The 127,090-nt window shown below is 43.9% G+C and overlaps 1 protein-coding gene across 2 annotated transcripts; it reads left to right on the forward strand.

Moving 5' to 3' along the window:
• Positions 1–18,064: 18,064 nt before the first annotated feature.
• On the forward strand, positions 18,065–109,023 carry DAP (death associated protein). Of its 2 annotated transcripts, none has more exons than XM_084618422.1 (4): positions 18,065–18,222; positions 28,694–28,790; positions 100,590–100,632; positions 107,316–109,023. In XM_084618422.1, the coding sequence occupies exons 1-4, from the start codon at positions 18,168–18,170 to the stop codon at positions 107,433–107,435; spliced, it is 315 nt and encodes a 104-aa protein (XP_084474548.1). In that variant the 5' UTR covers positions 18,065–18,167; the 3' UTR covers positions 107,436–109,023. The 2 variants fall into 2 exon arrangements, with proteins under 2 accessions (XP_084474548.1, XP_084474547.1); XM_084618421.1 differs by lacking the exon at positions 107,316–109,023 and adding an exon at positions 106,677–107,205.
• The last annotated feature ends 18,067 nt before the right edge of the window (positions 109,024–127,090 follow it).

Raw genomic sequence — 127,090 nt, forward strand, 5'->3', positions numbered from 1 at the left:
TCAAACTGAGAGTCCCTTACTCCAACTGGTGAGCAGTTTCACATAACTAGTCCATGTCTGTAGAAAAAGTGAGATGCTGACTGTGGAGATAAAAGTACACACATGCCCCTGATGATGAAGAGGAAAAGTTCACACTACCTAGGACTCAGCCTTAGCTAGCTTATAACTGATTTTTTTTCACTCCAAAAACTGCTAGTAAAACCAGAAAAAGCAGAGTGTGCAGGATCAGATTTAGGATAAAGACTTTAGGGGTATCTTATACCCCCTCAGAAACTGCAGTGCTATGTTGTAATGGTGCAAACTGAGTGTTTTTTGTGTAATACTCCTATCAATATGTCACTTAGGGACTAAGGATAAAAATAAGTGGGTGGGCACTGTGGGGTGGGTATATTATGCCTAACAGAATTTACACCCAGTTGTGCATGTATGTGGGAGGGATGAGAGAGGGTTTGTACTCAGATTGCATTCTTAAAAATATGCTCCTGACTTACATGCACAAAATGGGCAGTTGTATGCATCAAGTGAGGAATTACACATTATATATTCAGCAGGAGTACAAAAGCTAGTGCATACCCAGATGAGAGCACCAAAATAAATAGACTGATCTGGGATCATAGCCATCTGTTTAAGTAGGTTGGAGTATTTTCAAAATAGAACAGAAATTGTATTCCTAACCATAGTCAACAGACTTACATACTTAAAAAATGATCACTTTACTGAATACACGCTAGGCTGTAAAACACATACTTAAGAACTTAAACAGGCAAAAAAAAAAGATTATTTTCAGAAGTTGCTGTGAGCAACTGAAAACAAATGTTTTCATCCATGGAGTTTTGCACACCAAAATTCCTGGTTTCTTCATACCATGCACAGTTTTAAAAACTTAGCCCTTGGGTCACCAACAAGAGGATTTTTGTTTGTTTGTTTTTTGGTTTTTGTAAATTGGGCATTTGCCCTTTTTTTGTTTCTTCATGATGCATAAAGAAGGCCTGAAAGCTGGGTTGTTTTCTTTTTTACTTTAGAAATACCAGTAAAGTTGAGTCTGGTCTTTCCTGGTTTTGCTGGAGGATCTCCTAAATATCTGAGATGTGTATTGTGAGTTTTCCCCTCTTAACTGAAAGAGTGTGGCAGGGTAGAAACTTTTAACAAAGATATTAATGTTCTAAAATGCTCTCTAATCAACCAAATGAATTTAAAAACAAAAGTGAAGTTTAAACAGATTAAAAATTCCTTCCTTTCTCAGTTGCTCTTTCTCTTTGACTTCCAGTCATCAAAATCTTGTCTATGCTAGGAAAATTACCTGAGAAATGGGTAACAAACTGCTGATTACCCATTCAACAGGTGCTGCTGAACTGGCAATGAAAATGATTCAGCTGCAAGCCTGAGTCTTAATTAGCTGCCTTTTCCAGCTCCTCTGGTGGTACTAATAATGGGAGCACTAGAATTGACAAAAGTGCTTGGGAGCTGCTGGTAATTTAACCACTGTCAACTAATCTGCATTTCTTGTGCTCTGTGGCATGATGGCAGGAGGCAGTTGCTGATGTTATGGATATGCCTGTACTACAAGTATAAGTGTGGCTCTTGTAACCACTGTGACGCTCTCCACTGTTCAGATATAACACACTTGAGTTGTCCACGTAGAAGTTTTTTAACAATACAATCCACATTTTAGCCACCTTTGTGCATCCAGACAGGTCCCATGGGAAAACAAATGATGCAGTTCCCTTGCACGCTAAGGAGGCAGGATTTCAGGAGTCTGTGTAAAGGAGAACATCCAACCTGCACTGTGCAGAACTCTATTGCAGCTCCCCTAGGGTGCGGAGGAGAAGGTGTAAGGGGAAATCCTGAGTGGTGCTGGGCATCAGATACAAATAGACAGTAATTACATATGTATAAAAAACAAACATATTTTTGGATGCCAAGGATGGATTCAAATGACAGACAAAAGGGAAATGAGAGGTGGAAGCTTTACTGGCTCAGACAGACCTCTATGTGACAGGGCAGCACAGCAGTAACCCTAACACAGGACATAGGGGCTTCCTGACAGCAAAAGTGGACATCATTAGAATGATGTTTCAGGTGTCATCCCAAATGTCACCTATCTTTAAAAAATGAGCTAAAGACAGAAACTGTTGAAACAAAGGAGATAAAGAGGGATTTTTTTCTCAATCTGAGAATTAGCAGGTTTGAGGAGAAATTGCATCTGGAAAACAGGTCAAAAAGAGAACCTTTTGCTCTGGGCATTACAGAGGGCTCAGAGGGTAAAAATACTGAAAATGCTTCCTGATATAGAGAGAGACCTTGATATAGAGAGAACCAATATCAGTGGGGGGAAAAGGAGGGAAAATGACAAGTCCAGGGCTTTAATATTTAAACTGTTGCAAGTCAAACCTTAACTCCTAATAATGAGTGAACTGAGACACAAAAGGCTCAAGATTTTTCTATTTGGACTTTTTAACAGAGCTCAATGAACACAGAACACCACTGAACAGCTTGAGGTAGATTCTTGGTGGGAGTTGATGGGAGGTGTAGTCTGAAACCCTGCTATCTTGAACATGGACTTGTCTGGTTCTAACCAAATTCTTCAAGATGTAATTTGAAGCAATACCAGCACTTCAGAGCCATGTCTGAATGGACTAATGACAACAGAAGATCCACCTGAGTTAAAAAGCAGGCAGAGACTGGTGGGGGGAGTGGAGAGGGAGGCCTGGAGCCAGGAACAGGACAGCAGTGTGAACAGTAGAGGGGAGCAAGGGGAGGAGTTATGGCAAGGGGAGTGCTGCCCAGTCTGGGGCGGAGAAGTTTTAGGCAGGGGTAGGGAGGAGTGAGGGAAATATTGGTTCTTGCAAACAGCTAAACCAATCCCATATTGTTTTTACTGTGATATTATTGTTTTTATGAATGATATAAATTGAAAGTTCTTTAATATGTATATCTGTAACTCATCTACCCTAAAAAGTAATGTAGGTTCTATGTGCGAGTGTGAACCATGGTACATTAATTAGGTCAATGGTTCTCAAACTACTTCCCATCCAGCCTTCTTTTACAGTAGAACCTAAGAGTTATGAACACTTTGGAAATGGAAGCTGTTCATAACTCTGAGATTCTACTGTATCAAAGGAAATAAACTAGGAGGGGAGAAGTCAAGGTGGTAATGTAGGAAATGGATGGCAATTCTCCTAGGAATGAGGAGAGGGGTAAGTGGAATCTCTATCTGAGTAGCCAGGGAGAGGCCTGCATTTTTGTGTGTGTTAAAGTTTGACTCTTCAGCAGAGCCATAACTAAACATTTTAGCAAACAGGGTGAGCAAGCACCCCCTAGAGGTGATATGGGGGGAAACACATGGGGGTCTCGTGCCCCCCAGATTTCTGCCTTCACTTTAGCACAGAGGTTTCAAACTGTGGGGCACGCCTCTGTAGAGGGACTCAACCCCCACTTTGAAAACTGCCATCTCCTGCCAGGAGCTGGCAGATCAGAAGCTGGTGGGAGCTGCATGGCCCGCTCAGGCCCCTGACTCTCTGTCTGCACTGTGGGAGCCAGGGCACTGGCTGACTGCCCGGAAGCCCTTCCTCCCCTGAACTGGGCTGCCTCTGCACAGCTGGCTGCTTCCCAGGTATGGCAGGCAGCACAGCTCTGAGCTGTGCCCCTGACAGACTCTTGCCTCTGCCCCAAAGAAGCCCCGCATCGGCCAGTGACATCCTCTGGAGCTTCCCTCTGCCCATGGAACCTGGCTGCCATCAGATGCTCCCTGAGATGCTCCCGGGAGTACCTGCCTCACAGAAGCCTACTCACGCCCTGCTCATTGCTCAGGGACCTGCCATTGCAGCCGGGTCACTCTCCCCACACTCTATGCATGCAGAGCTGAACCGCCCCTTCCTCCCCTTGGGCTTCTGCTCTAGCTGCAGCTGTGAAGCTCTCCAAGGCTATTGTGTGCAGCACAATGACATATGGTGGTTCCAATGGACTCTGGAACTGTAAAACACAGCAGTACCTCCCTGAGTTACTCCTTCGCCATCCCAGTGTGACCCATTCAGTGCAATGAAAAGGTTGTTACAGAATAGAACAGGGTCAAATAAAAACTGGCCACTGTAATTTGCTCCATCACATAGCCCCACTTGTGCACCCCTTATTCTCCTAGTGCGTATGCTGACACACATAAGAAGGGCCATACTGGGTCAGACCAATGATCCATCTAGCCCAATATCCTGTCTTCCGACAATGGCTGATGCCAATTGCCCCAGAGGCAATGAACAGAACAGGTAATCATCAAGTGATCCATTCCTTCTTGCCCATTCCCAGCTTCTGGCAAACAGAGGCACCATCCCTGCCCATCCTAGCTAATAGCCATTGATGGACCTATCCTCCATGAATTTATCTAGTTCTTTTTTGAACCCTGTTTATAGTCTTGGCCTTCACAACATCCTCTGACAGGAGTTCCACAGGTTAACTGTGCATTGTGTTAAAAAATACTTCCATTTGTTTGTTTTAAACCTGCTGCCTATTAATTTCATTGGGTGACTTCTTGTGTTATGAGAAGGATTAAATAACACTTCCTTATTTACTTTCTCCACACCAATCATGACTGTGTAGACCTCTATCATATCCCCCTCCTAGTCATCTCTTTTCAAAGCTGAAAAGTCCCAGTTTTATTAATCTGTCCTCATATGGCAGATGCTCCATGCCCCTAATCATTTGTGTTGCACTCATGTATCCCCTTCTCCCATAACCCAGGCTGTGCCTCATGTCCCTAGCCCCCTGCACACTCTCCCCTCATGGTACCCCCTGCCCTCCAGCCCATCTCCTATCTCCAGTGGCTGCACCTAGGTCCCTGGGAAGCAGCTGTGCAGCCCTTCCGCCTTCTGCCCTTCCTATCAGCCAGCACTCAGAGTCCTGCCCACCTTCCCCTGCCGTCCTTGCACCGGGGAAAGCCTGCTCCAGCCAGAGTCACTGGACCCATGATCCAGTGAGGTGTGTGTGTGTGGGGAGGTGGTTCTAAGCGCTTTGGGCTTTGGCTGACGCTTCTGGGCCTGATCCTGCAGGGGGGGGGCTAATGCTGCTGGGCCTGATCCTGTGCAGCTCCATTTTTGTACCCCTGTCGGCTCTGTGCCCGGGGCAGCTGCCCCTCTTATCCCACCCTAGTTATGGCCCTGCTCTTCAACCTGAAATTATTAGCAGAGGAGCGAAGGGAGTTTAAAAGTCAAGACAGTCTTTAGAAAAAGTGTATGCATTTGTTTTTTAAATCTCAAGGTTTTAGGGGAGGATTTTTGATCTCTTCAGTTTAGCAATACAGCAGCATGCTGTTGTCATATATGGAGCCGACAGTGCTGCCTATTATGGTTGCCCAACACTTCCCATTATTTTTTCAATTTTCAGTTCCTTATAACTTACCTAGAACAGTTTAAGGTTGGCAGAACTTTTCCATGCCGGGTGTCGGCCTCGGACTGTGTATTTTGGAAAGTTTCAGCCTTTTCTGAAATGAGATTAGGGAAAAAAACATTGTTTTACCATGTTAAAAAAACTGCTGAAGTTTCTTTGAGACACCCTAGTACCCTCACGCTTTGCCTGTGCAACCTGAATTTGGCCCCTTTGTGCCTATATGTTCAGACTTTAATTACATGATCACATACTATTTTTTTCTCACGGGAACCCTGCCTCATTCAGGATGGCCCTATTCTGGAAATGAACCAGGGCTGTGTAGTGATGAGGCAGGGATTCTACGAACAAAGCCTCTATTTGTTGCAGGAGTTGGAAGGTGTGCAGTGAATCAGACAAAGGACTGCAGGCAGAAGAAGGACAATCCTGGTTAAGGCAGTTGAATGCTACCTTGAACTTGAATCAACCCCTTCCTCTGTCCCAGAGTTCCTTTGTGATATCAGGCAAGTCATTTAAATCAAACTTTTCACATATGGGTCATTAATTGTGTTCTTAACTTTTTGGGTACTTGACTTCAGACCCTGGGATCAGTCTAATTTGCAGAAATGCTGACCACTCACCACTGCAAAGTGAGACTAATAGGAGCTGTGATTTAAATATATACAGCACTATATAATGTGAAGGACTGCAATGACCAACATAGACAGCACCTTCACCAATACATAGTGCTATATCTTTACCTTAGTGCTAAATTGCTCTTTTTGTTTTATATTATGTTGTTGTATCTGATGGGGGAAGTGGGAGGGTTGGGAGGAAATTTTGAATCCTGGCTATGTGTACTGGAGTTGTTACTTACAGTGTCCCAATAAATCCTTTGATTTTTATGAGTGGCTATTACAGTATTCTGAGAAATCTAGACATCTCAAACTGGGCAACCAAAATTAGTGGATAACTTTGACTTTAATCTCTCTTTGCCTCAGTTCTCCATCTATAAAATGGGAATAATAAGGTATTTCACTGGGGTATTGTGAAAACAAATTATTTGTGAATCACTCAGACACTATAGTGATGAGAAAAGCCTGTGAGGAAATGAATAATTCTGTCTTCAGAGCAGGGTTTGAACAATGTGCAGTAAATAAAGGATAGGGTCATGCATTGAACTATGAGGATTGTGGTGGGGTGTTCACCCCACACCAGTACTGAAGGGATTAAGGTGGCAAAAGAGGCCAATTAGCCATAGGCTGCACCTGCTGGGGATCTAAGGAGCAATGATGATAATTGAGAATGAAGTACACCAGGGGAGGAACAGGCAGGGCTTCTATAAAGCCTAGGAGTTGAGGCTAGGAAAAGCATTGTAGTGAGGAAGTCTGCAGTTACATTCTGGGAGAATAGATACCTGTAACAGGAGTATAGGAAGTAGCCCAGGGAAAGAGTAGTAAAGTCTGAGAGCATATAGACCTGAACAGCTGGTTTGAGGGTCCCTGAACTGGAACCTAGAATAGAAGGCAGACCTGGGTTCCCCTCCAGCCCACTAGAGGAGTGGAGTAGCCAGTGTAATAGATACAGAGATTACCTGAGACTTTTCTGGAGAGAAAATCTGATGGGACCCTAGAAATGGAGGATGATTATGACTTGGCCAAAGGGGCTAAGCCCCAAAGGTGAGGTGCTGCATCTTTGGATTAGCAAAAGAGGGGAGGGACTGCAGAGTGGTTGACTCAGGTAATAGTCTGCACAACCGCAGGTCAGAGTGCAGATAGCAGCAAGCTAATCCCCCAGATGCACTAAAAGGAGGCGCTGCCAAGCAGCGATTAGCAGACCCTGTTACAAGGATAAAACTCTGTTATTGAATAGTTGCTTCATTCAGTGAGCACGGTCCATTCCGTGCACTGAATGGAGCAGGGGTCCTGTGAAGAAAAAATAACATGTGATCATGTAATTAAAGCCTGCATTATGATGCATATGCACAAGGGGACCAAATTAAGGTTGCACTTGCGTCTTTAATTCTGCTACTTCCTAATTTTTGAGAGCTCAACTTTGCAACCTTTAATGTTTTTTTAATGAAGTGTTGTGTGTAAATTTCTCAACTTAAAAAAAAAAAAAAAAAAAAAAAAAAAAAAGCCAACTGAAATACCAGACATCCCATTTATATGGCGTCCTCTTGACACCCACATGGTTAATTAGCAGGGTCCACTGCATAGACCTTTGATACTTGAGGTAATGGAGAAACTGATAGCAGTAGTAGTTGTTATCCTCTGTGGACCAGCACTAAAGCAGGATGAAACACTACTAGTGAGTTTCACAGGTATTTGTTGATGATAGAGGCACGGTGAGACTGTAGAACAGGGATGGCCAAAACTTACTGACCCTCAGAGCTGCAGATGACAAGAGCTGAGGCATGCCTGCTGGAGCCCTGGGCTTCAGCCCTGCAGGGAGGGAGAAGGTCTCAGGGTTTCAGCCCTGCAGGAGGTGCCTGCCTGGGTTTAGGGCTTCAGCCCTGCTCCTGCTGAAGTGCCAAGCCCCAGCAGGCATGACCTGAGGGGCTGAAGCCCTGAGACCCCTCTCCCCCCACCCCACTGGGCAGAAGCCAGCTTTGACATATGGGGTCATGTCTTTCTCTCCCCCCTTCCCCTCCGATTTTTGCAGGATTTGCTGGCCCTACTTCAGTCCTGCTGCCTCCCCCGCGTGGCAGCTGCTGGAGCTGGCAAGCTGGGAGCTGTGGCCATGGGGAGAGGCAGCAGCAAACAGCTGGGAGCTGCAGGGAGGGGTCATTGAGGGTAGGAGTGTGTGCCTGGGGGGCACTACTTAAGCTGTTGAGGGGGGCAAAGCTTTACATTTTGATGGGGGTGAAGCTTTGGTGGGCAGAGACTGGAGGGTGGGGGGGCTCTGCAAGCTGTACTTTATTATTATTATTTTATTTTTAAACACACAATTAAAGAGCTGCAGTTTGTCCATCCCTTGCTCTAGAATCTTAGGTTCCATTCTAAGCTCTGGAGGGGAGTGTTCTCTTGTGGTCACAGATCCTTCTGCCCCATCCCCTTCAACCTGTTCTTGTTGTAGTCTGGTCCTAATCTCCACCCTTGGGCTTCCCATCAGAGTCTCAGTCTTCCCTTCCTAGCTCCTTGTCTGATCTTTCTCTCCATCCTCACAGTCAGTCACCCTCCACTGGCTCCTCTTCCCATCTCTTTACACCTCTGTTCCTTGTCCCAGTTTTTGCACAGCTAGTTCTAATTGTCATCCTGGGTCCTCATCTTTCTCCCCTCCCTGCAGCTTGTTCACCGCCACTCCTCTTCTTCTGTCCTCCCCGGTTTGGTCCCTCTGCATTAAATTCAGAAGGCTTTCTATTCCATGCTGCTGTGGCCAACCAGTGGGAAGACTGAGAGTACAGGGGGAGACAGTTTTCCTGCTTTTGGCTCCGGTGCTCCATGCCATTTGACCTTTTTGGAACCTGTGTCCCTGGGCTGAAGCATGTTCATTGCGGATCGTAATCTTCAGAAAGTTTAGTCAATGACACAGTTGGGTGAATAATGGGTTTTTGTTTGTTTTTTTGGTCCACTGGCAGTTGAAATTAATTTTTGGTTTGACCCCAAACTAATACTTTTTATAAGTTGAGTTGAAACAAAATGGATCATAGACTAATCATTGGCCTAAATCTGATAAGGGAGGTTCTCCTTCTCCCCTCCTCTCCACCCAGCATTTTATGAATCTAGTCTTCCTTTGCTCTTGTCAAAATGCCCAAAATTAAAACAAAAAATTGAGTCAGTACCGGCAATGAAACTTTTCTTCTGAATTCACCTGTTTTGATTTTGTTTGTTTGATTAAAGCAATTTGGCAAATCTGAAAATCCATGAACTGTTTTAGGTCAACTGATACTGCTTTTTGGTGGAAAATAAACTATTTGCTGGGGGGAGAAATAACCAACCCAAGTTGTGAAGCTCCAACAAGTCTCTTCACAGCATGTATTAATTTTGTTTGTTCAAAGACTTAAATTGGCCAAATATGGGTAGTTCCTCCAGAGGATGGTAAAAGGCACATCCTGACACATATGCTGCCCTTGCCAAATTTTAAGTGTTTTTGCACCAAGGCATTAGAGAGGGAAGTGGCTACAGTTTCTCAAAGAAAAGCTCACAATCTTTTTAATATGGTAAACTGTTAAATCATTATTGGACATAGCTGAATGGTTTTGTCTGAAACTTTCAAAGAAATTCAGCCTGAGGCAGACATCCAGAATGGAAAACTTCAACCCAAACGGTTAATTTGGTAAAGTTATAAGTGACTGAAAACACGTTCTTACCATGTGAACTGTCAGGCAGTCTTAATCGGCAGTGCTATCAGCTCTGCCTATACTAAGAGACAGTCCTAGTCTTGAAGAGCTCTTATAATCTAAATCAGTGGTTCTCAAACGGGGTCAGGACCCCAAAGTGGGTCCTGACCCCATTTTAACGGGGTTGCCAAGGGGTGGCATTAGTCTTGCTGGGCCCAGGGCCGAAGCCCAAGCCCCATTGCCTGGGGCCAAAGGCTTCAGCCCTGAGTGTGTGTGGGGGCTCAGGTTACAGGCCTCCTGCTTGGGGCTGAAGCCCTTGGAATTCAACTTTCCCCCCCTTTTCCTGCCCCTCATCCTCGCCAAGAGCGGCGGGCCTCTGGCTTTGGCCCTGGTGTCCCTGCCTGGGGTGGCAGGGCTCAAATGGGCTCAGGCTTCGGTCCCCCCTCCTGGGGTCATGTAGCAATTTTTGTTGTCAGAAGGGGGTCACAGTGCAAAGAAGTTTGAGAACCCCTGATCTAAATAAATAAGACATATGGTGGGAGGGGAAGCAGAGGCCTAGAGAAATAAAGTGACTACTTGCTCAAGGTCATACACAAGGTAAGTGGCAAAGATGGGAATAGAACCCCAGGTCTCCAGTAGCTTAGCTTGTTAAACCATGTCACCCTTTTTTAAAATCAAAACAAAAAAAAAACCCTCTATATATGAATTTGGATCTGCATTGTGGCCAAAGGCTAAACTTTAGTATAGTGTATTTGTATTTTCTTTCCCAAGTAAAATGTTATAGACAACTTTATTATAGTTATTAACCTTTTGGTCTTTCACAAATTGTGACCATGTTTATTGTTAGAAATGTGGTATCACTTGGATGCATGAAATCACTTGTGATGTAACTTTAATGATACATGTGTTTTTGAATTACATTTGTAACTAGTATACCTTTACCTTTTGGTCAAGTGCTGGCCTTTCTCTGTGTCAAAATGTGAAAAGAAAACAGTATTTTGTAAACTTTTGTCCTGATACTGGTAATATCATTGAGCAAAATGTTAAAATTAATACAATGCATATTTTGTTCCTGTATTTTTCAAAAACACAAATTTGAAAAATCACTCTTAAAACTGATTATGTCAGCACTCTGTCTTCACGGGAAAAGTAAGCAAGGTGAGCATTGTATATATATCTTCCTAGAAGAGGGGTGGGCAAACTACGGCACAGGGACCGCATCCAGCCCTTCAGACGTTTTAATCCGGGGCTTGCCCCATTTCACGTGTGCTGTGGGTCTGCACAATTAGATGTTAATGAAAGGTAATATCTGAATTATACAGGCACATGATTCAGAATCACCTAACGGTGTACACAATTTTATTGTAACAGTTCCGTAAAGGCTTAGGCTGCATGCTATCCAAACATGATATCATACCAAATGAAGAAAAACAGTATTTTATAATTTTGGCTTGGCAGAATTCAATTTTTATTTTTTCTTGATAGAGAATATCTATCTTTTGAGAAGATAACTGACTTCCTAGACAAAGGAAATACCAGTAGATCTAATCTACCTGTGTCATAAATATAAAGGGAAGGGTAAACCCCTTTGAAATCCCTCCTGGCTAGGGGAAAGCTCCTCTCACCTGTAAAGGGTTAAGAAGCTAAAGGTAACCTCGCTGGCACCTGACCAAAATGACCAATGAGGAGACAAGATACTTTCAAAAGCTGGGAGGAGGGAGAGAAACAAAGGGTCTGTGGGTCTGTCTATAGTCTGTAGTTTTCTTTGTCGGGGATAGACCAGGAATGGAGTCTTAGAACTTTTAGTAAGTAATCTAGCTAGGTATGTGTTAGATTATGATTTCTTTAAATGGCTGAGAAAAGAATTGTGCTGAATAAAATAACTATTTCTGTCTGTGTATCTTTGTTGTAACTTAAGGTTTTGCCTAGAGGGGTTCTCTATGTTTTTTAATCTAATTACCCTGTAAGATATCTACCATCCTGATTTTACAGGGGGGGATTTCTTTATTTCTATTTACTTCTATTTTTATTAAAAGTCTTATTGTAAGAAACTGAATGCTTTTTCATTGTTCTCAGATCCAAGGGTTTGGGTCTGTGGTCACCTATGCAAATTGGTGAGGCCTTTTATCCAACATTTCCCAGGAAAGGGGGGGTGCAAGTGTTGGGAGGATTGTTCATTGTTCTTAAGATCCAAGGGTCTGGGTCTGTAGTCACCTAGGCAAATTGGTGAGGCTTTTTACCAAACCTTGTCCAGGAAGTGGGGTGCAAGGTTTTGGGAAGTATTTTGGGGGGAAGGACGCGTCCAAACAGCTCTTCCCCAGTAACCAGTATTAGTTTGGTGGTGGTAGCGGCCAGTCCAAGGACAACGGGTGGAATATTTTGTACCTTGGGGAAGTTTTGACCTAAGCTGGTAAAGATAAGCTTAGGAGGTTTTTCATGCAGGTCCCCACATCTCTACCCTAGAGTTCAGAGTGGGGGAGGAACCTTGACAACCTGGATTTCAGTAAAGCATTTGATACAGTTCTGGATGGGGAAATTATTGAATTGGAGAAAATGATGATTAATATGAGACTTGAAAGTTGGGTAAAGAACTGGTTGGGGGCTACAATGGGTCATGCTGAAAGGTGAACTGTCAGGCTGGAAGGAGGTTACTTGTAGAGTTCCTCGAGGATCAATCTTGGGACCAATCTGATCAGTGTCTTTAATGGCCTTCCCACAAAAAGTGGAAGTGTGCTAATAAAATGTGCAAATGACTATGTTGGGAGATTTCAGAGTAACAGCCGTGTTAGTCTGTATTCTCAAAAAGGAGTACTTGTGGCACCTTAGAGACTAACCAATTTATTTGAGCATAAGCTTTCGTGAGCTACAGCTCACTTCATCGGATGCATACTGTGGAAAGTGTAGAAGATCTTTTCATATACACACAAAGCATGAAAAAATACACACACCCCCAACTCTCCCGCTGGTAATAGCTTATCTACAGTGATCACTCTCCTTACAATGTGTATGATAATCAAGGTGAGCCATTTCCAGCACAAATCCAGGGTTTAACAAGAACATCGGGGGGGGGGGTAGGAAAAAACAAGGGGAAATAGGTTACCTTGCATAATGACTTAGCCACTCCCAGTCTCTATTCAAGCCTAAGTTAATTGTATCCACTTTGCAAATGAATTCCAATTCAACAGTCTCTCGCTGGAGTCTGGTTTTGAAGTTTTTTTGTTGTAATATAACAACTTTCATGTCTGTAATCGCGTGACCAGAGAGATTGAAGTGATCTCCGACTGGTTTATGAAAGTTATAATTCTTGACATCTGATTTGTGTCCATTTATTCTTTTACGTAGAGACTGTCCAGTTTGACCAATGTACATGGCAGAGGGGCATTGCTGGCACATGATGGCATATATCACATTGGTGGATGTGCAGGTGAATGAGCCTCTGATAGTGTGGCTGATGTTGTTAGGCCCTGTGATGGTGTCCCCTGAATAGATATGTGGGCACAGTTGGCAACGGGCTTTGTTGCAAGGATAGGTTCCTGGGTTAGTGGTTCTGTTGTGTGGTATGTGGTTGCTGGTATTTGCTTCAGGTTGGGGGGCTGTCTGTAGGCAAGGACTGGCCTGTCTCCCAAGATTTTGAGACGTTCTTGTTAAACCCTGGATTTGTGCTGGAAATGGCCCACCTTGATTATCATACACATTGTAAGGAGAGTGATTTGCGGATGATACTAAACTAGGAGGAGTGGTAGATATGCTGGAGGGCAGGGATAGGATACAGAGGGACCTAGACAAATTGGAGGATTGGGCCAAAAGAAATCTGATGAGGTTCAACAAGGATAAGTGCAGGGTTCTGCACTTAGGACGGAAGAACCCAATGCTAGGCTACAGACTCGGGACCGAATGGCTAGGCAGCAGTTCTGCGGAAAAGGACCTAGGGGTGACAGTGGACGAGAAGCTGGATATGAATCAACAGTGTGCCCTTGTTGCCAAGAAGGCCAATGGCATTTTGGGAGGTATAAGTAGGGGTATAGCCAGCAGATCGAGGGACCTGATCATTCCCCTCTATTCGACATTGGTGAGGCCTCATCTGGAGTACTGTGTCCAGTGTTGGGCCCCGCACTACAAGAAGGATGTGGATAAATTGGAGAGAGTCCAGCGAAGGGCAACAAAAATGATTGGGGCCTGGAACACATGACTTATCAGGAGAGGCTGAGGGAGCTGGGATTGTTTAGTCTGCAGAAGAGAAGAATGAGGGGGGATTTGATAGCTGCTTTCAACTACCTGAGAGGTGGTTCCAAAGAGGATGGTTCTAGACTATTCTCAGTGGTAGCTGGTGACAGAACAAGGAGTAATGGTCTCAAGTTGCAGTGGGGGAGGTTTAGGTTGGATATTAGGAAAAACTTTTTCACTAGGAGGGTGGTGAAACACTGGAATGCGTTACCTAGGGAGGTGGTAGAATCTCCTTCCTTAGAAGTTTTTAAGGTCAGGCTTGACAAAGCCCTGGCTGGGATGATTTAATTGGGGATTGGTCCTGCTTTGAGCAGGGGGTTGGACTAGATGACCTCCTGAGGTCCCTTACAACCCTGATATTCCATGATTCTATGATCACTTTAGATAAGCTATTACCAACAGGATAGTGGGGTGGGGGGGAGAAAACCTGGATTTGTGCTGGAAATGGCCCAACTTGATTATCATACACATTGTAAGGAGAGTGATCGCTTTAGATAAGCTATTACCAGCAGGAAAGTGGGGCGGGGGGAGGTATTTTTTAATGCTTTGTGTGTATAAAGAGATCTTCTACACTTTCCACAGTATGCATCCGATGAAGTGAGCTGTAGCTCACAAAAGCTTATGCTCAAATAAATTGGTTAGTCTCTAAGGTGCCACAAGTACTCCTTTTCTTTTTATGTTGGGAGATATTGCCAATACAGAACAGGACCAGAATACCATAGAAGAAGATTGGACAGCCTTGAAAACTGGATGGGGATGAAATTTAACAGTGCAGGTAATGCACAAAGGGACAAACAAAAATTTTTGCTATAAGCTGGGGAGGTATCAGTTGGAAGTGATAGGAGGAGAACGACCTGGCTGTATTGGTCAATAGCAGGATGACTCTGAGCTGCCAGTATGATGTAGCTGTGAAAAAGGCTATTGCAATCCATGGGTGCATCGGGTGAGCTATTCACTATCTCTACTAGGAAAGTGTTATTACCATTATACAAGGCACTGGTGAGATCTCATTTGGAATAGTGTGTGCAATTCTGGTTTCCCTTGTTTAAGATTGATTGATTCAGACAGGAACAGGTGCAGAGAAGGGCTACAAGGGTAAGAGGAATGGAGAAATTACCTTACAAGAGGAGACTTAAGGAGCTTGGCTTGCCTAACATATCAAAATGAAGGATGAGGGAAGATATGATTGATCTCCAAATACAACAGAGGGATAAACACCATGGAAGGAGAAGAGTTATTTAATGTTGGCACAAAAACAAAGGGATAATAAACTGGCCATCAATACATTTAGACTTGAAATTAGGCAAATTTTTCTAACCGTCAGAGCACTCAAGTTCTGAAACAGCTTTCCAAGGGGAGTAGAGGGTGCAAAAAACGTAACTTGTTTTAAGACTGAACTTGATAAGTTTATGGAGGGGATAGTATGATGAGATGCCCTATACTGGCATATGGCCCACCTATTTGCCCACATGCTCAAGGTCTAAATGACTGCCATATTTGGGGTTGGGAAGGAATATTCCCAAGGTCTCTGCCAATCTGATTCTTTTTTTTTTTTTTTTGCCTTCCTCAGCAGTGTGGGGCACTGGTCACTTGCTGGCTTGAAACTAGAGGAAATGATGGATTGTCATGAAATCACGATTTGTGGATTTTAATAACTCAGCCAGAGGTTATGGGCCTATTACAGGTGTGGGTGGGTTCTGTGGTCTGCATTATGCAGGAGGTCAGACTAATGATCATTATGGTCCCTTCTGGCCTTAAAATATGAGATGTTTATTTCTAAGCATTATTTCTATTTATTTTAAATGTTCAATTATTGTCAGCTCCCCGCAATTATTTACTGTCATTAAATGGTGAGACTCACCTAGTTAAAGAGGAGGGATAGCTCAGTGGTTTGAGCATTGGCCTGCTAAACCCAGGGTTGTGAGTTCAACCCTTGAGGGGGCCTTTCAGGGATCTGAGGAAAAATTGGAGATTGGTTAAGCAGGGGGTTGGACTAAATGACCTCCTGAGGTCCCTTACAACCCTGATATTCTATGATTCTATGAAAGCTTTATAACTGTTAAGAAAAATCTGCTTGAGAACTTAGTTTGTTTCAAGGATATGTACTATGTCAACAACTTTTTCTTACTTTGCCTATCTCTGCAAATTTCAGTTATCAATGGAAATATATTAGGTTGGTGAGTACAATGAAATTGATTGATAAATGTAATCCTTTCAAGCTTATTCATATTACATGTTGTCAGAAGGGAGAAAATGTAGTGGCCGGAACAGTTGTTTAGCAAAGCAATTAACACTGATATATGGCTAACATTTGACACTGGCAAAAAGATCACTGTTAGAGAAGGGGGGCGGGGGGAATCAAAATTATGAAAAATTCCAATCTAATCTGAAAGTCACAGACAGACCTTGGCAGCTTCATGGCCTTTGGATCAAGCAAGGGAGGGCTTCAGAGCAAAATGTGTCTACTTCCTGCCTTTCAAAGGAAGTCTGGTGTACAGAAAGGTGACTTAAGTACTGGGATACTGCCCTGCCTCAGGTTTAGTTCCTGAGTTCAATCCCTGCTCTGCCACAGGCTTCCTGTGTTGCCCTGGGCAAATCACTTAGACCGGGTCCAATCTAGATTGACCGAACTACATTGCTGAGGGCTGTGAAAAATGTCTCATCCTGTGCAATTACAGGTCAATCTAACCCCTACTGTAGTTGCAGCTAGGTGATGCCTCTCAAGGGGGTTAGATTTACTACCATAATGGGAAAAATTACTTCTGTCCCTGTACTGTCTATGCTACAGCAGCACAGCTGGAGTGCTGCAAGAGTGCTTGTAGTGTAGACATACCCTTAGGCTATGTCTATTACTTAACTGAAGCACCTCAGTGTAGCTATTCACTGCAGCTGCAGAAGGGGGTCTCTCCCATCCCTGTAGTTAATCCATCTTCCTAAGAGGCAGTAACTAGGCCAGTGATTCTCACTTTTGTACTGGTGACCCCTTTCACATAGCAAGCCTCTGTCTGACCCCCCTCTTACAAATTTTAAACACTTTTTTTACATATTTAACACCATTATAAATGCTGAATGCAAAGCGGGGTTTGGGGTGGAGGCTGACAGCTCGTGATCCCCCCCCATAATAACCTTGTGACCCTCTCAGGGGTCCTGACCCCCAGTTTGAGAACCCCTTAGTTAGGCTGACAGAAAAATTCTTTGTGAGCCAGTGTAACACTGACAGACTTCAGATGGGGGGGGGGCAGGAATTGATTAGTTTGTGAGCCTCTACTGCATGAGCTAAATGCCATACGGCCCTTAGCTAAGGCTGCAGCAGACTCAATCTCTAAGTGACCTCGGTGCTACCAGAGGGGGCAGAACACCACACCCAGGAGGTGTGGTGGGTTACATTAGCATGTAAGGGTTAGGTTCACTTACCTACATTGCTTCACATGCCTGAGTGCTGCTACTGATTAGTTTCAGAGTAGCAGCCGTGTTAGTCTGTATTCGCAAAAAGAAAAGGAGGACTTGTGGCACCTTAAAGACTAACAAATAAATGCTCAAATAAATTTGTTAGTCTCTAAGGTGCCACATGTCCTCCTTTTTCTTTTTACTGATTAGTGTAGCCTTGGCATTGGCCTGTCTTCTGGAGGGGCCTTGAGGAGAAATCACATTAGAGTGGGAGGCGCTCAGGCACCATACTCAGGACACAAATTCAGCTGGAAGGGGCCTGAGAGGAGCTTCAGTAAATACTGTCAAACCTGCAGGAGCCCTGGCGGCCCGCCCTGGAGGACTGAAGCTTGGACTGACTCCTGAATGTGGGGGGTGGGAGGTATGAGGGGCGCTGGCAAATCTCTAAGCATTTAAACCCTGATTATACTCGGGGGGTGGGGGTGGCGGAACGCATCCAATTAAAGAAAAATGTCGATCTGAATTGATCCCTCTACCCAGTGTAGACAACACCCTTGGATCAAAACCGTACCTCCTGCTATGTAATCTCCACAGGGAAAACACCCGGCCCCCTACTCCACGCCTACCACTTAACGGCGTGTAACCAAGCCGGGGGCAGCGGGGGCAGCAGCGGCAGCTCAGGCACAGGAGCCGAGGCGTTAGGTGTAATTCTGCTTTGGATCCCCTCCCCCGCTCCCGCTCCTGCTCCTGCTCCTGTCCGCTCTAACCCCGCCACGTTGCCCGGCTCCCTGGGCCCCGCTCGGCCGCCTCCCCCCGGGCGTCCTGACATCAGCGCCCGGCCACGTTGGCAGCGCGGGCGGGGGCGGGGCCCGCGGCAGCCAGTCCCCGGCCCTGCGCAGCCGGACGCGGGGCGCCGAGCACCATGTCTTCGCCTGACCAGGAGCGAGCCGAGACCCGGGCCGGACACCCCCCTGCCGGTACTGCCCCACCCCCACCCCGGCTGCGGGGAGCAGAGGGAGGCTCGCCAGGCTCGCGGCGCTTGGCCGGGGGGTCGGGGGCTTGCGCGGGGCCGGCGCACGCCAGCCTCGGGGCCAGGCTCCTGCTGCCGGGGCCAGGCTCCTGCTGCCCGGGCCAGGGCCGAACCCTCCCGCTCGCCCCGGCCCGGGCATTAGGTGGTGTTGGCCCAGCCCCGCCCGCGGCCCGGGCCGAGCGGAGCGTGCAGCGACTCGCTGCCTTGCGACCGCGGCGGCGGCGGTGGTGGCGGCGGCTGGTGTGGCCGAGGTGGGTCTCGCTAACGCCCGCGGCCACGTCGGCGCCGCTTGCCACTCGCTGCAAAGCTGGAGGCGGCGTTTGTTCAGGCGCCAGGCCGCTGGAGGCTCTTTTTGGTCTTTCCGTGGGGACAAACGTGCAACCGTGTCAGCAGGTTGGTTACTGTCCGCACAGAGATTTGGAAAAGTAGAGCCCCGTGCGAGTGCTGAGCAGCGGCCTCAGGGCTGGCTGGCTGCCCTGGTCCCGAGCCGCGATATGGCCAGGTGTAGCCGCCGCCCTCGTTTTTAAAAGTTCTTATCAGACTTAAACGCTTGCTGTTCAAAACAAAGTCTGAATCGACTCCTCTTGCTCAATGCCATTACCGAGCAGACGTGCCCCACCCCCGTTCAAATCTTCAGTTCTAGCTTGTGCTCTCATCACACTTCTTTTTTTTCCCATCTCTCTCTCTCTCCCTTTTCCCTGAGCAATCTGCCCTACAAAAAAAACCCTACATTTCTGAGTCCAACGTGTCTCACTTTCTTCCCTTTTCCCAGATAAGTTTTGTATGGGCAAGTAATGCCTGGCTTGGTGCATGTTGTTTGGCTTTCCAGTTTAGTTGCTGAGCATGGATCAGCTTTATCTCTGTTTTCTCCTGTTGAGGACCCAAGAAACAGTCTTCGAGTGTTGCCCTCATCATGTGCCCCCTTCATGGGGAAGGGACAAAATAAGAAGCTGGAAACACAGGGCCTAATGCTTTTGCCATTCGCGCCAGTGCGACTTGAATGTAAAACACTGTTGTGATTTAGTAGTGCTTTTACACATTTTTACACAGGTGTACATGACAATCCAGATTTTAAGGCAGCAGAAAATGAGACCCAGTGTTTCTAGCCATAATAAATTGTGGAGATTAGAGGGGGGGGAAAGGGCTGTGATAATACACATAAAAAAGGGCTGCTTTATTGCTAGGTCACAAGACTCTTCTATTGGTGTTGGCACAACAATGCATGTTTGGGGATAAACGGGGCAGAAATTAAAATAATTTTTAGGAGCAGCATTAACTCCTACGCTACATGTCTGTGGGGTTCCTACACAATCATGCAATGTGGCTACATCTGAGCACCATCGCATCCCCTGCAGAGCCCCACTCTGCATAGTGGGCTTTTATTGTCACCCACAACAAGCAATTCTTCCTGCTCTCCTCACCCAGCTATCTCCCAAAGGGGTGCTTTGGATCCTAGGTGAGCAGCAACCTTTAAAACGACTTCTTTCTCTGTCTTTTTTCAGAGGGAGAGGGTTTTGTGTTTTTGTTTTGTTTTGTTTTTAAGATGGTACTAAAGTTTCAGCTCTGTTCCTTTTATTCACTGGGTTAGTTTAATAATTCTGTCTTCTAGCCAGTAGGAATAAAATTATAATTTTAGAGTCTTACAGCACCATTATTGCTATGGTTTAAGATTTTGTCACAGGAATTTTTTCATCAGAGTCACGGACTGGTTATGGGCAATAAACGTTCATGGAATCCCATGACCTGGCCATAGAGACATCGCCGGGGGGGGGCAGGACTGACCGTCCAAGCCCTGCTGCTGCGGGGAGCTGAAGCCGAAGAAGTCACAAAGGTCCATTAAAGTCACGGAGTCCATGATCTCAGTGACAAAATTGAATCCTTAATTATTGTATAGACATTATGTCTCACAGGTAAATGGCAATGAATTTAAGCAAATTTGGGTTCTATTTTGCAGCTTTATGATGTACACAGAGTCTGAAAAGTGAATGTTCATGTGTCATTTTTTTGTAAAATACAAACAAAACATCAGAAATTCAAATTATACATTGTATGGAAGATGCTGACTAGAGAATTAGTAAAATGAAAACATCAAGGAGCCAAGAGAGTAAAAAGTTGAACCGTGGAAGAAATTTTTGGTCAGACTGTTGGACGGTTTGGTTTTGCTAACACTGTGTCCAAGGTATTAATAACAAAAAAAAAAAAAAAAAAAGTGGGGTGAAGGATAGGTTTTTCCAAAATTAGTTTTAAAAATCTATATTTAGGCATGTAAATAAGGGACCTGTTTTTCAGAAGTATTAATTGAGCACCCAGCTACTCCCATTGGAAACAAGCAACGTATATGATGCAATGACAAATTAAGTACAATGCATGTTTCAGCTGACTGGCTGGCATTAAATGTTTTTACTGTAATACCTGTGGAAGGTGTGAGTGACAGCACAGAGACTTGACTTGTCTTTTAACCTCTCTCTATCCCTAGAACAGCTACAAAACAGACATTGGGAGTGTAAGCTTCCCCTGATCTTGCTGACATGGTGCTTTAACTTCTTCTGGTTTGTTTTTTGAGGCACCTACTCTAGAGGTGAAGAGGCTGTTTAATCATTGTGCCTATTCAGATTGTTGCAAATCTCAATAGAGATGCCAAAATGTAATTGCTATATGGACATCTGTCTACTGGGCCTTGGAATTAGACCACTGGTTCATTCTGTCTGAGCCCGTGAACAGTTGTCTGCTTATAGACTTAGAAGTGACTCAGACAGAGGATGGTTTTGAACCATTGACAGAGGTGAGAGGCTGCGAGCTGTATTTCCATCTCTTCTAACACTGGAGAAAATCCACAGTAATTCCATTGACTCTAGTGGACATCCATTAGATTGTCAGTGGTGTACCTGATATCAGGACCTAATTCTCTAAATGCTGAGCTATCTAGTTTCATGATTAAAAAAAATATTGAAGTGGTAATTTACAAACTAACACTAATAAAATGGAGATTTGTGGTTTTAACAAAAGACTGTCAGAGACCAGGACATGGGTGGTCATGTCTAGTGCTGACATTACTCTGAAGTCTTTCATTTAAAACAAAAACAAAAAAAAAAACTGTTTAGATTTCAAGTTGAGGTCTCTATATATCTGGATATCCGTTGGTAAGTTTAGCGTATCTATATTATATTTGAAGCTGTGTTGGTTAGTACATCTAACACTCGCTGTAAAGAACGTAATTATGTTTACTCAGTTCTTTTAACATCGGCAGGGTAAGTGAAGAATTGTGGGTGTGGACAGTGTATTTTTGAAACTGCACTAAGACATTTTTTTAATTCCAACTGCCTGGTAGAATACTGACAGGAAAAGGTATATTTAGTCAACAATGAAGGAGTATCTAGTAACATTTTCATAAGTTTCCAAACCTTTTATTTTTCTCTCAATATTAACTTAATAAATGCTGACCCAAAAACATACAAAGTAAGAGTATATTTAATGAACTTTTAATAGGATACATTTATTTTCCTCATGTTGGTACAATTTAACATTGGGCTGGAATCATTACCATATAGTTTGTGTAAAATTAATTTTAAATACATAGCATAAATATTCAAGGTTACTTGCAAGGAAAACTGTCAAAGGGTAAGACTTTGGGGCCTACATTAGAGTTCCTGGGCACGTAGTGACTTCATTCAGACTTGTGGGTGCCCAGTGAATACAAGATTAGCCCCAGACTTGACATATCAACAATCTAAATGTACTAAGCTGTGAATAGTAATGGAGCTGAGATGACTGGGGAGCCTCTGGTAGATATCAAGAAGAAGAATCAAATATGTTAGCATGATATCTCTCAGACTTCAACAAACGGCCTACAGCTACAAAACAAGCCCATCCATTGGTGAACAAAACTAGAATCTGTACTGGTTCCAGATCTCCAACTAGCATCCCTACTTTAGAGCAGTGCCTAAACAATCCAACAGGATATTTGGAACAATCTTGCTTGTCAAGGAACATACAACAGTCCTTGCCCTGTATTAAAAAAAACATCTTTCCTGCCTTTCGGGGAGAACACAAGGCATAGCAGTTAAAATCAAATCAGGCTCTTACTCCAGAACCTGAACAAATGAAACCCTGCTTTTTTTCTGAAAGCTTCATAAGGGGCTATTGGACTTTCCTTGCTTACGTCACACTAGAACTAGGTGGCCTCCCTTGCTGATCCTCTCTTTGCAGCTTGAGGCAGATTCCAAAAAAAGTGGAAATACAAGGAAACTGAGTTTAGGTCCAAAAGTTGCGTAAGATTTTGGGACACACAAAAATGACTGTTTTTAAACTTAAAATCTTGGAAGTGCATAGAGAATTAAATGCCATAGTAGTTTCTTCCACACTGACAAAACTTACTACACTAGCGAGAACACAAAATGATGTGGGTTTTTTTTGTTTGTTTTTGTTGTCTGAATATTCCCAGTAATAAACCAGCAGAGAACAGTGACCAATAGCTTGACTGTGTAATAAAAGTGGAGCAAGACCCTGACCCAACCAAATTTAGGGGTAACTTGATCTTTTGTGTCCTATTTGGTGAAAAGAATGGTGTGGAAATAGACATCATAGTGAATGCTTGTAACCTGACAAGTGGGGAAGTGAGCCTTCCCTAAAAGTATAGTAACTTGAAATTGATCCTACTACATTTTCTTTACTCTTGTGAATTAAGGTAAATAAAAAAATTAAGTTCAATAGAGCTATTCATCTGAGTAAAGACTACTCGTGAGTAAGAATTGTGGGACTGACCTTATATCTTTGTGCTATTTTCTTTCAGGTGGGGATTAAAAAAAAACATCTTTTAGTTTGTCCCAGTTCTTGCTGGTAGATATGTTTACTTTTGTGCTTCTACACTGTTATAGACAGAAAAAAACATACAAAGCAATAAGCTTTGATAATATTTGTTTTAATCTCAAATAAAAAAGTCATGCTTCCTGTTCTGTGGTTCCTCAAACAACTTATCTTCCATAACCTAGATTTTGTTTTTATTGCACCTTTTTTCTATCTGTATTGATTCCTACCTCCAAGCCCATTGTGGGAAGTATTGATGGGGCTAATTGTCTTTATAAGCAAAGGTAAATGGAGATATTAATGCTGGATGGTGTTTTATAGGCCATGACGTTGTTTGCTAATGCAAGCAGTGTCTTTAATAGTTTGCATCATGAAAGATTAGCAGGAGTTTGTCATGGCATTTCTTTGCACTCACTAGTAAAATCCTCTTTATATCTGATATAAACAGTGTTCACTATTGTAGGATTTTATGTTTTAAAGATAATCCAAGAATTCTTAAATAAATTTTGAGAAATAGTAAACTGCTAGATTTTTTTAAAAATGTTGCCAAGCATGATTGCTTTAGTTTTGCCTTGTAACTGTCGCTTAAATTGTTCTCCATTGTTAAATTAGGGTACATTTTAAAGGTTTTGATTGTTTTAATATTTTAAGGAAAAAAAATCTAGTTAAAAATCAACCAAATAAATCCTGTAATCAAACTGCTGTTGGATAAATTTTTAAAAACTAACAATTTTGCATTGCTCTCCCAGACACATGGTCTATAGCAGAGGTGGGCAAACTATAGCCTGTGGGCCATATCCAGCCTGTGGGACCATTCTGCCCGGCCCCTGAGCTCCAGGCCGGGGAGCCTAGTCCCCAGCCCCTCCCCCGCTGTCCCCCCTTCCCTGCAGCCTCAGCTTGCTGCGATGCCTGCGCTCTGGCCCACCGCTCTGGCGGCATGGCTGGCTCCGGCATGGAGCAGTGGCGTCCTGGGGGGCAGTCAGGGGATGGAGCAGGGGGCGAAGGTTGTGGGAGGTGGGACAGTCAGGAGATGGGGAACGGGGGGGGTTGGATAAGGTGTGTGGTCCTGGGGGGACAGTTAGGGGTGGGGGTTCTTGGGAGTGGGGGGGTCGGAACAAGGAGCGGGGGGGGTTGGATGGGGAAGGTTCTGAGGGGGGCAGGCTGTTTGGGGAGGTACAGCCTTCCCTACCCGGCCCTCCATACGGTTTTGCAACCTTGATGTGGCCCTTGGGCCAAAAAGTTTGCCCACCGCTGCTCTATAGGGACAACACCGAATTTTTTTTTTTTTCCCACAATTCTAACTTGTGAAAAGCTCTGTTCATCCACAGGCCCTTTGGTTTATTTTCAGAATTCAGAGATCACCATTCCTTGCTATGATACAAACTTCTCCTTAATGTCTCTGTCCCCCAGAATAAATACAACATAAATATTAGCAGTGTGTACTTGTCTTCAGAATGTGGACAATCTCTCAGGTTGACGTGATTGTTCATTCATTATGTTTGTTCAGGTTGTGGCTTCTCTGAAACATCCAGTGAGCTCTTTCATAGTAGCAATATCGACTTGAAACACAAACGAAAAAGTTTGATGTGACTCTTTATGCTTGCATAGAGTTTTGCATTCTCTGTCCCTTCAGTGACTTTCTAATGAAACTACTGATTGTAACACAATTTGAAACCCGTTTCCTTCAGGGACATGGTTGCAATAAGGTACAAGAATTTTAAGGTGGTGACCAAGTAGATTTTTACCAGTTACTAATGTCACCACACAATGTTAAAACTGAAAATTTAAAAAAAAAATAAAAATCAATTTTACGACTTCGTTCTTTTAGGCCCAAAGTCAGGGAACCACTTGAGTTGTCCTGATTATAGAACCAGAGTTTAGTTTCTGTCTTACAGTTCTGAAGATGAACAGTGAACTGAGTTTCACTTTCAAAGAGAATGTTTGGGTTGGTCTACACTGACCAGAGTTTCAGAGCTGGCAGTTACAGCGCCGCTCAGAGAGCGCTGAAAAGAAACTGCTGTTGTGTGTTCACACTGTCAGCTGCCTGCCCAATAGTGTGTTCACACTTGCGGCACTTGCTGCGGTATTTGGAGCAGTGCACTCTGGAGAGCTATCCCACAGAGCATCTCTTCCTCTTCTGCTGCTAAGAGTTGCGGGAAGGCGGAGGGGGTCGCAGGGCATCCTAGGTCCTGTCCCAGTGCCCCATGATGCTTCACCAAAGGCAAGTCATGCTTGGCCAACGTTATTGCCTTCTCTGATGAGATAAGTGGCTCTGTGGATATGGGGAAAATGGTGGATGTGTTATATCTTGACTTTAGCAAAGCTTTTGATAACAGTCTCCCACAGTATTATTGCCAGCAAGTTAAAGAGGTATGGATTGATGAATGGACTATAAGGTGGATAGAAAGCTGGCTAGATTGTTGGGCTCAATGGGTAGTGATCAATGGCTCCATGTCTAGTTGGCAGCCGGTATCAAGCAGAGTGCCCTAAGGGTTGGTCCTTGGGCCGGTTTTGTTCAATATCTTCATTAATGAACTGGAGGATGGTGTGGCCTGAACCCTCAACAAGTTTGCAGATGACACTAAGCTGGGGGGAGAGGTAGATATGATGGAGGGTAGGGATAGGGTCCAGAGTGACCTAGAAAAATTGGAGAATTGGACCAAAAGAAATATGATGCGGTTCAACAAGGACAAGTGTAGAGTTCAACAAGGACAAGTGTAGAGTTCTGCACTTAGGAAGGAAGAATCCCATGCACCACTATATGCCTCTGGGCTAAGCATCAGTTCTGCGGAAAAGGACCTGGGGATTACAGTGGATGAGAAGCTGGATATGAGTCAGCAGTGTGCCCTTGTTGCCAAGAAACCAATGGCATATTAGGCTGTATTAGTAGGAGCATTGCCAGCAGATTGAGGGAAGTGATTATTCCCCTCTATTCGGCACTGGTGAGGCCACACCTGGAGTATTGTATCTAGTTTTGCTCCTCCCACTACAGAAGGGTTGTGGACAAATTGGAGAGAGTCCAGCGGAGGGCAACAAAAATGATTAGGGGGCTCGGGCACATGACTTATGAGGAGGGGCTGAGGGAACTGGGGTTATTTAGTCTGCAGAAGAGAAGAGTGAGAGGGGATTTGATAGCATCTTTCAATTACCTGAAGGGGAGTTCCAAAGAGGATGGAGCTAGGCTGTTCTCAGTGGTGGCATATGACAGAACAAGAAGAAATGGTCTCAAGTTGCAGTGGGGGAGGTCTAGGTTGGATATTAGGAAACTCTGTTTCACTAGGAGAGTCGTGAAGCACTGGAATGGGTTACCTAGGGAGGTGGTGGAATCTCCATCCACAGAGGTTTTTAAGGCCCGGGTTGACAAAGCCTTGGCTGGGATGATTTAGTTGGTGTTGGTCCTGCTTTGAGCAGGGGATTGTACTAAATGACCTCCTGACGCCTTCCAACCCTAATATTCTGTGATTCTAAAGTTACCGTTAATGGGCCAAGAAACAAAGCAGGTCTGCCAAAGAACCTGTAGCAGCGGATTGTCCCGTGAATCTATGAGAGTTTCCTGGAGATCTCTGAGGCAGATTCCCGTGAAGTGAGGGAGTCAATCAACAGCCTGTTCTGCCGGTTAGACTAGGCATGTGGTGGTATGTGCATCATACAGACACAAGCATGCTTTCTGCAACTGTCCTGCCCCCAACAACTTGCTTCAGCGATTCCCAAAATCAAATCCACTTACCAGGGGCTTCCTCTCCTGTTTGCGGTTCACCAAGATCTGGCAGCTGTGACTGGCTAGCCTTCTCCGGGGTAGGAATGAACTGCTGGCTGCATGCATCTCTGACCTCTGAATTGTCCTGCCTCTGGGTCACCCTCCACATCCTCATCCAAGATTTCCTCCTCCTGGCTTGGTCCTCTCTCGACTGGCACGTGAGCCACTGAAGTATCCACAGTGGTCTTCACAGAGGAGGTGTGGTTGCCGCCGAGTATCGCGTCCAGCTCTTCGTAGAACTGGCAGCTTGTGGGCACAGCACCAGAGCAGCAGTTTGCCTCCCATATCTTGTAGGCCTTACACAGCTCCTTCACTTTGACTCTGCACTGCAGTGTGTCCCGGTCATGGCCCCTTTCTGTCATGCATCATGAAATCTGTGTGTAAGTATCATAATTCCTACAGCTGGAGCGCAGCTGGGACTGGACAGCCTCTTCTCCCCAAATGCTGATGAGGTCCAGGAGCTCAGCATTGCTCCAAGTGGGGAATCACTTGGTGCATGGAGCAGGCCGGGCCATCTGGAAGGTTTTGCTGAGACCACTGCATGCATCACTGAGCAAACAGGAAGGGGACTTTCAAAATTCCAAAGGAATTTACGGGGTGAGGATGATAGCTGCTCACCTGAGGGCAGGGCAGTAGAGTTCAAAATGATGATTATAGAGGCGAGAACAGGCATCGTGGGACACCTCCTGGAGGCCAATTGCAGCGCTGTAATTGCCCAGGGTATCTACGCTGGCACCGTGATGCTGTACCCCCAGCGCAGAAAGCTGTACGCCTCTCATTGGGGTGTGTGGGGTGGATGTATGTGTGTGGTGTTTTTGTTTTTTGTGTTACAGCGCTGTAAGTAAATAGTTTCTGTGCACTAAATGGCTTCGCAGTGTGTACATCTCAGGAGCTACAATGCAGAAAGCTGCTTTACTGCGCAAAAACTTGCCAGTGTAGACAAGGCCTTTGTTTCTATTTGGATTAAAAATAAATCATGAGAGAACTTCTGTTGGGTTTGAGGTTTGGTAATCAGCATTGCCAACTTCAAGAGATCAAAAATTGTAAGTTTTTTTTTTTAAATTATTTTTTAGGTCAGTCTCTTGTTTGTTTTTTTTTGTTTTGTGTTTTTGTTTAACTCCTCCTGCCCATCCCCAGGGTGTGTGCATGTGACTGTTAGTGTTGCCTGCTCTCCCACATGTATTGACAGTGCTGTTGAGAGTTCTATTGCGAGATCATAAGTGAGGCTTAATTTTACTTAGATATCTCATCTCTCATGATAAATTTGTAAGAGTTGGTATGTCTGTGTAATGCTTGTATTTTACAGACACAAACGTTTGCACCAAAGGTGAATGGATAGTGTCTTTAAACTTTTTTGGGTAATGTTATTTTTTTAAAAAAAACCTTTTTTTAAGTTGATTTTTGTGTTTTACTAGTACTATAGTATGAGTAGTACTGTACTTTCAGTATTTATTTACTGTTGTTGTTATATGAAAATAAACTTCTGTGTGTGCTGTTTTGCAAGAGAGACTGCTTCTATGTTACTCAGTTGGATAATCCCAGACTTCCTTGGTCTCCTCTCATTGCCAGAAATTAATGGAGACAGATGTTGAAGTAAGAGTCTAACATTCTAAGGAGATACGAAAATAATAAGATGTACATTGAGTGGCCAACTTGGAAGGCTATATAAGGCAGTATAACATGCCTAGGAGTGAGACGCAACAGCTACTGCTCAGATCTTCCACCTGCAAATATTCTCATGCTCTCACTGAGTTGTACAACCTGATTATTAAATTTGTTTTTTGGAAATGGATCCTTATTTTTACTAGTTTTCTCTCCTTTGGTTATATTGATTTGATTTTTCTTATTTTCATTCCAGTGAAAGCTGGTGGGATGAGGATTGTGCAGAAACACCCGCACACTCCAGATGCCAAAGAGGAGAAAGATAAGGATGACCAAGAGTGGGAAAGCAGCAGGTGAGCAGTCTGAAGTCTATACGTGATTTTATGCATATAGTACAGCTAATTCCATCTCTTTGAACATTAGCATGAGTTTGTTTACCTTGGTGATAAATTTAGGTGAAACATGTTTATTTGGGTAAGGCCTTTATGCTGTCTGCAGTTGCTTGTAATCTGCCTTTGTTTTTGTATTCCAGTTCAAAATAGAAACACAGAATCAGATTATATATGCCCTTGTAAGAGGGTTGGGAAAATAGCAATTTACACCTTGCTGAGCTGTCTGTAAATCATCTTGCCAGGTGAATGCGGCCCCTTTCTGCTCTGATTCCCCTCTCCTCTTCCAAGTAAACCTGAGACAAGGCCCTTCTAATCCACAGTTTTCCTAAAATCTGTTGGAAAATCCTGCCAGCTGTGAGGTATCTGTAGAGGCCAGGGAAGTCTGGACTCGGGCCCACTGCTTCTGAATTGTTCCCCAGGTCACTAAGGGTATGTCTACAGTAGGTAGGCAGTTAAACCCCTGCAGCTGATTCGGGCTTATGGGGCTCGGGCTAAAGGGGCTGTTTACTTGGGGTGTAGATGTTTGGGCTCCAACTGAGCTCTGGGACCTTCCTACCTCACAGGGTCCTAGAGCCTGGGCTCCAGCCCAAACTCTGTCTACATCATAATTAAACAGCCCCTTAGCCTGAATCAGTTAGCATGGGCCAGCCATGGGCTTTAATTTCAGTGTAAACATGCCCTCTGCCCCCAGAGTTCCAAGTTATGCTCTTGTGATTTCCTTCCATGTCTGGCCTATTCCACTCTCCCTTGCAGGGATTTGAGTGAGGAGCAATGGGTCAATTTAAAATAATACAGACAATGTTTGCCTGGTTATTTTAGAAGGGGGAAACAGCATGGATTTGGAGGGGGATTATGCCATACACTGCAGCTGTTTTCTGGTTCCTTTCCCCATTCACCCAGTTGCCAAAAACACAGAGCCCCAAATGTGAGACAAACCAAACCTCTGGGCTTTTGTGACGCGAGTGATGCTGTACTGGTTCAAATTCCCTGCTTTTTAATTCAATGTACGCCAAGCCCACTCGTTTTGTGTTTTTTCATTCCTCCCTGGGATGATATGGCTGACAATACCACCTGTTTATTACTGTCCTGGGCTGAGGGGGGAGAGGATGTGTGAGCTTCTGGCTCCTTGACTTCTTGTTTTGAAGCTGGACTCACCTGCTGGGAGACTCTGCAAAACAGTAGTGTATTTTTCCATATTTACTGGACTCCTTGCCTTATTCTGCTGAAAAATCAGTAAAAAAGGTTTCATTACTGTATGTCAAAAGTATTAAAAGTAACTTTAACACTAACAGTATTTAAGATTGATTTATTTTTATTTGGCATTCAAGTTTGAAAGCTGTAGTGGCTTCTTATGCTTGAAATATGTAAAATAAACACGTATGGTGCCAGCTGTTTCTCCTTTATAACTAAGCCCAATTTTACCAAAATCCTATTTATGCTGATTGACCTCACTGCTCCCAGTATTTAGTAAAGGCGCCCAAAAAAAAAAAAAAAAAGGTGGTGAGCTACTTTCTTCTGTGCTGTTCTTAACACTGTTTTAGCTACAACAAGCTGCATTGTCTTCAGGAGTAAAAACAAGCCATGAACTTTTTTCTTTCCACTGGTCACTGCCACTTGAAATAAAGAATTTGTGTGTGGAGAAAGAGTTTTAATTAGTATGTCTGGATGAAAAGCTGGAAGAATTGAACAGCCCACCTTCTACCGGATTAGTCATCTCTAAAATCTGTCTGGAGAAAAGCAAGTTGGAGCAGAGAATTTTTTTTTGGGGGGGTGGGGGGGGGAATTCTTTCATCCTCTTTGCCAAATGTTTATGGGCTTTGGAAGGCGTATACTTCCTTTGAGGTGTGTAACGTGCTGTTCATTTTACTTTATTCTCTGTACTGTGTCACCCTGAAACCATTGTAGGATGGTCCTGTCTGTTCCAGATCCAAATGAGAAGTTTTGCTGTGCCATTTTGATAATGGTGACCTCTGAGCCTCTGGTTTGATGTAGCTGTCTCTCTGATTTGTTGAAACAGGGTTGCCTCCAGTGTTTCCCTTTCATAGCAAAACAGTACTGTGAAAAGCAATAAATATAACTAGAATTATCTTACTGTTGTAAAGCAGGGCACACAGGAATTTTTTTTGTACTTAGAGGATAAAAGTATAACAACCTATAGAACTTTCGTCTTAAGTAAGGGGAGAAAAGCACTTACGTCTCGCAAGATCAATTGTTTCAGCTTGCTGACCACTTTATCTCTGGAAGTACCCACTTGGTGCAGACTCTTCACTCTTGTCTTTCTGTAAACTATATTGATCTTGTGCTTTTGACCTCACAGAGGTGTTGAGGTAAAGTTAGTTTAAAAATTGTTTTGGAATTCAATAAATATCCGTTTGAATTTCCTTTTAATCAGATTGAGCCCTACTGTGGGAACGCTAGCAGGAAGGGTATAGTTAAACAGGAAGCAATGTGAGTTAGTGTCTGGAATTGTATGGCATTAACCTGAGGGGGTAGGTGCTGTTCCTGGTTTGCTTGTCTGGAGAGGAAGGGAGAGAGAGCCGCCCGCTCCCCCAATCATAGGCTAGTAGTGCTGTAGCCCCTGGTGTAACAAGGCAGGGCATATGGACTCAAGCAGCAGGTCATTTAGCTGCAGCTGGGCAGGGTGGAGTTGATTTAAATCACTAGTCAGGAAGACTTGATTTAACCATGGATTTCGACATAAAAGTGCATTCTTGTTGGTTGTTATAGCCTTAATACGTATTCTTCACAACTCAGAGATACATGTAGGTTTCATTTTTAGAAGGTTCACACTATACATTTTTAAGTCATTTGTTCTAAAAACTTTTCAGATTAGTTTTACCGCTATATCAGAAAATGAATGATTGGTTATTTCATTTACCAAAGGTAACTGAAGCAGATATTTATGAAGTCATTGGGAGGTGAACTATCTCCAATTCAACAGGTTAATCATTAATATTTGGAGGATTTTCTTGCCATGCTGTATAAGGAGGAGAACATCACCAGACAGACATTTAAATTGTTTTATTTAACTAAAACAACAACGTTATGTATTCAACAACAAACATATTTTAACAAAACAAAACAAGCATATGAATTTTTGAATTTTTAGTTAAATATTTAAGTTTTCTAAAATCAGGTTTGTTTTTGTTAAAATTGTTAACTAAAATAGTTAAATGAAATTTAAAAAAAAAAAAGACTGTCAGCCAAGTCAACATGAGAAACTTAAAATATTGGCTTCTGCAGCTAACTCAGTCGTCTTCATCTTCATTTTCCCGTTTGTTCATAATCTGGAAAAGAAAAACAAGCTTTCCTGCTTTTTCGGCTCCCAAATGATTTCTCACTTTAGAATCAGTTAGTTCAAAGGAAGAAAATATTCTTTCTACACCGGCAGAAGAAGCTACTGCTGTTAAGTGAGATTATCACTTCAACAGTCTCTGAATCCAAGTGCTTAAGTGACTGGTGTGACTTTCTTTAAAACATCATCAGCAAACATATTTCTTGAATGCTTCACCCTTAGCTCTGAAGTTTATTATAGTTGGCATTATGGAGGGATGATTGTTGGATGTCCATGTCATAGCCAGCTCCTCTTCTTCAGCAGTTAAGGTTTGACCCTGGTACCGAGTATTGAGAATATTTGCAAGAAAATAAGCTGGAGATAGTGCTTGTCCCATTCGTTTTTTTAATGCTTGTAATTTAACTCTGTCATTGCATATTTCTCTCTTTAAGATCTCACTCAGTTCCTTGCAAATTTCAACAGCGTCAGCAATAAAACACCTATTTCCCTATTGAAATAGGCTTCAGGGTACTCCGCATGTGTTCAGTGTTTCTCTTAAGCTCCGTGTTGAGAACTTTGGCTGTGACAGTGCCATTTATTTTTTCACAATTGTGTTCACAAACTGCCATCAGATTAGGCCAGTTCTTGACATAGTGATCAAAACAGTCCACTACTGAGTTCCATCGCACGTCTTGTGGGAGAGTTAACTTGGTTCCTCCCACTTTTTTCAGAGCAGCTGCTGCAAAGTGGTTGTTCTGGAAGTATTTTGCAATTTCAACAACATTAGTCTTTATTTCTGGAACACTGAAGTCTTTGGCTAGGAGGTGCATCAAATGAGCACTGCAGCCATATGTTATTTGCTTGGGACGCTCTTGTAAATTTTTTCTCACGTTGGATACATTTGCAGCATTGTCTGTGACCAGGCTGCATACTAGACATTTGAATTTTTTTTCACAGTTTGTTATAGCTTTTACTGCTGCTACTTGTAAGTATTCTGCTATGTGTGCATTTCCTGATGTATCAATTGTTTCTGTAAGGAAGACGTTCCCGTCTTCTGTTGTCACACAAGCACATACAACAGGATCATTGTGGACATTGCTCCACCCATCAAGACTCAGGTTAACAATTTTACCCTGGGGTCGGCAACCTATGGCATACGTGCCAAAGATGGCACGCGAGCCGATTTTTAATGGCATGCTGCTGCCTGCCAGGGCCTTGGGGAAGGGGGGGTGGAATCAGGGCATATCCCCTCCAGCCCCCTGCCGTGAACCGCTCAGGGCAAGGGGCTGGGTGCACCCCCACGACCCCAGCCCACACCCCAAGCCCTCTGCCCTGACCCCTGCAGCCCCCTCACGACCCCAGCCCTCTGCCCTGACCCCTGCACCCCCACACATACCAAGCCCCCCCATGCCCTGATTCCTGCACCCTCCTCACACACCCCAGCCTCTTGCCCTGACCTCTCTCTATCCCCCCACAACCCCAGCCCTGACTCCTGCACCCTCCTCACACACCCCTAGCCCCCTTCCCTGACTCCTGCACCCCCACACATAACCAGCCCCCCCCCACCTTGTGCCCTGACTCTTGCACCTCCCACATTCCCACCCTCAGCACCAAACGGGAGCTCCTGCACACCCATTCCCACCTGCACCCTCGCTCTAAATGGGAGCTGCCCAGGTAAGCACTCCACACCCAAACCTCCTCCCCCAACCCTAAGTCCCCTCCCTCATTCTAGCTCCTGGCCAGACTTTACCCCCCCCCCCCAACCCCCAGCCTGCTCCTTCACCCCCAGCCCTGTGCTCAGTGCAGAGAGAGAGGAAGAGAAGGGGCTAGAACCAGGGAGAAGGTAGGTACCCACTCTGTATGGGCAGGGCCGGGATCCCAGACTGGCAGTGGGCTGAGTGGGGCCGGTAGCCGGGACCCTGGCTGGCAGGAGCCAGCGGCCGGGACCACAGACCGGCAGAGGGCTGAGTGGCAACGGGCTGAGCCGCTCAGCCTGCTGCCGGTCTGGGGTCCCAGCCGCTGGCCCACGTTCAACCCGCTGCCTGTCTGGGGTTCTGACTGCTGGCCCCTTGCCAGCCGGGGTCCTGGCCGCAGGCCTCACTCAGCCTGCTGCCGGCCTAGGTGAACGGAACCCCAGGCTGGCAGCGGGCTGAGCGGGCCGGCGGCGTAAGATTAGCATTTTAATTAAATTTTAAATGAGGCTTCTTAAACATTTTGAAAACCTTGTTTACTTTACAAATGACAATAGTTTAGTTATATAGTATATAGACTTTATAGAGAGAGACCTAAAAAACTTTAAAATGTATTATTGACACGCAAAACCTTAAATTAAAGTGAATAAACGAAGACTCGGCACACCACTTCTGAAAGGTTGCCGACCCCTGCTCTAGACCTTTTTCACACTGCCCAATTTCTCTTTCATACAGTTTATCCAGCAATTTGCCTCCAACATTTGCTATGTTGGATGGACTATATCCTGGTCTTAATGACTGAACCATGTTAATGAAGTGTGGGTTCTCAATCATATGGAAAGGAGAGTTTGCTGCATAAACAAACCAGGCAATTTTTTCATCAATTACCTCTTTTTGTAATCTGCTGGTTCTTATCACAGATTTATCTATGGTTGTTTCTGGATGATGGAGATTTTTTTCTTTTTGCTACACGTGATAGCCACAGTATATGTGACCCACATGATTTGACTGAAACACTATCATTAGCAGATAACTCTGAAACTACAGAAAATGTTGGTGACCTTGAAGGTGGAGAGTCTTCAGAATCCTGTATGTTGAAGATGGATTCTCCTAAACAAAATAAGTCAATGCAGTTATTTAATTGTTAATTACCATACTGCTCATTTAGTATTACTCATTGCATTCACTGACACTCAGTACTATTTTAAAGGTGAAATTGTAAAAGGAAGATCTGCCTATTTCAGCTATTTATTTTTTATCCGAACTGCATTTAAAATGGTAGTACCATAGAGTAACAACTATATTTTTTGCTCAAACATGAGAATTCAAGAATAGTCTAGAAGGACTTAATTAAAACTATCTTTAGGTAGGTTTTTCCCTCAGAAAGCATTTTATCAAAACTATCCAATTTAAATAAAAATAAATCTGACTTTTTTTTTTAATTTAATTGTATTTATTTATTTTTATCCACCCTGCAGCTGGGTAGCAAAAGCAGACATGACACTAGATGTAAAATTGTTGCCTCAGTCAGAATTAAATTACCAGTTGTATATCCGCTAATTTGCTAGAGGATGCTGCTCCTTTGAGTGACTCGTCCCTCCATTCCAGCCAATCCATGCTCTCCTGCTAAAACTTGTGGGCTGCTGATGTCCATGTACAGGGGCTTCCATGTGTTCAGGGGGTAGAGGAAATGATGCCACTGAAGCTGCTCTTCTTTCTTCCCCAGTCATCAATGTGCTTACCAATCCCTGCTGGTTGCCATTTTTGCTCTCCATATCTAGAAACTGAGGGGGATGTTTTTGCCCTGAATAAGCCCCATCACTTTTCTTCCGTTCAACTTAAGTTATTCTTCAGTCATCAGATGAGTGACTTGATTTACTTTTATTCATGGTTCATTGTCCTAGAACCATGTTGTTAATGATGCTGAAATTAATAATGTTTCCATGTGCGCTAGAGTCAGGTAGGCACTGATGAGCAAATATATGAGGAAGAATATGGAAAACTAGTGTATTTTGTGCAAACATGAATTATGTATATAGTGAAGACTTTAATTTTAAAATCAGATTTGCATTTCAAAATAGACCTTAATATCTGTAACTGATCATGAACAGAATAAGAGCTATTAAGCATTTTTTAAAATGCAATTTTAATTTATAGGTAACTTTTAGGGTTTTTTTGCAAAGCAGGGAGACTTTGTTTAAGCTTTTCTTTTTATGTTTTTTGTTTTGGCCACATTGCCACCATAAACAGTCCTGATGTTCTTTATATGATATGTCTGCTTTTTTGCATTCATAGTTAAACATTTCAGGGAACTTTGTCAGCTGACAATGGCAGCTGATAATGAAATAAGGGAAAAATGATACAGAAAATATTAACTTCTGTGTATTTAAAAGGGCGGCCTGAAAGATCTGGTGACTTTATCATCTCATTTTAGGTCCAGTTTCACACAAGAATAGTGAGGGATAATGCTGGAGCTGGTGATGGACACAGAACAAACCCACATGCAGTGTGTATTTCCTTCTGTTTTCAGAACTCTCCTAGGCTGGTGGTGGTTGAGGTGGTGGGATTGCACCACTGCAAGTAGCAAGGGTACAGTGTGTCCACGTGGTATTTCAGGTGCAGTTTTAGCCTTTGTCTATACCACTTGCATTGTACTACACCATTACTGTTGCACTGCCATTTTAGATGTTTATTCCACAGTTTCTGGTATAGCTCTTTGAAGCAGTGATTTCTGGGAGATTTCAAAAGGGTGCTTGGAGCCCACTAAGATTGTTGCAGAAGTGGTCAAACTCCCATAATTATATTAGAAATTCCAGAACATGTTCCATTTCTTAGACCTCTCCTCAAAATGACAATAAGGCAAGATGAATGGCTGGCTTTTAATGCTCCTCAAGAAAGCTTTCTTCTAGAGTTCTTGCAAAGAAGTTGAGGCATCTGAAGTAGCTGCAACGAGGCAGTGGGGTTGTTCCAGCAGCACCTGTGGAGGGCCAGACCCAAAACCAGGAGCTGAGTGTTATCACAACAATGCTGCTGCAGACAGGGGCCCTTGGAGTAGCCAGCTTTGTCCATTACTTCTGGGGGAATTCTGCATCACTGCACATGTGTAGAATTTATGTACGCCGCAGATTTCATTGCTTCCCTGCAGAAAAATGACTTTCTGACGGGAAAGCCATAAGAACGGTCATGCAGCCCTCCCCAGTAGTATGTTTCGGATGCCCAGGGCAGCCGGCAGAGGAACGTAAATCGCTGTCGGGCAGGAGCTGGGACTGGAGAAGACCCAGGTCATGCCTCCTACCCTGCAGCGGGCTCAGCTGCTAGTCCCGGCTGGACTGGGGAGGATGGGCGTTCCTCTTCCCCTGCACAGCATCCAGGGCCGTGTTAGACCCACCCTCAGATTTCTCCCCCAGCTGTAGGAAGCTCTGAACACTCTTTCTCCCCCCTCCACCCCACTTCCTGCACCCATTGGTTCTTCGCTTCGCTGGGAGGGATCACTGTATAAGGAGCTGCTTCCTCATCTACCCACCCCCTGTGCATCCAGACCCTCCGCCTGAGTCTCACCCCCCGTACTCAGAATCACCCCATCCCCCCATGAGCCCCTCTCCCCCTGCACCTGGACTTCCCCAACAAGCCACCTGCACCTGGATCCCACCCCAATGAATCCCATTCCCCCAGCATCTGAACCCCCCTGCTGAGTCCCCCACACCTAGACTCCTCTGCCAAGCTCTATCCTCCCCACTGGCCCCAACCACCTTCATCTGGACCCCCTGCAGAGTCCCATTACCACTGCACCCAGAACCCCCCAACAAGCTCCTGTGCATCCAGATCCGATCTCTTCCCATCCCCCTGGGCGCTCACTGAGCCACCCGCACCCAGATTGCCCCACACAGAACCCTTTCACCCCACACCCGGATTTTCCCACCCCCACACTAAGCCCCTTCACACTTGGATCCTGCTTTGCTGAGCCTGCCTGCCCACACAGAGGAGCAGGGCCCTGGAGTGTTCCTGGGGCAGGCCCAGTCCTTGCGCTGTGTCAGGGTTGGGTGCAGCCTCACTGTTGAATCTGTGTTCTGGGGGGAGCTGCATAGTGATCTCCCACCTCTGTGCAGCCAGCGGCCTATGCTCCCCAGTGCCATGCTGGAGCCTCCACATTTATTTGACAAATAAACTTTGCAGAATTTTAAAACGTGTGCAGAATTTTTAATTTTTTGGTGCAAAATTTCCCTACTATTTCTTTCCCTTTCCCTCAAGGTAGCTCTTCAGTAACTTGATTCAGAGTAACAGCCGTGTTAGTCTGTATTCGCAAAAAGAAAAGGAGTACTTGTGGCACCTGAGAGACTAACCAATTTATTTGAGCATAAGCTTTCGTGAGCTACAGCTCACTTCATCGGATGCATACTGTGGAAAGTGTAGATCTTTTTATACACACAAAGCATGAAAAAATACCTTCCCCCACCCCAGTCTGCTGATAATAGCGTATCTAAAGTGACCACTCTCCTTACAATGTGTATGATAATCAAGGTGGGCCATTTCCAGCACAAATCCAGGGTTTAACAAGAATGTCTGGGGGGGGGGGGTAGGAAAAAACAAGGGGAAATAGGTTACCTTGCATAATGACTAAGCCACTCCCAGTCTCTATTCAAGCCTAAGTTAATTGTATCCAATTTGCAAATGAATTCCAATTCAGCAGTCTCTCGCTGGAGTCTGGATTTGAAGTTTTTTTGCTGTAATATCGCAACTTTCATGTCTGTAATCGCGTGACCAGAGAGATTGAAGTGTTCTCCGACTGGTTTATGAATGTTATAATTCTTGACATCTGATCTGTGTCCATTTATTCTTTTACGTTGAGACTGTCCAGTTTGCCCAGTGTACATGGCAGAGGGGCATTGCTGGCACATGATGGCATATATCACATTGGTGGATGTGCAGGTGAACGAGCCTCTGATAGTGCAGCTGTTGTTATTAGGCCCTGTGATGGTGTCCCCTGAATAGATATGTGGGCACAGTTGGCAACAGGCTTTGCTGCAAGGATAAGTTCCTGGGTTAGTGGTTCTGTTGTGTGGTATGTGGTTGCTGGTGAGTATTTGCTTCAGGTTGGGAGGCTGTCTGTAGGCAAGGACTGGCCTATCTCCCTAGATTTGTGAGAGTGTTGGGTCATCCTTCAGGATAGGTTGTAGATCCTTAATAATGCATTGGAGGAGTTTTAGTTGGGAGCTGAAGGTGACGGCTAGTGGTGTTCTGTTATTTTCTTTGTTAGGCCTGTCCTGTAGTAGGTGACTTCTGGTAACTCTTCTGGCTCTATCAATCTGTTTCTTCATTTCCGCAGGTGGGTATTGTAGTTGTAAGAATGCTTGATAGAGATCTTGTAGGTGTTTATCTCTGTCTGAGGGGTTGGAACAAATGCGGTTGTATCGCAGAGCTTGGCTGTAGACAATGGATCGTGTGATGTGGTCAGGGTGAAAGCTGGAGGCATGTAGATAGGAATAGCGGTCAGTAGGTTTCCGGTATAGGGTGGTGTGTATGTGACCATCGTTTATTAGCACTGTAGTGTCCAGGAAGTGGATCTCTTGTGTGGACTGGACCAGGCTGAGGTTGATGGTGGGATGGAAATTGTTGAAATCATGGTGGAATTCCTCAAGGGCTTCTTTTCCATGGGTCCAGATGATGAAGATGTCATCAATATAGCGCAAGTAGAGTAGGGGCGTTAGGGGACGAGAGCTGAGGAAGCGGCGTTCTAAGTCAGCCATAAAAATGTTGGCCTACTGTGGGGCCATGCGGGTACCCATAGCAGTGCCGCTGATCTGAAGGTATACATTGTCCCCAAATGTAAAATAGTTATGGGTAAGGACAAAGTCACAAAGTTCAGCAACCAGGTTAGCTGTGACATTATCGGGGATAGTGTTCTTGACGGCTTGTAGTCCATCTTTGTGTGGAATGTTGGTGTAGAGGGCTTCTACATCCATAGTGGCCAGGATGGTGTTATCAGGAAGATCACCGATGGATTGTAGTTTCCTCAGGAAGTCAGTGGTGTCTCGAAGGTAGCTGGGAGTGCTGGTAGCGTAGGGCCTGAGGAGGGAGTCTACATTGCCAGACAATCCTGCTGTCAGGGTGCCAATGCCTGAGATGATAGGGCGCCCAGAATTTCCAGGTTTATGGATCTTGGGTAGTAGATAGAATGTTCCAGGGGTGTGTCTGTGCGGATTTGATCTTATGCTTTTTCAGGGAGTTTCTTGAGCAAATGCTGTAGTTTCTTTTGGTAACTCTCAGTAGGATCAGAGGGTAATGGCTTGTAGAAAGTGGTGTTGGAGAGCTGCCGAGCAGCCTCTTGTTCATATTCCGACCTATTCATGATGACAACAGCACCTCCTTTGTCAGCCTTTTTGATTATGATGTCAGAGTTGTTTCTGAGGCTGTGGATGGCATTCTGTTCCGCCCAGCTGAGGTTATAGGGCACGTGATGCTGCTTTTCCACAATTTCAGCCCGTGCACGTCGGCGGAAGCATTCTGTGTAGAAATCCAGTCTGCTGTCTCAACCTTCAGGAAGAGTCCACCTAGAATCCTTCTTTTTGTAGTGTTGATAGGGAGATCTCTGTGGATTAGTATGTTGTTCAGAGGTATGTTGGAAAGGAGAGTGGGGTGGGGGGAGGTATTTTTTCATGCTTTGTGTGTATAAAAAGATCTTCTACGCTTTCCACAGTATGCATCCGATGAAGTGAGCTGTAGCTCACGAAAGCTTATGCTCAAATAAATTGGTTCGTCTCTGAGGTGCCACAAGTACTCCTTTTCTTCAGTAACTTGTGATCCAATCTCGTTGGTTTTCTCTGGAAAGTTCATTGTGCAACATTACTCTTAAAATACAAAATATCAAATGACAGAGGGTCCCCTCCCTTTGGCTGACGTGCAGTAAAAGTAATTTCTGTTCAGTTTAGAATTCCAGTGTTTTTCCTCCAAACCACTCAGTCCTAGGTATAGGAATGGTAGGGACATAACATTAGACAATAAGACTTAGAATTCAGTGGTTGGAATGGGTTATTGAGGGGAATGAGATCAGTGTAAGAGGAAGGAAGGATTTGTGTGGTTCAGTTAATTTGAATGCACAAAGGTGTATGTATGACTCGCAAAACCAGAGCCTGAATAACCTCTTTGTGCAGAGGTTCCTAGTAAGGCACAAATCAATGAAAATATTTTAAATCCTTTGAGAAATAGTTTTCTGATCTTACTTAATCAGATCTGCAGTACCAACACTTATTTCACGCATAAGATGTAGTATATCTAACATCAAGTGTAGCATATTATTGTAATAGCTGGTACATCCTGTAGTTTGCAGCTGTAGCTTGGAGTTGCCGGGAGTTGGACTCTCCCAAATTGGTCTTTTCCGTCTCTAATTATTTGGATTCTGTATTAGTTGTCTTTGCACATGAAAATAATTGCAATAATATTTAGATAAGTGATGCTTTCTATAATTCTACAGATTTCATTTGTTTCATCTTGCTGTATGGTTGAGGTTTTGATTGGAAATCATATCCATTGCTGCTGCCTGTTTTTTGTGGCATATTTAGGAAGACCAAGAGCTTTAATTATAACTTGGATTAGGAATTCCAGAGAGTGCAAGATGGTATATCGTAAACAGTTTTTGTTATCACAGAAACTACATGGTCTGGGTGGTATATTTTAAACTGCTTAGGAGAAAAGGTTCATAACCATGGCACTGAACCCCATACAAATGCATGCTTGGCTGAGGCATGGGATTTCACGCTAACTTACATGCCAACATCTTAAATTTTAATGCAGTAAATGCTTCTGAAGGACAGACCATTTGAAATGATAGCAATTTGTTCAGTTTTGCCTAAGCGTTTCATTAGCTATTGTTGTAGGACACCAATAAGTGGAAACGACAATCAGATTTTGGTACTTGGTTCTTAGCAGTAACTGCTACGTTTTGTCCTTGAACCAAACAGAGTAAACAGTGAAGACTTCTGGGACTAAATACTCTGATTTGTTTCTTTCTCCTTAGTTATATCTGCAGTAGGAAGGGGGCTATTGCAGAATTACCAAGCATTAATATGGGTAGTTTTTAGGTAGAGGGGTGTGTGTGTGTATAAACAGATTTGATGGAAAAGTTCCCCCCAGTAGTATGTCAGATCAGTCCATTTTACATAAAATATTTTTGAGATACACAATCTCCATTGATTTAAGGGCAAACCTGCCTTGGAATTGTGACTGTAGTGTTTTCTTTAATTTCTCCTTGTGCATTAGAAAGTATGAATTGTGCAGCATTGATTTTAATTCAGTTTAAGACCTGGAAATTGGCCATGATTCTATTGATCTTGCAAAATGAAACTACTTCAAAGGATGGTTTAAAATCTGTCAGGTAGTGAATTAAAAGCATAGGCACACAATGAAGCATATGCCTGTCCATATGTCAGAAGTGCCTGGCACTGTGCTTGTTCAATTCTGGGGTGAGAGGAATTGCTTAAGGCACCCTGGCATCCTTCAGTTGTCTGTCAACAAAACTTGCTAAATCTCAATACTGTAATTATAGTACATCTGCTGTCGCGGTTCAGAAGCAGTGCAGAAAGCAGGTGTGATTTCCCTTCTCCCCCACCCCCTTTCAAAATGTGAATATTTATGCACGTTCAGAAGTCAATTTCTTTTCCTTTTCCCCCTTTCCCCTTCCTTCCACTTCAGTTCATTAGAACTGGTAGAGAGTAAATGGAAGTAAAGCCAGCATCTTTTCTTTTGCTACTAGTGATTGCCAGATACCATTGCAATGTATTCAGTTTCTGCATTCTAAAATACCTTCTTGTTTTTTATCTCTGCTCAAGCAGTTGTGCTAATGAGGTATTAGAATAAGTGTATGCATCTCAGTTTATTTCTGAACTACTTGTATCAAATGTATATAGTATTAATTTAGTGGTTAAATCATTTGAAACTGTATGTATGTGGATAAACACTTTCAGTATTGCCACCACAAATGTTGAAAGTTGTGAAACTGTCTAATCATGAGTAAGAATATGTTTTAGTCACAGGTATTTTTAGTAAAACTCTTGGACAGGTCACAGGCAGTAAACAAAAATTCTGGCCTGTGACCTGTCCATGACTTGTACTATATACCTCTGACTAAATCTTGGGAGCAGGGGTGCTGTGGGGGTGGGGGCAGTTGGCGGGGCTGGCAAGCTCCCTCTCTGGCTCCACACCTCCCTGGAAGCGATGGCATCCCCCTCCCTCAGCTCCTAGGTGGAGGTATGGCCAGGCAGCTCCGCGCACTTCCTCTGCCCCAAGGCTCCGCAGTTCCCATTGGCCTGGAACCATGGTGAATGGGAGCTGCGGGGGCGGTGCCTGCAGGTGGAGGCAGTATGTGGAGCTGCCTGGCCATGCTTCTGCCTAGGAGCTGAGGGATGTTGCCGCTTCCAGGGAGCCCCCCTCCCCCGAGGTAAGTGCTGCCCTGAGCCCTCACCCTCTCCTGCTCCCAGTCCTGAGAGCTCCCCTCCTGTGGCATTATAGCCCCATATTCTTCATAGTAATATTACTATGATATGATTATGGCATAACAAATGCCTCATCTTGCACAAAATACACCATTGAAGTATTGAAATGGTTATAATTTACTGAATATGATTATCCTATTTATATGCATGTATCTTTTTGGTATCTGAAATTCGGAATATTGTTTATTACAAAAGTGTTTACACCTGGGGAACGCCCACTGGGTAGAATGCAATCAGTCTACATGGCTGGCTTGGGAGGGCCAGTAGGGAGAACAATAGGTTTTAGAAGATGCTAATCTCCCACCAGAGAGCCTTCCTGAGGATGGTACAAACAGCCTCTGAGTCATGGCTGCTGAGTCCCTACTGGGGTCTGTTAGCAAGTCACCTGGTAATGGACTCCATCATAGAATACCAGTGTTTTTCCACTGAAAGGCATGAGAACTAAAGTTGGAGACAGAGTTCCCGCCATATGCAAAAGCTATTTAAGGCAGGGGAGTGACATCATCGTGGTTCTTCATTGAATCCCTGTCCAAAGGAGATGCTTGGAAACACCTGAGAAACGCTGGACTAGGGGAGAAGGGCTGAACCCAGGCTAGAGAGATTTCTAGCTTGTGAAAGGAATACCTGGAGTTTTGAGCTGCAAGCAAGTGCAGCTTGCCCTTAAGAATCTCTGCAAACTGCCTAAAACAACAATTAGGGTGAGAATTTGCTACTCATATCCAATTTCTTTAGTATGTTAAGCTTCAATTGCATTTTTGTTTTATTTGCTAGGTAATCTGCTTTGGTCTGTGTGCCATACCTTATAACCACTTAACATCTATCTTTTGTAGTTAATAAACTTGTTTTTGTTTTGTCTAAAACCAGTGTGTGGAAATCATAACAGGGGGCAGAAAGCTGTTGCGTATTTTTTTCCACTTTGAGGGAGGGAGTGAATTTCATGAGCTTACGCTGTACACTTCTCTGTGCAGTGCAGGATGGTATAATTTAGGACAGGGATCTCAAACTCAAATCACGACAAGGGCCAAATGAGGACTAGTACATTGGCCAGAGTACATTGATGAGTACATTAGCTGGCAGCGTTTTGCATCAACCAGAGCATCAGTGTTTGGTTTGGTTTCGTCTTAGGATATCAATCTCTGTGTTGCTTGCAAATGTTCATCAGTGAGCCTTGACCTTAACACATATTTGTTAATCTTCAAGGAAGAGAAAAACTGTTCACATATATATGTACTTCCAAACATTACCATTTACCCTTGCAGAAGCAGAGAATAACATGGGAAATCTTTCTTGTGACAGAAACTGGTAGAATTCTGGAATTCCAACATCTGTATACTTCTGATTCAAAGTGGTATCACACTGAAAAGGACCTAGGGGTGACAGTGGACGAGAAGCTGGATATGAGTCAGCAGTGTGCCCTTGTTGCCAAGAAGGCCAATGGCATTTTGGGATGTATAAGTAGGGGCATAGCGAGCAGATCGAGGGACGTGATCGTTCCCCTCTACTCGACATTGGTGAGGCCTCATCTGGAGTACTGTGTCCAGTTTTGGGCCCCACACTTCAAGAAGGATGTGGATAAATTGGAGAGAGTCCAGCGAAGGGCAACAAAAATGATTAGGGGACTGGAACACATGAGTTATGAGGAGAGGCTGAGGGAGCTGGGATTGTTTAGCCTGCAGAAGAGAAGAATGAGGGGGGATTTGATAGCTGCTTTCAACTACCTGAAAGGGGGTTCCAAAGAGGATGGCTCTAGACTGTTCTCAATGGTAGCAGATGACAGAACGAGGAGTAATGGTCTCAAGTTGCAGTGGGGGAGGTTTAGATTGGATATTAGGAAAAACTTTTTCACTAAGAGGGTGGTGAAACACTGGAATGCGTTACCTAGGGAGGTGGTAGAATCTCCTTCCTTAGAGGTTTTTAAGGTCAGGCTTGACAAAGCCCTGGCTGGGATGATTTAACTGGGAATTGGTCCTGCTTTGAGCAGGGGGTTGGACTAGATGACCTTCTGGGGTCCCTTCCAACCCTGATATTCTATGATTCTATGAAGCTCCACTACTTCCATCTGCATTTCCTCTGCAACATTGTCAATTTCCACAGCAAATGGTGTTGAAAGAAGTTGAAAATGTGGTTCAAATACCTTGAAATTTTTAAACCGCACATCAAACTATTTGTGTAAGTTAGAAATGATAGTTGCATATTCTTTCAAGGATTTGGGTTCAACTTTTCCTAAGGAATTCAGAGTGGAGAAATGGACCAAATTGCCAGCAGTCAGCTGTTTTCCCCCACAAAGTAAGCTTGACTTTGAATGACTTAACACTGTCATACATCTGTGTTATCTACCCTGAAGCTTCAAGTTCAGTGCGTTCAGGTGATTAGTTACATCTGTTAGAAAAGCAAGATTGCAGATAAAAGTGGAATCAGCAAGCTGTGGAACCTCTTTGTTCTTCGAGTGATTGCTCATATGTATTCCACAATAGGTGTGTGTGCTCTCCACGTGCACCGGTGCTGGAAGTTTTTCCCCTAGCAGTACCCGTGGGGAGGAATGCCCCCTGTGACTCCTGGATTGGCACCTGCCTGGGACGGTATAAGGTGAGCTGTGTGCTCACTCCACCCTCAGTTACTTCTTGCCGTCAGTGAAGGTGCGTCGGAATGACTGCTCCAGCTTTGCTGTAGCTCAATCTCCAGTACTGTTCGTTCGTTCAGTGTTAGTACCTGGAGTGAGTTAGCTATTTAGTTAGTTTAGTTAGTCAGTGAGCCCAGGCCGGGGCATGCCCCGCGCCCTGGGGTTTAAGTTGTGCGGCTCTTGTAGGTGTTCTATGCCAAGAAGTGACCCGCACGCAGTCTTTGCACTGTTTGGGAGAAACCCATATCAGCGAAAGGTGCAAGATTTGCAAGTTGTTTAAGCCTCGGACCAAAAGAGAAAGTGACAGGCTCCGGGCCATCCTGATGGAGTGGCAGTGACACTGACTCCGACATGTTGCTCCGAACCAGTACCCGGCACCATGGTGTTGGTACACGGCGACCGTCTGGTGCCACTGACCAGTTGGCACTGCTACCCGTTCACGGGGCACACCAAGAGGGCCAGGAAGGCTCCCTCTTCGCAGCAGCACCGAGGGAAATCTGGGACAGAGGCTAGATCCATGTCGGGCAGTCCTTCCGTTCGTCGGTCCGGGACTCTCGGCACCGCTCGTCCTCAAGGAGCGATTATCGACGGGACTGCAGCAGGCGCTGCCAATGGTCCTCGTCTCGGAGGGGGTACCGCAGCTGGTCACAACATGGTCATCAACACCATTCCCACTCAGACTCCTGCTCCAAGTCTCTGCCAATTCATCGCAGCCCCGGGCATCGATCGCCAGCGTCTCACCGTTGTGGGTCCGCCTGTTGAGGCCGCTTGGTACCAGTCCTCCATGTCGAGGTCGCGGTCCCGTGGCCAACGGCGATCTCGGCACCGCCACTCCTCCCAGGCCAGAGGCAGCAGCAGATCGTACGCGAGCCCGGCCTCCATTCGTAGCAGTCTTTCAATGGGCCAGGCCAGCCAAGCCGAACAGCTGGCCCTGCCAGTGCCGCAGCAGGTGCAGTGGCACCGAGGGTCGTGGCCAGCCCAATGGTACCAGTGGGCACCGAGGTCTCCCGTGCAGCCCCCAGTGGGGGCTCGCTTGGTGGCCGGAGCTTTAGAAGCACCATCAGCCTCGCTCTCCAAACCCCCAAGGAAGGAGTCTGTGGGACATACATCCTCGGCACTGTTCCGGGAGTCCGACCAAGTGGCGGACCCTCTGGTGCCAGCTCATGCCCAGAGCACCACACTGGCCTCCTTGCCCCGCCCAGAGGAGGCAATTGCGGCCCTACTCCGCAGGAGGACTTCAGGGCCCATCAAGAACTCTTAAAGCGGTGGCAGCAAGCCTCCATCTCCAGGCAGAGGAGATGGAGGAACCCTCAAACTCCCTGTTTAACATGCTGTCCTCGTCAGTATCGGGTAGGGTGGCCTTGCCTCTCCATGAAGGGGTGGCTAAAATTTCAAATGCCCTATGGCAGACAGTGGCCTTGTTGGCCCTTATCTCTAAGAAGGCGGAACGCAAGTACTTTGTACCCACCAAGGGGCATGAGTACTTGTATACCCACCCTTTGCTCAACTCCCTGGTGGTCAAGTCGGTCAACCACAGGGAACGGCAGGGTCAACCAGCCCCGACCCCAAAGAACAAAGACTCTTGGAGACTGGACTCTTTTTCGGAAGGAAAATGTATTAGTCTTCGAGCTTCCAGTTGCGAGTGGCAAATCATCAGGCTTTCCTGGGCCGGTACGAATTCAGTCTGTGGCGCTCCCTGCCCAAGTTTGAGGACTCCCTCAAGGAGCGCGATAGAAAGGAGTTCAAGGTGCTAGTGGAGGAGGGGGCAGCGGCCGCTAGAACATCCCTGCAGACAGCCTCGGATGCTGTGGATACGGCTGCATGATCCATGGCCTGCACGGTGTCCATGAGACGGGCGTCATGGCTCCTGCTCTCTGGGCTTTCCAGTGAGGCGCAGTCCTCTATGCAGGATCTCCCGTTTGACGGGAAAGCCCTGTTTGCGGAGGAGACAGATACAAGGCTGCACGGCATGAAAGACTCTCCCTCACAACTCTCCAGGCTCTGGGCCTATATGTACCGGTTCCTGCAAGACCTAAGTTCAAGCTGCAGCAGATTCCCACCCAGGCTGCCCTAGACGTATGAGGCCACCCACAAGAAACAGCAGGACTATAAGAGACGCCGTCAGAGGCAGTCTCCACCGGCCCCCCAGCCTGGCTCCTCTAAGGGCAAGCAGGCGGCGAAAAGGCACTTGTGATTGGATGCTTGGGGGCACCCTGCCAGCCCTCATCAGGGAGCCGCCCTCAATGAAGCTCCCCTTCTGCAACCAGTTGTGTGCTTTCCTCCCGGAATGGTCGTGGCTAACCTCGGACCAGTGGGTCCTCAACACCATCTCCTGGGGTTACATCCTCCAGTTTACTTCCTCCCTGCCCAACCACCCCCCATCTTTGTCCCTATTTGGGGACCCCTCGCACGAGGCTCTGCTTGAGCAGGAGGTGGGGCGGCTCCTATGACTAGGAGCGGTATAGGCGGTGCCCGAGGAGTTCATGGGCAAGGGGTATTACTCCTGATACTTCCTTATCCTGAAGGCCAAAGAGGGGCTCAGACCCCTCCTGGACCTGTGAGGTCTGAACCAGTACATGGTGAAACTCAAGTTCCGCATGGTTTCCCTGGCCTCCATCATCCACTCCCTGGATCCCGGGGACTGGTATGCTGCCCTCGATCTGCAGGACACGTACTTCCACATATTCGCGGGGTACATGTGCTTCCTCCGTTTCGTGGTGGGACAGACTCACTACCAATTCACGGTCCTCCCGTTTGGTTTGCCTGCTGCCCCCAGGGTGTTTACGAAATGCATGACAGTGGTAGCGGCCTACCTCAGACAGCAGGTGGTCCAGATTTTTCCTTATCTGGACAATTGGCTGGTCAAGGGCACCTCCCGGTTGCAGCTGAGGGATCACGTGGCGCATAAGAGTTTATCGGGGCGCTCCTGGACGCAGCTTCGGCCACAGCTTCTCTCCTGCCAGACAGATTCGAGACCCTGAGAGGTCTCATCGACTCTGTCTCAAAGTTCCCGGTGACAACAGCCAGGGTTTTCCTGCAGCTCTTGGGTCACGTCGGCGTGCACATAGGAGGTCCGTCACGCCAGACTCAGGACGAGGCCCCTCCAGCTCTGGTTGGCCTGTAAGTTCTCCCAGGCCACGGACAGGATGGACAAGGTCCTCATCGTGCAGGACTCTGTGATCACCTCCCTACGGTGGTGGTCCGCCCCAAATGACATGCTCCAAGGAGTTCCATTCAGGGATAGGGCCCCATCGTTGGAGCTGGTGTCAGATGCGTTGGACCTGGGTTGGGGGACCCATGTGGGGAACTTTCAGACCCAAGACCTGTGGTCCTCCCAAGACCTGACCCTACATATAAAGGTCAAGAAACTCAGGGCACTGCGGCTGGCGTGAATGGCCTTCCGCTCGCACCTGGAGGGCAGGGTAGTCAGGGTCCTCACGGACAACATGGCCTCTATGTTCTATATCAAAAGGCAAGGCGGGGCCCGATCCTCTGCCATGAATCCCTCAGGCTGTGGGACTTCTGTATCACCTACGACATCCACCTGAAGGACTTCCACCTACCAGGCGCCCAGAATGAGAGAGCAGATTGCTTGAGCAGGGACTTTTCCTCGCAACACAAGTGGTCCCTCCACCTGAAAGTGGCCCACCGGCTCTTCCGAAGGTGGGGAACTCCCCAGGTGGACCTATTCTATTCGCAACTCAGCAGAACCGGTGATGTCCCTGGTTCTGCTCCAGGTGGGGCCTGGGGAAGGGGCGCTATCTTCGATGCCTTTATCCTGTCCTGGTCAGGCTGGCATCTCTATGCCTTTTCCCCTGTTCTCTATAATCAGCAGGGTCCTGGAGAAGATGAAGACAGACAAGGCCTGGGTCATCCTGATTGCCCCAGCGTGGCCCAGGCAACATTGGTATGGGACCCTCACAGGCCTGGTGGTAGCTCCGCCATGGCTGTTGCCGCTCCGCCTGGACCTGCTCTCTCAGGACCAGGGGTGCCTCCTCCATCCCAATCTAGAGGCTCTTCATCTCACGGCGTTGCTGCTCCGTGGTTAGGCGGAGAGGAGAGAACGTGCTCAGAACAGGTTCAGCGCATCCTCCTTGAAAGTAGACGGCCCTCCACTCGCCGTGCTTATTTGGCGAAGTCCCATTTTTCTAGATGGGCGGCGGACCACGGTGTGTCTCCCTTGACCACCCTGATCCAGGTTATACTTGACTACCTCTTCCACCTGAGAGCCCAGGGCCTGGTGCCTTTGTCAGTCATGGTGCACCTGGCAGCCATATCAGCCTTCCATCCTGGTGCAGGGGCACACAGTATTTTCCCATGCTATGACTGGCCGGTTCCTCAAGGGGTTGGACCGTCTTTTTTTGTATTCTAGACCCCCAGTCCCACAGTGGCACCTAAACCTGGTATTGGCTCGTCTCATGGGGCCCCTGTTTGAATCACTGGCCACGTGCTCCTAGTTTCACCTCCCGTGGAAGGTGGCCTTTCTGGTTGCAATCACGTCGGCCAGGTGAGCCTTGGACCTCAGGGCCCTGACCTCCGAGCTGCCGTACATGGTTTTTCATAAAGATAAGGTCCAGCTCTGTCCACAACCTGCATTCCTCCTGAAGGTGGTCTCTGGTTACCACATGGGTCAGGACATCTTTTTACCCGTCCTCTGCCCCAAGTCCCACGCGTCCAGAGAGGAGTGACGTCTCCACATGCTCGATGTGCGACAGGCTCTGGCTTTCTACCTCAAGCGGACCAAGCCATTCAGAAAGTCCTCGCAACTATTTGTCGCCTCTGCTGAGCACGCGAGGGGCCAGCCGATTTCCATTCAGCGGCTTTCCAATCAGATCACTTCATGCATCCATACCTGTTATGAGCTGGCGGGTGTCCCCCCGCCACTCATTGTGAGGGCACACTCGACTTGGGCGCATGCCTCATTGGCTGCCTTTGTGGCTCACGTCCCCATTCAGGACATCTGTAGGGCCGCCACATGGTCTTCGGTTCACACGTTCACCTCGCACTATGTGATCGTCTCCCAAACCAGGGATGACACCAGGTTCGGCAGGGCTGTCCTTCATCCTGGGAACTTGTGAACTCCTACCCACCTCCAACAGATATAGCTTGGAATCGCCTATTGTGGAATACACATGAGCAATTACTTGAAGAAAAAGAGACAGTTAACTTTTCCGTAACTGGTGTTCTTCGAGATGTGTTGCTCATGGCTATTCCACATCCCGCCCTCCTTCCCCTCTGTCGGAGTTGTCTGGCAAGAAGGACCTGAGGGTGGGACGAGCGCGTAGCTCCCCTTATACCATGCCAGGCAGGCGCCGTTCCTACAGGTACTGCTAGGGGAAAAGCTTCCGGCACCAGTGCACGTGATGAGCACACACACCTATTGTGAAATAGACATGAGCAACACATCTCGAAGAACACCAGTTACAGAAAAGGTAACTATCTGATTCCTTCATGAAAATGGAAGAAAAAAAAAAAATTTCCTCTCTAAGTGCAAAAAAATGCTTCAAAACATTTCCACAACTCAGCCATCTAACTTCAGTGTGATACAGAATTTCTCCGTATTCGCTGTACATACTTGCTAAAAAGAAGTGAACTGTCTGTCATTCAGCCCTTGTGCACATATAAAATGGTTTTAACAACTACATCCATAACTTCCTTCATTTGTAGACTTTTACTACACAGGGCTTCTTGGTGCAAAATGCAGTGTGTACTGGTGAAGCTAATTCCCGGTATATTGAGGCTGTTCAGTTTGGTCTTCAGTAACCCAACCACACCAACGTTTTCAGAGCACATTGATGGCGCACCATCTGTAGCCAAAGATACGAGTTTGTTCCATGGCAGCACAACTTTTTCAATGCACTCTTCCAGCCCTTGAAATATGTCACGTCCCATTGTGTTACCTTTCAGTGGCATTAAATCTAGCAATTCTTCAGTTATATTCAAATTACAATCCACACCTCTAACTAACATTGCACATGGTGCGGTATCTGATACATCTGTACTCTCATCAAGAGCAACTGAAAATTCTACAAAGTTTTTTGCCATTTGAATCAATTGTTTTTGCCCATTATCTGCTAAATTCGTTATCCTGCAGGCAAGTGTATTGGCAGAGAAGCTTGTGCCTTCAAAAACTTTCTTCTTATCAGGACATAAAATTTCGCTGGCCTTCACAAGACATTCTTTTACGAATAGGCCTTCTGTAAAAGGTCACAATGATTTAGCTATCATTTTGCTTATCACAAAACTTGTTCTTACTGAATCTTCGCTAGGCTTGTTAATCTCTGAAAATAAATTTCTTTGCTTGGCAAATGCTGCTTTAAGTTGCCGAACTTTTTCCTCTCGGATTTTTCTGGTGAATGCATCTCATTTTTCACGGTGCATCGTGTTGTAGTGCCGAGGCATGTTATGCTCCTTGGAAACAGCAATCATTTGCTGACAATAAGGCATTACATTTTATCTTTTTACCTCTGTGAAAAAAATATAAATTTTCCCTTTTTGTCTTGAAAAAACTTTTTTTTCTCTTCCATGAGTGATGTTTCTTTTTTTGACGCCGAAGTCATTTCTGAGGGCTTTTAATAAAATATAAATAGTAATGCACCTCCACTAAAATGACAAAACATGCATTTACTTTTAGAATTACTTCAGTTAAAGCCCCCCCACTATTCCCCTAGCCCTCCCTCACTCCACCCCTTCCATGAGGCCCCACCACTTCCCCGCCTTTTCCCACCCCTTCCCTACATCCTCACCCCGGCCCCGCCGCTTCCTCACCTCCTCCCCTAAGTGCGTTGCGTCCCCGCTCCTCCCCCCTCCCTTCTGGAAAGTCCTAAGCACTGCCAAACAGCTGTTTGGCAGCCGGAAGACTGGGAGGTAGGCAGAGAAGCGGGGATGCAGTGCGCCCCGGGGGGGGGGGGCAAAGGAGGAGGGGGTGAGGGGAGCTTGGCTGCCTGTGGGTGCAGAGCACCCACAAATTTTTCCGGAGCACCCACGGAGCACCCACGGAGTTGGCGCCTATGGCAGGCCACAGGAAATAACTTCACGGGCCGTGTGTTTGAGATCCCTGATTTAGGGCTTACCCTTCAGAAGGGGTGTGCACCTCTGAAACTGGTTAGTGCCCTAGCTGTATAGCCTTCCTATGGTCAGAGAGCCTGTCTGCATGTTACAGCTGGGTGAGTCCCTACCTGTGTGGTGGTGAAAGTGAGGGACCGGGAGCATGTCTGCAGCTTGTCACAGCATTACAGGGTGAGTGGGAGCCCAGGCTGGTGGGTTGGCAGGCTCAGTGGTATCCCAGTTCCAGGTGGCACCCTGGCGGGGGGGTACCCATCACTCCTCCCACACCCAAACTGCTGCTGCTGCTGGGTGTCCTGAGACCTCCCCAGCAGCAGCCAGCCACACCAACCGCTGCAGAAATCACAGAGGTCCCAGAAAGTCACAGAATCCATGACAAACTCTCAGCCTTAATCACAAGGTGTTAAATATTTATTTATAGCTCTTTTAAAGTTTTGTTTAGTTTTGCATTTGGGTTTTTTTCCTTTTGTTTTGTTTTCCTTTAGAGAGAAGCTACCCATCCCAAAGTGTGAGATTTCCCAAGGCAAAATGCACATACAAATATGTGGACATTGGCACTCTCCCTCTGCACCCCCTCTGCTGACATTACTGTCTCTTTCCCCTCTCCATCTCCCTCTTAGCTCACCCAGTCTTCTGTATAGATAGAACTATAAAAAGAGCAATGTTGGAAAAGTTACTGGACTTTGGATTAGACCCTTAAATGTTCAAGCTAAGTAAAATACAGCTAGAGATAACTTGGTTCCCACTTTCCCCAATTCAGAATCCAGCTGTCCCATTGGTGGATTTATGTAGTTAGCTGTAATTGTCTAGTTTAACTTGCAAAAATGGTCATTTAATTATTCATGTGTTTGAGATTTACTTTTATATATCTGAGCTCTGCTTTCTCCCTAGATTTATTTTTACACTTGGAATATTTTTGGATCAATCTCTCATTATTATTATTTATCTTTTAGAAAAGAATTGTTAATCAAAGCATAAGGATTGCCATACTAGGAACGTTGATCTGTTGTTCATCCAGTCAAATGTCCTGTTTCCGACAGTAGCTAATGTCATATTCTTAAAAGGGTGGAAACAGTCACATTCCATATTTAGCTGTGCCATTCTTTTTATATAATTTGATTTAAGTTTCTTTGGGTGAGGACCATGTCTTGCTTTATGCATATAAAGCACCATGTACACTTACTCTATGGGACTATATAAATTTTGTAATATTGGGTATTTCCTTTGTTTCCCAACTTGTGATCTGGTTATACCGTGAAACATAAGCCTTAATGAATGGCCTTTAAATAGCTTCCTGCTAGCTATAGAACAGCAGGTGCTACTCTTTTTATATAGTGTCATTTTTCCTAATGTACCTCATTATGGGACATGTAGATTAAATAGGGTCTTCCAACCCTGGGTTTAAATAGTCAGAAAGAGAGGGTAACAGAAGGTTGGAAGACCCAAAACTGGATGGATGTTCAACAAAAGGATTTCAGTAACTGGGGTTTACAAGGAACTGCTTTAAGACAGAATAGAATGGAAGAGAGAAACTCAAAGCTGACCCCAAATAGATGTCCTAAGACAGGAGTAGTCAATAGACTGACCACCAGAAGCTTTTGAATGGACTGCAAAAAATTTTATTTACTTGTTGTTGCCATGTATAGATTCCAGAGAAACATTTTTCACCTTGACCAGGAAATTTGGACCTTAACAAAAAATAGACCCGTGATCTAAGGCTAAGAAGAGTAGATTAAGAAGGAGAACTTGATCAGCATTCTTTATATTTACTCTCTCATATAACTTCGTTTCTAAACCAAATTGCCTTTGATCATATTGAATATTTGTGTAGTGATTTGAAAGTGTAAACTGGATATGTAAATACTAAGCATGTAAATAATTCCTCCTGTAGAAGCCATAATTGACTCACTGTTTCCCATCACTTTTTGTTCCTCCTCTTGGGACCGTTCCAATTTCTGTTATGTCTCTTTTGAGCTGAGTTAACCCAAAGTGAATGCAGAGTTCACAGTGGGGGGCATATTCCCATTATATGTTTGACTCTATTAAAACTGAAATTCTTAACTGAATGGGTATGATGAATATATCACCGGAGGGCTGACTCCAGCGCTCTGCTCCTGCAGAGCCCAAAGTCCTTGGGAGCTAACTGGCCTTGGGGAAGATGGAGTTCTCTCTCATTGTGGGGAGGTAGCCTAGAAGGCTTTGAAGCCTATGCTTGGGTTTCTCTGGTAGGACTGCAGACTTTAAAGGCTACTGGACTGTCTCCCTCAGTTACCCCAACATTTTTGGAATTCTCTGAGACCTCTGAATAATTGGGATTATGGAGGTCTGTAATGGCATAGCATCTCCCCTATACCAAATCATGCACTTCTTACTTAAGCACAATTCCCATTGATTTCAAAGATAGTTCTGCTAGCCTAAGGACTGCAGGATTTTGTCTCATGTCTTAATACAGCCAGATGTCTTATGTTGTTTTTTTACCACAACTGCACACTGAGGTTTTCTGTGTGTATAATTAGCTGTAACTGTTTATACCTATCTGCATTACTTTGCACTTATGTTAATCTGTACAATTTCCCATCCGACATTTTTCATAGTCCTCCCTAACATAACAACATAAAACATTGCCTCCTCACAGGTTTTCCCATCTCACTATTCATCGCCTCTTCAGAATCATTCATATATAGCTATTACATTAATAAACATAAAGATTAACTTTGTTATAATGATATCTTTGAGTAATGACTATTGAGCTCAACTTTTTAGATAAGTGGGTCTGTAAATTAATTTTATCCCACTGATCAGAAAAAATGTAATCAGAATGTTAAGAGTGCAACCTTTTGGGGGAGGGATAGCTCAGTGGTTTGAGCATTGACCTAGGGTTGTGAGTTCAATCCTTGAGGGGGCCATTTAGGGATCTGGGGCAAAAATTGGGGCTTGGTCCTGCTTTGAGCAGGAGGTTGGACTAGATGACCTCCTGAGGTCCCTTCCAACCCTGATATTCTATGAATACCCTGACTTCCCCATAAAGTATAGCTCTACATAGAGAGTAACTTTAAGTAATTACTGTGACTTACAATTCAGTCATAACAAATACTAACCTTGCTCTTGATCTATCCATAAGAAAAGGAAAGTAGACTGAAATATTGACTTAAATACAGAGCTTCTGTAAACCGAGAGTGAAGAAGTTATGAATAGGTGAGTTTAAAAGAGAGAATGTTCAGGAATGGATGTGAGACAGAGAGAAGATGTTTGCTAGAGGAAGCTTTTCAGAGAACTACCCACTATGACTCTAAGATCTCTTTTTTGGGAGGTAACAACTAATTTAAAACTCAGCAATATGCATGTATAATCAGAATTATTTTTTTCAATTTGCATCACTTTGCACTTAATCAGTGCTGAATTTCATCTGCCATTTTGTTACCCAATTACCCAATTTTGTGAGATCCCTCTAACTCCTCGCAGTCTACTTTGAATTTAACTATCTTGAATAATTTTGTATTGTCTGCAAATTTTGCGACTTAATTGAACAGTACATGTCCCAGCACAGAGCCTTGAGGGACACCACCTCGCTCTAGTGTGAAAACTGTTTCCTATCTTCCAAGCAGTTACCAATCACTGAGTAGTACATACTTCCTTTCTTCCACCACTGAAGTGGAGAGGGCTTCAGTGTAAGCCGAAGAGTCTACACTGCAATTTTTAGCTCTGCAGCCCAAGTCAACTGACCTGGGCTCTAAGACTTTGGTGCAGGTTTTTTGTTTTTTTTTTTAATTGAAGTGTAGATGCACCCTCAGACCCAACTGCTCTAGGGCACCCTTCACAGGATTGTGTGTGGGGCAGAAGGGTAGAGCAGGGTTAGCACAACCAACCAAGCAGATACCCAGCAACCAGGGTGTAAGTACTGAGGGTCCTTTGCTGCCATTCCTGCTTCTCTCAGGCTCGGAAAAGGGAACCCTGCTGCTTGCAAGAGATTAGAGTGCATGGTCTGCAGGATATAGTAGTAATGGGAATAGAAAGTTGTGTGCCTATTTTGTGCAGGATTGTCACAGTGATCTGTTACCATGATGAATCACTGAGTACCAACTAGTGGATGCGGGGCTTTTTTAGCACCGATTCCCTGGATTACAATGGCACCTGAATGAACCACCGCCATTATCCCCAGCTGCTGTCTGTCGTAAGAATTGGTGTCACTGGTTCAGTAAAGTGGGGATTTGGGAATCCGTTAGAAACTCTGGTTCTTTGAATTTATCAGTTGAGGGAATGGAGAACAAAGAATGGGACACTGACTTCTGCCAGTGGATATGATAGGGTGATTTGAGGAGGGGTAACAGAAATGGGTTTTATATGAACACTGGTTCATTGAAGCATCTCTGTGCATACAGAGAGGAGTGTCGGTGAACAGGAGTGATTTAAAGGCTGGAAGAGAATTTCTGGGCAGGGGGATGGGCACGTGGGGGTGATGAGAGCCCCCACTTTAAGAACTGGCACTAGCTGCTCCAGTGCCTCCAAAGGGAAAGACAAAACTAGCCCTAGGAAACAAAGGTAGACGAATAACTGAGCCAAACTGTTAGTCTGAAATTTGAAATAAAAAGTTGACATTTCCCTCAGAAAAATTTGCAGCACAGAGTTCTGGCTGAACTGCAAGCAGCTGTGGTAGCAAATCAAAATGGAGGAAATTTCTGGAAGCAGGGCATTTCCCTGCTGCCACTGAATGACAGGTCTGGTCCTTCTGCAAGCTCCAAGCAGGCTGAAGTACCCATTGTAATGGATCTGGGGACCTTTAGCATGAGGAAGAAATAATTCTTTATAAAGATTTTTGTAAGAATGTAACAAAAGCTTAGAAAATGCTTCAACGTGGATATTTTGTTTAAACAAACCTAAGCTCGAGACATTTAAAACATGCAAGTTTTGTTTCACTTGTTAAAAACATATGAAGTTATCCTTCTGGTATCTTTGAAACTTTTTGGCCATGTCATAAGCTAGAACACAGAAAAGGAACCATGGTGGTTTGTGATCATATGTTCATTTACTCAGAAAAGCTTAACCATAGGCAGAACAAAACTCAAAGATAACCAACACAGGTTTGAGACAGTTGTCTACACAGCCAGCACTTAATCCAGGGTGATGTCTGAAGTCTTAACTTCATTAGAAACATTGACATTCAAAGCCCACATCACTCTGGTGTTCTGGCAGTCTTCATTTTATCTTGCTCTGAACGCAGAGCATTCTGTTACTGCTGAAGTACAGTAGTAACGTCTAAGATCACTAGTTTGAAGTGATATCAATAAAATTTAGATGATTCACAGAACTAGTCCTTGTTATCGGTGTCAGCTTCCAATCAGTTCCCTTCAGCCTTTGCTTTGATCAAAAGAGGTGACCCTACTGTCCTTTTAATACCTAGTGCAAAATAAGCTTGCAATTAATACTTTAAAGTTCAAGTGATTCTGATGCAATCTCATTTGACAAAACATATAAATTAGTCCTTCAGTTCTAAATCTTGATCAGTTAGGGAGTTAGCACAGTTCTCTGCTGCAGATACATCACAGAAGCTAGAGTGTTTAACAAGGATGGAAGAATACATAAGCATGAACAGAATTTTAGTGGTAAGCATTCTATCACATCAGTGTAAGTAACAATATTTGTATATTTGCAGAATTAACAAGGATTATAGAGTGCAAAAGTAGGCACTCGACTTCAGCCCTTTTTTAAAAATGCATTTGACAAAAAGAGCATAAAAAGCTCGTCATTTCTACTTAAAAATAATTCAGGGCTGGTGGTTCTTAAAAAAAGACTATTAGCATACACATCTCAGCACCCATCCACTGTTAAATCAAACAACAGTAAGAGATTTAGAGCAAGAATGACTTCTTCACCAATGTATTTATCAGCTTCCCGGTTCCCAGCCTGTCAGATGTAACAATTAGTTTCATGCTTTCAAATTAGACCTGACAGGCAGTCCCTTGATAAAAGAACATGTTTTACAGACTCCTTTTTCTTCAAAAAACCCCTCTCACTAAGTACACACATGTTTCTAGCCTCCTACCCTTGCCAGCTGTTCATCTCTTCCTGTCTGTATAAGAATCTTTACTATGAACACAACCACTATGGATGATGATGAGACATGAGAAGAAATAAAAGATGCCTCCCTACCCCCGCCCCAAGTAGCTGTTAATCCTGTATTGCAATACAGAATGGAAGAAGAGAAGGAGTTGACAATTGCTGTCATGCAGATGAGAACAACGTCCTTTGAGGAACATCTGGTATCTAACAAATATGATATTTGCTACCTCCACCACCATCCTGAGACACAGATTCCACACTCGCTCCATGCAGAATTATCAATATTTGCAACCCCTTTAGGTCTGTAGATTGCAGAGTGCCCATAGTACCAAATATCAATCACAGATGCTGCACGGCTAGGGCAGCCAATGTTCAATGTACCAAAAAATTCTCTTACACGTCTTCATGCTTCTAACCATTGCTGCAGGAAATTTCTTGCCAAGGGAAGGATAGCTGTCTTTCAGCAATCCATCTCCTTGAATGAAATGTCATTGTCAAAGAAATGCAGACAGATGTGGCTTGCACATCTAACTTCTCACTTTCATAGGAATTGCCATACTACATCAGGCCAGTGGTCCATCTTGTCCCATGTCTCTGATAGTGGCCAGTATAAGATGCCTCAAAGAAAGATACAGGGAGCTCAGTAGTAATCAGTTGTGGAATAATCTGACAAGAGCGGAAATTTTTCCTGATCTGTCTGTTGGTGATTGGCTTATACCCTGAAGAGGAAGAGGGGTGGGATGTATGGGTGTGCATTAGAAAAGTGAAATTATGGATATTATTATAACCTTGTAATCATTCTAAGATCTTCGACTCAATGATATCATGCAGTGATTAGTTCTCAGGTCACCTACGTTTTGTTTATGTATTTTGTTTTTCTTTGATTTGCTGAAAATACAATCATCCAGTGGTTTTGATGCTTATCCAGTACATTTAAAAAACAACCATATAAACAAAGGGCTGCCCATAAACTCACTCTCTCTTCCTTTGCTTTAGAGAAGAAAGGGAAATGATGGGCCTTCCTGCATGTTTCAAAGATTAACAAATCTGGGCTCTGCCTGATCAAGGGAGAGGGAGCAAATTCCAAAACCAAAGCTGCTCAGAGTGCCCTTCTGGTAGCTCCCTCATTTATATTGAGGGATCTCCACCTCAGATGCCTCTGCTGCTGTCAAGTTTACCAGTATGTCAGATAATCAAATGTCCAAAACCAGTTAGGGCTTTACAGGCTAGAAACAAAACATGGAATTCCACGTGGAACCTTATTAGAAGCTAATGCAGATCACAGAGCACTGGTGTAATCGGGCTCCCAATACACAACTCCACTTAGCACCCTGCACTAGGTTCAGCCTCCGAATGGTCTCAAGGTGTAACCATAGGCGTGCACAGCACTTTTCATTAGGGTGTGTACCCAGGCAATTATTTTTTTTTTAAAAGGTGAACATTTATTGAATATTCAGCCATAAAGGACATTATTTTTATTCATCAAACAAAGTAAAGAAACTAAAACTTAACTAAACAATTTTTTTAATTAACAACTAAAACTTTACTTAAAAAATGAGACACAAAATACCAAATTTTTGCTGTAGTGATAACCAGGCATATACAAAGATGCAGTCAATTTTCATGATCTTTATCTTTAACCAGATAATGAGCTAATCCAAATTGACCAAAACAGATTAAGGTTTCTTCATCTTCCTGTCCTAGAGAATGAGATGTCGCTCACCAGGTGTTATGGACTTAAATTCCTCAATCACATCATTGTAATTAACTGACAAAGCCAATTTTGTTCAATGTACAAAATCATAGACTATCAGGGTTGGAAGGGACCTCAGGAGGTCATCTAGTCCAACTCCCTGCTCAAAGCAGGACCAATCCCCAATTTTTACCCAGATCCCTAAATAGCCCCCTCAAGGATTGAACTCACAACCCTGGATTTAGCAGGCCAATGCTCAAACCACTGAGCTACCCCCCCCCCCATGAGCGAGTCAAGACGCTGTTGGGACATTGTACTTCTTAGTTTGTTTTTTACATGTGCTAGTTTTGAAAAGGCTCTTTCACATGAACAGCTTGTAACAGGTAAGACTGGAAAGCATTGAATAGATTTGTAAAAGGCCTGGAACATGGAAGACCGATCCGATTCCTTTAGCCAATCAAGCCACTCTCTGGTCGTGTTCGTAGTGCTACCTTTAGGAACAGATAACCCTTGTCAAGTTTCCTTCCCCACTCTGAACTCTAGTGTTCAGGTGTGGGCACCCACATGAAAGACCCCCTAAGCTTATTCTTACCAGCTTAGGTTAAAACTTCCCCAAGGCACAGATTTCTTTCTTGCCTTGGGAACCAGCTTAAGTTAAAACCTGGTACACTGCCACCACCAAGCGCTTTAAGGAAGAATTCGGGAAGAGACCACTTGGAGACGTCTTCCCCCAAAATATCCCCCCACGCCATTACACCCCATTTCCTGGGGAGGCTTGAGAACAAACAAGATGAGCACAAACCAGCCTTGGATTTTTAAGACCCCCAAAACCCAATCAGATTCTTAAAAAACAGAAATTTATTAGAAGAACAAAACAAAGATAAAAGAAACACTCTGTAAAATAAGAATGGAAGATAATCTCACAGGCAGTCAGATTCAAAACACAGAGAATCCCTCTAGGCAAAACCTTAAGTTACAAAAAGACACAAAAACAGGAATACACATTTCCTCCAGCACAGCAAATTTCACAAGCCAAAACAAAGAAAACCTAAAGCATTTTCTAGCTAGATTACTTACTAACTTTACAGGAGTTGGAGGGCTTGCATCCTTGATCTGCTCCCAGCAAAGGTATCACACAGACAGACAAAAGCCTTTTTTCCCCCACCTCCAGATTTGAAAGTATCTTGTCCCCTCTTTGGTTATTTTGGGTCAGGTGCCAGCGAGGTTCCCTTAGCTTCTTAACCCTTTACAGGTGAAAGGATTTTGCCTCTGGCCAGGAGGGATTTTATAGCACTGTATACAGAAAGGTGGTTACCCTTCCCTTTATTTTTATGACGACCCCGAAGCAACCTGACTTCAGCTTCCAACTCATCCAAGGACTCTTTAAATTTGTTGGCCATAATTCTCATAACGTACCTGCCAATGTCTAAGCTCAGCAGTTTTCCCATTGCAGTCACAATTTTACAAGTCTCCTGTTCAAATCGCTGGTCAATGCCAGTAATCATTGAGTCTAGGAGTGGGTAAAATGAAATTATGCTCCCCTGCTCCTCTTCTGTATGAAAGTGATGCTGGGACTCCAATGCGTCATCGATACAAGTGGACGTTTTTCTCTTCTTAACTGAAGGAATCGATATATCATTCTTTACACACATTTTCACACTGTCATTGAAAATAGATTGAAAATATTCTGGGCCACTTCTCATCGCAGTCAAAGAGTTACACAAGCTTTTCACCCCTGTCGTTGCAGTAAGTAAATTAAGATCTGGAGCTTGAAGAGCCTTACTCACTTTTACCACCATCTGGAGAATAGGGTGCATCACGGGAAGGGCAAAGATGAACTTGAGTGAATTTAGTTCATGGATAAGGCCCCTGGCTTTTATTTTAACATCAGTAAGGTGAGTTGTTTCGATAATCTCTTGTAAAGCTTGTAAAATGATGGAGTAGTTTTGTTTTACAGTAGCCACTGCTTCTGCTCTGGATGCCCATCTTGTGTTTGACAGGGACTTCAAGGTTTTCCTACTTCTTGTGAAATCTTCCCCATTACTGCATGTCGCACAGGACTGCCCTCCATGAAGGCATAAAGAGTCTGAATAACCCTAAAAAAATCAGACAGTTCTGTTTTGTTTACTTGAAAAGCATGCGTCTACTAGGACGAGGTTCAAGCAATGCGCATAGCAGCGTACATAGAGAATTTCACTGATTCTTTCTTTACATTCCATTTGAACTCCTGTAGTACATCCAGACATAGTAGATGCGCCATCAAAACAGACAGACGTCACTGATGACCAGTCAATTTTAAGAATGCCAAGGACATCATTTAGCTGGTCAAAAATAGACTGAGCATCAACTGTTAATAGTCTCTGAACAGACACAAAATGTTCAACTGGACTGTTTTTCATTGTCAAAATACCGCACCACAATGGACGTCGTCAGCAATTATTAAGACCATTTTTCCATTTAGTGAAGACACAATCTTTTGTTGTACAACGTTGTGCAAGGCTACAATTAAATCATTTTGGATGCGATTACTCAGGTAGCATTTCGAGGAGATTGTCGCACATGCTTTGCCATTATGGGATCATATTTTTGGAGCATATTGACAAGATTTAGAAATAAACGTTTCTCAAAACTGTCAGCTTTTTCTTTGTGACCCCTGAATGGTCTCCCACCTTTCGCCAAATAGAGAAAAGTCTCAATCAGTCGCTCCATTACATTTCGGTTATGGCACTGTTCTTCTTCTTGTTTAGAGAGATTAGCCTGCTTGCCCTCATCCAACAGTACATGAATAGATTTCCCTTCATTAAAACTTGACCATGAAGAACAGCTCAACACATAAGATTTTGACAATTGGTGGTTTTTAAAACATTCGTTAGCCCTATGCCAGTTTCTGAATCCCTTATCAATAAATGCTGGCTCAGTGTGACCTTTGTTTGCTGCATCATTAGAGGAGAAGAAATGGCAGTAAAAGCAAAATGCTGCGACCTTTGATGGGCTATATTCTAACCACCTATACTGTTCATACCAATCGGACTGAAAACTTCTTTGTTTATTCCCTATTTTACTTCTAGGAAACATGCTCAATCTCGGCTGATAAGGACCTCACCGAGACTGGTGTTCTAATCTATTTTTTGGAATATCACAGACTGGTCATCAGATGGAATGTTTGATGGCTTTGAATAGGAACTACACTGACCTGAACTAAGAAACAAAGTCTGTTTCTGTTGGTCATTACTCAGTTTATTGCACGCGCTGGAACTGGTGGTGGCATTATCTTCATATAAGTTCTTAACCTAGGAGTCCGAGGTATTTGCACTACTATCAGCACATTCATTATAATTCAGTTTGTCTACTCCTTTTCTAAACAACGAACCGATCCGTATTTTAAAATTAAAAGGGGGTATCATACGATTGAATTAAAACATAAAGCCATGGGCTTGTTATGCTATTTCAGTAGAGCACACGCGACAAAGATTACAAACACTGTAGACACTGCGCTGGGCACGCCTGATGCATCTGCTTATATAGGTCAAAGAATTTTCTAGAATAGCAGTCGGGGGGGAGGGGAGGACCAATGGTAATGCGGTACCGCAGTAGTGGGGACTCATGCTGCGAGTGAACGTGGGCTTTCTATACATTTCTACAACATCTATACTATGCAGTTCGGCACTTATTGCATAATACAACAATCCATACTTTAAAACTAAAAGAGGGAATCATACGATTAAATTAAAACGCAAAGCCACTTTTTTTTTTTTGAGACATTAGGGCAGGGGTCGGCAACCTTTCAGAAGTGGTGTGCTGAGTCTTCATTTATTCACTCTAATTTAAGGTTTTGCGTGCCAGTAATACATTTTAATGTTTTTTAGAAGCTCTCTCTCTGTAAGTCTATAGATTATATAACTAAACTATTGTTGTATGTAAAGTAAACAAGGTTTTCAAAATGTTTAAGAAGCTTCATTTAAAATTAAATTAAAATGCTCATTTTATGCCGCCGGCCAGGGTCCCGATTGCCGGCCCAGCTCAGCCCGCTGCCAGTCTGGGCTCCCAGCCCTGCCCACATAGAGTACCTACCTTCTCCCTGGTTCTAGCTCATTCTCTTCCTCTCTCTCTCTGCACTGAGCTGAGAGTGGGAGTGCACTGAGCACAGGGCTGGGGGTGAAGGAGCAGGCTGAGGGTTGGGGTGTAGGGTCTGGCCAGGAGCTAGAATGAGGGAGGGGGCTCAGGGTTGGAGTTTGGGTGTGGAGTGTAGAGTGCTTGCCTGGGGAGCTCCCATTTGGTGCGAGGGGTGCAGGTGGGAATGGGGGGGGGGTACAGGAGCTCCCGTTTGGTGCGAGGGGTGGGGGTGGGAATGTGGGGGGTGCAAGAATCAGGGCTTGGGGTGTGGGGAGGCTGGGTGAGGGGGGTTCAGGAGTCAGGGCAGAGGGCTGAGTGTGTGTGGGGGGGTGCAGGGCAGAGGGCTGGGAGTGTGGGCTAGGGTCATGGGGGTGCTCCCAGCCCCCTGCCCAGAGCACCTCACGGCAGGGGGCTGGTGGGGATATGCCCCGTCCCCACCTCTTCTCCGCCTCCTGGCTCTGCTTCTCCCCCTCCATTACAAAGGCCATCAGCGGCTCGGTGGCAGGGAGGGAGAGGAGAGGAGGGGCAGGAACCCAGCATGCTGGGGGAAGAGGCAGGGGATGGGGGGGGGGGAGAGCTTGCCTGCCCTGCAGAAGCTGGCAGGACCAAACTTCTTCACCCTGCCCCTGCAGGGAAGGGGGGAGGGTGCGGCGGGGAGAAGAGCGGGCTGGGGTGGGCAGGATTTTTAATGGCACGCTGCTGCCTGCCGGGGGTCCCAGATGTCAGCCCCGCTCAGCCCACTGCCGGCCTGGGTTTGGCAGCGGGCTGAGCAGGGCCGGCAGCCGGGACCCCGGCAGCCAGCAGCGTGCCGTCTCCGGCACGTGTGCCATAGGTTGCTGACCCCCTGCTTTAGGGTGTGCCTGGGCACACCCTGTATGCACGCCTATGGGTGTAACCCCTTGGGAACATGGTACAGCAATCTAATCTTGTGGTGATAAAGGCATGGCTATTTGTGGCAATGCCCTTTCATTGGGGAGAAAAGAAAACACTTGTCTTGCCAGACGCAGAGGGAATAAAAACACTCTTGGCTTCAGCTGCAACCAGGGCATCCAGGAGAAGCTCAGAATCTAATACCACCAATACACAGACCTGTTTTATAAATGGTCACACTCCCTGAATGAGGCACGCAGGTACAAGTCCCGGCAACTCTTCTGGCTGCTTTTTCCTCAGCCCACCAACATTCTCTTCTGGACTGAGTCACAGCCAGCTAACTGTCATTCAAAACCTAGTCTAGTCACTAAGTTATTTGTTTCACTGTTCTGGCTGGGTCAGACCTGGAGACTGACAAACTGGGAAAATATTACTTTTCATAAATGTTTGTGCCACTCAGTTTCCCTGTTCAATTTTGTATTGCATGCCTGAATACATTGGGCTAAATAAAAGGAGGCTGAAAAATGGGTTGTTAAAAAACCCAGGAGAGGTAAAACAATGACACAGGTAAGACACCCTCTCAGGTTCACAACTTCAAAGGAATTAAGATAACAATGGCTGGGCCATCAATTTTGGGCAAATGTTACCTACCTGGCTCTATCCACTCTAGGCTGTTTTACTCTTCCCAAATCTAAGTCTGGAATCAAAGGACACCTAATATCTCAAAGACCCTAGAAAAGAGGGGATTGTTGGGGTAAGCTGAGAACTAGTGAGTGTGCTTAAAGAAACCAGGAAGACCCAAAGGTGCTTTTCACCTGGTGACTGTGCTACTACTACAAAAAGAAAAAAGAAAAAAAAACTTCAACAGAAAAATTCAACTCAGTCAACATAAGAGGCAGTAAGGATTCAACATGGCTGTCAGCTACTCAGAACAGTTCTGTTGTGTCAGACTGCAGACACCATGGTGGAAATGAAGAAACCTTTGCTTCCAACACTGCCATGACATATGGTCTTAAAAATGTTGTACACAGTCAGTCAGACTTTGTGTGAGATTTCTGCCACCAATTCTGGAGACATCCTTGCTTCCTTCATCCGTCATGGGTCACACGGTGTTTCCTTTTTATCATTTTTTAAGTGGGTAGTCTTTCAATTTAATTAAGTGTCTCATTCCTGTATTGGGAAAAAGGATAAATAGGACCAACCCACTTACCTTCATCATACCATTTGTTAGTCTGTATACAGTAACTCACTTAAAGTCGTCCTGGTTAACGTTGTTTCGTTGCTGATCAATTAGAGAACATGCTCATTTAAAGTTGTGCAATGCTCCCTTATAATGTTGTTCGACAGCTGCCTCTTTGTCCACTGCTTGCAGAAAGAGCAGCCCGTTGGAGCTAGCTGGTGGGGGTTTGGAACTCATGCTGTTGTTCAGGAACCTCCTCCAGATTAATTCTTAATTCACTGGCCATTCTTTTGAAAAGGTCTTGAAATTTTGAAAAGTCATCTGAAGATGATGAGGAAAGAGGAAGCAGGGCTTCATCAGGCATAACAACTGGGTCTACTGGGTTAGAGACAGATCGTGCCTGATTCTGCACATGTGATGGTGCTGTCTGGTGACTGGCATCAGTGGCAGGTTTGCGAGCTTGTGGTGTTGGGCCGGTGTCGGGCCTGGTTGAGGTGGCATAGCAAGTGTGGTCTCGAGGATAGGATGCCCACGGAGCCCAATATTGCCACTGTGGTGGGAAGGGCATAGGTGGTGCCATCCAGGGGTTTACACACCACGGGGCACAATCCTGAGAGTAGGATGAGGCGATGTTTCTATGACCTCTATTAATTGGGCTCTGAGGATGAGAGACTTCATATGATGAAAAATCCTCCTGGAGACCAGCGTCCTCCTCACTGGAGGAAGGCTGTTCGGACGCTGGCTGAGCATTTGGCGAGAAGTAGGCATTCAGTATGGGCGACTGCAGAATGGGTAACACAAGCAGGTCACTTGACTGCATAAATTGGAGTGCTGAAGCTCCTCTGTGTGGTGAGGGCTGTGCGAGAGGAATCTGCTGCGACAAAAAGTTCCTTGTACCGGTGTCTTTAAAGTTGTTTGGCTGCCGGCCAGCTCAGTGGGTGTCGCTGCCGGTGCCAGGAGAGCGGTGATAGCCTGCGGGGGGTCAGGCCCATCCATCCACATGTGTCAGCACCACTTCCACCACAGTGCCGAAAGGTGCCACCTGAGAGGCAGGCACCTGGAAGCCTGAAGCCTCAGCACTGGAGCCTTGTGTTACTGCCGCAGCTGCAGGCGGGTTTCGCCCCGCGTGTCAGAACTGCTCAGCCAGGGGAGCGCTGGGAGGGAGGCGGTAGACGTGCCGGGAGAAGTCTTCTCCGGCGAAGTTCGCTTTGCGGGTGACAGAAGGTGATTTTTTTTTTTTTTTGAAGTTTTCTTCATCTTCTTAGAGGCAGGGTGGCTGTGGTGTGGAGCAGAGCCAGAATCAGCACCTAGGTCTGAAGCTGATCCTAAGGATTTTTGCAGCAGGTGCAGCTTTAGCCTCAACTCCCTGTCCTTTCATGCCCTAGACTTAAGTTTGCTGCAGTGGGCACATTTTTGGGGGACTCCCCCAAACATTTTATGCATTTTGAATGGCCAACTGACAGAGGGACGGCATCCCTACAATTAGTACAGCGCTTAAAACCTGGGGAGCCAGGCATGTCGGAAGCGGCTGCACTGGCGGGAACTACGAGAATTTTTTAAAATTTTTTTTTTAAAGAGAAAAAAACACACACTACTGGTAACACGCTATCTAAAAGGGAGAAAAAGTTTTCTAACGAGTCTGCTGAGCTCCGTCTCAGGCCGGGGATGGTAGAGAAGGAACTGAGGAGAGCAGTCGCGCACTGTTAAGGTACACTTAGAGCAGGGGGGCAAGCTCTGCGCGTGCGTGACCAGTACGAGTACTGCTGTAAAAATCTCCAAGCGAAGTCGCCTAGAGTGGCACACCCACAGGAACAGCTCTCGAAGAACTTAGAGGAGTGGGGACCTGATACAGGGGCTGCTGGTCCACACTGGTCCCCACCACCTAGCTCCAACGGGCTGCTCTTTCTGCAAGCAGTGGACAAAGCAGGCGCCTGTCAAATGACGTTATAAGGGAGCATTGTGCAACTTTAAATGAGAATGTTCTCTAATTGATCAGCAACCTAACAAAGAAACAATGTTAACCAGGACAACTTTAAGTGATGAGCTACTGTATTTGCTTCTTCTCAAATACCTATTCTTTGCTAAATAAATTTATTCTCTTTTCACTATAAATGTATCTAAATGCTTGTGTTAAGCAGAGCAGTGGAAGCGATAAGCTGGTTTGTACTATTTTGTTGGCAGTAGCCGATCTGTGAATTCTGTAAGTATTCAATGGATCAGGGGCTGGGTATTCTAGAAAGATGTTTGGAGGACTCAGAGGCTGGAGTGTGCCCATCACTAACCCAAAAGAGGGACAGCAGAGCTTGCATACTCTAAGAGGCAGATACTTCTGCTGCCTGTAGCTGATCTCTTGCAGCGACAGACAAGGCTATCTCATGCTAAGGGAAAGGGGTAGTGAAAGGGGCTGCACAATCCTGGATACCCGTTAAGTGTCACAGAATGGCTCATTAGTGAGTGTGAAAAAAAATCAAGAGGGTGGAGTGCCAAATAGTGAATTACCAAAACCACATCCTGTATTGGGTTTTCGGGGGGTGGGGGGCTTCTATCCAGTGAAACATCACATCTTCCTTTGAATTATAGGGACATAAAATGAAAGAATAATTTCAGGATGTCAAGAACCAAGATTAAACTTTTAAATTAACAAACATTTGCTTCTTGCCCTCTATCCAAATATTGACTAGCCTCAAAGTAGAACTAGAGGCTATGTTAATAATCCAACGTGGTATTTCAATTTATTTTCATTTTCTGAATCCTGCATTGAAAGAAAAAGGCAAATACACAAAATCCTCCTTTCATATACTTCAACTGTAGCAATTGTTTTTCAGCACACACTGCATTTCCTTCCTTTTCTGTATTTGAAAAGTTACAATGTCTTTTTTTCTCTGATACATAATGAATTTGGCAAGTGATGAATCATCAATTAACGGTGCAACTCCCCATTTCCTTTCATCTTAACTTTTTCAGTTGAATTTCCTTTTCTTCAAACCATCTTTAAGAGACTTTATTAATCTGGGCCACTTAACTCAATTTCATTCTCTTCCCCGTGCTTTAGACATATTTTTTTATTCTTTTCCTCTGTACACTTTACTCAGAGTCTTATTTTTCAAGCTCAATCCAAATACATACTCGTGCCCCAAATATACAGAAGCCATAAAAGATTTAATCATACCCAATTTATGCTACACATTGAGATAATGGACAATTTAATCTAGTGCCAATAGTTAAAATGTTTACACATGTATTGCTGTTCATGCCACACTCAGATTCTAGGAATGATTTCTTAAGCACTCACACATTACAAAAAAATCAGGATCAAGTGGAACTTTACAGTTCCAATTACCACTGACTGTTAATTTGAAGGTGCATGAGGCATGACTTTTCTCTCACCTGAAGTAGTATTAAACCTGTAGAAAGAAAACATCTTAGGACTGGTTTGTTTCCTATGACAGATATTATTGGTGGGGGGTAATTTTCTAATTCAAGAGTATGTCTTTAATTTCTTTTTAGGTCTACCTTTCAGAAACCAAGCCTAGAGAGCCTTCTTTAGGGAACTGTAAACCACAGTGTGTCAGGGGTGTGTCAGACGGATTAGATTTATCCTTTTCTTCAGGGAAGCTATTTATAACATATACAATAGTTTGTGACTCTAGAGAGTGGAAAACACTAATGTCTACTACTGAATTTTCCCTTCAATTTGTCACGATCTCCTAATGTCCCTGGTAGGTTGAAGAGGCCTAACAACAGCGGGCCAGATCTCCATCTAGTAGACAACTGATACCAGCAGAGCTGTGCTCACTCATACCAGCTGAGGATTTGGCCTGGAAACCACACTTACAGCAGATCCAGATGATAAATTGTTTAGTATACCACTGGCTGGCTCTTATATGTGTTTCCAGCTCTATAAACTCCTTTAATGGACTAAAGATGTTTTTCAGCCCATCTTAGAAGGATCTGAAACTACTGCAGAAGTAGTTCACTGCAGGCTCATCCGGGCTCATTTCCATAACAACTGCAATGTCAGAACAAGAACTTCTGAAGAGCATCACAGAATCATAGACTATCAGGGTTGGAAGGGACCTCAGGAGGTCATCTAGTCCAACCCCCTGCTCAAAGCAGGACCAATCCCCAACTAAATCATCCCAGCCAGGGCTTTGTCAAGCCTGACCTTAAAAATATCTGAGGAAGAGGATTCCACCACCTCCCTAGGTAACGCATTCCAGTGTTTCACCACCCTCCTAGTGAAAAAGTTTTTCCTAATATCCAACCTAAACCTCCCCCACTGCAACTTGAGACCATTACTCCTTGTTCTGTCATCAGCTACCACTAAGAACAGTCTAGATCCATCCTCTTTGGAACCCCCTTTCAGGTAGTTGAAAGCAGCTATCAAATCCCTCCTCATTCTTCTCTTCCGAAGACTAAACAATCCCAGTTCCCTCAGCATCTCCTCATAAGTCATGTGTTCCAGTCCCCTAATCATTTTTGTTGCCCTCCGCTGGACGTTTTACAATTTTTCCACAACCTTCTTGTAGTGTGGGGCCCAAAACTGGACACAGTACCCCAGATGAGACCTCACCAATGTTGAATAGAGGGGAACGATCACATCCCTCAATCTGCTGGCAGTGCCCCTACGTATACATCCCAAAATGCCATTGGCCTTCTTGGCAACAATTCATATCCAGCTTCTCGTCCACTGTAACCCCTAGGTCCTTTTCTGCAGAACTGCTGCCTAGCCATTCGGTCCCTAGTCTGTAGCGGTGCATGGGGTTCTTCAGTCCTAAGTGCAGGACTCTGCCCTTGTCCTTGTTGAACCTCATCAGATTTCTTTTGGCCCAATCCTCTAATTTGTCTAGGGCCCTCTGTATCCTATCCCTACCCTCCAGCGTATCTACCTCTCCTCCCAGTTTAGTGTCATCTGCAAACTTGCTGAGGGTGCAATCCACACCATCCTCTAGATCATTAATGAAGATATTAAACAAAGTGCTTCAGAATTGATTCCTTGAGGACCTACTCCATGATTTTTCCAGGGACTGAGGTGAGGCTGACTGGCCTGTAGTTCCCAGGATCCTCCTCCTTCCCTTTTTTAAAGATGGGCACTACATTAGCCTTTTTCCAGTCGTCTGGGACTTCCCCAGATTCCCATGAGTTTTCAAAGATAATGGCCAATGGCTCTGCAATCACATCTGCCAACTCCTTTAGCACTCTAGGATGCAGCGCATCCGGCCGCATGGACTTGTGCTCGTCCAGCTTTTCTAAATAGTCCCGAACCACTTCTTTCTCCACAGAGGGCTGGTCACCTCCTCCCCATGCTGTGCTGCCCAGTGCAGCAGTCTGGGAGCTGGTCTTGTTCGTGAAGACAGAGGCAAAAAAAGCATTGAGGACTTTAGCTTTTTCCACATCCTCTGTCACTAGGTTGCCTCCCTCATTCAGTAAGGGGCCCACACTTTCCTTGACGTTCTTCTTGTTGCTAGCATACCTGAAGAAACCCTTCTTGTTACTCTTAACATCTCTTGCTAGCTGCAACTCCAGGTGAGATTTGGCCTTCCTGATTTCACTCCTGCATCCCCGAGCAATATTTTTATACTCTTCCCTGGTCATATGTCCAATCTTCCACTTCTTGTAAGCTTCTTTTTTGTGTTCAAGATCAGCAAGGATTTCACTGTTAAGCCAAACTGGCCGCCTGCCATATTTACTATTCTTTCTACACATCGGGATGGTTTGTCCCTGTAACCTCAATAAAGATTCTTTAAAATACAGCCAGCTCTCCTATACTCCTTTCCCCCTCATGTTATTCTCCCAGGGGATCCTGACCATCAGTTCCCTGAGGGAGTCAAAGTCTGCTTTTCTGAAGTCCAGGGTCTGTATTCTGCTGCTCTCCTTTCTTCCCTGTGTCAGGATCCTGAACTCGACCATCTCATGGTCACTGCCTCCCAGGTTCCCATCCACTTTAGCTTCCCCTACTAATTCTTCCCGGTTTGTGAGCAGTAGGTCAAGAAGAGCTCTGCCCCTAGTTGGTTCCTTCAGCACTTGCACCAGGAAGTTGTCCCCTACCCTTTCCAAAAACTTCTTGGATTGTCTCCTGCTCATCATCCATATCTATAGAATCTTCTAGAATCTTCTATCTTCTAAGTCTCACTGGGTATAAAATCTGCTCCCAGGTGGTAGTGTGAAGTGCTTACAAGGGGGTGTTGAATTCTCAATGGGTATAATTAAGGAGTACTTTCTGAACTTGAGCATACAAAGTCTACTGTAACCAAAATAATCAGGGTGTTGCCCCTAACCCATCTCCACACAAAAACTTGTAACCTTGTTTAATGGTGCTTTCAATCCAGGCTAACTGGCATGGATGAGGATATGTTTTGTACAGCATCGAGTACATTATCAGCACTTAAAGTATGCCAGGAGGCACATGCACTCAGCAATGGGTTTCTTTAAAATATTGGAAATATAGCATAAAACTGCTCCAGCCAACCATAGCTCTTGAGATGTATACCATGAATCTGAGCTGTACAGTATGAAAAAGTAAGCCCTCCATTGCAAGATCTGGAACATTTTATTTCTATTCAGAAAGAAAGCCTTAGGCTGGGGTTGGAAAGGAGTGACAAACGTTCAAATTTATAGAATATAGGAAAAACACTCTGGTCTTAGTATAGTTGTGTGTATTTTTACTGTTCCTGTGTGAGTAGCATTTAAAATTGGAGACCCACGCCTTCATAAACATCCTCAAAGATGTCTAGTTTAAGGCCTAATCCTATGCTCCTCGCCCAGGCAGAACCCGCATTGAAGAGAACAGAAATTTTGCCTGAGTGAGGAGTGCAGGATTAGTGCAGGCCTTACGTATGGAGTAGTCCCCTCACCCCTGGCCCCATATAATAAAACTGAAGGAATCACTATATGTAGTAATACTTACAGTCAAAGTACATTGGAGAACAGAACACAGATGGCCTGATTCTGATCTCACATTAGTTATACACTAAAATAACATGACTAACTTTAATGGAGCTAATCCTTATCTACACCGGTGTAAATGTAATCACATTCAGGCTCATAGTGCTTAAAACTTAAATAACCATCTAATGAAGAGGACAATCAATCGCAATACTAAATGCCAGTTTTTCATTTTTAACCACTATGTTCAGTATTATCCCCACAATACTAATTTTTTTCAAATCCTTAAGTAATTCCAATATTATTTATTCTCGTTTCTAGTACTGGTGGCCTGAAGCAGCCATAGAGAGTTCTCCCCTTTCTGGTCAGCAATCAATCAATACAGAAGCAAACAAGGTTTTTAATCTGCATTTTCACTCTGTGGTCCCCTACTTCAAAGTCCAAATTCAGTGTTTACGACTCAGGGCTTGTTAGCACTTAAAATGCTGCTGTGGTACAGCTGCTTTAGTTGCTATTGCGCGTCAGTGAAGATGCTGCTTATGCCGAGGGGAGGGCTTCTTCCATTGGAGTAGTTAATCCACCTGCCCAAGAGGCAGTAGCTACGTCGACAACAGAAGCCCTTCTGTCTACACAGCACTGTCTACACCAGGAGTAAGGTCAGTGTAAATGCATCACTGAGAGGTGTGGATTTTCCACACGCCTGAGCAACAGTTATACTGATATAAAATGCTAGTATAGGTCAAGTCTCAGTCAAATTAGGACAGAGTAAATCTAACAAGAAGGAAGCAAAAAGAGCTACATGAATTAACAGATCCCTTTAGAAGCCCAAAGTATCAGTTGCAAGTCCCTTCTACTCCCTCTTAGTTCATGGCAATTTTTATTAAAAATAAAAATAGCAGCATCTGGTTCTTTGGCATCCATTTCAAGTACATATTCATACACACAACTTTGGAAGAGCCTCCAGAGTTGCAGAATGTTTAGATAATGAAGATTTTTGGCTTGGTTTATTCAATTGGATGCCATTTTGTTATACTTCGGATTTGGAGATTTTTGTGTATTATAGTAAGTCTGTAAACCTCAGAGAAGCATTTGTTTATAGCATTTTCTTCTGTCCCTAAACTGGCACAGAGACCCTTATCATATGTACTCTAAAATGGAGTAGTGGTAAACAGAAGTACATTGCAAAAGATTTGAGTATCAAGCCATAAAACTGGGCATTTTATTATTTGTATGAATAAGAGCATGCAATTTCTCGGTAAACAAGGTCTGCCCCTGCCTCCTTGTGCTCCCTTCTTTTACTTGTCTTTTCTTTTTTCCTCTTGCTCTTCTCTAAAAGAAAAATAAGGCTTAAAATCAAGTACTTGTTTTGAGTGTAATCATTCTTATTCCAACTTGACATCAGTCTTCCAGCTAATTTCACGTAGTACTCTATATTGCTTAAGGGCATAATTCAGTTCCTACTCAAGTCAATGGAAAAACTTCTGTTGACTTCAGTGGGTGAAAAGTTGGACCCTTATTCTTTAAGTTCTTTTCACACATGCCTATGACACAGCTCTTGGGGACAAGAAAAGGTGCTATCTGAAAGCCATATTCAGTATCTACCTTGATGGAGTTTTTTACTGTCTTGTCCGTTTGATTTGTTGTAATTATTCAGAAAGACTGTCACACTTTCAGTACTTCCATATGCGCTCAGTCTTCTTATATTACAGTTCCCCATTTTTAATGTGTAAAAGGGGTCAAAAAGGCTAACATTATGTTAGGAACGGGATAGAAAATAAGATATAAAGTACCATAATGCCACTGTAAAAATCCAGAGTGCACCCACACCTTGAATAGTATGTCCAGTTCTGGTCGTGTCATCTCTAAAAGGATATAGTGGAACTGGTACAGGTTTGGAAGAAGGGCAACAAAGTTGATCAACGATATGGAACGGCTTCCATACAAGGAGAGATTAAAAAAGATTAGGGCTTTTCAGCTTAAAAAAGAGACTAAGGATCTGACCTCGTGTGGCAGCTCTTGTGTTCTTATGTACTATAGAGCACGCGTTCTCAAACTTCATTGCACCGCAACCCCCTTCTGACAACAAAAATTACTATACGACCCCAGGAGCTGGGACTGAAGCCTGAGCCCGCCCAAGCCCTACCACTTCAGGGTGGCGGGGCGGAAAGCCAAAGCCCCATCTCTGCAGGCCAGGGGCCCAAAGCCCAGGGGCTTCCACGCCAGGCAGGGGCCCTGTAACCTGAGCCCTGCTGCCCAGGGCTGAAGCCCTCGGGCTTTGGCTTTGGCCCCGGGCCCCAGCAAGTCTAAGCTAGTTCTGGTGACTCCATTAAAACAGGGTTATGACCCACTTTGGGGTCCCAACCCACAGTTTTGAGACCCACTGCTGTAGAGAATTGCTATTTCATTTTGTCAGAGAAGAAAAATAAATGCTAATACATATTTGTGTATTGTAAAGCACAAAAGCACAGATGAATGTGGGTGCTGTCATCACGTCAAGGGTTCATAGTGCAGTAATTATCCATTTTTATTACTGCAGCATGAATACAGCATAAAATAATTTATACTTTAACAGTTTTAACTTCTTTAGTCCTTTATTCTGCACTGTAAAGATGCAATTCTACTAAACTAAAAAAAATAGTAAACCAATTTGTCAAATTTTAAATGAAAAAGACAGTGTCTTTTGAAGGAAGAAACAACCACACATAGGTTTGATAATTCAGTACCACATTTACAGCAGCATTTTAATTTCTTGATGCTCGTGATACAAAGCCCATATGGAGTAAAAATTTTCTTTGTTTCAAAACAAAAAGGAAAGAAGGAAACATCTCAAATTTGAGTGCCATGAGGACTTGCTGTGTAAATCCAGTCCATTTAAAATAAGAATCTTGTAACTTTAGGCTTTATAATTATGTAGTCATTTCATAATGAGCTGTTTCCTCAGTAGTCTGCCAAATGCTTTAAAGAAAATACAAATAAACTATTTACAACTTTTCTGAAAGTTTATGACTTTGACAGCTTTTTTCTTCCCACCCTGCAAAATAGATTGTAGATTCCTTGAGGACTGATTTGATTATGAACTGTGTAAATAGTGGTGGACATGCAGTTACAAGGCTAAAACCCCAAATTTCCAGCCCTCAGGTCTGAATAGCTTTGCAGGAGGGATAAAGAGTCATTTGACTCAAGATATCCAGTTCAAATCCATCCAGAGGCATAATGACTGTGGTGGTGTTACCTGTGGTCTAATGACTGTTTGTCCAAACTGCAATTGAAGTCTTAGCCTGGGAGTCAAAGGAATTTCCCTGTCACTCCAGAGAAGGTTCTTGAGTCCAAGTCAGGGTTGATAAGCGACAGCAATGCTGTTTGAGTTGGCCTACACTTCTGATGCCTATTCCATGGATAAATAGAGGACTTTAGTTCCTTGGGTTGTCATGCCTGCAACTTAGCCAATACTACATTCACTTCAAAAACATTCAGTGATCAGATAGTCCAATTTACACAATCACTGTTGTTGTCAATAGACTAGAAACAACCAGCCCTTGCTTCTATTCCTTCTTGATCATCTTTATAGAGTAGAGGACATGTTTATTAACAAAAAAATCTTGTAGTGATTTAAACCAAATTCTGTGATCCTGTTTTGAACCTATACAGCTCCCAAGCATTGGAAGTAATTCGCTTGAGCAATCTCACTATGTGCCCTTAATTTTTTTCTCACAAACATTTGACACCAATTAGAATGTGTCCGAGTGAATAAAGAAAATTTTTCCTTTTTTTTTTCCTCCTGAGATGGAGCATAACTTTTATTTTGCCAAGAAAAACATTCTCCTATCAAGATGGTAGCTCTTAAGGGAATACTGATGAATGACAAGACTGTATGGTTAACCCCCAGTTTTCAGTAGATGTAATGCCACTGATTTTCTTATAGCTGTGCTCAGTTTTCATTTTAATCTGTTCTGGTGTTTTCCACTGAGGGACCACGTGTGTGTGAGAGAGACCCTTTTACTCTGTTAAAATTGGAATCACTAAATGACAGCAAACACTGCCATTTTTTCCCATCAGAAGCAGCTTTGGAATCAGCTCTTGTAGCTCTCATATTGGGAAATGATGGCTTTGATACTTTGATATCACTTTTTAAAGACACAGTACATTGTCTGTTTGATGGTTGGTGCTATATCCCAAAACTTGCTGGAAAACCTGATTCCCCTATATCTGAGAATTTCTGCTTCTGAACTATTCAGATATTCTGCTGCAGCAATTTGGACTGTTATTTCCTCTTCCCTTTTAAAATTGAGATGCCATTTTAGGTCCAACTTTGCCTTGTTCATTTTTATTAAGTAACACTTCTGCAATTTTCAGAGATTTTTTTCATTGCTCAACAAACTCAGTCGGGAGTAAATGCGGGGAGTAACCACACATATCTTGTCAAAAAATAGCCAGTTTATACACGGATGACCTCTCATTCACACTTTGTACTTCACCCTCAAGGGTCTATTATAGAAATGAATAAATACAGTCAAGAGTACTTCTGGGGTACAGAAGAATCCTTTCATTGCTTATAGGATATGTTGGTGAGAGAAACACAAAGGGAAGCTGAGCACCAATATCATGAATGAAAAGTGTTACCGGTGTTATAGATTGCATTTTAAAATAATAAAGAACTAGAAATGGTTTAGAGATGGGCAAGCAGATGAATAGAGACATGGAGAGATGTCTGAGAGTCCCAGTCTTTTCACTCTAAGAGGTGAGAGAGAAGGTAAGCCAGTGGGTCATCATAAAGCTGTACTAAACAATAAATGATGCCGAGAAAACAGATTGAATACTGCTGTTTACCCTTCCTCAGAATACAAGAACAAGAGGATAGTTTATGAAATTGAAAGGCAACAGACTTGTTACTAATAAAAAGGAATGATGTCTTACTTACACGGTTAGGTCGTGTAAGTCACTGCCAGAAGATACTATTGAGGAGAGGAGCATAGTTCTCAAGTTCATAAGAGGACTAGACATCTATATGAGAAAATCCAGTTATATTAGATAGAATAATATTTTATTAGAAAAGGTGTAGACCCTCATGCTTCATGGCATAAGGCAACTACTATCTGACATGATTTGGAAGAAACTTTTCCTGTGTGTTGGCTATTCCATAATTGCCCATTGTAGAGGTCCTTACATCTTTCTCTGAACCATGTGAACTGACTACTTTCAAAAAAGCTCAGTCCTACAAGGGACTTGCATTCTGGCCTTGATCCAGTAAAACAGTTAAGCACATGATTATCTTTCAGCACATGAGTAGTCACAATGACTTCAATGAGACTACTCACTGGTTTAAAGTTAAGCACCTATGTACTTCACTGGATCAGAGCTAGGGTGCTCACTCAGCATCTAACAGGATCAAGCTCAATGACAGGACACTAAACTAGATGAGCCATGAGTCTGATCTGGCATTGCAATTGCTTTCTGTGTATATATGTCTTTTTTATGAATTTTTCTCTGTTAATTTTGATAGCAGTTTTGCTATTCTTAAAATAAACAAGTTTTAAGACAAGGAAGGTGGATAAACATAATATTAAAAAAACCTTAAAATTGCTTGTCTTTTTTTAAATTTAAATTGGAGTTTTTATTTACATGCTGCTCGTTCTTTATTTTCTTCCCATTTTATGGTCTTATTGTTAAAGTGGATGTTCTGGACATTTCTTGTTAGTTTCCTAATTTTTTGTAGAATTTCAGGTGTTGCATAAAGGTTTTTTCTAATAAGTTTCATACTTCACATTTTCAGATATGCTGAAAGACCAGCTCACTTTCTCAGGGTATGTCTTTACTACCCGCCAGATCGGCGTGCAGTGATCGATCCAACAGGGATCAATTTATCGCATCTAGACTAGACATGATAAATTGACCCCCAAGCGCTTTCCCGTCGACTCCTATACTCTAGCGCCGCGAGAGACGCAGGCAGAGTCGACGGGGGAGCGGCAGCAGTCGACTCACTGCGGTGAAGACACCACAGTAAGTCGATCTAAGTATGTCAACTTCAGCTACGTTATTCACGTAGCTGAAGTTGCGTATCTTAAATCGGTCCCCCCCATTGTAGACCAGGGCTCAGTAACCTCCACACTGTGCAAATAATAGAAACTGAAATGTAAAAATGTTAAATACTCCCATGTAGTATTTGCAACCAACACTACTTTCCAATAAACAAAGCTATCACAAGTGAAGAAAGCAGGTATGTTTCAATCAAACTTCACTCCTCCAAAAGTGTTTGCAGTTTGAAAGCAATGGGGCTTGTACTCTGAAATCATGTAGATGCTTTGGAAACTCCCACCTTTAGGTGCCTCAGAAGAGACTTACAAGTAGACCTAAGCAAAAATTGGAATTTCTAGTTCATGGGAAATTTTTACATTTCAAAATTTGGTTTTGTTTTTATTTGGACCAAAACCATACACACTGAAACATGGTGTTTTGGAAACAACATACGCTCTCTGGAATCCAGGCAGCTGCTGGGTGAAATAGACATGATTCTTGTCAGTTTTACTGCCACCCAACCCTATAAAGTAACTCCTCGCTTAACGTTGTCCCAGTTAACGTTTTTTCATTGTTACATTGCTGATCAATTAGAAAACATGCTTGTTTAAAGTTGTGCAACGTTCCCTTTTAACATTGTTTGACAGCCGCCTGCTTTGTCCACTGCTTGCAGAAAGAGCAGCCCGTAGGAGCTAGCTGATGGGGGCTTGGAACCAGGGTGGACCTGCAGCCCCCCTAAGTTCCCTGTGCAGCAGCTGCCCAGCAGACTATTAATTCTCGGGCAGTTCAGCTGTCCCTCCCCCCACTGCCCTGTGCTGCTCCTGCCCTCTGCCTTGGAGCTGCTCCCGGGAGCCTCCTTCTTGCTGTGCAGAAGGGGGGGAAGAGGGGTGCAAATGTCAGGGTGTCCCCCTCCCCCCGCTCCTGCCCCCTGCTCCTTTACCCCATCTCCACAGAGCGAGGGGGGTACAAGACAGGGCTCAGGAGTAGGGAGCTTGCTGGCAGCAGCTGCTGTCTCAACTTGCTGATCTACTTAAAAAGGCAGTGTACTTAGAGTGGGGTTAACGTACTTAAAGGGGAAATGCACGTCTCTCTCTCTCTATTTCACACACGGTGTGTGTCTCTCTCTCTCTCTCTCACACACACACATATACACACACACACACACAATGTGTGTCTCTGTTTCTCTCTCTCTCACACACACACGGTGTGTGTCTCTGTCTCTCTCTGCCATGGTGTCTTCTCCCTCCATTTGTGTTGCCTTGTAGAGTGTGAGGCTACATTAACCTTTAATGTAACCCTTGAGGGCTCAGCCAAGTGCTAGTTCATCATTTAGCTGTAAGGCATTCCCTGGGAAATATCCCAGCCTCTGACTCCACCACCGTACTCCACACCGTAACCAAGCTTCACAATCATCATTGCTGTGTACAGTATTCAATTGTTTGTTTAAAACTTATACTCTGTGTGTGTGTGTGTGTATATATATATATATATTTAATAGTCTTGTGTCTGGCGAAAAAAAGTTCCCTGGGATCTAACACCCCCCACCGCCCTCCCATTTACATTAATTCTTAGGGGGAGATTGGATTCACTTCGCTTAAAGTAGCATTTTTCAGGAGCATAACTACAATGTTAAGCGAGGTTTCAGAGTAACAGCCGTGTTAGTCTGTATTTGCAAAAAGAAAAGGAGTACTTGTGGCACCTTAGAGCCTAACCAATTTATTTCAGCATGAGCTTTCGTGAGCTACAGCTCACTTCATCGGATGCATACTGTGGAAACTGCAGCAGACTTTATATACACACAGAGAATATGAAACAATACCTCCTCCCACCCCACTGTCCTGCTGGTAATAGCTTATCTAAAGTGATCATCAAGTTGGGCCATTTCCAGCACAAATCCAGGTTTTCTCACCCTCCACCCCCCCACACAAATTCACTCTCCTGCTGGTGATAGCCCATCCAAATTGTAGGTCTGCCCTGGAGCTGGAAGCCCAAGCTCCACAGCAGCCTGCCAGGAAAGCTGACAGAGGAGGCAGAGAGTTCTGATGGAAGCCTGCCTGGCAAGAAGGGTTCTGTGGGAACCTGGTCTGCAGTTCCACAAAAATTGATTGACCCGGAACTGTTTTTGACCAGCTGTAGTTGGTATACACTCCTGTTTTTGAAAATGATGGCCTGTGTATAAAAAAAGTTTCACAGAAAGTTTATTAATGTAGTGAAAGTCTAAATTACTGTTTAACTCTGAAGCAGTATGTTTTTTGAAGTAACAGTTTTAATGCTAGGTGTTTTTAATAAACAATACAATTTTAGCCCCCTGATGCTGCAAACATTTATGCACATGCTTAACTTTAAGCACATGAGAAATCCTGTTAAAATCAATAGATTACTCATATAAGTAAAATTGTATTTCTGCTTTAGTAGTTGCAGGGTCAGGGCCTTCATTTTCAATATTGTTTTTTTGCCTATTGCAGTTTTGTAAAAGTGTCAATTGATATACTTACCAATAATGGCACTTAAAAATAGCATTTGTAATTTTCTTCATAATAAATTTAATACTAATGTTGCAGTAGCACAAATTTAAAAATCAGTTTTACAAAGACCTATATTTTTGACCTATATTTTTCTAAATCAGGTGATTCAAATCACTCCGTCCTGGAGCCAAGGGCATCATACCTAAATATAAGGGAATACCTGCCAGTGAAGCTGCCTCATGTCCTGAGAATTGCAGTGAGATGATATTCAACAAAATCAGAGTGGAGGATTCTGGATCTTCATTGGCTAATGAGAAGGAAAGAATAAACCTCCTGCCAATCCCTGAACTCTCTGTAGAGTCCCAGGAGCTAATTTAGGAGGCAACTGCTGTACAGTTCAGTTGGACATCTGCACAATCACATAGTGTCAAATCCTGAGGCCTTTACTCAGGGCTGTATTCTGCCCCTATGTGTTAATACCAGGTAGGGAGCAGGAAACTCCCTGACGTTCCTCTTGCAGAGTTTCCTCCTGAAGTATGTTCTTCTGCTGTGAGAGGTGAGAAAGTGGGAGTCTGGCCTATAAACCTTGTAGATCACCAGCAATCTGTGTGGCTCTTGGGTTTCTGTGGGTCCATGCGGAAGCCCTCTGTGGGCTGGCACTTTGGTGTCCTTTAGTGGAGCTGCAGTGCCGGGACTTCCCCAGCAATACCACCCTTAAAGGGGAATTCCCTAACATGGAGCGAGGGTTCATCTCACCTTGCCTGCTCCCTCTTAGCCCTCTACCCCTGCACAGATCTCAAAACTCTTCATGGGGCCTGACGAGGGAGGAGAAGGCTGCTGTATATATAGCTGACCTCCCTTTCTGGGTGGGAGAGATGCGGGAGAGTTGTCCCTTTGCACAGATTTCAAGGTCATGATTGGGCCTTTGATCTTCCTCGCTTATTTGATCAGGCAAATTGCTGTAAGGAATGAGAACAAACTGAGGACCTCAAGATTGCACTAACAAGACTTTGCATGTCTATAGCAATTTCTATCTATGGAACCCAAAGCTCTTTACGAGCATTAATGTATACCTTATAGGGATACTGTAAGATGTAAAGTACTAGCTCACCCATTTTACGATGGGTAAACAGACACATTAAATGTCTAGGATCACAGAGCAAGTCAGTGACACAGCTGTGAATAGAACCCAGGAGTGACCCTTTCCTGGTATCCTGCTCTAACCGTCCTGCAATATGTTTGTGGATGAACCAATACATTGTGTTTTACATGTAAAACAATTTCCATGCTTTGTGATGTCTTTGACACAAAGTACAGATGGGTTAAGTACTACGCAGAATTTGCTGTGTGAAACTGAACAAATTCCATAACGGTTTAGCAGCACAATCACAAACAAAGGTGTCATTCAGCTCATCGTACAATTCTCTGCAGGTTTTTGCTCTTGTCAGTCACTACCTGAAGCCATAAAAAATGTTGATAGTAGACTCTGCAGAAGCTGAAGCTACACATTTAGGATACAGCAATCTTAATGTAATCTAAGACCTGGTAGATGATTCTTCTACAGGTTCAGACACACGCTTAAAGCCCAGTGTGTTATGAATGCAAATGAAGAGCCAACGTGTTTAGTTTCTCAAACTTTTAAATAAAGTAATTGAATGTTTCTTCACATCTCTTTATGAGTTGGCTAGACAACACTCTAGAGGTCCAAGGCACACTGAAATCCTCATTTGCAAGTTTGTGGCAAAACTAATGTTGGATATATGTTGCTGCTGTTCTGGCTGTAAGCATATATACTTGTGGTGTTGGATATTTAATGAGTGGTACTGTGCCGTATAGCTGATGTAGGCACTCTTGGTATCTGCCGAAGAGTTAAATCTGGCTAGGGATTAGAGGAATTTTGTGTCTTTCAATGCCGCCTCACATTTTTAAATGAAGCCATGTGGGAGAATCCTGTAGCAGAAGTTTTGAATGGTATATCTGCACACACTACGTCCCCAATGGTGCCAGCAGCAACAAAGCGAAATGAGCGTTGGCCTTTCACTCCCCAGCACAGAATAAGTTGACAGCATGATGTAAAACCACCCTCAGCCCCAGGAGGGAGGAAGCACGTGCATTGTTCCCTAGTAGTTTTCTCCCACTTTTCAGACCTAGTAGAAGTGTGTGTCAGTGGGATCAAGAGAACTTGCTTGTCATTGAGATATGACACTATTGAGAGTAGTGGAAATAGAAAACTGGAAACTTCATTGGTCCCTCCGAGGATTCTGACACAAAAAGGATGGAGAAGGAAATACGTATAAATAAATGGGCAAGTGCCAACAATAACAATGAGTGGAAGAAACAGAAAAATCCAACAATGAGACAGACAGATAGACACACACATACCATAATTTATGGTGGATATTTGAATGGTGTCATTATGTATAACTAGCTCAGTCATCCAAAAGCCATTCATTATAGGTAGGCAGCCAGGTCAAATGCTTACCTCACAAGTGCTTTGCAAACACACGTGTCCTTGATTGGGCAAAAACTGAATGTTGCTGGTAGGAATTAATGCCTCTGGTGTTGTACGTAGTTTCACCTTCCAGAGGTGGTAATATGGTCAGGTGAATTTAAAAAATCAATAGATCAAGGCCTCCCACCCTGAAAAGCTGTATTACGTAATTTGGGGGTCACTTTTCCCCCTCCTGTGGGAAAGGATTAAAGGGGAAGATAACCACACAGAAAGTCCCTCATGGAATTTCTCACTTTGTTTTGTTGGGGGTAATGAGAGTTTGTCATCCTGTGAAATATGCTCCAAGACCACACAGATCATAGGGAATCTGAAGGAGGCCACCAGATCTGGGTCTCTTACCCTTCTCCCACCTTCCACTCCCTGGTTGCATTACTTCATTGAAGCTGTGCTACTAGGGCCTACTTTAAAGGCATGTGTTCCACTGCAGAGGCAGACCTACAGAAAAGCAGTACAACCTGGGGTTATATTGCCTTTACCGGGGAAACTAAAGAAACTGAGCCCACAGAGAGCCCGTTGTGGCCCTGGGAAAAGAGGAGTGATGGTACAAGAGACATAGCTAACTCCTCCCATTTTCTCTCAGAGATAAAGCTTCAAGACTGAATTAGCCATTAAACTATAGATTTCCCTGTGGATTTTCTAAACCCCTAGTTTTCCTCTGTGTACCATTGTGTCACCAAAGCCCCTTGCACTTTCCAGCTGTGCTTTAGAAAAAGTTTTCATCCCCAGTGACTCGTAATTTAAAATATGAATTTTTACTTTTTTCAGCTAATGCCGGGGCATCCTAAAAATGGCACACTTACTTGAAATGTTACAGTAATCAAAGGAAACACAGAACTAAACATTTGCCTGTAAAATTTGTGTAAATTCCCCTCATTCCCTGCATTTGTGTGTGACTTGAGGGGAGCCCCCCGATAGATAAAAATGAAATTAAACCTTAGTTTGCAGATGGCTGTTGTGTTGCAGCGATAGTGTTGCTGTCATCTGGGTGCCTAGAGTACATCTCCATGGGCTTCTTTTCTATAAAGATTTTAAATAAATATGGCAGGAAGCCAATACCCTTCTGTCAATTCTAATGTCATAACAGTGAGTATTCAGAGCCAGTATACACAAGAGGTCTGCCTTCTCCTTTGAATGTACTGTGAATAATAGGAATGCCATACTGGTTAATATAAAATTGTGCCATGAAAATAGAGGGTGAAAATCAGAAAATGGTTTCAGTCTTTTATTAAATTAGGAGTGTCCTCTTTACACCTGGTCTTTTTTCCCCTTTGCTGGTGAAGATAACTTATCTATCCATTCATTAGCTGTATATTTGATTTGCCCAACTTGCCTGCTGGTAGAATGATTCCTAAATACGAGATCCAAAAATGACAGCTCAAAAAGAATATGGAAGAAGGATTATAATTACTGGTGAATCCAAGTGGAAAAAATATAAAAGCTCTTGTATATCATTTTTGTATTGTCCTATATGCCTGTAGTGTCCTAACATAAGATTTGTTCAGTCTTAAAAGTGGGCTAGATTTTCTCACCATTTTGTAAATGTTATGGTGGCTTTATGTTGAGCTTTGCTACTAATTGTTTTAAAATTTGTTTCATCTTAATCCATGTAATAATGTCTGATTTGGTTAAATGAACATGCAATTTATTTCATCCGTTCCTTTTTAAGATTTATTTTATATATTGTAAAATAGGTCATTTAGGGAGTACAAACCTTTTCTCAGAGATGATGGTTTCCTTTTCCTTCCACAGGTGTAATTTCTCTCATCTGTGACCCTAGAATTTGTCACGTTCTCTCAGGATACTCTCTTCCTTATCCGTTTGTGTTAGCCATTTGCCTCTTCTCTCAATATCCCATAATATTGGGATTGCTTTTATCCAAGGGCAATACCAATGTGCAGGGAATATTGGCAGTGTCTATACAGATCTGTCCAGTCTCCCAACTCAGATTTTGTCTCCCCTCAAAAAAATAAAAATGGATGGAGGAAGAAAGGTGTGATCCCACATAGACAGGATTTTTGCAAAGGATTTTGGTAGTTGTTTTCTAAGACCATATGATTTCACTAGGCAAAAACCTCTGCTATACCAGCAAGCGCCTGCCATCTCACATTCATAGAATCATAGAATCATAGAATATCAGGGTTGGAAGGGACCCCAGAAGGTCATCTAGTCCAACCCCCTGCTCAAAGCAGGACCAATTCCCAGTTAAATCATCCCAGCCAGGGCTTTGTCAAGCCTGACCTTAAAAACCTCTAAGGAAGGAGATTCTACCACCTCCCTAGGTAACGCATTCCAGTGTTTCACCACCCTCCTAGTGAAAAAGTTTTTCCTAATATCCAATCTAAACCTCCCCCACTGCAACTTGAGACCATTACTCCTCGTTCTGTCATCTGCTACCATTGAGAACAGTCTAGAGCCATCCTCTTTGGAACCCCCTTTCAGGTAGTTGAAAGCAGCTATCAAATCCCCCCTCATTCTTCTCTTCTGCAGGCTAAACAATCCCAGCTCCCTCAGCCTCTCCTCATAAGTCATGTGTTCCAGTCCCCTAATCATTTTTGTTGCCCTAATGCATTCAGTTGTGCATTTTCTAACCTGCAGTGAAACTTAGGCTGCTCCTGATACCAAACGCATAATCTGACATTTTAATACCGGTTGATGATTCTGCAAGTTACAAGGATGGTTATTCAGGAATACTAAGTAGTCTGACTGGGAACACTGATTGTCTAAAGCCTCATTCTCATTGGCCAAATGGACCTTTTGATGATAATACACCAACTTCAAGTGGGTAGAGCTGGCGTAATGTCACTGGAAGAGCAAAACACCTTGTGCCTATTGTTAAATGGGATGGGTAGGAGTGTACGTAGGAAGGCAGTTAAAGGAGAAGGATATTAGAAGCAGCTAGTGGGGAACAGGGGAGGGCAGAGAGGAGGATGAGTTTTTAAAAATGTATTTTTTTCAGTTTCCCTTGTCACCCCCTTCAAAGTGTTGAGCTCCCCTTTCAGAAGTAGTATAAGATCTCCAGCCACTTGGTTTTGCAAAAGCTAAAACTAAACTGGAACTGTTCAATACTGAGTTCTTACTATAAATAGCACCTCTAAAGAGGCTTTTGAGCTAGGGCAGTGGTGTGCAAACTTTTCCAGTTGCACCCCACTCCTCTTACCATTAATGGAATCTGTCCGTGCGCACCCCTCACCCCATTACTGCACAGCCAAGACTTCCTCAGCAGCCGAGCTTGGGCTGAAGGCAGAGCTGGATGTTAGAGAACTTATTCCTTCACTCTCCCACTTCCCTGGTCCTTCTCACATGAACAGAGAGCAACAATACCCGAAGTCCGAAGGTGCAAACAATTCGATGTTTATTGGGGTGAACTTCCAGCAAGCTTAAATACAAGTTCCTTTTTCCTTATTTTCGAATCCCAACTTACTTCCTGTTTGCCCCTAATTTATATAGTAATATTCTTAGCTATACCTTAACCAATCATTCTACTAAAATTTAACTAACCAAGCCTAACATATTGTAACATGATTATGTAACCAATTATATCCCACCACCTTAATTAGTTTACACCCAGCAAAATGAATTATACAGCAGACAGGAACAATCACAGAACCAGACAGAGATTAAACAGACAAACAATAGCAAAGTGGGAACTATAATGGCAAGACAATACAGAAGTGAGGATTTCACATCCCAGCTATTGATAAGTGAGTTCTTGCCAGACAGGATGCTATCAAACTAAGTTTTCTTTTACATTTTCTAGGCACTTCCCTTTCTCTGGAGGTGATAGGAATACAATCCTGTCCTGATAGTGCCTAACAGCCCAATAGCACCTTATTTCAATGTGACTAGTTTGGAATGTGAGGATGTGACCGTTCGCTTCCCAGCTTATGGGTGCCTCTGCTGCTTAGCCACAGGCCTTAGCCTAAGAACAGGGCCCCAGACTGTCACAGTAAGAGAAGGACCTTACATTGGCAGACAGTGATTTTGATTCTTTCTTTTATACCTCTAACTAGCCAAGTGATAAGAATACACCTAAATTCTTAAAGTACAGGCCTTTACAGGCAGGCCTGAATATCTATATCCTAACACTGGAGGCGGAACTGGGGATGGGGGAAATATCTGGGGCTAGAGGCGGAGCTGGTCTGGGAGTGGAGAGAGAATGAGGGCATTGCTGGGCAGGGGGCGGAGTGGAGGTGGGGATGGGGGCAGAGCGGGATTGGGAGTGGAGTTGGACCTAGAGGCAGAGCAGGACTGGAGGCTGAACAGGGTTAAGGGAGGAGCAGGGCTGGAAGCATGGCGCTCCCTCCCTACCCCCTGTGGGGGCTAGCCCGAGTCCTACTGCACGCCCCCTGAACTTTCCTCTGTGTCCCCATACGGGGGCATGCCCCACAGTTTGGGGACCACTGAGCTAGAGTTCCTGACAGTTCTTCTTACCCTAATAGGGAAAGACACATAGTTTAATCAAACATACTAAAAAATAGGGAAAGCATATTTAACATTTTAAGGATTATCATAGTGGAAGGATTCATTATGTTTATAATTGTTTTTTCAAAAAGTGAAATGTAAATTCTCAAGCCCTATTCTGCCATCAGTAAATAATGCCAGATTGTGTAGACTTGCTCACAGATTAGTGGAGCCATACACCAGCACCTTTGTGAATGCACACAGCCTGTGTGCTTTATTGCTATATATTAACTTATTGCGACAAGTAATATTTCCATTTTTTAATCGCTTTACTATCTATATTTATGATTCTTAATGTTCTATAGCTCAATTACTCTTCGATGTACTGGGACTCCATTACACAAATAAACTGTGCTGAGTATAAATGATCTACTGTACCAGGAGGGATCTCTGCATTTGCATATTAATGACATTCTATAAAAGTGATGGCTTAGACCATTAGAAAATAGAACTATTAAAATGTATGGAACAGAGTTTATATGCCTAATTGCACATCAGATGAAAGGGAAGTCCTTTTGAGCTAAACAAGGAAACCAGGATAGCTTCTTAAAAGAACTATTGCTAATCTAAACTCACTAGATGCTGGGAAACAGGAAAAAGAGAACAATGCATTTGTAGATTGTCCCTGATTTCAAAGCTTAGGATATGAAGGACATCTTAAATCAAATGCTACTATGTATTTGTTATATTTCCCCATCAAAGGCTAGATGTACTAGAACTAAGCCAGTGTTTAGGCTGACTACATATTCTTGCTGGGGACATATCACAGCTGACACCTCAGAAACACCACTTCAGGTTGCTCCGTAGTCAAGAAAGACTGTACTACCATGTGGGCGATGAGGTAAAATCTATAATTTTATCTGGAATTTAAATATAAGTATCCTGTGAGGACTGTTCCATTACTTCTCCCTTTCAGACATTTCATATACACGATCCTTTTTATTTCTGTTCCCTCTCTTCTGTAAACTACAAATAAATACTCCTGTTGTTTATCTGAGGTTAAATTAGATTTTGACTGCTTGGACTGGGAAACATTACTGACTTGCACTCCTGAAAGGAACTCATCTGCTTGCTCCAAGTAGGAAGAGAAGAGTGAACATAAGAGCCTGTAAATGGGTCAGTAACATGTAATCTGCTAGCAATGTCAGCAAGGGGCCTAAGAGAGATGGGTAAGAGAGTGAACTCAAGAAAACCAAATGCCCTAAGGGTACAAAGTTCCATTGTATATATTAAAGTGAACTATCAGCCTCAGTTGCCTCTGGAACAAGTAACATCCATTCAAATAAACATAATGCTGGAATATGACATATAACGCAGCTAAACTTCACTAGAAAATTTAGCAAGTTTTTGTTGCAGCAATTAGCAGTAAAAAGACTAACGTTATTGACATTGAAGTGATTTTAATACCTATTGAAGTAAGTAAGTGGTGTTGCCTCACTATCCTCAGACTCGGCAGGAGAGCTATACCTTATCTATTGTCACAGCTTTCATAAACATTTAAGGGGCTAGAAACTTTTTCACCACAGTTAGAAGCTTATTCTCTGAAGACTTCTATTAAAATCCTCCGAATGTTCATATTTTAAATCTCATTACTGCAGATTTCTATTCTTCTGGTATTTCCATTTATATTTTTAATGTTATGCTTTCTAAATGCCAAATCCTTGTCCCACTGGAATCAGTGGAAGTTTTGCAGTTGATTTTAATACCAAATTTTGGCCCTATATATTAAACCCAGGGGAGTAGTAGAAAAGACGAAAGTGACCCAGTGTTATGCTGTTAGGAATATTAGATATTTCTGGTTGGGAAAGGAATCTACCTCTTGCAGCTGCAGCCTGGGTGATGGAAGGAGAGAGGAAGGTTTCTGCTTTCCATTGTCGATCTGAGCTCTTCTACTCCAAGTAGAAATTGAAAACTAGCTTGTGTTGAGAAACAGTCACTTAAACAAAGTCCTGATGTTATCAGAATCTCTTTTTAAAGACTCTGTGCCATGTCCTTTGTTACATTAAAATATTTTTGGCTGAACAACTCTGTTAAAGGTGAATAATAAAGTAAAAGAATATTTTTGAATTTGGCTTTTTGGTTCCTTAATGATCTATAAATACAGACTTATGTGTAAAATGAATGTTCTGTGTGTTTTCTGCATTTGACATACAAGGAATTTCAGGTAGTAAGACTTATCAGCCCTTGACGCCTCTGTTAATGGAAACAGGCATTGCAGCCCAGAGTGCAGCTGTATGCACTATGAAAATCCTGCTAACATCTTGGCAAAGACCATAAGGAAAGAGAGGGAAGCCAGAACCTGATGTTTCATATGGGAAAACAAGCATGAACATGCATGCTTTATGGCGGGAAAACTGTAAGACAATCTTTAATATATTAAGGAAGAAAGGAAGAAAAAGTCATTAAACCTTTACCCCTCCAGAAAATCCACTGACAAGTCGGAAACTTTCTCTGGAGAGTAGGGTGCAGTATAAGCCACAAAAATTAAATTCTGGGCATGTATGGGTTTCAGAGATACCTTTTGAATGTGAACTAATGCAAGTCTGTCTTCCTGAGTCTGCAGACAGCTCAATGCCTTTACTGCTTCCCAGAGCTAACAGTAGTACAGTGGAATTTACAAGAACATAGTTATTTTACATTAGTGTTGGTTTCACTCCACAGTTGCTGTAGAAAGCTTTGAGCAACAGCAGAGGTATGCATTGGAGCTATGCACAGACAGGCAACTATACAAAACATGGAGGATGTTAGAAAGTTAAACTAGTGCAGACTTCTCTTCATAACAGTCAGGAATCTCCAATATTTGAGGCAAGGATATAGAGTGAAAAGGAAGAACTTCACATTCCATTGCTCAAAGGAGTAGGAGGGTATAAGATGTAAACTTATCAAATGCCTACTGGTCAGAGGGTGAGGTTCAAGTAGGAATCTGAGTAGATAATGGCACGGTTGGTACTGACCGAGAATCTCACTGCTACCCAGCTGCCCTATCTGTTCCAATATCTGTGGCTAGTTCTCTGGCTGATAAGCATTTTACTTCCATAAATTAGATTTTCCTTTGAATGTTGTCACCTTTTAAATAAAATTTACTTTTAGCATGTTTAAAACATTTGTCAGTTTTTGCACATAAGTGGCTACAGACATTAAATGTACATAACAAAACACATATTACAGCTGTTGCCCGTGCAAACTTCATCACTGAATTCCCTGGGGAATCACTTGTATGTTAGAATGACCAGGCTGAGCCCTAATTGATGAAGCAGCAGCTGGACTATATACAAATACCATGGATCTATAGAAAAGGCGAAATACTTAATTCCTTCTGTTCACAAAACAAAGGCTTAACAAACTCTGTTTATAGTTCCATATACTCCAATGTTAGTGCTCGCTAAACAATGTGTGGGAAGTGGGGGGTGGAGGGGAATATTCCCTAAAATGGTTTTCTCCTGTGGATACAGAGCATTAAGAAAGGTACATGAAAGAGAGAACGTCTTTAAAAATTTGTATCCAGGCTATGCACCCCAATAGGCTGATACTGCATATCAGCAAGATGAATATCAGTCAGTTGCTATTAAATTTAATTTAATTAAATTAGAACACCCCATTTATTTGTATATGAATAACAAAACTAGTTATTGTTAATATATGTATATATAGGATATCTGACTACTTCTTAAGACTTGTGAAATTCCATTCATTTGCTGTACAGAAAAGGGAGACAATTTGGAAGGGTTGAAGCTTTCATATGGGATTTATTCAAATTCAGACCGGTACATGGAACAATGAAGTTGTTTCCCACAGATAGTATAACGTGCGTGCGTGCGTGTATGTACGTACATACATATGTACTCTGTGCTGCCTGTTTTTTGTTAGTGGAAGCATTATCTGCAACTTTTTTTTAAACTTAGCTTTTAATATTTGCCAAAGTTCCTGAATTTGTCTCAGGTTGTCTTGTTGTTATAGTACACAAGACTGGGAGGTTCAACAGTGCCATCTTGTGGATCATCTTGCAGGTTTCAAAACGTGGTTTTGGTTGGCATACAAACAACCTCGACAGCATAGCATGTGGTAGAATCTCAGATACAGAATGTCTGTGTGCAATCAAGCAGAATATTTCCCTCTGGTAGCCAGCCAGGCTAATTATTACTTTTGTGTCCTGAAAATTAATAACCCAAATATATTATAAGCAAATCAGAAAGTCTTTCAGGCCAACTGATGAGCAGTGTGCTTGTTGTTATTCTTACTTAGTTTGCTGGGAAATGTGTTTTTAATCATCTCAGTGTGTGTTTAATCATCTCAATTTATTTTCATAGACAATGTCAGAATCAAAGGCAACCAGGTACACTCAAACATCTCTTTGAAGTTGTATATAGGAGACCTTCAAAATGGCACTAAACTAAAATTGAAAACAGTTAACTCTTGTTTTGTAGCAATGACATACAAATTCCCAAATAACTTTGAAGGCTAAGCTGGATGGCTTAAGCTCACCAGTTGTTGTTTTGTTTTATTTATTTTTTTTAATTCCAGAAGGCTAAGGGCAGGATTGAGGTCTGAAGTTTTGCCCACTGAAATCAGTGATCACAGCTGAACTCCGGGCTGGAAGGTTTAGAGAAACTTAGGGGTTCTCACAACAAATTTGTTGATGGCCTCGGTGCAGCCACCAACTCTTCCTGGTGGCCATTCTGACAATTTTTCCTAAAATACTTAATTAACCTTGGAAAAACATATAAATATGCACATATACATGTCCAAATCATTGGTTTCAGAGTAACAGCCGTGTTAGTCTGTATTCGCAAAAAGAAAAGGAGTACTTGTGGCACATTAGAGACTAACCAATTTATTTGAGCATAAGCTTTCGTGAGCTACTGCTCACTTCATTGGATGCATACTGTGGAAAGTTTAGAAGATCTTATTATATACACACAAAGCATGAAAAAATACCTCCTCCCACCCCACTCTCCTGCTGGTAATAGCTTATCTAAAGTGATCACTCTCCTTACAATGTGTATGATAATCAAGGTGGGCTATTTCCAACACAAATCCAGGTTTTCTCTCCTCCCCCCCCCCACACACACACACAAACTCACTCTCCTGCTGGTAATAGCTTATCCAAAGTGACCACTCTCCTTACATTGTGTATGATAATCAAGGTGGGCCATTTCCAGCACAAATCCAGGGTTTAACAAGAACGTCGGCGGGGTGGGGGGAAACAAGGGGAAATAGGCTACCTTGCATAATGACTAAGCCACTCCCAGTCTCTATTCAAGCCTAAGTTAATTGTATCCAATTTGCAAATGAATTCCAATTCAGCAGTTTCTCGCTGGAGTCTGGATTTGAAGTTTTTTTGTTGTAAAATAGCGACTTTCATGTCTGTAATCGCGTGACCAGAGAGATTGAAGTGTTCTCCGACTGGTTTATGAATGTTATAATTCTTGACATCTGATTTGTGTCCATTTACTCTTTTACGTAGAGACTGTCCAGTTTGACCAATGTACATGGCAGAGGGGCATTGCTGGCACATGATGGCATATATCACATTGGTGGATGTGCAGGTGAACGAGCCTCTGATAGTGTGGCTGATGTTATTAGGCCCTGTGATGGTGTCCCCTGAATAGATATATGGGCAGAGTTGGCAACGGGCTTTGTTGCAAGGATAGGTTCCTGGGTTAGTGGTTCTGCTGTGTGGTACGTGGTTGGTGGTGAGTATTTGCTTCAGGTTGGGGGGCTGTCTGTAGGCAAGGACTGGCCTGTCTCCCAAGATTTGTGAGAGTGTTGGGTCATCCTTCAGGATAGGTTGTAGATCCTTAATAATGCGTTGGAGGGGTTTTAGTTGGGGGCTGAAGATGACGGCTAGTGGCATTCTGTTATTTTTTTTGTTAGGCCTGTCCTGTAGTAGGTGACTTCTGGGAACTCTTCTGGCTCTATCAATCTGTTTCTTCACTTCCGCAGGTGGGTATTGTAGTTGTAAGAATGCTTGATAGAGATCTTGTAGGTGTCTGTCTCTGTCTGAGGGGTTGGAGCAAATGCGGTTGTATCGCAGAACTTGGCTATAGACGATGGATCGTGTGGTATGGTCACGGTGAAAGCTGGAGGCATGTAGGTAGGAATAGCGATCAGTAGGTTTCCGGTATAGGGTGGTGTTTATGTGACCATCATTTATTAGCACTGTAGTGTCCAGGAAGTGGATCTCTTGTGTGGACTGGACCAGGCTGAGGTTGATGGTGGGATGGAAGTTGTTGAAATCATGGTGGAATTCCTCAAGGGCTTCTTTTCCATGGGTCCAGATGATGAAGATGTCATCAATATAGCGCAAGTAGAGTAGGGGCGTTAGGGGACGAGAGCTGAGAAAGCGTTGTTCTAAATCAGCCATAAAAATGTTGGCCTACTGTGGGGCCATGCGGGTATCCATAGCAGTGCCGCTGATCTGAAGGTATACATTGTCCCCAAATGTGAAATAGTTATGGTTAAGGACAAAGTCACAAAGTTCAGCCACCAGGTTAGCCGTGACATTATCGGGGATAGTGTTCTTGACGGTTTATAGTCCATCTTTGTGTGGAATGTTGGTGTAGAGGGCTTCTACATCCATAGTGGCCAGGATAGTGTTGTAATTCATTTATGTAGTGGTTTATTTGCAGACTCAATAATAAAAAATAATGTACAGTTGTCTCTATTCTTTATTGGACCTAAACAGAATAGAAACACAAATCAGATGCTTTGTATGTTGTCTTGTTTCTTGGGGTTTTTTTGCTTTTTTGGTTGCCTTTTCTTTTTTTCTACAAAGCCTGAGTTGGGTGCCTTGGCTCCCTGTACAATGCATGGGGAGAGAGGGGCCTGAGAATGAGATCCCGAAAAGCCAGGAGCCACGTCAGCTAGGCCATGAAAAATGCATTACGGACCATGAAAGCTGGTCTTTTGTGTGATTTTACCCTTTACTATACAGATTTCACTCAGGAGACCAATGAAATTGGTCTAAAATTGGGGGTCCTGAGCCAAAAGGGAGTTGTAAGGGGGGTCGCAGTATTGCCACCCTTACTTCTCCACTGCCTTCAGACCTGGGTGGCTGGAGAGCGGCAGCTGTTGGCTGGGCGCCCAGCTCTGAAGGCGATGCCTCACCAGCAGCAGGGCAAAAAGAAAGGTGGCAATGCCATACCATGCCATTCTTCTGCACTGCTGCTACCTTCAGACCTGGGCGGCTGGAGGGCAGCAGCTACTGACTGAGGGCCCAGCCCTTCAGGCAGCAGCACAGAAATAAGGGTAGCAATACAACACCATGCCATCCTTCTGCGCTGCTGCTGGCGGCGGCTTTGCCTTCAGAGCTGGGCTCCTGATCCACAGCCGCTGCTGTCCAGCTGCCCAGCTCTAAAGGCAGCACCGCCGCCGCCAGCAGCAGCAGCGCAGAATTAAGGGTAGCAGTACTGCAACCCCCGCCCCCTAGAACCTTGTGACCCCACCCCAATTGTAGGACTCCTACAATTACGACACTGTGAAATTTCAGATTTAAATAGCTGAAATCATGGAAATTACTATTTACAAAATCGTATGACTGTGAAATTGACCAAAATGGACCCTTAATTTGGTAGGGCCCTACCCGTGGGAGACGCCCTGCCCCTCTCATGTAGTTCAGCCCTTAAGTCTGGGATGCAGGGAGGTGCCTACGTCTGCTTGCAATCCAAGCCAGGAACCCTGTCCTGGAGTCAGGTGACTAAGCTGTTTCTTGTAAGAATGAGTTATGCAGGTGCCTAACTCCACACAAGATGGCCCAGTGCCCCCGCTCATAGCCTGCACCAGAGTGGTTAGGAAACTCACCTAGAGTGTGAGTGAGAGCCTAGTTCAAGTCCCTTTTCTGCTTGATGAAGAGAAGGGATTTGAACAGGGAATCTGCCATCTCTCAGGTATGCATTCTGACCACTAGACTGGAGGTTATACAGCGAGTTTTGTACACTTATACAATTATTTAAAGTGGACCAGCTTCAACAGGATGGTTTGAGAAAGACCCACATCAGAATATCTCATAGCCCAGTGGTTAGGGCATTCACCCAAGAAATGTAGTTGATCTTTCCCTTTTCAAGTCCCACCTCATCAGACAGAAGTGGCAATAAAACCTGGGTCTGCCTTGTCCCAGCTGAGCACCCAAACCATTGGATGATAGGTTATGAGGGAGGTCATCTGTCTCCTGCTCTTTTGTGTGGAGTTGGGACTGCTCACAGAGGGAGGCAGCAGTGTGCATGCCCAGACTCAGAAATGTAGGTGTCTAGGGAATTTTCACAGCAGGAACTTAGGTACCGAGTTTTGGCACCTACTGGGTTAGGCGCAGCTGAGCAGGGGTTTTGTAGATCACCAAGGAGCCTAGAAATTGGATTTCAAGACCTAAAACTGGGGTTTAGGTACCTAAGTCCCTTTGTAGGTTTGGCTCTACCTCCCTTCTCTAAGGGAAGAACACCTGTGTGCCAATCATCCCTGTTCAGGAGAGAGCACTCTCTTGTTTAGTAAAATATTTATCATTTTCCCATTTGTCTCAAACTCTCTTAGTCCAGTAAAAAGATGTGTGCTTATATTTCTCTCCAAGTGTCCTCCTTGAGGTCTGACAACTTGATTCAATGTTGGCAGACTGGAAATCTTTTGAGAACTCTGCTTCTACTCAGACACATAGTACTGCGTGGTTTTAGATGGTTCAAGTATACTAGAAAATAGTGTTTCAGTTGAACCCAGGAAGTGTGAAATGACATGTGAAAGTGTAACCTACCTGACCACAGAGGAAGTTTCTTTCTAGCCTCCTAGTTAAGAGGTTAATTTGTGCCCTAGAGCATGAGGGTTCATAGACTTTTTACATTTTTTTTATTCTAACTGATGTGATTATGGATGCATTCAAGTCATATAAATGTCTAATTCTGCTTTTGAATCATACTAAACTCCTTGCCTCAATAATACATTGTTGCAGTGAGAGCTGTAGATTAATTATGCGCTCTTTAAAAAGTATTTCCTTTCATCAGTTTTAAATGTGCTGCCTCAATCGCTAACATGGAAAGCCCTCCATGCTTCTGATCCTTTCCCTTGCCCGTCTCTGTACGCTTTCTGTTTCATCTGTCTGTCTCGTTATGGAGTGGCCAGGATTGAATGCAATATTCTAAACAAGGGTTATAATTAACATTTTCAGTATTGTTTCTATTCCCTTCTTTATTCATCCTAACATTTTTGTTTGGTTTTCTAACTACCAGTGCACAATATATGAGTAGTTCAAATGATTCCTTCTGGTGTGCAGGGCTTTGCGTTAGTCTGCGCTGAATTTCATCTGTCACTGTGCTTCTCCATCATCTAGCTCTGTGAGGTCAGTGGCGAATTTCTCACAATTTTTTTCTAATCTTGACTTCCCAAAGTAATTGTGTTAGCTGCTGAATTTTACCATCTCACAGTTTATCCCCTTTTCTACAGCACTGATAAAGGTATGAAACAACACTGGAAAGTTGAAGTTCTGCCACATTGGAAGTTAGCAATTTATTCCTTTATTTGTTTTCTGTTTCTTGCATTTTTTTCTTCATGCTCCTGTCTCCCAACTAATTAACTCCATAAAGACAATGAGCATTGTCAATGTGTACAACAGGGTTCAGATACTGAACTATGCAGTCTCTCCCTTTAAAATAATGTAATATTATGCGTTCTCTAGGGACTTCCATATTATTAATTTTTAACCCTAGCATATGGTCATTCTTTACAGTATATCTGTGAGACTTGAACTCACAGATTTAAAACCACTGCAGAATGAAGACATAAGCTTTTAGTATTCATAATACCTTATTTCATCTAGTTTAATTTTCAAGTATTCTATCTTCTCTATGATTTTCTTGTAATGTCAGTAAACACCTTGTTTAAGCTTCAGTACTGTGAAATAATAGAACTCTCTGTCTTACTTGGATACTTTCAGTGCAAATGAACATAGTAACATTTGTGATGTTTAAACGGTGCAATTTTTGACAGTACTGCACATATAAAATTGGAATAAGTGCTTTGTACATTCAAATCTTAAATGTGGGCTTTTTCTCCACGTTATAATAAAACTAGAATTCCTTATGAAAGTATTTTCATGAACTTTAAACAATCCTTGCAAATTTAGCCTTGTATTCCTTAAATAAGACCTACTTTACCTTTTATTTAAACTTAAATAAATGTGTCTATCAAATATAAAATAGTAAAAGCATGTATAAGAATTTCATTTTAGTAATAATAGTAGTTTTTTTCACTTTTTTGTTTACTAAAGCCTAGAGAAAGTAATGTTGCATCTTCAAAACAACATCTGTCAAACCGATTTTCATCAGATTAACTATATCCTCAAAGCAACCATCACAGGTTATAAAATACTAGAAATGTAGGTTGTACTTAGCATAAAACACCAATAGAATTTAAAGCACTTGAAAGTGTGTTACAACTGTAGCAATGATAGCCTGCTCTTTTCTTGGGGTCTGCTGACATGCTCACATCCCCCAACCCCTATTTTTAGCAGGTGTTACTCAGTAACAGTAGTGTATGTTGGACTACTGCAAACACAGTAAATGTCTCAGTGCAGTGGTTCTAAAACTGTAGTGTCTGGGACTGGTCTAATGGTTCACAGAATTAAACATTCTGAGAACGAGGCAGTAGGGTTCGGGATGGAAGGTGCATCTGTAAGACGATCTCTCATAAAGTTGGCCTGTGAATTAGAGTGAGAGAACTACTGATTCAGTGTACCATGTCCTTTTCTTATCCTTCGAAATCTGCATTGGCACATGTCACAGTTAATCAGATCTTCAAAGAGAAAGCTGAGGATCTTGATTTTCAAAGATCTTTGGGGGACAAAGAGGTCTAGCAGAAATAGACAGGAGAATCAGTGGATTTAATGTAGCATACAAACATTATCCTGTAACCCAATAGTTTATATCTATGTCTAGGTTTCCTTATTTTCTGCTAAAGAAGAAATAGGATATGATTGTGCATTTACTGACAGGTTGCTGTCCCTTTCACTGCAGGAAGGGGTTGGAATGGGGGCAGGGAAGGGGTAGGAAGAGGCAAGGCAGGGCAGGGGCGGGGCCTCATGGAAGGGGTGGACTGGGGGCGGGGGCAGCGGGTGGGGGGGTGTCAGTGACGCAGCCCTCAGGCCAATGTACTAGTCCTCATGTGGCCTTCGTGATCATTTGAGTTTGAGACCCCTGGGCTAATTAGTGTAGCAAAACAAGGTTGAAGGGAGAATTTGTCTTTTCTATTTCAGGCATCCATTAATTGCCAAGAATATCCAGAGTCATCTTACATTAGGTTAACAAAGTCTTACTTCTGCTGTACCTGTGTTCTTTTTTCCTCGAGGGTGAGTAAAGTTGAACAAATCAATTAAATAACTATAATCTTTCTTATTTTTCAGCCCACCTAAACCAACGGTGTTCATCTCCGGTGTCATTGCAAGAGTGAGTTTACATGTTAATTTCTTTTCAGTCATTTGATTAAGAGGCCTTTTCACTTCATCACTGATTAGAGAAAGATTCTTAATTTTGATCTTTTCCCTTCCCTGTCATTTGACTTGATTGGGGTTTATATTTATATTTTATTTAAGCCTCCTTGAGTATTTTTTATTTTATTATGTTTTGGGTGAATAGCTATTTTGAAATTGTTTCTACTGTTTCAGTTTCAGAGTAGCAGCCATGTTAGGCTGTATTCGCAAAAAGAAAAGGAGTACTAGTGGCACCTTAGAGACTAACCAATTTATTTGGGCATAAGCTTTCGTGAGCTACAGCTCACTTCATCGGTTTGTGAGTTTAAAAATGTGAAGCTAGTGGGCTTTGTCCTGTATCCTTGATGCCACTGCGTCCACTTTTTTCAAAACTTGTTACAATACGGGCCATCTCCAGTAGCTTGATCCATGTGGGTAGACACCTGCTGAACTCAAATGGGCACCACACAAACATAAGGGTCCAGCCACACAGATCCAACTGCATGATCTAACTCTGTGTGTGTGTGTGATATGATAGAAGCACTTACACCCTTACTGCATCTCAGACATAAGTGTCTCATTAAAATTATACTGGGGAGATGCATAAATGTAATCAAGTAATGAGAATTCTGAAAAGCTGAGCTTAACCGTGCAATTGCCTACATTAACATTATTAGCTCCATCGCAGTGCACATATTTGGACTACATGTGCAACCCTTACTCACAAATGTGAGCACCTGTTCATGTAAATAGTCCATTAAAGTCAATGGATTACTTTTGGGCATACTGATGTAAGTGTTTCATAGTCTAGTTTCTTGTGGACAAACTTTTTTTCTATTTTGTAGTAGACTAAACTCCTTGTGGGGGGTAACGACTGTCAGTGCTCAAAAATGATAAATATGTGTTTTAGTTGCTTCCTATAATTATAATAGAGCTAAGGCATGAATATCAACATGATGTGATTAACATTAATTTGCCATGAGTTTAATAATAATTCATGCCCAAGCTCACTATAATTGTCAGTATATGGAATGTAACGTAACCTCCCTATATACTCAAAATGAATTACCCAAACTTGTGTCAATCATATTACCACCAATTGGTGAGGTGAAACTAAGCTAAGCGTGGGTTAAATGAGTGTAAATAAATTCGTTACAGTTATGTTTTGTTTGACCCAGACCCCACACCCTTACTAGACTGCAGTGTTCAGTTGGTAAGTTTAATTTATTTTGTGGGGCTGGAGCCAGAGGACCATTTAATCAGTGGTCAAGCTGCTGTGAATAGTCTTGTCAGAATCAGTTAGGAAAAATTTGCACCCTTGTATGTGCCCGGCCACCACAATGTCCTCTGCAAGACTTAAGTCCTGTATTGGAACTGTAGTGGGTGCCAGTGGAGAGGCGAAGCCCACACTCCCTGTGAACTGTGAAAGGTTTCCATGCCAACCCAACCTGATGGTGGTAATTGATCCACACTGGGGAAGTGATATAGCCACAAGATCTGACATGCCAAGAAGAGGCTGCTGCCATTTGCTCAAGCCCTTGAGCTGGAGTAGCAGAGACTTGCTGGCCTCAGAATGAGACTGGGTGTGTATTTCACCAATATAGTTGTGCTGGTCTTCCCCCGCATAAAGCTCAGCATTACTGTGCCTTTGAGGATTTCATCCTGAGATGTTTTGGGGGGTTTGTTTGTTCGTTTGCTTTTTACAGCCAAAGACATTTGCAGTACAATTTAGAAGCTTTAGTCTCACTTTGTTAGCTCTAAAATGGTGACATTTTGCCTTGGTGACATACAAACATCCTTCACGTTGCTGAGCATAAAAAAAAGGGACCTGGACTTTACAAGGTCCAGGCCTAGAGAAAATAGAAGGGAAGCCCTTTCCTTAGTTACCTTGGAACTTTTCCTTCCTCTAGCTTGTATCTTGCTCTATAGGAAACACTTCACTCCTTGGTAGGTTACTATGGTGACCTGCAGCATGCTTGCAGCCAGTGGTCTGCACTCCATAGCTCGGGCAGGCAGTACTGCACCTCCAGGCTCTACTGTGGCTGCCTTTATCTGATGAAGTGAGCTGTAGCTCACGAAAGCGTATGCGCAAATAAATTTGTTAGTCTCTAAGGTGCCACAAGTACTCCTTTTCTTTTTGCGGATACAGACTAACATGGCTGCTACTCTGAAATTTATCCTCAAACTTTGTCAGTTCACCACCAGCAAACAAACCCAGTGTTTGAACTAGGAGCCACTTTGGCAACCACATCCTTCAGTCGGAAACAGAGGGTTCTCTTCATAGCAGAGAAACATTTCTGGAGGACAGTGATAGACCCACTTTGGCAACTGGTTGCCTTCTAAAACACTCACCAGTCACATTTAGTGTGTTAACAATACCTGCATTCAGCCTGCCATCTCAAGCATATGTGAAAGGGGTGTAGGAGAGGGTACCCAAAAAAAAAAAATCAATGACAGCAGAGGAGAAAAAAGAGGGGAAAATATCACTTCAGAGAAGAAAATATCTTCAAAGAAGAGAAAGATTTAGTGCGGAGAGGGATTAAATGAAGCAATTTAATGGTGAAAGTTATAGTTAGCCTAATGTTTGCAAGTTGTTGTAGCTGTGTTGGTCCCAGGATATTAGAGAGACAAGGTGGGTGAGGTAATATCTTTCATTGGATCAACTTCTGTTGGTGAAAGAGACAAGATTTCGAACTACACAGAGCACTTCAGGTCTAGGAAAGGTACTCAGAGTGTCACAACTAAATACAAGTTGGAGCAGATTGTTTAGCATAAGTAGTTAACACATGTTCTAAGAGACCATTCAAGGTGAAGTGGCCTGAGAGCACCTCCCTAGTCTTTGGCCAAAAAAGGGGGAGGTTAGTGAGTTACAGATTGTTGTAATAAGCCATAAATCCAGTGTCTTTATTAAGACCATGAGTTTTAGTGTCTAGAAGAGTTATGAATTTAAATTCCCAGACTCATCTTCTGCAGGTATTGTGCAGGTTTCCTTTGAGGATGAGGACTAAGAGGTCAGATATTGTGTGATTGTTTTGTGAAAAGTGTTCACCCACAGGTGATATAGTGTTTTTGTCTTTTATCATTTTTCTGTGAGAATTCATGTGAGAGCTCAGTTGTTATCTGGTTTCACCCACATAGAATCATCTGACTGGACACCTAACAGTAGACAAAAACAGCACGCTTGATGATTACATTGATAGCTTCAGGAAAAAAATTGACTGAAATCCTTAAACATCCCATTCACCACAGTCTCTCCACTGCTGAGAAGACAGCAACACTGTCCCTGAAATCCACCCATCAGATAGTGATCAAACCAGCAGACAAAAGGTGCACCATTCTAGTCTTCAGCTGTGATGACTATATCAGTGAGACCAACCGCCAACTCTCTGACACCACCTACTATAAAGAACTCAAAGACCCCCCCACACACACCACAGTTCATCCAGGAATTTAAGGATATCATCAAATCCTTCCCCAAACAACTCCAAGAAAATCTCTACAACCTCATCCCCCATGAACTGCCCCCCCAGAGACCTTCTACGTGCTTCCCAAGGTACATAAACAGAGGAACCCAGGCAGACCTATCATATCTGGGCATGGCGCTTTTATTGAAGGAATATCAAGACTCATAGAAACCATCCTCAAACCACTCACCACACAAAGGGACAGCTTCCTCCATGACACAAACAACTTCCTCCACAAACTCTGCAACATTACAGCCTCCTTCAGAACACTATCCTTGACACCAAGGATATCAACTCCCTCTACACCAACATCCCTCACAATGATGGCATCGCTGCCTGCCTTGAATCTACAAGACAAAGGACAACACTCAGATATCCAGCCAAAACACAACACCAAACTCATCCATTTCATTGTCACCCATAACAGTTTTACGTGCAACAACAAACACTTTGTCCAAGCCATGGAAACAGCTGTGGGTACTAGAATGGCTCCCAGTATGCCAACCTGTTCATGCACCCCCATGAGGAAGAATTTCTGGACAAATGCACCACAAAACCAGTGATATACCTGAGATACATTGATGATATTTTCATCCTCTGGACAGATAACCTAAACTCCCTCATAGATTTCCACCACAACTTCAGCAACCACCACCTGTCCATTAAATTCTCTTTAGAACACTCCCACACCAGCCTCAACTTCCTGGACACGATGATCAGCTTCAACAGTGAAACCTTTCAGACAACTATATACAAGAAACCCATGGATCACCACACACATTTTCAGAGATCCAGTTACCAACCCAAACACACCAAGAAATCTGTTATGTACAGTCAGGCCCTCAGATTCCACAGAATATGCTCAGAGGAGAAACTGCAAGATACACACCTTAACACACTAAAAACTGCCTTTGTCAAACAAGGACACTCCACCAGAGAAGTAGATCACGTCATGGAACAGGCCATCCAAATTCCACAAGAGAACCCACTTCAATACAGGAAAAAAAAACCCTTCAACCCCACACCAGTAGTTGTCACCTGCCACCCAACACTGTAACCCATATAAGGTATCAATAAACAATTACAGCCCATACTCAATGGGGACCTGAAAGAAATATTTCCCAAACCCCTTCTTCTGGCCTTCAAACAATCCCCTGATCTCAGTAAGCTCATCAGAAGCAAGAGCCCGACAACCAGGACACACCAACACAAAGTAGCACCGGACCCTGTCAGATCAACAGGTGCAAAACCTACCTACCTATTTCCACTGCTACATTGACCAGTACCTCCCACAACACACCTTTCAAGATCCATGGCTCCTACGTATGCCTATTGCACCTTGTGGTGTACCTCATCCAGTGCACTAAATATCCCAACAACTATGTGGGTGAAACCAGACAATTACTATGCTCTCAAATGAAGTCACATAGAAAAGTGATAAAAGACAAACACCATATCACTCATGGGCCAACCCTTTCACTAAATGTCATTTCATATCTGACCTCTCAGTCTTTGTCCTAAGGGAAATCTGCACAACACTTTCAAAAGACAAATTCATAACTTTGCTAGACACTAAATATCACAGTCTAACTAAAAACACTGGATTCATGGCTTGTTATAACAATATGTAACTCACTAACTTCCCCTTTTTTGTCCTATGACTGAAGAGGTGTGAATAGGCCACTTCACCTTGAATGGTGTCATAGAATAGACTAGGTGGGTGAGTTATATCTTTTATTGGACCAACTTCTGTTGGTGAAAGAGACTAGCTTTCAAGCCACACAGAGCTCTCCTTCTTAGAATGTGTTTACTTCTGTTAAGCAATCTGTTTCACCGTGTATTTAGTTGTGACACTGAGTACCTTTTCCAGACCTGAAGAGAAGCTCTCTGTAGCTCAAAAGTTTGTCTTTCAGCAATAGAAATAGGTCCAATAAAATATATCACCTCTCCCACCTTATCTCTCTAATGAACAATATGGCACTGAAACAGCAAAGGCAAACTTGACAAAATATAGAGGGGACATTAGGGTAAAATGGAGGGAAAGAAAGTAAAGCAGACATAGGATTTCTGTTTTGTATAAAGTCACTTCTTACAACATTGTCAGTCTGCCAGTAAGCAGAAGTTAAAGTGTTTCTGGCCTAAACATAAGAAAATTAGATTCTTCCCCAGCGTTTAGACAGGGATATGGTGATACTCCCTCTCTCGTCCCTGCCCCTTTGGATGCTAATGATTGTCCTCCATTGCTTTTTGAAGGGTTGACAGGGATGACTTCACAGACAGAAATAAGCAGCTGCCTGATTCCTTGCTGATTTTACAGCAAATACATACTACTGCAATTGACCTGGTTTTGCAGAGTAGGTGTTAGGTGATGATGGCACAGGTGGGACCAATGCTTCTTTAAAAGGGACATTCTGAGCTTGAAATCTAAGCCAGGTTTATACTTTTGAGTTAAAAGCAGTTTGGGTATGCAGCTCCCCTGGTGGAATTCTGTTTATTTGTGTGGTTTAACAAACTCCTTTCTCCTGTTTTTAAAATGTTTTCCCCTCCCTTGCTGCTGTGTGAAAAAATTGTCACAAATAAGGAAACTGAGCATAATGAACCAGTGAAACTGAGGCCATGTCTACACGTACAGCTGCGCCACTGCAGCGCATCTCGTGAAGACGCCATGTGCCAATGTGAGAGAGCTCTCCCATCAACGTAAAATCACCTCAATGAGTGGAAGTAGCTATGTCAGCGGAAGAAACTCTCCCGCCAACAGATAAGCACTTATGTCAGTGTAACGTATGTCGCTTAGGGGACGTTTTATTCACACCCCTGAGCGACATACATTTTCCCGACGTAGATTGTAGTGTAGAAATAGCCTGACTTTACACAAAGTGCTGACACTGCAGAAACCAAAAACAGAAAAATGTTCTCTCTCCAGTCTGTAAGATACAGTCATTTTAGGTGCTCCTTGGAACAACAGTAGGTGAAAATTTTCAGACAGAAGTGTGATTTTTTTTAAGTTGACAAAATCACTGTTAAATATGCCAACATAGAGTGCATGCAGTGTGTGTGCAAAGGAAGAAAGGAATTAGAGGGACCCACAATGTTTTTCATATGCTCTTTATGCTTTAATAAAAAAAAATACTATCAGTTTGAACTGGTTGGCATGTTTTTTCCATGTTTGTGTTTTTACTGGTGTGTTCTTTAACAGGGTGATAAAGACTTCCCTCCAGCTGCCGCTCAGGTGGCTCACCAAAAACCTCATCCCTCTGTGGAAAAGCTTCCTCATCCACAACACGTCAATCAGCACATCCACCAGCCTCGCAAGTGAGCCCTCTGTCAAAAAGCCAGCCAAACTGCATCAGTGAATACATTGTAGAAAGAAGAGATTAGAGTTTTTAGGATTCATGCTACCAAATCAATAAAACTGGCCTTTAAAAATGATATATGTTGCTTTTGCCTGAATTCTCCATGGTTTAATAAAAATGGAGACTTCATTAGATTCTGTTACTCCAGATGGAAAACATGCTGCTTCGCTGTTGTGTGTTTGCTGATCAAGAGCATTACTCAGTTTTTCCAGTTCATTTTTGCTTAGCATTGTAATATATCTGTTATTGCCAAGACCAAACTTGAACATAAATAATTAATCTGATGAATGGATTTAGATGCAGGATTGCCATAGCCAATAGCAGAGGTAGCTTTAATGTTAAACCTGTTGGGGATCATATAAGATTTTGTGTTTGGTTTATTTGATGTGGGGAGGATGTTTTTTGTATTTGTTTGGGAGGTTTGTAATACATGGGAGTCTGATTTTTATAGAATCTTGCAATCTGGACTATATTTGTAATCTAGAATATAAAAAAGAATGTTACTAAAGTTTTTATGCTTTAGATTCTCTCCTTTGAATTTAGCCATGGCAGAGAAGAATTGACCAGAAACCATGCTCAAATAAGGTGTGGGGAGAGGAATCTAGTTGATCCTTCATGACACATGTTCCACTTACACCACCTCTTCCATGTAGACGTTGCACATATGAAGTGCTGTAGCTTTAGGTGGGAGGAAGATGTCAAAATAGGGGGAAGCCTGTTCTATGCAATGTCATTCCTCAGCTCAGCTGTTGAATTTGTGAGACTTCAGGACCCTGTGAAGCCTTTCTAAATAAAGTGAGTAATAAGGCATAACGGTGTGTAGTAAATCAATGAGGTGCAAGCAGTCCAATACTGTGAAGAAGTGAGCTCCCTTACTTCCCACTGAGAGAGTTGATGGAACTCAGCATCTCACAGAATTGGGCCCAGAATAGAAGGGTAAATTCCTTTAACTTAAATACAGTATATGGTTACTGTTCTAAAATATGGACTATCTGTAACTGTAAATGTGGATAACATCATCATGCATGGTCTGTTATATACCATGTTTGATGTTTTTGCTATTCTTTTACCATAGGCAAGCAGATGATGATACAGATGAGATATACCATTTTAACTAACATAATCCGATTAGTCAAGGTTAGGTCTGGCCATGTGTATAAATCTTTTTATGCTTGCACAGTTTAAAATCACTAGCTCTATCAAAATCAGTACCCCTATCAATTGCCTCCCACATCTAATCTCTATACACCCATGAAAAAATTTTAAAAACACGTAGCCTGTATTTTGTAATATGTACTTGAATTTTTAAAGGAATATAAATACACTACAGGCTTTAGTACCCTGCAGGATTATAGAACTTCACTTCAGGGAATGTGGCCACTTGGACCAACAGTGAAGTCACTCATCTGGCAAACCCTGGGAGCTCTGGGCCGCTCAGGGCTTTGGTGGTGCATTTAGGGTTAAAATCAAATAGCATGAAAAAGTAGTGAGAGGAGAGCTTTAAAAATACTCTTTAAAACCATGCTAAATAAAGTCATGATTATTCTTTGAGTGGCTGATTATTGTAAACTGAAATAGAAAAACTAGTGGTATTTTCTAAATGGGATAATTTAGTTCACTGTGAGTAAGATTTACCCCTGTGCAGAGGCCCTGCACAAGGGCTGTGCGTCACTTGGTGAGGATCCTCTACACAGAGAAATGAACTTCACCCTGTATGCATTCATGTACATCTGCAGACCAACAAAAAGTATAGTCTGGCTATACGATCCTTTAGTAAATGAAATAAGATTGTGAATTTCTTGGGCTTCTGGGAAAATATTCAAATTTAATAAAAATGTATGCAGGGATATTTTCTTGTCAGCTGTCTTCACCGTACTGTCAGCTTAAGAGACTTGTGAACTGTACTTGCCTTAAGGATGGAGCATCCGCTCAAATTAAAATGTGCATATTCAGCATTTGAAAAAACCATACTGAAACACACAGCACAGGCCCCTTCTCTAAGGGCACAGTCTTGTAATCCCTTCCACTGTGGTTTTGTTAAAGCCAATAGAATTACTTACCTGAGTGAGTTGACTTGCGTTTTGGGGCAGTCACTGTCTACTCCTCTTTTTGTACAGTGGCTACTGCAATGGGGCCTCATGCTTCGTTTGCCTTTAGGCACTATTGTAAAACATGGCTAATATTAATAATACTTGCTTGTTGGCAGGATTCAGCCCTAAAGCATTGCTGATACGCTAATGGTCCAGTCAACAGTTGGCACTGTCCTGCACCAGTACATCTTCCTCAGTTATTTAGTGGTATGTGGGTACTGGCTTTGGAATTTACTTGTGTCTAGCAATAGGAGATGACACTGCATGCTTCCACTGATTCGTTACTTATTACAGTGACCATCAAACTTATTGTTAAAAGCTAGGCACATGGATAGTTACATAGTTCTCCTATTGCTGGTTGTCAGTGGAATAAATACAGTATATATAGACAACCTTTGCAGCATCCATTAGATAGTCTAGACAGCTGTAGCTGTGTGCAGCAGAAAATTTCTCAGATAGTTTTAGCGATTTTAGAATTAATATAAGCTTAGAGGGACTCGCTCTGTATAGACATAGTATAGAAACTGTTGGATATCCATGTTTGCACACATAGCACCACCTTGTCCAAAATAAAAAAATCTGAGCCAGGGGATGGATTGGGTGCTGCTGCTGCAGGATATATTTTAATTAAATAATTGCATTTTAACAGCCTTTAAGTGCGATATAAAGTATCCAGATGTTCAGCTGTTAACCTGAAATGAATGTTTGACGTTTCCGGGAATAGAATTGTCAGCATGGTAATGTAACAATAAAAATGGCTCCTGTGGTATATATTTGTGTACCTCTCCATAGGTACAATACATCTGAACTGTTATTTGATTCTTACTCAAAATGTTAAGCAATGATTCAACATTTGAACTAGTGACATTTATTGAGGTTGCTTGGCACAAGATACGGGAAGTTTTAAATAGATTCTCATCCTGTGAAGTATTCCTGGATCATTTAAAATAAAACTAGCTGCTGTCTACTAGACTGTTGGTTGCTAATGCTAGTTATGAAACCGAAAATCCGGGGATCCCCAGAAGTTCTTCGTGTAGAACAGATGTAGAAGCTGGGGAAACTAGGTACAGCAGTTTGTCTTAAATTGATATGGTAAAGGAAATGGTACTTAACATTTTAATGTAGTACTTGTTTCAGTTCTGTTCTCTCTCAATGCAAAAGGTTTTATAATCAGCATAGTAGTAAACTTCTCAAACTCCTTTAACACGATGTATAGATTTGTAGCACCCTTTGTAACAAGCTAGTTTAAAAAAACTAAGATCACAATATTTTTGGAGACTTACTGGTAGTAGTAATTTATTATTATTACTACTTACATAGCACTATAAATGTGCGTGGTGCTTCACAGTACACCTAAAGATGGATTCCCTGCTCTGAGGAGTTTACTGTCTAAAGCTCTGATGCTGCAAACATGTACACGTGTTTAACTTTACAGACATGACTTGTTCTATGAACTTCATTGGGACAAACCACATGCATAACAGACAGCTTCCCCATTCTAGAATTCACAAACCTGAAGTGGTGGGATATTAAGCCTAATAAAGATGGAGTGAAATTTTCACTGTTTGTGAATACTTTGGGGTGGTCTTTTAGCACTGGAGGTTGCCTTTTTCATTTACAGGTGATGTCTTGTGCAGGTTTTACTGTAATTGAGAGGGTGCAAGGAATCTACATTAATGAAAAAAAATTTCCTCAAACCATTGGTACTTAGATGGGGTCATATAATATATACCCTCTCAGAAAAACTTGGTAACTCCACATGGTCGCTGTGTGACTTTTTAACTATTCCTGCCCTCAGGTTGTAGTTGTGGATCATGCAGGAGGCGGGCTACCTACTCTGAAGATATGGGTGGGAAGGGGCTGTAGTTGTGTGGATGGACTGAGGACTCCATGGAATGTTAGCTGCTCTGAGTTCTTTTTCTAGGCCCCGTGCTCCCTGGTAATGTGAGACTACATACCCACGGGCCATTCATTCCAATAGCTGCATAAATGACAGATTCTCTAGGGAAGCGGGGCTCGGGGTGATACTGGGGCACATGTTATTGCTATTTAGTACAACATTACCTGTGGATATCTGCCATCTCCTGAGGGGAGAAGGCTCCTGAGCCCTAGCTGTAATGCGTTAAGGTGGAGAAGCCTCCAGGGGCTTGGAAGGGATAGAAAGCATGAAGTGGAGACGTTGCTTCTTTTTTCTGCATCCCTGAAAGCCTCTCAGGAATTTGTTTCTCCTGATTCCTCTCAGCCCACATCAATTGACAGAGAGTATCTGGCGAATGGTATTTTCCTTCACCTTTCTATAATATCCTGGGAAAGGCTTTGGGACTGGAAGGCTTGGAGAAGAGATGGAAAAGAATGTTTTGTACAAAGTGGTCCACAAAATGAAAAAAACTGAGGATTTATTTATTTATATTTAAGACTTGTCCCTTTCCCTCTCCTGCAAGCTACTGAGCTGAGGCAGGAACAGGGGCACAACATTCTAAGCGGACTATTTATTACTGCTTGGAGGTGGCAGAGGTATTAAGATGTGATCATTTATGCAACCTGTACTGATCTCACAACACTTGCTAAGGGCCAGGTTTGAAATGCAGACACCAAGCCTATTACAAGATACACGCTTGCAAGTGATCTGGTAAGTAGCCCTGTAATACAATCCCTGCTGCCCAGCTTGTCTTTGAGGTATTTGTAGCAAACTGAAGTCCGTAGTATTCTACACTCACAGCATTAAAAAAAAAAAGCTTTTGTAATCTATGATTTTCAGGATTCTAAAAGTTGATTTGCGGTTAGTGAATGATGAATATAATACCACAGTGCCTACTGACGATAGTGAGGACACCTGTGTTACCTTGTAGTTCTCTCATTATTGTGTGTGTATATGTGAGCAAAAATTCTGTAGCAAAATGTTTTTACCCTTGCTTCTGGCTGATAATCAGGTGACTGTGTACAAAAGCAGGCAAAGTAACTTCATCCCAAGGCATTCTCAGTAAACCAAGCGATGTATGGTGTCAATGGGAGTCAATCTTTTTATAACAAATGTTTCTGGAAGTTCAAAACCATTTATTCATTTCAGGTTAAACTCAAGTGTTTTCTGCACTTAGTGGCAGCTTCAGAAGCTGGAATAACTTGCGGCTCACGGTATTTTGAATGTGACAGGAACCCCAGGCCATGTTTGAAATCTCATAAGGCAATCTATTCTTTTGAGAATCCTAGCCAGGTTCCTCCTCCACTGCGGGGAGACTGTACTTGGCTAACCAAACCATATATACCTTCTGAGGTTTGCCCATTACAAGAATAATAGAAATTAGAGCTAGAAAGATAATGTCTCAGGTCCAGGAAATAAAAGTTCAGCCTTTCCTTGCCTCAGTTCCCCATCTGTAAAATGGGGAGAATCGCACTTCCCTACCTCACAGGGGTGTGATGAGGCTAAATACATTTAAAATTATGAAATACTTTGAGGTTTAGTGATGAAAAGTGCTATATAAAAGCTAGGTATTATTACTGTAATGGAATTGAAATAAGTAGCCTATTGTAGCATGACAGGAGAAGATATAGATTAGATTTAAAATGCTATATTGTGAAGAGGCTGTTACTACATGGATGGCAAAACCAACCCCTCCAATGCTAAGATGGGTTGAGGTACACGGGAACAGAATCTTTCAAGGAGGTGATCTACATGGTGAGGATATACAGCCTTAGGATCCACTGGCATAGAATCCTCTGCCTTTCCATTGCAGCTCAATGTACTACTCACACTCACATGTGCAGGCTTTTGCAGGATCAGGCCGAAAGACAGATGAGTTAGCTCCATCTTCATTAAATTTATGGTTAAGCCCTGCTTAATTATTTTAAAGAAAAATATTTTAGCCTTTACCTCTTAAAGGACATTTAGGGCTTGTCTACACTGCCACGTTACAGCGCTGAAACGTGCAGCGCTCGGCGTTGGGGAGTGTTTTTTCAAACCCCTGAGCGAGAAAGTTGCAGCGCTGTAAAGTGCCAATGTAGACAAGCCCGTATTTAACCTTAGGTTTTTCTGTAATTTTAAAATGATTTATAACTCTTGCTCTCTAATGATGCTTAGCGCTTGCCTCCATTTTGTACAATTAAACCTCACGCCTTTTTAAAAAAATCTGTTTTAACCCTTGCCTATTTCCATTGCTGACACAAAGCAGGCAGGCCAGGAAAAGCAAGTTATTGCTGAGGTAGTCTCAGTGCTTAACTGAGTAGAATGCAAGTGGCATCACAAGGGCAAAGTGCTGGGAGAATCTAGAGCCAGTGAAAGTGGTAGGCTTTCAACCTCTGCCCCCAATAGACCCCTGGAGATGGAGGATGCATCAGGTGCAACTGCCCTAGAGCTAGTGGAAGGAAGGGAATGGGAGTAGGCCCTAGTCCAGGGGTGGGCAAACTTTTTGGCCGGAGGGCCACATCTGGGTATGGAAATTGTATGGCGGGCCATGAATGCTCACAGAATTGGGGGTTGGGGTGCAGCAGGGGGTGAGGGCTCTGAGGTGGGGCCAAAAATGAGGAGTTCAGGGTGCAGGAGAGGGGCTCTGGGCTGGGTCAGGGGATTGGTGTGCAGGGGGAGGGGCAGAAAGGTGAGGGCTCCGGCTGGGGGTGAGGTGTTGGGGGTGCAGGAGGTTGCTCTGGGCTGGGATGGAGGGGTTTGGAGGGCGATCAGGGATGGGGCAGGTGCATGGGTCGAGGATGGGGTCCAGGGGTCCAGGTTCTGGATGGCACTTACCTCAAGCAGCTCCCAGAAGTAGCAGCATGTCCCCCCTCCAGCTCCTATGTGGAGGCACATCCAGGTGGCTTTGCATGTTGCCCTGTTCACAGATGCTGCCCCTGCAGCTCCCATTGGCTGCAGTTTCTGGGATAGTGGAGGGACTCTCTTAAAAAAAAAGGGTAAGTGAATCTGCACCAGTTGAACTTGATGGTGCTCAGTAAAAGTGACTTTCGTTAGAAAATTATATTGCAGACAAAATGGCCAGCTACAGTTCTGTACAGTCCCAGAGCCCTAAACTCCCATTGACTTGAATGGGAGGTGAGGGCATTCAGCAGCATCCGGCAGGATTTGGGCTCCATTCATAATTCAGTGATTTGTAAGTGTGCATGACTGTGAATTTTCTTCCAGGGCAAGGAGAGGGGAGAAATGTTTACATGTAAGGTTTAAAATTTTACAGGCTTCCAGTTATCTACAGGGCTCAGCCCAGGAAAGCATATGTTGGTCATGTGTGCTACAATAGGCAGAACCGGGCATATATATTTTATAGGTTGTGGAATCAAGACATAATTCAACTAAAACTGAGCCCTCAGATTATATCTGATATTCTAATCCAGCCACACACTGAGAAAAAGAGTAGTCAGTTTTAGAATCTGAGATCTGATATTTTATTCATCTCATGGAGATGGAGCAATGTGGGCTCAGACTTCAGTGAATACATTTATGAAATGAACACCTTTAATGTCCTTTACATTATAGTTTCTCAGTGTTGAATATTTAAATCTGAGCGGTTTGTTTTAAAAAAATAGTTTAAGTAGAAGCTGATTCTATGCTCAGTTCCTATTCTCATGAAAAACTGTAACAAATAGCCCAAGTGAGAACTTTTTTTCCATATAGTCTGATTTATCAACCAGAACAGGATAAACATTAGCCTACTGCTGATGTGACAAATGTGACAGCTGGAGGGGTCTGGAATGAATACAGAAACCTTAAATAAGCTTTTCAATTGAGCTCATTATGAGGACATTTGTTAAACACACAGCCTCTTCTTTTGCTGTGCCAAGCAGCTCTTAGCATATACACATTGGAAACCTATATTTATAGCACAAGGGCTCCATGTTGCATGCTAATTCCTGGTTCACCATTAGCCGATTGTTTCTAAGTTAAATATTGATGAGAAGTATAGACCGTGATCTGACTATTTATCATGGTTTTGAATAATCCTCTCTCCTGAGTTCGTATATTTACTTCAATAGATGTTAGTGCATTAATATACACTTTTCTGAATGTTATTGTATGCAGAATCAATAACTGCTTTTGATGGTCAATCTTTTTATAACTGGTGTGATTTTATCCCGTGGAGGCAGGCGACAAAGTGCAGAACATTCCATCAGCCTTCTTGTGCAGGAATCTATATCAACAGAACTTAAGCAAAGTCTTCCTGGATTCCCTGCCAGATGTCAGCCGTCAAATCTTTTAGTGTAAGGAAATTTTACAGCATCTCTACTGTAGATGGCCCAGATCCTGCCAACAGAGTCTGCACATCCACGGCGTCCTGTTGAATTCAGTGGCCCTCCTCGTGGGTAGTATAAAGGTAATTACAGACTTTGGTTGCAGGAGGGAGGGATCTGTTATCTGAGTTAAAGTGGTAATCTCCAGAAACGTACCCACAGCAACTGTAAGATATCAACTTGAAAAATAGTAAAACAGGAGAATTAAGAGCCAGCTCCTGGACTGCAGCTGAGCGCTAATCCCTAGCATTATAGTGCTGCTTCAAAAATGCTATTACAGTAGACACTTGTTTGCATCAACACTTTATAAGAGCAACTGCCGCTTATGAGCAGCATTTCCCCGGGACCACGTTCTCTCCTGTGAATGGTCAATACTCCCCATAACAGCCAGAGCTGCGTAGGAGCAACGTAGCAAAAGGGCGCCTGATATGTTGCTACTACTGTATTCTGATCTGATACCATTGTTACATTCACCTTGCTCTGGTGTAAACTACACAGGAGCAGGATCAACAATACACCAGGCCTGGAAGGCTCAGTTGTTCTGCACACTGAGGTGAGTGGGTAGCTTCTCCATTTCTCAAGACAGCGACTGGGGGTCGGGTCTCATTTACAATCCAATATCAGTTTAGTGTGCTAATCCTGTATGTACTTAAGGGTTGTTTCTCAGTAATTTCTCTTGTTTCCAGCCAAGTTAAGTTTTGCTTTTCTACTTCAGTGTATTGATTTATTTCCCATCACTCATATTAATCTCTGTACATGCAGTAATAATAAACAAACTGGGACAGGAAGGAATTGAGTCAAACTTGACTGCCTTTAAGTCGTGCTGCTTGGCATTGTAAGAGGGATCAGGCCTTCAGCCCTGGAAAATGTATACACTTTGGCCCTGATCCTACAAGGAGACATTCAGGCAGACTCCTGCACCTGCACAGCCCCACTGACTGCAAGGGAAGGGAGCTGGAGTTCATGGGGGCTCAACAGAGGCACAGGGGGTTCACCTATGAACCTCTCCTTGCTAGACTGGGGACTTAAAATGGTGGCAGTAACTGTTTTTACTTTTTATTGGAAAGCTCCACCAACTGCTATTGTGTAAGGTGGTTTGTTGGCAAGCAGGAGCGGTCACTACTATGAAGCAGACATACCCATGCATATGCAACCCACACACCTCGTCGGTGTGGTGCTCTGTCCCAGCTTGTGGCACCAAGACCACTTCGAGATGAATGAGTCTGTCCTACAGCCTTAGCTAAGGGCCACGTGGCCACATGCAGGAGAGGCTTATGCATTTAGCTCCATAGGTCCCAGGTTCGATCTGCCTGCTGACAACCAGAGTCTGTCAGCATTACAAGAAGGGGCCTGTCCGGGATTTCAACGGGGAAGTCTCTGAAGCTCAGGATGCGCTTCCTCAGCTAGGGGAAGTATGTAACCCACACACCTGGGGGGTGTGGTGTTCTCTCCCATCTAGTGGCACCAAGACCACTTAGAGTTAAATGAGTCTGCTCTACAGCCTTAGCTAAGGGCCATATGGCTTCTAGCTCATGCACGAAGCTTCAGAGGTCCCAGGTTCAATCCCACCCACCGATAACCAGAGTCTGTCAGCATTACACATGCACACACTATATGACTCAGTATTCATTACCAGTAATAAATTCTTCTAAATGGGAGAAAATGCTCTGTTTTTGCAAAGATTAATAAAAAGGCATATACAGTATTCATCAGCTAGAACATTTCCACCATGATGACACACACACTTCTATGGATCCTGCATTAATTTACAGAAGTAACGACGCTGTTACTGTTCTGCAATGGTTACTAAAAGGAGTCTAAGTTTATATACTATTGTTCTTGTTACCAAAAAGACAGCAAAGCACTTGGCAGAATGTCTGCTTTGCACAGAGATACTATTCAACTGTTAGTTTAAAAGAAGACATTGTTCTTAATGCAGCATTCTTTACAGCACTGAAAATCCAAAAGTCCTTTGACTAACTTTTTGAAAGAGAAGAGGACACGGAATGAAAAGATTAAGACACAGTCCTTTACAAGCAAGCTGTCATAAATACAAAGGGAAGGGTAAACACCTTTAAAATCCCTCCTGGCCAGAGGAAAAACCCTTTCACCTGTAAAGGGTTAAGAAGCTAGGATAATCTTGCTGGCACCTGACCAAAATGACCAATGAGGAGACAAGATATTTTCAAAGCTGGAGGGGAGAGAAACAAAGGCTCTCTCTGTCTGTGTGATGCTTTTTCCGGGAACAGAACAGGAATGGAGTCCTAGAACTTAGTAAGTAATCTAGCTAGATATGTGTTACATTCTGTTTTGTTTAAATGGCGGAGAAAATAAGCTGTGCTGAATGGAATGTAGATTTCTGTTTTTGTGTCTTTTTGTAACTTAAGGTTTTGCCTAGAGGGATTCTCTATGTTTTGAATCTAATTCCCCTGTAAGGTATTTACCATCCTGATTTTACAGAGGTGATTCTTTTACTTTTTCTTCTATTAAAATTCTTCTTTTAAGAACCTGATTGCTTTTTCATTGTTCTTAAGATCCAAGGGTTTGGGTCTGTGTTCACCTATGCAAATTGGTGAGGATTTTTATCAAGCCTTCCCCAGGAAAGGGGGTGTAGGGTTTGGGGAGGATTTTGGGGGGAAAGACATTTCCAAGCGGTTTCTTTCCCGGTTATATATCTGTTAGACACTTGGTGGTGGCAGCAATAAAGTCCAAGAGAAAAAGGAAAATACTTTGTACCTTGGGGATGTTTTAACCTAAGCTGGTAAAAATAAGCTTAGGGGGTTTTCATGCAGGTCCCCACATCTGTACCCTAGAATTCAGAGTGGGGAAGGAACCTTGACACAAGCAATAGAGACCACCTTCCCCCAGAAGTTATTTTCCCTCCTCAAAACTCTGCTTTAATGCCTACATAAAACTTGATAGTGGTTAGGCTGCTAGTGTGCTGAGGCCACTGCCTTTCATGCTGACCAATACTGTTGCATTGTTTCCTTGTATGCCCCTGTCTGGATCCATCTGTTCTCTCGTGTTTCATACTTAGCTTTTAAGCCCCTGGGGTTGGACTGCCTTTTTGTTCTGTGTTTGTACATTGCCTAACACGATGGGGGCCTGGTCCATGACAAAGCCCTGGCTGGGATGGTTTAGTTGGGGATTGGCCCTGCTTTGAGCAGGGGGTTGGACTAGATGACCTCCTGAGGTCCCTTCCAACCCTGATATTCTATGAGGGCTCATAGATGCTACTGTAATACAAATAAATACTAATAAAATAAAGTTCTACCCAGAAAAGTGAGTATATGAAGATGGCACCTTGTTCATTGAACCATTGCCTTGCACCTTTTGTAGGCCTGTATCTATGCACTACCACTGGTGTGAGTGGAGAATTAAGGTTTGGTAGCATTTTGCAGTCACTTTGCAGAGAGGTATCAGTCTCTGTGTGTAGTCAATCATATCTGCTGACTTTAGTGACAGAAAACTGGTTTTGCCTCCCATTAGCTTTGCAGAGCCAGGAAAGTGGGGTGAGAGCAGAGCTGGGTTCTTCCTTATTGTGCATCGTTAACAGAATTGCTTATTAAGCCCAATCATTTACACCTGTGCAGACCCACTGAAGTCTTTCAGTGAAGGCTTTCACTGATGTCAGTGCAGAGTGTAATTTCAAGGCAATGTAATAAATGTAGATGTGAATGAGACCCTCATTTGGCCTCACAACCTTTGTTGGTAGATATGAGGTGCACGAAGGAAAGACACCAACTTCCCATTCTGACTGGTCAGGCTTGCAAGGCTAGTGGGAGAGGAAGGGGAAAAGAGAGGAAGCACTTTAAATGTGTCAGAGTGTATGGGAGCCAGTAAATATGGAGCCCCAAATTGTCATTTTTCATGGAGTCACTTTTCGATGAATAGCTGTGTCATAAATATAAAGGGAAGGGTAAACCCCTTTGAAACCCCTCCTGGCCAGGGGAAAGCTCCTCTCACCTGTAAAGGGTTAAGAAGCTAAAGGTAACCTCGCTGGCACCTGACCAAAATGACCAAGGAGAAGACAAGATACTTTCAAAAGCTGGGAGGAGGGGGAGAAACAGAGGGGTCTGTATGTCTGTCTATATGCTGGTTTCTGCCGGAGATAGACCAGGAATGGAGTCTTAGAACTTTTAGTAAGTAATCTAGCTAGGTATGTGTTAGATTATGATTTCTTTAAATGGCTGAGAAAAGAATTGTGCTGAATAGAATAACTATTTCTGTCTGTGTATCTTTTTTGTAACTTAAGGTTTTGCCTAGAGGGGTTCTCTATGTTTTGAATCTAATTACCCTGTAAGGTATCTACCATCCTGATTTTACAGGGGGGATTTCTTTATTTCTATTTACTTCTATTTCTATTAAAAGTCGTCTTGTAAGAAAACTGAATGCTTTTTCATTGTTCTCAGATCCAAGGGTTTGGGTCTGTGGTCACCTATGCAAATTGGTGAGGCTTTTTATCCAACATTTCCCTGAAAAGGGGGGGTGCAAATGTTGGGAGGATTGTTCATTGTTCTTAAGATCCAAGGGTCTGGGTCTGTAGTCACCTAGGCAAACTGGTGAGGCTTTTTACCAAACCTTGTCCAGAAAGTGGGGTGGAAGGTTTTGGGAAGTATTTTGGGGGGAAAGACGTGTCCAAACAGCTCTTCCCCAGTAACCAGTATTTGTTTGGTGGTGGTAGCGGCCAATCCAAGGACAAAGGGTGGAATATTTTGTACCTTGGGGAAGTTTTGACCTAAGCTGGTAAAGAGAAGCTTAGGAGGTTTTTCATGCAGGTCCCCACATCTGTACCCTAGCATTCAGAGTGGGGAAGGAACCTTGACAAGCTGCATTTGAAGGGAGTAGCCAGTACTAAACTTGGCAAGCAGTTGGGAACTTTTTCTTCCTTTCGTTTTGCTGGTCAGCCAACCATCTCTCCTTTCTTCATGTTCCCAGCCCAATGACTTCCCTTCTCCTCAGTCCGTACGTATTTCTGTTTTAAAGGAACAAGCAACTAATACATCCCTCAGTTGCAGCAGGAGCACGGGAGCATTTGAGAGAGCATTAAAAAGCAGTGCAACAGGGAAACTGGTTGTATTAAACCCAGCATCAACCTGAGCCGTCATTTGTCACTCCAACTGACCTGAACTTTAAACCCTTCAGTAAGTTCAGCTAGGGGGGACCTTCTCCTCCTCCTGCATCACCTGTCCTGAAGAGATTTGCCAACATGGCTACTGCTTTCTCCAAGGATCCTTCTGACCCAGAAAGCTGGGATTGCTATATCCATCCAAGAGGTTTCCAGTGTTTCCAGTGGCCACCCTGACCTGGTGAGTAGAGCATGGACGCAAGAGTTAGGAGACCTGGGTTGTCAGTCCATTTAGCAAGGGGTTGTCTGGTGGCTTTAATAAGAGGAAGGAAACAACAGGTCTTTAAGTGAATGTGATTATTGTAAATGATTGGATAAATTTTGCTTGTGCAAATGGTGTGTCACAGATCTACTTGGGGTCCCCTGCCATCTACTCACCAGATGGCTGGGAGGGGAGTCCAAGCCTCTGGCTCCCCAGATATTTTAAGCTTCCTGGAGCCTGACTGGAGTGTAGCTGCTAATCCAATCTTTTGGTCCTTCGGCACAGGCCCTTTGTGTGACACCCTGTAGCGGAGTGGTCACCCCGCTCCGGCTTGGAAAGGGTTAAAGCCAGCCCTTGGAGAGGGCTGGGGCTGAGAGATAAGGCTAGGCTGATTGGGGAAGGCAGCCACAGCTGGGGCCACACCCCAATCAGGCCACAGCTGGCCCTATAAAAGGGCTGTGAGCCAGGAGCTCAGACACACACACTCTCTCTCTAGAGAGGGAGAGAGAGGGGAAAAGGACCTGGCTGCCTGGGAGAAAAGGGTACCTGGAGAGGAGGCGGCCAGAGGAGCTGGGGAGCTCCAGCCTGGAAAACCCCCAGGCTGCAGGCCTTGCTAAAGGCCAGGAAAAGTACTGGGGCTACAGCGGCGTAGCCTGGGAATAGGCAGAGGCAGCTGGTCCAACCCCCTTGCCGATGATGAGTGGTTTACAGACTGTAGACTGGCCACTAAGGCAAGGAGGGGATAGAGGGTTGGGGGTTCCCCAGGGAGGGGAGACCCAGAGTGTGGGGGCACTGCCGGGGGTAGCACCCCAAGGTAAAGGGGCACCGGGTCTGGGAGGGACATAGTGGCCGGCGGCAGGCGAGACACCAGCCTGTAGAGGGTACTCCAGGCTGGAAGAGCTAATTCCCAGGACGACCAGCAGGAGGCGCTGCACATTGCCTCGCTACACACCCCTTCCTAAGAGCCTTCTAATGGAGCGCTGACCCTTCAGACTCCTCATGCTCAAAAAAACAGCCTCCCCCAAAGCTGAACATCTTCTCATTACTGTTCAGCTCTCTCAGGAGGCATGTCAGTTGTGAAGCGGATACCACATAAAGACAGCAACACACTTCCCAGAGAGTGACACTATTGCTCTTTTATACTTAACAGATAAAGCACAAGTGAGTGCAGATAATATAGAACACAACAAACGTCCTCAACACAATGCTCCTCGCTAGCTCACCCTTCCCTTAGAATCATAAAATATCAGGTTGGAAGGGACCTCAGGAGGTCATCTAGTCCAACCCCCTGCTCAAAGCAGGACCAATCCCCAATTTTTGCCCCAGATCCCTAAATGGCCCCCTCAAGGATTGAACTCATAACCCTGGATTTAGCAGGCCAAGGCTCAAACCACTGAGCTATCCCTCCCCCCTTATCAATGCTTGAGGGACCACCTATGTTCAGGTAGGTGGACAGGGTCCCCTTCCTCATACAGGCTTCTCCTACATGGCGGGTGACCTTTCTCTCTCTCTCACCTTGAGTTGGAGACAAATAGCCAATAACCCCAAACACCTCAGCGCCTCTCCTTTTATAACCCTCTGGTCTCCTCTGTCAGGTGACTCCATGTTCTGCTTCCCCATGTGATCCCAGACCCCTACCAGGTGATTTCCTTGACAATGCAACCTCTTCTCTGACAAACCTGTTCTCTTGATTAGAAGCCAGCTTGTTATTTATGGTGGTTCTGTTTCAACGGGAGAGCATGTAACATCACTGACTCTTCGTTGTAATTCTTTTGCCACCAGCCTTTCAAATTTCAGCTCAACACAGAGGAGAACAGACAAGACGGAAGGCAAAAGCCTGCACCTTCAAAATGGAGTTTTCAGTTTGGTAAAGGAGCACGCTGTGTTCAGAATCTCGTGCAGAGCCATAGCAGGGTTCTTCTTGGAAACCCTAGTAAAGTTACAGGCAGCATCCAGGGTTCCACCGTTATGGATTTAGCTGCAAAATTCACCTCTTGCTGCAGAATTGTGCTACAGGATCTCGGCTATCTTGAAAAGAGTGTAACCAATACAGTGCTACATGAGCCTGCCGAAAGCCTAAAGTAATCCCTCTGAGAGATGGGCACCGTTGCATGAATTTCAGCAGACGGTTGACTTTGAAACCTAAGATGACAACCAGCAGCACCATGAAAATAGAAACTGGGAACAATGTCAAACAAATTAAAATTCATATTAAAATAGCCTGGGGCTACTGTGCTGATTGTATAATTTATATTTAATTCAGTAAAAACCTCAATTAAAAAAAAAAACAGACGTGAAATTGTTGCAGCACTTCCACCTGGCTGCCCTGGAATTCTAGGGTGTTGCTGGAGAATTTGGGCTCACCTTGTGGTGGAGTCCCTGGGGCCTTGGTTACAGGTGCCGCTGCAGCCGGGCACATGCACCCTGGGGATTCTCAATTCTTCTTAAAAGGTTTTCACAATGCCACCAAAAATCTGCCGTAGCCACGTTGATGCATCCAGTAATAATTAACAAACCGAACGGAACTGAGAGCCATGGCAATGGCTGTACAAATCTTGCCTAACTGAGAGCAGTGAAAGCTCTGCTCGTTTTAAGACATGAGTCAAAGCATATCCCGTGCACCATACCATAACCTGCTTATTTAAAAGCCTGACTAGCATTGGTACGTGGGATTCTATCCCTTGAAGGAGTAGGGTGGGGGGGCTGGTGAATGCGGTGGCAATATGAGACTGCTAGGCGAGAAAATAGAGAGTTTAGCGTATTACCAGTCTTTCATGAGCCAACAGCCACAGATCATATTTTGGGCTCGATCAGACCCTTAATTATGTAAGAAGATTCATCGTTTATGGTCATGTAATTAATATGATTTGCAAAAATACTCGACTGGGAGATTATCCTAGAGTTAGAATCCTCCTTTGCTGGCCCGACTTCCCTGCTGCTGTCGGTGACTGGCTGCCTCCTTTCCCCTCCCCTTCCAGTTGGTTGGTTAGTTGCCATTCTGTCTTCAGGACTTCTCCCTTCTGGACTATTCATCCAGTCTCCTAAGAAGCATAATGAAATGTTACATAATTTTGCCTTCTCTGGAAGGTACTAGGTATTATGCAAAACATAGACTTACAATTTTTAGCCCTGTATTTATGCAAGAGTATTTGGTGTATGTTGTGCAAAAGAAATGCTGATTTAAGACTTCTGTGTTTTTTAAGGATGACATCTCACACAACTTGGACTGTAGGCAATAAAACAAAATCAACCAGTCCAGATGCTACAGTATGTTGTTACAACCACCTTCAAATGAAGTAAATGATTATTAAACAGTTTTCATCTCCAACAGTTTTACAGAACTTAACTAATCTTTATAGTGCCCCTTTGAGATAAGCAAATATTTCCATTTTATAGATGGGGAAACAGACCGTTGCTGTCCTCTATACAGCCATGACATATAGGAGAGCCACCCACCATCATAACCCTCAAGCTCTGTGATCCTCTCTCTCTCAGAGGAGTGCTGCGCTTTACTATGGGTGGTGTACAAACCGCCTGAGCCAACCCATTCTGTGCAGAGCAAAAGAATTGTGCAAACATTGCACTTTCCTCTGAGGTGGGTAAGTGAATAATGTTATCCCTCTTTCACATACGGGGTGGGTGTCACAGGATATGTACCTGGTGGAAAATGCTATAAAATCTGAGAAATTGAATACGTTTACAACTAGGTTAACTTTACAAGCATGTACAATTACAAACATGTAGCTCTAAATAATAATTAATATTTTGATCTCAATGCACTTGAGAAAAATCAGTTAAGCCCTAAGTTAGCAAATCCATGCTGTATGGCAGAGGTGGGCGAACTCTGGCCCGCAGGACTGTCATGCCCAGCCCTGGAGCTCCTGGCCGGGAAGGCTAGCCCCCCAGCCCCTCCCCTGCTGTTCCCCCTCCCCCGCAGCCTCAGCTTGCCGTGCTGCTACCATTCTGGGCGGTGAGCTCCTGCCGGGCAACGCAGTGGCATGGCTGGCTCCAGCCAGGCAGAGCGGCTGCCAGACATGCTGTTCGGAGCAGCATGGTAAGGGGGCAGGGAGCGGGGGGGTTGGATAAGGGTCAGCGGGTCTGGGGGGGAACGGGGAGCAGGGGGTGGTTGGATGGGGCAGAGGTTCTGTGGGTGGGGGGCAATCAGGGGATGGGGAACAGGGGCAGTTGGATAGGCTTGGGAGTCCCGGGGGGCCTGTCAGGGAGCAGGGGTGTGGATAGGTGTCGGGGGCAGTCAGGGGACAGGGAGCAGGGGGGTTGGATGGGTGGGGGCTTCTGAGGGGGGCAGTCGGGGGCAGGTAATGGGAGAGGATAGTTAGGGGGCAGGGGCCAAGCTGTTTGGGGAGGCACAGCCTTCCCTACCCAGCCCTCCATACAGTTTCGGAACCCTGATGTGGCCCTTGGGCCAAAAAGTTTGCCCACCGCCGCTGTATGGTATAACTATCCCATTCTACACAGGTGGGGAAAGGGAGGTACAAAGTGTACGAGGACCCCTGTGACCCCCACCACTCCCTTCAGCCACGTGGGCTGGAGAAGAAAAATCTCCAGTGATTCAAATTGGCAGGAGCAGTATCTTGCAGGGGTAGAGAAGTCCAGGTGGGATGCTCTGCTCCAACATCTCTTAGACCTAGAAGGGTGCAGGGTAGATCTCCCCTCAAGGAAAACCAGACCCTATGCACTTAGCCACAGAGGCCCATCCACGGAGGCAAGGCATTGGCAGCAAACAAAGGAGTTTCTGCGGCAGGCACCTTTGAGCCACTGGTTTACTGATGATGTCACCAATCCGTCTTTTCCCAGGGTTTACTCTCGACATTCTCTCCCCTGTGCTGATTGGCTGTTTGTGCCCACTTCTCCCTCTGTCTCTTCACTTCAACCTCACTCCGGCTGCCCTTCCTGCTTCTCTCCCCTCCTCTCCCTTCCATCTCCCCACTCCTTTCTTTTGTCTTTCCACTTGGCTAATACCGCCCTAAACACCACTCGCCAAAACCCACAAGTAGAACGAATGGGCACATGTGAACCCTCCCATTGTTCACTCTGCTGGTATGTTACAGACCTTCCGCCACTTTGCCTCTCGTGTCTGTGTTGCCCCCTTACTAACGCTCAGTGGGGGTGTTTTAGTTGCTAGCTCCCAGTACCAAAAGAAAGGGGAAGGGTCGATGGGAAATCAGGACCCTGACACTGACAGTCCCAAGGGGCAATGGGGAGAGGCCACTGCTCCAGGTCAGCCTGATTGACAGGGCAGGCAGGCCAATAAGAGTCAGGAGGCCGGGGTCCTGGCGAGCTAAGGAGCGAGCAGGCGCCTGAGCTGAGCTGGGGAGCAGAGCTGTGCTGGCCAGAGCCGAGGGGCCGCCCAGGGGCTGTGCTGGAGGCAGAGCAGCAGCAGCAGCGCGGAGGCAGAGTGCTGGAGCTGGAGCAGTCCGGAGCCAGGTGCGGTGAGCAGCTGGGGAGAGTGAGGTGGGCCCTGGGCAGAGGGCCCCGGCAGGAGACGCCAACAGTGAGGGAATAGCCACTGGGCCAATAGAGGCTGTGACGAGAGGTCCTGGCCAATTGGCCGGGTCCTAGAAAAATGGGCACCCCCGTGCCCTGACCTGCTCCGCCCACCTGGTGCTCCTGCCGGGGAGTGGCGTAGAGGCGCGGGGACTTGCCTGATCCGCCTGCCCGCCCAGCACTCCTGCCGGGGAGTGGGGAAATCTCCTGTGCCCCGACCCCGCTCCTCGGCAGGAGCGGTGTGGGGGGACTGCTGGTGGAAGGGGTAGAGAGGGGCCCCCACTTGCTCTGGCCCAGGACCCCACAAACCTTTAATCCACCTCTTCCAGCCAGGGGGCCTGGCCGTCGGACTTGGAGGGGGATCATAATCCCGATGCAGGGGGGGTGGGCCGATGCTGGGAAGAAGGGTCCTGCCACCTAGAGCCCGAGGGTGTGTGGCCACCGCCAGAGCAAGTGTGCAACTCGCAG

This window comes from Lepidochelys olivacea (assembly GCF_965140295.1).
Source record: "Lepidochelys olivacea isolate rLepOli2 genome assembly, chromosome: 2".
NCBI classification, from domain to species: Eukaryota; Metazoa; Chordata; order Testudines; family Cheloniidae; genus Lepidochelys; species Lepidochelys olivacea.

Bases quoted from the DNA above. Each gene is read 5' to 3' on its own strand.
- DAP (XM_084618421.1), top strand. From the start codon at position 18,168: ATGTCTTCGCCTGACCAGGAGCGAGCCGAGACCCGGGCCGGACACCCC. The intron at 18,223-28,693 runs GTACTGCCCCAC...TTTTCATTCCAG, and splicing joins GGCCGGACACCCCCCTGCCG to TGAAAGCTGGTGGGATGAGG. The intron at 28,791-100,589 runs GTGAGCAGTCTG...CTTATTTTTCAG, and splicing joins CAAGAGTGGGAAAGCAGCAG to CCCACCTAAACCAACGGTGT.